The sequence below is a fragment of the Agelaius tricolor genome, unplaced genomic scaffold (genome assembly GCF_023055355.1).
Source record: "Agelaius tricolor isolate 1412-34295 unplaced genomic scaffold, bAgeTri1.0.p SCAF_18, whole genome shotgun sequence".
Classification (NCBI taxonomy): domain Eukaryota; kingdom Metazoa; phylum Chordata; class Aves; order Passeriformes; family Icteridae; genus Agelaius; species Agelaius tricolor.
This window is the reverse complement of record NW_027269278.1, coordinates 1,806,200-1,910,105: the sequence shown is the minus strand read 5'-3', so window position 1 is coordinate 1,910,105 and position 103,906 is coordinate 1,806,200. Positions and strand designations below refer to the sequence as shown.

Below are 103,906 nucleotides of genomic sequence, written 5' to 3'. Positions count from 1 at the left end.
TTCCCACAGGCCATGGGAAGGTCATAAAATGAGGGTGGGCAGGCCCTGGCACAGGGTGCCCAGAGCAGCTGGGGCTGCCCCTGGATCCCTGGCAGTGCCCAAGGCCAGGCTGGACACTGGGGCTTGGAGCAGCCTGGGACAGTGGGAGGTGACCCTGGCAGGTGGGATGAGGGAAACCACCAACAGCATTTGCAGTAATGGAGGCAATCAGGAAATGTCTTGCAGTGAGGGGCCAGACCAGGACACACAGGTGCCCAACAGTGCCAGCACAGGGGACAGGCACTGCCCTGGCCCTGCTGCCACCCCAGGGCTGGCACAGCCCAGCAGCCTTTGGCCTCTTGCCCACCTTGGGCTCACGTTCAGCTGCTGTCACCGGTGTCCCCAAGGCCTTTCTGAAGCTGTTCCAGAGGGCCCAAAGGAGGGGCCGGGGCTGGGGAAGGCTCTGCAGGAGCCACCCGAGGAGGGCTGAGGGCACTGGGCTGGTGCAGCTGCAGAGAGGAGCCCAGGGCAGAGCTCAGGGAAGGAGGGAACGGCTGCAGGGGAGCTTTGGGATGGACACCAGGGAAAGGTTCCTCCCCCAGAGGGTGCTGGGCACTGCCCAGGCTGCCCAGGGAATGGGCACGGCTCCGAGGCTGCCAGAGCTCCAGGAGCCTTTGGACACCAGGGATGCACAGGGCAGATTGCTGGGGGGTCTGGGCAGGGACAGGAGCTGGACTGGGTAATCCTGGTGGATCCCCTCCTCCACGGGACATTCCACAATTCCAGGACATTCCGACATTCCACCATTCCATGACCTCGCGCTCCCCTCAGAGCCCTCCGTGACGTCACAGCCTTTTCCCGTGACGTCACGCCCCGCCGGCGCCGCCGGGCCCGCTCCCAGCAGCCCCCGCGCACAAGATGGCGGCGCGGGGCGGCGGGCGGTGAGCGAGGGGCGGCAGCGGCCGCGGGCCGACATGACCTACACGGCCGAGCAGCTGGACGGGGTGCAGCGGTGAGGGGCACCGCGGGGCTCGCGGGAGACCGGGGGGCGGCGGGGAGGGGCAGGGTGAGCCCGGGGAAAGGCGGGGAGCGGGCCCGGGGCGCCCCGGGATAACCCCGTGTGCGCCCTCAGGATCAAGCGGTGCCGCGATTACTACGAGATCCTGGGCGTGAGCCGGGACGCCGGCGAGGAGGAGCTGAAGCGGGCGTACCGCAGGCTGGCCCTCAAGTTCCACCCCGACAAGAACCGCGCGCCCGGAGCCACCGAGGCCTTCAAAGGTGAGGGGGCCCGGGGGGAGCCGTGAGGGCAGCGCCGGTGCAGAGGGGCCCGCGGAGCCCAGCGGGGTTACGGACACAGCGGCGGCCTCACAGAACCCTGCTGCGGCTCGGCAGGGTTTGCATTTCTGTCTGCAAAATACACGTCTCCCATAGAAACGATGGGAAATGCATTCCAGGTGTCATTCCCAGATACTTCTGAGGAGCTTTACAAGGGTCTGGAGGGACAGGACACAGGGAACGGCCTCTACACTGTCAGAGGTCAGGGATGGATGGGATATTAGGAAGAAATTCTTCTCTGTGAGGGTGCTGAGGCCCTGGCACAGGGTGCCCAGAGCAGATGTGGCTGCCCCTGGGTTGCTGCAAGTGTCCAAGGCCAACTTGGATGGGGCTTGAAACAACCTCATCAAGTGGGAGCTGTCCCTGCTGATGGCAGGGGATTGGAATGAGGTGATCTTCATGGGTCCTTCCAACCCAAACCGTTCTGGGATTCCATGATACTGAAGAAGGTTCAGGACTTGGAACTGACACTGGCCATGCAGGAGAATTGGGTGTTTGTTATCAGTAATTGCACCTTGTCATGAATAAATTTTTATATATATGTATGGGAATATGAAATTTAATCCAGTGTGCTGTGTCTGGAGTTCTCAGTTATGCTGCAGTGTTATTGTCTAAACTCATACATATTTCCCCTTTCCATGCAGCCCAGCATGAGGAAAGACAGTGACTCATTCAGTCTGTTAAAACCAGGAGCTTCTGGAGAGCTGTCCTTTATTTGTTTGTGTTTGGGTTGTATTTGTCTATGAACTTGTTCTGTCAGAGATCAAAGAAGAAGATGAGCCAAACTAACCCTCCTGAGTGGTTGGATGTGAGGTGTGAAATAGATGTGCCACACAGCTTCAGGAGCATCTCAGGCAGCAGGAGAAACTTGGGAGTGCCCTATGCATTTTAATTGGTGCCTGCAGTTATTAACTTTGTGTTAATTGTCTGTGGGATATGGAGGTGCACTCAGACCAAACTTGCATTTGGCTTGAGCTGATAAAATGCTCCATTCTCACCAATTTCTTGGCTGAAGTGAACTCTCATGTCAGTTTTACAAATATTTCAAGTCTCTCATATACCTGGACACTTTGTGTTTCTGCTGGCATCAGTGACAGCAGGAAGTGGTTTCCATCACAGGTAATGGCAGGGCTGTTGCACATCTTTTGTAGAAGTAGCTCAATCTTTGGTCAAGCACAAATTTCTTAGGCTTATTTGGGCTTTTTTTGCTGCTTCACTTCCAAAATGTGAGCTCTGGGAATGTAACACTGGTTTTAATTCCCTCTCCAGCAATAGGCAATGCTTTTGCAGTTCTGAGCAACCCTGAGAAACGGCTCCGCTACGATGAACTCGGGAGTGACCATGAGCACGTCAGCTCTGGCCAGGCCAGGCACTACAATTACTACACAGAGTTTGAAGCAGACATCACACCAGAAGAAATATTTAATGTGTTTTTTGGTGGGCACTTCCCTACAGGTCAGTACCTGGCTGCAGTGGTTTCAAAGGGCAGTGGACTGACTAAGCCTGAGGGAATGGCTGGGGCTGGGCCAGGGCAGGGCCAGGCTGGATTTTGGGAGAAGTTTCTTCCCCCAGAGGGTGCTGGGCACTGCCCAGGCTGCCCAGGGAATGGGCACGGCCCCGAGGCTGCCAGAGCTCCAGGAGCCTTTGGACACCAGGGATGCACAGGGGGGATTGCTGGGGGGTCTGGGCAGGGACAGGGGCTGGACTGATCCTTGTGGATCCCTTCCAACTCAGCATATTTTGTGATTCTGTAAACCATGAGGAAGTTCAGCTTCCCTTGGGACTGCTCAGGGAGGTGATGACACATCTGAAAAGAGCAGAAACCTTTCCACATTGGATTTCTGCCTCTCTTTTATTCCCTCCATCATCTGAAGCCAGTAATGCTATGGGAGGTAACACAAGGTGTGAATGAGAAGGGATCAGAGTTGTTTTCCATGATGATTGGACTCAGTGACCTCAGAGGTCTTTTCCAACACGAGCAGTTCCATGCCTGGGTTGTACTAGAGGCACCTGACAGCATTCCAGGCCAGCAGGGCCCAGCTCCTGGAGCTGTGCTCTCAGGGGAAGCAGGAGCTCCTGTGCCTCACAGCAGCCTGTGCTGTAATGGAATCACAGCCTGGGAGCTCAGCAAGGGCTGCCTGCCAGGAAAGGAGCATTGGGGGCTGTGCAGGGTCCCAGGGGCTGTGCAGGGTCGGTGACACAGCAATGGGAGCTGCACCTGGAGTAGCTCTGTGCGTGTCTCAGCCCAGCCTTGGCATAGGAAAAATAGGAAGATCCTGCAAGATCAGTGGATTAAAAGGAAATCTGAAATTTTGAGGACTTCAAGGGCCTTCCTGGCAGCATCTAAGGAGTTGCTTTAGCACTCCTGGGAACTTTTCACTTGCAAGGTGTCACAAAAAGTGATGTACACACCAGTTACTACAGCCTGAAGACACACAGACAAGTAGTTACTTATTAAAGCTTGCTGTGAGTGGTGCATCCTGCAGCTAAGGGGACCTCAGATCCCAGGCTTGCACCAGTGGATATGCAAAGCCAACCCCAGCATGGTGTAATTCCAGCTGGAGTCTGCAAGTTTTCCATCTCTGACTGTGCAAGGAATTGCACCTGGATGTGCCCTGTGTGGGACATCACCCTTGTGGAGTGGGCTGGGGGGGACAGGAGTTGAGGACAGAAAATTGAGGAGCTGTGGGAGGAGTTTGGGTACAGGGCATGGCAGGTTTATCAGGGAGACTGGCATGAAGGAGAAAATGGGAATTTTGGCGAAGCAGCAAAGAGTAAGAAGATAAAAATATAATTCTGTAGTCGTGGGTGTTGGTAGTAAGCAAGAGTTTCCTCACTGGGCTTTTGAGGGCAGGTCTGTGGCTTTATTTTTACTGAGCAGTTTTCCTCTATGGATATTCCATGGAAAAATAGTTAGATTTAAAATGTTAAATGTGATAAAACTCAAAGGAGACTCCACTTGGCAGAGTGTTGCAGTTGTAATGAAGAGAGGCTACAAGTTCTTCACATAAAAAATAAATGCACATGGAACAAATGAAACTGCTGCCAGAAATCCTTGGAGAAACTTAACATTTGGGAGAACTTTTTTTCTAGGCACCCCTATAAAAACCATTCTTCTTTTCCCACATTGGCTGCTTCTTTTCACAGCTTGATAAAATTTTGTCTGAGCAATGTCGAAGGATGGAAATAAACTTTCTTTTTTCCCAAAAGAAACTTTCCTCCTTGGAGCCAGCCTGGCTTGGCTCACTGTTGGAGCTCTGACTGCACACATGCCTGGAGCTTGGAAAATCTTTGAACAAGCAGTGGAACAGAGGTTTTGACACAATAGCAGAGATCACCTTTGCCCAGGTTTCTTGCAGAATTCTCTGGGAAACTCAAAAAAAGGACAGGATAAGAGTATAAAATAATGTGACATCTTTCCCAGGGCTTAAAAATAGTTTTGCATTTCTGTTGTGATGATAAGCCACAGATTTCAATTCTCTAACAAAGATATTCTGAATTTCAAAAGAGGAGAGCACAGCTATTATTAAGATATTCATATGGTGATAAAATCAGATCCTGAGCTTCAAATTGAAGCAGCAAATGCAATTCTTCCCTCATTTTAGATTTTTTAAAAATAAATCAACCACATTCCGTGTGCAAGAAAGAAAATCCTGAATGGTTCTACTTTTTTACACTTTTTAAAATCTCTTTCTTTATTATAAAATAATTAAGTGAAATTATTAATGGCTTGAAGGCAGAGGAATTAGAAATGAGGGTAGAAGACCACATTCAGTAATTATGGGAGACCATAATTCACAGCCTGAGCCTGGTGAAGCAAATTCATTTTCCTGCCACAGCCTTGCAAGTGAATGTGACACGAACAGCATTAAAATATGAGATACAATCATACAAATCAGAACATGTTTCTGCAGCTTGATTCAAATTAAGATGGACTGGAGCACACTACAATTTCTCTGGTAGGCTTTTTGGAATAACATTGTGATGGTGTTTAATTCTGAGGTAGTTTGTGCTTTTCACTCTGAGATCTCCCAGCTGTAATTCAGGCTGTGGAGTATAAGCCTGGAGAATTCAGTAGAAGCTGAGGAATGCAGGTGAGTAGCAGCAGCTGGGTGAGACATGAGTGTGTGCTGGTTTCTTTGCAGGGAATATCCACATGTTCTCCAATGTAGCCAGAGATGCTCACTACTACCCACGGAGGCACCGGGCCGAGAGGGCGTGGACACAGGAGCCAGAGGAGGAGGAGCACAGGCCACAGGTAGCCAGAAGCAGAGATCTCCTCAGCTTAAATAATTAAACAGCTCAGCAGGGTGAGGGATCCTCTTCCAAAGCCAGGACAAACCCTCCCATGCTGGAGTGCTCAGTTTATCCTCAAGGGCCACAGCCACAGTGGATATTTTCTTTGTCACTGGTTGGCTTTTATGAACCACTGCTGTAAAGATCCATTGCGTTTGCAGCATCTCAGGCCCTCCAGTTTCTGTCACTGAGGTTTTGCTGCTGCTTGCTTTTTGCAAGCTCCAGTGCTTGGTAATCCAGCAACAATGAGTCCAAATGGGAGCTGGTGATGGATGTGGAAGTAGTGGCTTGTCCTCAAGGTGTATTTAATCCTTCAGTAAATGAGCACCCAGGGGCTGCACAGGCCTCTTCCAGCTGGGGACAGGGTGGGCCTGGGACACATTTCTGCCTACTGAGACTTCCAGATGAGACACAAGGTGTCCTTTGTTGTCAGTGCACATACACACCTGCCACCTGCCTTAGCAAGATCTTCCTCTGGAGACAGTCTGTTAACCTCCAGGGATCATTCTCCAAGGAAGATGAGTTCTGCCTTGTGAATCTCCTGCTCAGGAAAAAAAACTGGTACAGCTGACAGACAGCTAAGCTGGGGGAAGTGAATCCAGCCCCTCCTTTCAGGGAAGACACTGAGGGGCTGGAGTGTGTCCAGGGCAGGGAACAGAACTGGGAAGGGGCAGGAGCCCCAGGAGAGGCTGAGGGAGCTGGGCAGGGGCTCAGCCTGGAGCAAAGGAGGCTCAGGGGGGCCCTTGTGGCTCTGCCCAGTTCCTGCCAGGAGGGCACAGCCGGGGGGGCCGGGCTGTGCTCCAGGGAACAGGGACAGGGGCAGAGGGAACGGCCTCAGGCTGGGCCAGGGCAGGCTCAGGGTGGGCACCAGGAGGAATTTCCCCATGGAAAGGGGGCTCAGGGATTGGGAGGGGCTGCCCAGGGGGGTTTGGAGTCCCCATCCCTGGAGGTGCCCAGGAAGGGCTGGAGGTGGCACTCAGAGCTCTGGGCTGGTGACAGGGTGGGGATCAGGCACAGTTTGGACTCCATGGTCTGGGACAGCTTTTCCAACCTCAGTGATCCTGGGATCCTGTGAATCCCACCTACTGCTGCATCAGGAGTCCTTCTTGCTATCCCAGGCCAGAGAGCAAAGCCTAAAGAGCTGCATATTTTATTTTCCTCTGCATAAGAAAAGGCATTTTAGAAGCCAGTTTAGAAAGAAATTGAAGAAAAGAAGGAAGCATCAGTGTTTTCTCTTTGATAGCGTTTCCACTCTTTTGTTTTGCCAGATGAATCCAATCAAAAGCCCCAGTGCTTGCATCCTGTCTGAAGTTACACTGCATGGGAGCTCTTAACCCTTTACTGCTCAGGCATTAAATGCAGGGCTTGGGCAGAGGCTGAGATCTTTACAAAGGGGAGCAAATTCAGAGGCTGCAGGAAAGCTGTAGGCACACAGGAATTGCAGGGTGTTCCTGCAGGCTGGATTGGACACTGACAGGTACAGTAGTGCTGTGGGCACTGTGAAGGAAGGGGCAGGGGAAAAGATCATGGAAAGAAAATTGTGTTCAAGAGTGTTCTGATATTATTAATAAAGGTTATTTAGAAATTACAATGTCTCCCCTCTCAAAATCCCAAAGTACTTCCTCTTTTTTCTTCAAAGTTTACATGGAACACATTGTTGATCTGTGATTGATAGCCTGGCTTCTCTGAACAGATGCCTTTTTCCATCTCTGTATTTTCTTGACTGCTAATCCTTGTACTTTTCAGAATTCATACTCTGCATTTATCCAGCTGATGCCAGTTTTCATCATCATAATAGTGTCAGTTATAACCCAGCTGATGGCCACCAACCCACCCTACAGCTTATTCTACAAATCGTAAGTCCTTTAAAACCACATTTTTCTGCTGCTGCTGTTTGCAGTATGGAGGCTGATGGAAGTTGGGTTTGATAGCAAAATGCACGTTAATGTTCTGCTCTTTATAGAAAATGTTACCAGTTTGTAAATAAGGAAATACCACCAGCCTGCAGTGGTGAGTTCTGAGCACTGTGAAGTTACCTGTGGGGAGCTTCAGTGCACAGGGTGCTGAACTGTGAGGGTCAGAAACCTTCCTCAGCTGGTGTGGGATGGTTTTGCACATTGATAGAGGATGGGGAATGTGGATGTAGATCAGCTTCTCATCTGACCAGCCCCCAGGATCTGTGGATCACCCTTGAGGTTCCTCTGGAAAGCAGCTAAAAAATAAACCTATGGTTTGCAGTATAAATCCAAATCTTTTCTGGAGCACGAATTCCACTGGAAGCTGAACAAATCATTGAAGCCTTGAAATGCCCTGGTTTAACCTCTCCAGAGAAGCAGGGCCCTGGGGGCTGGTGGGCTCTGGGAGCAGCAGGACCCCACCAGAGCTGCTGTCCTGGGAGCTTGTGGGGCAGAGGAAAAGCCACGTGCTGCTCTCAGCTTCTGGGGCTGGAGGAGGGAAAGAGCTGACCTGGGCTGGCCCTTACTGAGAGAAGAGTGGGATTGGCAGGTTTGGGGCAGCCAGCAGAGTGCTCCAAATAGTCCCCTTGTTCCCTTCTGGGAGTAGAACTGCTCAGGTCCAGCCTTCCCCTGCTCTCCTCTGCCAGAGCAGCCCAGCACCCCTCATCATTTTACCACACGATGTCAGTGTGAGGCCCTCAGAAAAGAGCAGGAGGGTGGATGTTTTTAGGGTGGCTTTTTTTTCCCAGGGAGTGTTTTTGTTATCTGCCAGTCCCATGTGAAACCTCCCACGCTGCCCCCACAGCAGCTGAGCTGCTTTTCTTCACCACCTCCCCTTCTCCTGGTGATGGGAGATTGTCAGGCCTGAGCCTGGTTCGCAGTTAGGCTGTTTATTTAATCATAGCCTTAAAACACTGAACAGCCTAAAAACCAAAAGAAACTGGGGACACCTCTGAGACACAGGGAGGAGAAGGAAAAGAGTCCAGGAAAAAGGGGCAAACAGGATTCTTTTGAGTGTAACCTTTGTGTTTTGGCTGCCTGCCTCTCTCTGTGGGCAGTGATTTGAGCAGAGGCCTTGGGTATCTGCTCAAATAAGGAAATTCACTCCACGAGTGTGGTTTAACCCAGTGACTGTGTCAGAGGGGCTGATTCTTCCTACAGGGTATTTTCCAGCCTGTTCCATGTCTCACTTTGCTTACTTACATTATAAAACCCTGAAGAAAAGTGTAACTAGAATCCCCCCTGCTAAGTTTTATTTACTAAAGGATCCCAAAAAATGGGAAAATCCAGATCCAACTGCATTGTTGCCTAAGTTTTTATAGACTCTGGGATATTTTCCTATGTTCGTAGCAGGAGGGTGGATTCTGTTTGTACTGCACAGCTTGCTGTCCCTGAGATTGTAATTTCCTGACTGGATGGGTGAGGGAGCCATAATCCTGCAGAAATTAACTGTACAAATATTGCTGTAAATATTTTCCTCTGGAAATGCTAATATGGAGAAATAGCTCTTGATTTTTTGAGGTCTGAACTGTTGAAACATGTGATTTCTCCCTGCTGCTCACACAGGTCCATAGGCCACGTTGTGAGCAGAGAAACAGAGAACTTGCAGGTGCCTTACTATGTTGATAAAAACTTTGAAAAGAATTATCAAGGAGCAGAACTTCAAGAGCTTGAGAAAACAGTTGAGAAAGATTACATAGACTATATTCAGACCAGCTGCTGGAAGGAGAAACAGCAAAGTAAGTTATTTCTGTCCCTAGGGTGTTTCAGGGGCTGAGGGGTGGCTGTGCTCCACAAAGCTCTGCTGGTTTTAGCCTCAGTTTCCAATCCTTGTAACATCTCAGACTTGCACTGGTTTAAAGTGCCTCACATCTGCTCTTAACACTGAATTTGCTATTCTTGAGATCTGTCAAAATTCATTTTAAGTGATTCTGAAAGATGAGTGGAAAGTAGACTTCACCATTTGAGACACTTTTTTCCACTCAGGTTTTATGCTTGAATAACCCTTAGTGATGGTTTAAACATACAACCCACCACATTTATCTAGCCCTGGCAGAGTGCTAGGCTGGAAAAATCTTGAGACATCACCTATTGCATGTTTCCTTTGCTGGAGCAGAATCAGTTTTGCTTTGACTGTCTCCACAAGAAGTTTCTGTAACTTTTTCCTTAAAAATTCTCCAAGAGAGTCCAGAGTGTGTCCAGGTGCTCTTGGCTCCCTTGCAGTGGGCTGTGTTCCTGGTATCAGTTTTCAGAGCATGCTTCCGTGGTTTGGGTGTTATTTGCATTTTCTATCTTTAGCTGAGTTGGAGATCATGTTTTTCACCATTTTCAAGTCTTTCAAAAGCAAGAATTGAATGCAGAAAGGAAGAACACAGATGTGAGCATTCAAAATCGTTATTCTCACTCAGCCCTGAGTGGATCAGTGGCACAAATAAAGGCATGTTAGCCCCATATTTTATTGTTTGTTAATTGCTACTAATCTGGTTTGTTGAAGAGACAGCAAATTCCTGCTGTTTGCACAATGGTAAGAAGTAACAAATCAAATCCCAAGGAGTAGCTTAGGCTGGGATGTTTTGACTGATTTTATTCACCTAAAGAGCTCATCACCTTCAAATGAGTCAACACCGAGTAGTGCTGTGTGTAAAGGAAGCTGGAACAAGTTGTGTGAGTGTTCAGTAGCAGCAGCCAAGCTGCTTTCACACCCTGGTGGGGGCTTTTAATTGCTCTCTGCAGAACAGTCCTCAGCACACTGCTAAAAGGTGCCTTTGCACTTGTTTTCAGTTTCTTTACCAATTTATCTAAAGAGGACTCGTGTAATCCTAAAGGAGAGGAACAGTAGTGTTGCTGACTCCAGGCTCTTTACAGGTGTTTGATGGGAAGGCTTATTTTGGCTTATTTTACATAAAAGTTACCAATCCTGCTTTTAAAGAGAAATGAAAAGATGTAGGCTCTGAAGTGAAAAAGGAAAAGAACATATAATATAAGACCATAAAAGCCCTGAAGTTTTTGGTGTGTTTCATTTGTGAGTTTTGAATGTCTGTGGCTGGCAGGAGCAGCCTCCAGGGATAATGTGGATGTTCATACTCATAAATGTACACTTGCTAAAAGGGAGAGTTTCCTTCCTACAGAAAAATCCCTTTAATTGACCTCATGCAGCTGAGAGTCACCACATTGTCTCTTCCACAGAGAGCTGGAGCTGAGGAGAGCCCAGCCCCAAATAGGGGACAGGGTTTGTGAGTCTGAGGGAGCCCAGGAGCCAGAGAGGGGAGATGATCCAGCCTGGAATGCCAAGTGCCTGCCAAGCTGTGCTCCTCCAGAGCTTTGTGCACTCAGGGGCTGTGTTAGTCACCAGCTGCAAATACATTCACAGCAGCCACAGTTAGCACAGCCTCAGGCCACTGCTGTCATTAAAAACTCACCGTTTTCAGAGTGCTTCCCATCCTGGCCATAGCTGAGACTGGGCTGACCTTAGGACAGTCATGTTTGTAAAAATAAACTCTGAATACAGGATGGAGTGCTGGGGGAAAGTTCTGCAGATGCTGAGGCAGTTCTTAGTCAGCTGTTGCTGCACAGTGTTGGTCCCTTAATCCTTGCTGAAGTGTTGGAATTGGTGTGATGAGCTTCTTGTCAGTTGAATGTCTATTTATAGTACATTTGTTGTGTTTACTGAGTGCACGTTTCCCTTGAGCACCAGCAAAACAGACAGAGATGAGTAGTTCAGGAACAGCTTGGGTTTTAAAGTCCTTGATTTTAAGACTTGAAAAGCATTACCTGGTGTCCAACAACCTTAAGGAAAACATTTAAAATAATGGATTGGTTGTACATTGTTCAGCCAGTCAGTTTTACAGTGCTGCAGCAGACTCTCAGCAGAGCAGTGTGTGAAAGTTGGGTGTGCTGGGGGTTTGGGTCTTCTGAAATCTGGGGCACAGTTGGGTTCAAAAAGCACGTGCCAGGTTTTACAGGAGATGGTTCAGCTGGGATGGCTCAGTTATAAAGTGAGGCTGCAGAGAGCTTGGGATCACAAAGAGGCAACTGAAAACCAAGTCAGGATAAATATCACAGAATCATGGAATGGTTTGTGTTGGAAAGGGCCTTAAAGCTCATCCAGTTCCACACCTGCCATGAGTAGGGACACTTCCCACTGTCCCAGGCTGCTCCAGGCCCCATCCAGCCTGGCCTTGGGCACTGCCAGGGATCCAGGGACAGCCACCACAGCTGCCTTGGGCACCCTGTGCCAGGGCCTGCCCACCCTCACAGGAGGGAATTTCTTTTGTATATCCAATTGTCTATCCAATGGAAATATAGTTGGAATTCAATATTTTAGAATCTCCTTGAAGAAAAGGCTTCAGAAGAGCCACTCTGTGACGGATTGAAACCCACAAGGAGCAAATGTGATGGAATGAACGCTGTCAAAAGTGCAGGGAATAATTTTCCTCAATTGGATAAGTGTAAACTGAGATTCTCCACTGCACAACTCCAGAGACTCTGGGCTCAGAGACAATTACCTGAGCCTGGTTTTTACTGGAGGCTTGACAAGGCTGTGCCCAGCACTGCTTGAGTGGCATTTTGGTTATAAACCTGTAAATGGATTCCTGCTCTAAAATGAGCTGTTCCTGCCTGTCAGTTTGTGAAGCTTTCCAGTGAGTGGGAGGAGGGTTAAATGGCTTTAAATTTCAGTGGGACAGGGACAGAGGACGTAAGGCATGAAAGGATCTATTGAAGTTCTTTCCACTCTGAATAATTTTGTAAAATGAGGGGCTTGTAAGGTGTATAAAAGCTCTTTGAAAAATGGAGTGTCATCAGGTAGCCTGTGCTTACGGAGATGTTGACCTTTTCAGAAGTAAATTACTGCTGTTCTCCTCGGTGCATCTAATCCTGCAGCCAAATTATTCTGCAGGGAAAAACCTATATTAAGACTTCCTCAGCTAATCAGCAAAAGCAACTTCTCTGAATTACTGGGAGGAAATAATTTAAACAATGGGATTATTTCAGTTTTATGTGGCTTTTGAGAAGAAGGGGAACAAAATGCAAAGTACATTTGAGATTGTTAATGAAAGGGCAGGGAGGCCTTTCAAACAAGTCCCTTGGGTCGCTGTTCACCTCCCTGGCTTCAATACCCACCAAAATTAAAATTTAAAAGTGCCACAAGAATAACGAAGCACTTAGAAGCAGTTCTTTAAAGGAGGCTCAGGACTTCATCCTAATACTTTTTTTTTTTTTCATCTTTCAGAGTCTGATTTGTCCAATTTGGCCAAGCTCTACAGAGATGAGCGGTTAAAACAGAAAGCAGAGTCCCTGAAACTTGAGCACTGTGAGAAGCTCTCCAGTCTGATTGGGATGCACAAAGGGGGCTGACCAGGACGCACATGTTCCATACTTTTATTTATTGCTGGTTTAACTTATGTTTTTATTTTCCTCCATGTGAAAAGGAAGGGGTCTGTTGTAAAGAGTGTGAATATTGGAGTCTTTCTGCAGGCAGTGCAGAGAGGGGCTGGCAAAAGCTGCAGGGCTGCTGTTTGCTGTAATATATCCTGTACATTAGATTTGGGTCCAAGGACCAGTGGCACTTTGTAAATTCATTCCCCAAGACACGCTCTGAGCTCAGACCCCAGCTGCCTGGGTGGTTTGCCTTCCAGGCTGTGTGTGCTTCCCAGGAGAGCAGGCTCCCCTCTGCTTCCCATGTTTCCTATGGATCTGCAGCTCCCTGGATTCCCCAGACAGCGCCGTGCTCTGGGTGTCACCTCCCCCTGTCCCTCCTGGCTGTGCCACAGAGCTGGGGTGGTTCCAGTGCAGGAGGGACAGTAGGAGGGACAGTCCCTGCCTGAGGGCAGCCCCTGAGCACATTCCCAGCTCTCCTGTGCCCGTGCTGCTCCAAGGGAGGGCTGTGCCCATCCTGACACCAGCATGGGAGTCTGGGAATTGCATCCATTCCAGTGTCTACCAGACTGCTGGGAAAGCAGAACTGTGGTCATTCCCTCCTCTGTTTCCAGTGGCATATTTTGAAGCTGGCTATTCCATTCTGGTTTTTATCTGCACACTCCCCCAGCTCTCCCAAGATCCTGCATTTTCCAGTACAGTTCTCATGTAGCATATTTTTACTCTGTTGAGCAGCTATGAATGTTTCACTGTAGACATGATATTGCAAAGAGAAAAATCCATGTGGCAATGTCCTGTTTTTTTCTTGATCCTCCTTCACACGGCCAGGCCTTGAAATGCAGGTTGATGCTGGGTTGTCCTGGTGAGCAGCAGACCAGTGTTAGAGCAGTGTTGCTCCAGTTGAGCACCATGAACCCCCTGAGGCAGTCTGGTGTGTGCCCTGCATGGAATGAGCTGCTCTTCCAGGGAATTCCTGCCCAGGGTGGGGGTTCACAGAGCAGCACTGCTCCCCTCTGACCCTGGGAGTGGGAGTCAGTGACACCTGAGCAAGGCTCTGCTGTTGCCACATGCCTGAAACTCGAGTCACACAGGATGCACAGGTGGCCTTGGCTGAAACCTAAGGAGTAACTGCTCAGAAGCTTGGGAAACGCCAGGATTAAGCCTGCCTTTAAAGCTCAGACTGTTTGTGTGCTGGGCACTGGTGCAGTGGTGTAGGAGTCCCACTGGATGGAACTGGGGATGTTGGTGCCACAGTGTGTCCCCTCCATGTCCCTGTTCCATCCATACACCCCTGGGAGGTTTGGCAGGAAAGGAAGCTGGAAAAAAACCCTTTTCTGGGTTTTCTGGGGTCTGCACAAGGATGAGGGGTTGGTTTGAGGCCTGGTGCTTCTGCGCACAAGCCCTAAACATCCCAGGAGAGGAGGAGGAGGAGGAGGAGAACAGTCCGGGGACAGCAGCAGTGCTGTGGTTGGATGTCATGAAAAGGACAAAAAAATGACACAGTGACTCTAAATTTCATTTTTATGCCCCATTTGTAGGAAACCTTGTAGGAATATGGGGAAGTTGAGTTAAAATTTTGGGGCACCTGGAACAGGAAAAGCACCGGTAAAAAGGGCATTTGGGGGGGGTTGGTGTGGAACATTCTTAGTGCCAGGGTTTAAGGGCAGGAATGGGTGATGATTCCAGGTTGGTGGCTGGCACAGCAGGCAGCCTTAATGCTGATATTTCCCACTTTTCAACACATGAGTGTACAAAACTGAAAATAATGTTGCTTTTTATATAGTAAATAGCTTGTAGAATATATTAGGAATCTATTTAAGTGGTTGGACTTTGTTCCAGGGTTGGAATCTTCCCTGCCATTCCTGTGTGACTGTAGAGGCATGCAGGTAGGGAGACCAAATCTGGCAATTTCTTGGACTCACAATGTCCTGCACGGAGCTTGAACTCCTCCACAGCATTTTGCACTGAAACTGGATTGTACCTTTCATCCAAAGACCTCGAGTACTTGATGGAGACCTCCTGTGGGAAGCACAATCAGCTGGGAAACGCAGGAGGGAGGTAAAAACATCCCCAAAAGCAATAAGTGTTCTGTTCCTAGCCAGGGTCAGGGTGCTGGTCCTGGTGCGTGCTGTGAGGGAGGGCGTGTGGCTTGGGACCTCTGCGGTGACAAACAGGACTAGTTGTGTTTGTTGGTGCTCCTCAGGGAAAAGGAGAATCCTCTCTGGAGCCCCGGTGTGGAAATGCATCGCTGTCCTTCTCCAGGGGGTACTTGGGGTTCTTTGTGGGGCTCTGACGGGAGGAGAGGGTGTTCCTGGGTGCACCAAGCACTTGAACGTGGGTTTGTGTGTGTATATATATTTATTTATTTTTAAATAAAGACGTGACATCGCTGTGCCTGTCCATGTTGGTCTGAGCCTGGTGCCGGGAGGGTTGCAGGGGATGACGGGGCCGGGGAGGAGAGGCGGCCGCCATTTGCCGCGGGGTGCGGGACATGGCCGAGGGCTTGGGATGGGGATCGGGGCTGGGATCAGGATCGGGGCCTGAGCCCTGCCCGCGTGTGAGGGACCGGAGGGCCCGTGTGGGCGGGGTCTGCGCTCCCGCCCTCATGGCAGGGGCGGGGTCTGTTCGGGCCCCGCCCCAGGGCCTGCACGTGACGTGGGCTCGGCGGGAACGGAATGGGGAACGGGACTGAGGGCTGGGAATGGACACGGGACTGGGAACGGGACACGGGACTGGGACACGGGACTGAGGGCTGGGAACGGGACACGGGACTGGGAATGGGACACAGGACTGGGAACGGAACTGAGGGCTGGGAATGGGACACGGGACTGGGAATGGGACACGGGACTGGGAACGGGACTGAGGGCTGGGAATGGGACACGGGACTGAGGGCTGGGAATGGGACACGGGACTGAGGGCTGGGAATGGACACGGGACTGGGTACGGGACACGGGACTGGGAACGGAACTGAGGGCTGGGAATGGGACACGGGACTGAGGGCTGGGAATGGGACACGGGACTGGGAACGGGACACGGGACTGGGAACGGGTCACGGGACTGGGAATGGGACACGGGACTGGGAACGGGACTGAGGGCTGGGAATGGGACACGGGACTGGGAACGGGACTGAGGGCTGGGAACGGGTCACGGGACTGGGAACGGGACACGGGACTGGGAACGGGTCACGGGACTGGGAATGGGACTGAGGGCTGGGAATGGGACACGGGACTGGGAACGGGACTGAGGGCTGGGAACGGGTCACGGGACTGGGAATGGGACACAGCACTGGGAACGGGACACGGGACTGGGAACGGGACTGAGGGCTGGGAACGGGACTGAGGGCTGGGAACGGGACACGGGACTGGGAACGGGACTGAGGGCTGGGAACGGGACACGGGACTGGGAATGGGACCGAGGGCTGGGAATGGGACACGGGATCGAGAACGGGACAAGGGATTGGTAACGGGACAAGGGACTGAGAAGGGAGCAGGGAGCGGAACAGGGAATGGGGCAGGGAACAGGACAGGGGGCTGGGAACGGGGCTTGGAACGGGACAGGGAGCTGAAACGGGACAAGGGGGCTGGGAACAGGACAGGGGGCTGGGAGCGGGGCTGGCCCCTGACACGGGGCCGTGTGGCCGCAGGTCGCCCCTGCCCCGCCTGTCCCAGCCCGGCCCCGCTCTCTGGCCCGCGGCTCTGGGCTCGCAGCCCTGCCCGGGCATCGCCCCTGTGCCCCAGCCCCGGCAGAGCGGGGCCGCCCCGGGACAGCCTGGCAAGGGGCCGGTGGGTCCCTCCTGTCACACCGCGCTCGGGGCTGTCCCAGTGCTCCCGGGGCTGCTGCCGTGTCCCGGATGCCCCGGTCCCTCCTGAACGGAGGCGGCTCTGAAAGCCCCTGCCAAGCTGGGCCGGTGTTTCCTGCTCCTCCGGAGCTGCAAAAAGTAGCTCCAGCGTGGGAGAGGCACATCCTGCTTTCAGCAGCTACCAGCAGCCTTCCTCCTCCTCCTCCTCCTCCTCGCTGCTCGTGCCAGGCTTGCCAGCACTGAGGTGAGCACACACCGAGCTGGCACGAAATCCAGGTTAATAAGCAAATGCAGTGGTGAGGCTTCAGGCAGTATCACGCTGGCTTAAACATAAATGAGCATTTAATTAGCAAGTGTGGCTCAGCCGGGGTCCACCCGCTGTTCTGTAACATGTTTGTGCCCCACAGGCACAGCCCAGCCTGCTCTGGGTGCTGGGAGGTGCTGGTTGGGTTTCGTCTGGCAGGAGGAGCCCAAGGGTCTCTGCATGGCCTCCACACCGAGGGACAAACCCGGGAGCAGCAGGAGGAGGTGCAGGTGTGCAGCGTGCCCTGGGCTGGTGGCAACCTGGGGCTGCAGCCAGGGCAGTGACAGCAACGCCCGGCCAGTTCTGCTGCTCCCACAGCACCCCCAGAGGGGCTGCTCACAGCATCCTCAGGATCCCAGAATCACAGCCTGGTGTGGGTTGGAAAGAACCTCAAAGGCCACTCCCTTCCATCCCCTGCCATGGCAGGGACACCTTCCACTGTCCCAGGTGCTCCAAGCCCCAATGTCCAGCCTGGCCTGCCAGGGATCCAGGGGCAGCCACAGCTGCTCTGGGCACCCTGTGCCAGGGCCTGCCCACCCTCACAGGGAACAATTCCCAATATCCCACCTAATTCTGCCCTGTACCAGTATGAAGCCATTCCCTGTGTCCTGTCCCTCCATCCCTTGTCCCCAGTCCCCTCTCCAGCTCTCCTGGAGCCCCTTCAGGCCCTGGCAGGGGCTCTGAGCTCTCCCTGGATCCTTCTCTGGTCCAGGTGAGCACCCCCAGCTCTCCCAGCCTTTCCCCTGCCTCACTCCAAAAGTGCTCAGCACAGTCCTTGCTGCTGCTGCTGCTGCTGTGACACCCAGGTCCTGCTAAGACCACAATGGTCACAGTGACAACAGCTGTGACAAGTGACACAACCGGAGGCTGCGAGGGTGGCAGGAGAGCAGCACCTGACACCCGGCTGTGCTGTCCACCCCACTGTCCATCCTCTGTCCACTCACTGTCCACCCCACTGTCCATCCCCTGTCCATCCCCTGTCCATCCCCTGTCCACTCACTGTCCATCCCCTGTCCACCCCCTGTCCATCCTCTGACCACTCAGTGTCCATCCCCTGTCCATCCTCTGTCCACTCACTGTCCACCCCACTGTCCATCCCCTGTCCATCCCCTGTCCATCCCCTGTCCATGTGCTCCCTGGCACTCACTGTGGGAGCTGTGGGAGGTGGGCTGGCCCCAGACACCTCCTGGAGCCCTGTGGAGAAGCAGGGCCAGGAATGGCAACCCCAGCACCACCCTGGCAGTCCGTGCCTGTGCCTGACCATGAAGAAAGGGATTTGGGGGTTTGAAATCCCACATACACACTCCTTCTTGCACAAGGCCACCGCACCAGTGAGCGCTGCCCAAGGCAGGTCCCCTGCAGTCCCTGTGGGCACAAATGCCACCTGCAAGCCCAGCCCAGCTCAGCAGGGAAGGGTTAAGTGCCAGCCCAGCTCTACGGGAAGCTTTCCTCTCCTCCTTGCCAAGGTTTAATTTTAGTCCCTGCATGAACCCAGAGGACGTGGGCATCGGGTTGCTCCAGGACTGGCAGCACTGGGGAGCACCTGCTGCTGCTGTTTCATGGCAAAAATTCCCCCAAAAGCTGGGACTGGGCTGCACCAGCAGCACTTGGGGTGGGCAAGCTGCAGAGATCCTCATGTCACCCCAGCCACCCCACCACTGGCATGGGGTGTCCCCAAAAACGACACATGGTTGCAGTCCTTTGGTCAGTTCCTGTGAATCCCAGCGCTGCTCCATGCCCGGGTTGATCCCAAGCCTTGAGTTTGCTCCTGGCCGCTTGGATTGGCTGTGGGGGAGCTCCTGCTTGGGGCAGGGCGTGTTTAGGGGAAAGCCCAGCTGGACACACCATTGCTGTGGCGAGGTGGGCAATGGCACCGGGAAGGGAGCCGTGGTGGGGATGGAGCTGCAGCTCGGGGTCCTGCCGTGCCCTCAGCACCGCGGATGGGACATCCCCAGAGGGGTCTGCAGGTCCCCCCGGCCCGGGGCAGCCCAGCCGTTCCATGGGGTCACACCCAGGAGCTGTATGGGGTATCCTGGGACCTGTGTGGGGTGCCCTGGGACCTGTCCTGCGGTCTGGGGAGAGCGGGGCGGGATGAGGGGCAGGGATGAGCCGGCGGCCCCCGGCAGGTCCCCGAGGCTGGGGGCGGCGGTGGCATCCCTGCAATGCGCTTGGCATCGGCTGCCCCGGCTGGCGCTGACCGAGTCCATGTGATCCGGGGCTTGCTCTGAGTCGCCGCCGGGTCCAGCCGCCGGGACGGCGAGGGAGGCAGAAGGTCGAGCCAGCGGCCCCGGCAGAGCGGCCCCGGCCCCGGCCCCGAGCAGGGCTCCCCGGCACCGGCCGAAGCCCCCGCGCTGCTCGCTGCCACCATGCCCCGCGGGAAGAGGGAGCCGGTGCTGCTGTCCCCCGCCGAGCTGCCCGGCCCCCAGGGCGAGGGTCCCCGCGCGGCTGGGGACGGCCGGCGCTCCGCGGAGGAGGAAGAGGAGGAGGACGGACACCTCCCGGGGCTGCCCCGCGACGACCTCACCAAGAGCATGTCGAGCTCCTCCTTGTCCTCCTACCACTCCGCCCTGTGCTCGGACGGCACGGAGACCTTCAAGGACTGCTTGGAGTTCCTGGACGAGGAGGGATCGCCCGGCCGGGCTGTCCCGGCCCGCTGGGCTCCGGCGGGGGCCCCCGGCGCGCCCCCACCGCCCGGCCCCCTCTCCCGCCCGCAGCGGGCTCAGCTGTCCAGCGCGGCTAAGAATAGCCCAGCTCCGGGCCAGGGGGGCAGGATGGGTCCCCTCGGTGGGGACCGGCAGCCTGTGCCGGCCGCGGCCGCCGCCGGGGAGCCGGCCGTGCCCCGGCAGCCCGGGGCGATGCTCGCCGCGGCTCCCAGCGACTCGGACGAGGTGGACGGCGAGGTGCAGGCACTGACGGCCAGGGCTTTCCGCAGCCTCTCGGGGCTCCCCGGAGCTCGACTCGACATGTGCAGCTCCCACACCTCCTCCAGCCTCTCCAACTCGCTGTCGGAGGACGGTGGGCGGCCGCGGCGGTGGCCGGCGGGGGCCGGGGAGCCCCGGGGCGCGGCGACAGCTCTGCACGGCAGGGTGGGATGGCCTTTCCCCGCCGGCGTGGACGGGGAGCTGCTGGGCAAGGAGCAGTTCGAGTGCGTGGATGTGGAGCTGGAGAACGGCGAGGCCAGGAAGGGCCACGGCAAGAAGAGGACGGTGCCCAAGCGCCAGATCCTGCTGAAGAGGAAGGAGAGGAAGGAGACGGGCTTTGGCCCGCGGGGGGATGGCCCAGCGCCCCAGCCCCCTGCCAGGAAGGAGCCCCCCAGCAAGGGCAGAGCCGTCGGCGAGGACTTCAGGTTCAACTACCAGCAGTTCATGAAGGCGGCGTCCCTGGAGGCCGGCACCGACAGGACCAGGGCGGCCTCGTGCCTGGTGAAAAACGTCCTGGCCAAGAAGATGCAGTACGAGCAGCGCATCAAGATGGAGCAGAAGGGGCTGCGGGGCAGCTCGACCTCCTCGGGGCCGTCCTCCGCCGGCACCGACCTGCTGGGGGATGGTCTGGAGGGCAAGTCCAGCTCGCTGTCCCGCTCGGACTGCAGCTTCTCGGCCGAGGACCTGCGGGGCGGCGGGATGCCGGTGGCCACGGCGGCCGCGGGGAGCACCGCCACCACCACCCATCCCACCAAGGGCGTGGTGCTCAGCGAGGCGACGAGGGAGACCGTCTGCAACCTGAGGAAGACGTTCAACGAGCTCAACCAGAGGATGAAGTACCAGGAGGTGCTGGAGGGCCGCTGGCTGCCCGCGGCCGCGGAGGAGCACACGTCGGAGAGGATCTGCTACCAGCGCGCCCGCGCCTTGTTCGAAGCCCAGCCCGGGGTGGGGAAGGTGCTGGATGTCGCCCCCCGGTTTGCGAGGGCGCCGAGGCCGTGGCCCAGCTTGAAGGAGCGAGCCATCGGCCCCATCCATTCCCAAAGCCTCCCCTTCAAGGCCGAGAGCCGGGCGCTCCCCGCCACCCCGCCGCGCCGCCCCTTCGCCTCCTCCCGGGCGCAGGGGGCGAGGCCGCTGCCCCAGAGCCAGCCGGAGAAGCCACCGGCAGTGCCCCGCCGGCCGCCCAGCCCCGGCACCCCCCCGGAACCCCGGGGGTCCCCGCCAGCCGCGCCCCCCAAGCCGCAGGAGAAGGGGAAGGGGCGCGTCCCGCAGCCCCGGGACGTGCGCAAGCTGGTGAAGAGCAGCTACAGCCTCAAGTTCGGGACTGCCGGCGCCTCCCGCGGCACCGTGGCACCGGCGAGCAGCGGGGAGCCGCCGCCAGCCACCCCTCTGGTCATCCACTGCACCTCGGTCCGCCGGGAGCCGCCGCCGGAGCCGGCGGGGGAGGAGATGCCGGCAGCCCCCGCCGAGGGGCCCGCAAGGCCCCCGGGCAGCCCCGCCAAGCCCCCCCACAGCTCCCCCATCAACATCACGAGGGTCCAGGCCACGCGGAGGGGAGCGGCACCCCCGGAGGAGCCGCCGGCGTCGCCCCCGCGCCGGGAGCGGAGCGAGCTCCGGCTGCCCCCGCGGGCCCCGGCGGCCGAGCGGGTGCCGCACGTGGAGACCCATCTGCACGTCCTGGTGGGCCGGCCGGGCCGGGAGAGCTCCCCGGCCCAGAGCAGCGCGGTGCTGCGGGCAGAGAAGACCGTTCTGCTGCCGCCGCCGCCGCCGAGTCCCGCCGAGGGGAAGGAGGTGCGCGGCCGGGGCGGCAGCGGAGCGCTCCCCGCTGCCGAAGGGCCGGAGTCGCTGGGGCAGCGGCCCCGCAGCGGGGACAGCCGGGACCCCCGTGCCGGAGCCCCGGGCGGCAGCAGCGCTCGGCCGCGGCCGGCGGAGCCGGGGGCGAGGAGCGCGGCAGAGCCCGGGGCCGGCGAGCAGAGGCAGCAGCAGCCCGGTGGCTCCGGTCCCGCCGCCCCGCTCCGAGCCGGGGACAGCGGCGAAGGCTCCCCTGGGCGGCTGCCGGAGCACAGGGAGGCCTGGGAGCACTCGCCGCTGTGGCCGGCGGCTACAGAGCCCTACCCGCCCGCTGCCCCGGCAGAGAACTCCAACTACTTGGCAATCCCCGAGAGAGCCCCCAAATCCACGCTTATGCCAAAGCTGTCCTCGGTCCCCAACCCAGGCAGTGCATCCTTTGGGACCCCCTTTGTCCCCATCCCGGCCAGTGCCTCTTTTGGGGCTCCCTCAGCCCCCAACCCAGCCAGTGCCTCTTTTGGGACCTCCATGGTCACCAACATGACCAGCTCATCCTTTGGCTTCCCACCAGCCTCCAGCCTGGCCAGTACGTCATTTGGGGCCCCCTTGGTTTCCAACTCCAACAAGTCTTTTGGGGCCCCTCTGGTGCCCAACCTGTGCAGCACATCCTTTGGGAATCCCTTGGTCTCAAATCCATCCAGTGCATCCTTTGGGAATCCCTTGGTCCCAAATCCATCCAGTGCATCCTTTGGGAATCCCGTGGTCCCCAATCCATCCAGTGCATCCTTTGGGAACCCCTTGGTCCCAAATCCATCCAGTGCATCCTTTGGGTCCCCACCGGCCCCCAATCCATCCAGTGCATCCTTTGGGAACCCCTTGGTCCCCAATCCATCCAGTGCATCCTTTGGGAACCCTTTGATCCCCAATCCATCCAGTGCATCCTTTGGGAACCCCTTGGTCCCCAATCCATCCAGTGCATCCTTTGGGTCCCCTTTGGTCCCCAACCCAGGCAGCTCATCCTTTGGGTCCCCCTTGGTCAGCAACCCAGTCCCCACTTCCCTTGGGCATCCATCAGTCTCCAACGTGGCCGGCTCTTTCTTTGGATCCCCTTTTGTCCCCAGTCCTGCCAGCGCTCCGCTGGGAACCGGTGCCTATGCCCTTCCTGGTGGGGAAGTGCCCTGGAGCAAGCCCAGCCCTGAGCCCCTCCTGCCCCGACCCCCCGAGGGCTCGGCTGCTATGGAGCCCCCAGCCCAGCCCCACCTGGAGGATGCTCCTCCTTTCCTCAGGAGGAGCGATGGTCCCTCGCCGAGCGGGAGGAGCAGGCAAAGCCCCCCCAAGCCCTTCCCCGCCGCCGTGCCCGCCCAGCGGAGGATGCTCGTGGATCCCAGCAGCGGGAAGTGCTACTACATGGAGCCGCCGCGGCAGCCCCAGATGAAAACGCTCTACGACCCCGAGACCGGGCAGTACCTGGAGGTGCTGGTCCCACCGGTGGCATCACACACCGGGCTCTACCAGGCACCTTTCAACCCGCTGGTCATGGCCCCGGGGGTCTACGGCCCATCCTACGCACCCTACGGCGGCTTCCCGGGGCTCCCGGCACCGCCGCCCTCCGCCCCCTCTCCGCCGCACCCCTCGCTGCCGGCTGCCGACAACCCCGGGAGCCCCGGCTCCGCTCCCAAGGGCGAGGGGTCGTCCCCTGCCGGGGGTCCCGACTGCGGCTACCTGGAGAGCCTGTACTACATCCCCACGGGCATGCGGGCCAGCCCCGGCCCCGAGCAGCCCCCGGCCCGCGCCAGCCCTGCCGCGCCCGAGGGATCGCTGCTCCGGATGTGACGGGACGGAGCCGCCGGGATGTCCCTTCCCTTGGCCCGGCTTAGCCCAAAGTCAGCATCACCCCTGGCACGGGAGAGCCTCCCTGCCCACGGCTGAGCTGGCAGAGCGCCGAGGGGTAGCGGGCACTGGCTGGACTTCCCTGGCTTCTCATGGAAACGGGGACAGAAAGGGTGTGTTCGGTGTCTGCAGCTGGCAGCCCTCCCTAGGGGGACATGGAGGTGTGGCCCCGGCCAGCAAAGGGACCACAGAGGCCCCGCTTCCCCCTGTCCTGCCAGTCCCATCCCAAGGATGACCCGGGCTGGTTTGCACAGGGGGTGATGGCCTGGCCATCCCCAGCTCCCCCAACCACAGCTGCAGCACAGACACCCCAAAATAGTAATAAAAATGCTGAAAGAGCTTTAAATCTGCTTCTTCATCCTGTACTTGTGTGGTCTGTAAAGGGAGGCGAGGGGCACTTGGAACCTGCAATCCTTTTGTCTGTCTTGGAGTGTCCACCAGATAAATCCCAGTGCCGAGGAGCAGGAGGGGACTCTGCAGCCATCAGTGAGCCCTAAACCCCAAACCCCAGCCCTGAGCGCCAAACCAGAACCATGAACCACAACCACAACCATGAGGCCAAACCACAACCATGAGCCTCAAACCCCAGTCCTTAACCCCAAATCCCAGCTCTGAACCCCAAATCCTCACCCAGCCCCTGCCCCTCTAAGTCCACACCATCCCAGGAAGGACTGAGGTTGAGGGGAAGGGATCAGGCTGAGTTTTACAGGACTGAGTTGCAGCAAAAACCTCCCGGAGAGGGGGCACCCCCTGCACACCCCCCCTTCCTGCCGCGACGCCCGGGTCGGACGGGCCGCCCCAGCCGGATGCAGGTGTGTGCTGGCCGCGCCTCGGGGCCGCTCGCCAGTCCCGGGGGGTTTGTAGCCCGCCCCGGGGGTTTGTAGCCCGCCCCGGGGGTTTGTAGCCACCCCACGCCTCCGCCCCGCGCTGTCGGAGCAGGATGCGGGCGGCGCTGGCAGCGTGGCTGGTGCTGAGCCTGCTGGGGGGGACAGGGGCCGAGGACACGTGCGGGGACCCCCCCGCAGCCGTGTCCCGCTCGGTGCCCGCGCCCCAGCTCAGCCCCGAGGAGCGGCTCTCGCCCCACATGCCCGAATCCCTGCGCTGTGACGCCTGCCACGCCATCGCCTTCCAGGTGGGGACCGGGGACACGGCACCCCAAAAGCGGCAGTGAGAACCCCTGTGGGGAAGCTTTAGCCTGGGGAGATGCTGCTGCTCCTCTGGGGCACGCCCCTGATGGAGATTCTCATCGGCACCTTAAAAAAGCCTTTTGGGGCTCCTCATGGACCCTCTGACCCAGATGTGCTTCAACTGCTGGGGCCGCACAGAAGGGGGTGCAGAGCGCAGCCCCGCGCTGGAGCGGGGTCACGGACAGGCTGCCACCCTCAGTGCCCCGATTCTGCCTTTTCTCACCCCAGATTGAGGAGCAGCTGCGCAAGGCAGAAGGGAAGGTGGGCAAGAAGACTCTGAAGGAGTCGGACTACATAGAGGTGCTGGAGAGGAGCTGCTCACAGGACTGGGAGAGGTGAGCAGGGTGTCCCTGGGATGGGGGTGTCCCTGGGATCAGGGTGATCCCAGCTACAGGCGAGTCCCCAGGGGTCAGAATGTCCCCGAGGACGGCGGTGCCCGAGGGATCAGAGTGCCCCGGGGTGTCCCCAGCGACCATTTTGCCTCCAACCCCCTCTCCCCGCAGTTACGGGGTGCTGGAGCTGGACGGGGAGAAGCGGCTGTCAGGGCCGGGGCTGCCGAGCCAGCAGTCCCTGAGCGTGCTGGTGTCGGGGGGACCGTGGCCGGGCAGGTGAGTCGGGGTTTGGCGGTGCAGGGGGGTCGGGCACCGTCCCCTCGCCTCCAGGTGACCCCGCGGCTCCTCGCAGGCTCTCCAAGCTGTGCCACGGCTACGTGGGCGAGCGCGGCGAGGCGCAGATTTACGGCGCGCACCGGCGGGGCCCGGCCGCGCTGCGGCAGCTGCTGTGCCACGGCGACAAGGGACCGTGCGCCGGCCGCAAGGAGCGCCCGGACCCCCGCAAGGCGCTGCAGAACGAGCTGTAGCCCGGCGTGGTTAATGCTTAATGCCCCGGCGACCTTCGGAGCCGACTTCGTCCCCAGCGGGAGCCGACACGTGCCGGGGGTGGGCGCCTTGCGGGTGTCGCTTGTCACCGATGTCGCCGCTGTCGCTCGAGGCGCGGCCCGGCCATGCCCGCAGCAGCGCGGACTCCGTTCCGGCGAGCGGGGAATTACTCTGTAACCACGGGCTCTAATGTTTCACCGGGCGCTGCTCCGGGCGGGGGCAGCCCCAATTAAAGGAGTTAATGGCTGATCCGTGCCGGGGCTGCGCTCGCCGCTTTCACAACCCCCAGCCAATGGCCGCCCTCCCCCCGCCGCCGCCACCGCCCGGCCGGGGACTAAAGTCCTTCCCACGGCCATAAAACCCCCCGAGCAGCGACAGCGCCGCCGGGAATCGTCGGAGAATGGGGACCCGCTCGGGAGACCTGGCTCAGCCCCAGGTGAATGCAGGCGCCGTCCCTGTCCCCATCCCATCCCTTCCTCGGTGTCATCCCAGGGCGGTGGGGAGGGAGGTGGTGGCCAGGCACACCCACGCCAGCGATGGCCAGCTCAGGGTCAGGATGCCCTGCTGGGGCTGGCAAAGGCCAGGGGGAGCGTGGGGACTGCGGTGAATCGCGGGACCAAGGGGCCACGCTGGAATGCTGCGGCTGGGACTGACCGTGCCACCTTTCCCATCACCGGCGGGGGGATCCCCCTCCAGACTTTCCAGGAACAAAATACAACGCAGGGATCGGTGGGTTTGGTAGCCCAGGCTCCTCCTGGAGGTCAGAGCGGGCACCGGGTGGGACTGACAGGAAACACGCTGGGCCACGGCCCGGTGTCACCCGCGTCCCTCAGAGCAGAGCCCAACCCCTCTCCCGAGGGACACCCGGGTCCACACTGACCCAGCTCCTCCCTCGTCCCCACTGCCAGAATGGGAACTTGGCTCTGGCCCCCGCGGGCTCCCCGCACGCCCCTGGGAAGGAGCTGCCTGTGGCGGGCAGGGTGAGTACCGGGGCACCCCGTGGGCAGCACCACACCCCAAATCCATCTGTGACACACCTGCGGATGGAGCCCGGCCAGCCGGGACCCCTCCCATCCCTGCGGGCACAGGGGCTCCCGTGGGGCAGGGTGGGGTGCCCGACACTGCACGCAGCCCCAGGGTGAGACAGGCTGAGCTGTGCCCCCCCAGCAGGACCCCGGGGCGGGCACCAGGCCCCCCCGGCCGGAGGTGGACATGCTCTACAGGATCGAGGACGTGCCCCCCTGGTACCTCTGCATCCTGCTCGGCTTCCAGGTACGGCCTGGAAAGTGTCAGACCCCAAATCCCCGTTCCCCATGTTGTGGGGCACCCCCAGCCCCGCTGAGCCCCCCCTCGCCCCCCAGCACTACCTGACCTGCTTCAGCGGGACCATCGCCGTCCCCTTCCTGCTGGCCGAGAGCCTGTGCGTGGGCAAGGACCAGCTGACCGTCAGCTACCTCATCGGCACCATCTTCACCTGCGTGGGCATCACCACCCTCATCCAGACCACCGTGGGCATCAGGTAGAGCCGCGGCCCCGCGGGCCCCCTGCCCAGCCCCGGGCCTGGGCGCAGGATCCCTCTGTCCCCCCAGGCTGCCGCTCTTCCAGGCCAGCGCCCTGGCCTTCCTCGTCCCCGCCAAGTCCATCCTGGCCCTGGACAAGTGGCGATGCCCACCTGAAGGTGAGGGCAGGGGGGTGCAGGGGGTGTCCGGCTGCTCCCCGACCCCCAGGGCCACCTCACCGCCCTTCATCCCCAGAGCAGATCTATGGCAACTGGTCCCTGCCGCTCAACACGTCCCACATCTGGCAGCCCCGCATGCGAGAGGTACATCCTGCACCATCCTGCCACCCCCTGCCACCACCCTGCCACCACCCTGCCACCACCCTGCCACCACACTGCCACCACACTGCCACCCCCTGCCACCAACCTGCCACAATCCTACCACCACCCTGCCACCACCCTGCCACCACCCTGCCACCACACTGCCACCACACTGCCACCAACCAGCCACCAACCGGCCACCAACCTGCCACCATCCTGCCACCATCCTGCCACCAACCTGCCACCACCCTGCACCACACTGCCACAATCCTGCCACCATCCTGCCACCATCCTGCACCATCCTGCCACCCCCTGCCACCCCCTGCCACCCCCTGCCACAATCCTGCCACCACCCTGCCACCACCCTGCCACAATCCTGCCATCACCCTGTCACCACCCTGCACCACCCTGCCACCACCCTGCCACCATCCTGCCACCACCCCGTGGCACCCTGACTCCCTGGCAGGCTGCTGACACCCTCTCCTGTGCCTCTCCATGCCCTGCAGATCCAGGGGGCCATCATGGTGTCCAGTCTGGTGGAAGTGGTCATCGGGCTGCTGGGGCTCCCTGGGGCACTGCTCAGCTACATTGGGCCACTGACCGTCACCCCCACCGTGTCCCTCATCGGACTCTCCGTTTTCCAGGCGGCCGGAGACCGGGCTGGCTCCCACTGGGGCATCTCTGTGCTGTATGGCATGGGGACAGGGGGAACATGGGGACAGGGGGGGAGGCTTGTCCAACACAGAGCCAGGAAGGTGTCAGGCGTATGAGGTGATGCCTTGTGAAGGCTGCCCTAGAACAGAGACTAGAGAGTTAAACAATAAAGCAGGGATTTATTAGGAGGCCTCAATGGTTCCACCTTGGCCAGCACAAGAGCCCAGCCAGGGCTGCACCCAAGATGAACCAAAATGGTCACAAAATGCACGACCGGTCACGGGGTCTCGCACTTTTATAAGTTCTGCTCCATTTGCACCTTGCAGTTCATTGTCCAATTCCAGCTTTAGCCCATGCAGTCCCATCCTTCTTGTTTTTCTCTCTTCAGCCCACGTTTTTTTTGCTCTTGGGCCTGAGGTTTGGATCATTTGTCCTTGGTCCCCAGCTAGAGAAGGAATTGTTTTGTCTCCCTGCTCTGTGCACAGAGCTCACCATCCCATAATATGAAGCTCAGACCGACACACTAAAGCAGCACAGAATGTGAAAAATATAAAAGCTGAAACCTGAGGCATCAGAGGGATCCCATCTATCTCTTCCCCAGGACCATCTTCCTGATTGTCCTGTTTGCCCAGTACCTGCGGCAGGTCGCCATCTGCCTGCCCGGCTACCGGCGGGGCCACGGCTTTGTCCTGCTCCGCATCCAGATCTTCAAGATGTTCCCGGTAGGGACTGGCTGAGAGCATCCTGGGGCGGCCCCACATTCCCCCGTTTGCCCCCAGGTGGGCTCGGGAGCGGTGCGGGAGGGTGCCGGTGTGTGCCCTGCAGATCATCCTGGCCATCATGCTGGTGTGGCTGATCTGCTACGTGCTGACCCGCACCGGAGTCTTCCCCAGCCGGCCCGAGGAGTACGGCTACAAGGCCAGGACGGACGCCCGCGGGGAGATCCTGTCCGTGGCACCCTGGTTCCGTGTCCCTTACCCCTGTGAGTGCCCGGCGGCGCCCTGGGGCCCCGATACCCCTTTGCCCTGGGGATGCGGGGACCTGGTGCAGCATCACCGGGGCTGGGGAACACCCGGGGGGGCTCAAAGTGGCACCGGTGAGCACCGGTGGGGGGGTCCCGGGCTGTCCCCAACCCTGAGCTGTTCTGCCCCCCGGGCAGGCCAGTGGGGGCTGCCCACGGTGACCTCAGCAGCCGTGCTGGGCATGTTCAGTGCCACGCTGGCGGGCATCATTGAGTCCATCGGGGACTACTACTCCTGTGCCCGGCTGGCAGGAGCGCCCCCGCCCCCTGTGCACGCCATTAACAGGTACAGCCGGCTGCTCCCCCCTCCACGGCACCTCACTCGCACGGCGGCATCCCTGGACACCGGTCAGGGATGCTGCAGGACAGTGGAATGGGCACCAGCCCCACCGTGTTGTTCCCCAGGGGCATTTTCACCGAGGGCATCTCCTGCATCATCGCGGGGCTCTTGGGAACCGGCAATGGCTCCACGTCCTCAAGCCCCAACATCGGAGTCCTGGGCATCACCAAGGTACCGGGGCCGGGGAGGGTCCCGGCTCGGCCGGGGGGCGCAGGCACCGTCACCTGTCACCTGCTGCCGGTGTCCGTGTGCAGGTGGGGAGCAGGAGGGTGATCCAGTACGGCGCCGGGATCATGCTCCTGCTGGGCACCATCGGCAAATTCACGGCGCTCTTCGCCTCCCTGCCCGACCCCGTGCTCGGCGGGATGTTCTGTACCTTATTCGGTAACTGTCTGCCCCAAACGCAGCCCTGGGCCACGTCCCGGCAGCCTCGGGGGCTGGTGAGCCCAAGGCCGGGTTTGGGAGGAACGGGGGCCCCTCGCAGCCTCCCCGCGGCTGGGGCAGCCCCCGGCACCTCCGCCTGCATCGCCGCGTCTCTGCCGGCAGGAATGATCACGGCCGTCGGCCTCTCCAACCTGCAGTTCGTCGACATGAACTCCTCCCGAAACCTCTTCGTGCTGGGTTTTGCCATGTTTTTCGGGCTGACGCTGCCAAACTACCTGGATTCCCATCCCGGGGCCATTAACACAGGTACCGCCCCACAGGGAGACGCAGTTCGGGAGTTTGGGGAGAGAGGAGGGCAGATCTGGCGGCGCTCGCCCACCCGGGGAGCAGCGGGGAAATCCGGCTCCTCACAGCACCCCGGCTCCGTCCCACGCTGCCGCAGGTGTCCCCGAGCTGGACCAGATCCTGACGGTGCTGCTGACCACGGAGATGTTCGTCGGGGGCACCATCGCCTTCGTCCTGGACAACACCATCCCGGGTAACCGAGCACACGGGCGGGCAGGGGGAAGCAGCGGGGCTGGGGCAGGTTCCTGTCGACTTATAGCTGCCAAGGGGGATGGCAGGGCCGGGGTGACACCGGACACCCCGCAGGGACGCAGGAGGAACGAGGGCTGGTGCAGTGGAAGGCAGGAGCGCACTCGGACAGCTCGAGCAGCGCCAGCCTGAGGAGCTACGACTTCCCCTTCGGCATGGGCGCGGTGCGGAGCAGCCGCTGGCTCCGGAACGTGCCCATCTGCCCGGTGTTCACCGGGTTCAGGGCCCGGCCGGGGGGCAGCGGCGCGGCGGCCGCAGAGGGCCCGGACGGGGGCTCGGTGTGCACCAAGGTCTGAGCCAGGGGAGGCTCCCGGCAGGTCCCGCCCCAGCGCCGGAGGAGCCGAGCCGAGCTCCCGGGGGGCTCTCGGGGTTCGGTAGCGCCCACCAAGGCCGCAGCCAAGGCTGCCGGCGCTCGGCTCGAACGCAGGGCTAGGGAAACACAACGCTGCTCTTGGGGCACAGCCTGGGGACCGCCACCCCGTGCCATGCTCCACCCGAAGCTTCAGCTGGCTGAGACTCGTCCAGCGCTTGCTGAAGCCCGTCAGCCACATCGGAGCCAGCCAGAGCCCCGGGGCCACCGACTCCCACCCGGGGCCACGGATTTTCACCGTGCTGTGCCCTCGGCTCCGGCACGGTGAGCCAGCAGCTGGCACGGGCTCTGCGTGGGGCAGTGTCCAGACCAGCCTTAGGATGCCTAACTTAAGATGATACATTAAAAACGATAATATATTCAAGTGCACGTGCCCCACCGGTGTCTGTGCTGCCTCCTGCACTGTTTCCTCGTTCTTTGTGCACCTTTGACCGTGCTCCTCCTGGGCTGCCAGGCACTCAGACACCCTGGAGTTCTTCCAGGTGGGCTCTGCCTGAACCCGGGGCTGTGGGAGACGCAGCTCAGCACAAGCCCTCGGCAAACCCTTCCTGGCCCGGGAGCTCTGGAGCACTGGCCCTGTCCTGGCCGTGCTGGTGACACTGCCCCATGCCCCAGGCTGCTCTCAGCCTCAGGCACGGAGGTGGCTGACCCACACCACAGCGGGGTCAGGCCAGTCCTTGGCCTGGATTTAGCACCAAAGTTGAGCTGAGGCAAAATTGCACAACCCTGTCACAGCCCGGGGTGGCACTGTCACACACTCACTCCCCAGCCTGAGCAGGGAGAGAAGTGAGAAAATCTGTTAAAAGTGAAGATGAGGGAAAAAAACCACCCCAAGTTAAAATAACCCCCAAGGGATGCAAATACAATCACTCCCCACCTCCCAGAGCACCAGCCAGGCTCTGAGCCCCTCTCTGGCCGCTGTCCTGGTGCTGGTGCTGAGGAGAGTGTCACAGTGTGTGACACTGCTCTGGCCAGCGGGGTCCCCTCCCATTTCCTTGTGCCCCCAGCCCACCCGCTGGGGCTGGAGCAGGACTGAGAGGGGCCTGGGGACAGTGCCAGTGCTGCTCAGGGCTGGGCACCACTCCTGTGCTGCAGTCACACCCCAAACCCAGCATGGACGGGGCAGCTCCTCCCCAATGAACATCGCAGTGCTACAGGACACAGCAGAGGGATAAACCCAGCTCCAGGAGGGCAGCCATGGCCAGCCTGGTTGCTCCACGTGCTGGCTCCTGGCTGCTGCACTCAGCTGCCACCACCCCGAGGTGACAGGGGCCAGGCCAAAGCCCGTGGACAAACTGCAGCCACGCAGGACTCGCTGGTGGAACTCCCACTGCAGACAGAAACCAGCTGTGTGTTATTTGCTGACCTTTTCCTTTAGGTGCTCGAGTCTAAACTCTCCCCAGGCCAGTGGAAATCCTGCAGAAGTTTTGCCAGCTCTGTGCGTGGGAAGGGAAGGCAGTGCCCAGCACAGAGCTGGGGTAGCTCCATTACCATTCTGCAGAGCAGAGCAGAAGGGGTCAGTGCAGTGCAGCTCGCCCAGCAGGGAGAGGCTCTCCTGGCACAGGCGGGTGGTTCTGCTGCAGGGCAGCACCTGCGGGAAGGCCCCACCTCACCCTGCCCGTCCTGCAGAGCTGCAGCCTCAGCTGGGCCCCTCCGCTTTAATCCGAGCTTAAAAAGGAGATACGGCAAGGCTGGGCTGTCCTGAGCAGGGTCTGGGCTTGATCCTTGTGAGTCCAACTCAGGAGATTCTGTGAAGCAAGAGTGGATGGGGCTGGAGAAGCTGCTGCAGCCAGCACTCGACTGCAGCTCTGGGGCTCCAGTGCCAAGCACCAGCAGCAGCTTCTGAGAGCCCTCAGCGGCTCCCGGGGCTGCCAGCAGGGCCAGCCTGGGAGCAGCCACAGGGAAAACGATGGGAGAGCATGGAGTGGGAGGAGAGGAACAAATCCCATCCCCAGAAGCAGCCGCGGCCAGGCTGGACAGGGCTTGGAGCAGCCTGGAACAGTGGAAGGCATCCCTGCCCATGGAACTGGGTCTCTCAAGTCTCTTCCAACCCAGAGCACTCTGATTCCATGAAGAGTCCAGCTTCAGCCAGGATCCAGGGCCACAGGGTTCCACAGTGCCAGCCCTGTCCTCCACACGCTGCCAAGTGAGTTCCCGTGCCAGATGCCCAGTTATGAGACAGCCACCACATCAGTTCTACTATTATTTATTTTTTTAAATATTTTTGAAAAAATATAATTTTTTTACAATATTTTCAACTTAAACACTATTCACACTGAACACGTATGGCAGCTTAACCTACCCAAATATGAAGTTTAAGAAGCCAAAACTGTTCTAGCTTTATTAAAAGAAAAAAAAAAAAACAACAACCAAAAAACAAAACAAAACAAAAAAAAACAACCCCAAAAAGTCATTGTGCTGTAGACTATTGTGTAGTGATGATTAAACAAAGCAAGGGAAAAGCACCACTCAAATCACTAATGTGGGGTTTGCCTGGTTAAATCCAGCTGTGGGAAGTTGGATGCTAAGGGTTCCATAGGCAGTGCTGTGTGGGATGCCTGTTCTTGGCAGGAACTGTGATGGATCTCACACCTCCCTGAACAGCACGGGAAGGGAAGGTTTCTAACATGATCACACACTGCAAAGGACAGGGAACTGCTTCCTCCCAAATGCCTGGATGTTAGTTCAGGAGCTGAGATCTATGACTCTGTACAGGTCTGTGAGATTTGGGTTAAGCTCACGCTGCTTCCCAGGATCACGAAGTTTTGTAAGGGGGGAAATTAACATTAGTAACAACACTGATACCTCAAAGGAAAGTTAGCTAATTTGCATAACAATCAGATCTCCTCACTTTCACTTGGAAGTTAAGGCATTATCAGGTGCAAGCTAGCACCAGTTAACACATCTTTAGTTAAAAACAGACCATTCACCGCAAATTCCAAGTCCTGTTTAAAAAGTCAGAGTCTGCAGAAGGTTTTATTAACGTGGTACTTTGTCTCAACTTGACTGGTGCTTCTTACCTCACTGCCTCCTTCGCACAGAGCCAGGGCCCAATTATGTTTCCATTAAACTTTTGACAGATTTACTTAATAACAGTCTCAGCACTTTTATTGAGCATGCAAGACTAACAAAACTTTGGCAATGCATAAGTGTAACACAGTGACAAGAAGAGAGAGCTTTTACAATTAAATCTTCTAATACTGGCTTCACAGTGTGGAAATTGTGCTACATCCACCAAAAGAGGGCCCAGTCTACTCAAATGTTTAAGTACTTCACCCCAGGAACAAACTCCTTTGCGTTTGGATTCAGATTACTCTTGACCTGAGGAAGGGAAGAACAGAAATCGAGGTGAATTGTTATTTTCAGCTTCTATTTTCAAGCTGAAGACAATGAGAGGCAAAGGTTTATGGATTTAGAGGAACAATCAGGTATACAATAGGCTTCTTACACTTAGCAGCAGTCTATAATCCCCAGAAAAGCCCATTCCTCTCCCTGAGTGCTATTCCCTGAGTTATCCAACCTTCCTTAGCTCCACCTGAAGTTTCAGATGGATGAGGGCTCAGGGAATAAGCAGCAAACCACAGGCATTAACCAAACACAGCAGCTTCCCCTCATGCTGAAATAGCCTTTTCTCAAGTTGAGCTGTTAAAACGTGCCATGAGGTTTTTAAATTTTGCTTATTTAAGCAAGAGGTGACTTGTTCCAGGAACTTCAGCCACTTCTGGGAATTTCATGTGTATGAGCACTGTATTGATTTTTTACATGTCTCTGTCTGTGACTCCCCTGTCCTGCCCCCTGGCAAGCTGCTGCTGCTCCATGTCCTGCAGTTCAAGGGGGGCACCAGCACCTTCAAAAGGAGCTCTTTATCACAAAGAAACGGAGGATTAGGCTTTTCTGATCTTCACTGAGGCTGAAACTGCTGCCTGCAGCTGCTTCAGCTTGGGAAAGTCACGGTCTGCATCTGAATCTCAGAGCAGTTGTGTGACAGGATGGTGTGGGGTCTGTGCTCTGTACGAGCAACTGTGGATTCTCTGAGGGAAAATAAGCACATGCTCCCTTTCCTTTGGGTTGAGCTCTGCACAGAAGTCAGACAGCAAAAAGAGGGAAATAGTCACAGTTTGGCTGCTTTCCCCTTCCCTAGAATTGTTCCAGGGATCTGCTGTGGCTCTCCCAGTCCCAATCAGACCCTGGGACAGGGCCCAGACCAGCCCAACGTGTCAATGCTGGCAACTGCCCAGTGACCCTTTCCCAGCCCTGGCTCCACTCAGTGCCCTTCTTTCATAACATCCCACCCACTCCTGGAGTTGTGCCATGGGAAAGGCTCCACGTGGCTATGAAGAAAGCCACCAAACAGGTCACATCCCATGGAGACACCTCCTTCCCACCTACTCTGCACAGCCAGGCAGGGTTTAGCAGGTTCCCTTCTGCTGGAAGGACTTTCTCCTGCCATAAGCAGCTATAAGCCCCAGCCTTGCACAAAGACTTGAGCTTTAGAAATAGAATGAGAAGCTGAGCTTACCACCAGATCCTCCAGCGATGAGCTGTCACTGATAACAAGGTCATTGAACTGGTCCTGGATTTGATCCATTGTTTGTGGGAGATCACGGGCTGGAATAAACCACTCGTGCTCCTCCTCCTCTTCCAGCATCTCCTGGAAACAGCGCTCGATAAATTCTTCTTCCCACAACTCCTCTTCGATCTGTGCAATGAAAAGAAACTGCTTCAGCAAGAGATCTATTGTGAGCTTGTGGGGGGGTTCATTCCCAGGTGTGTGCACCCAGCTGACCTTCCCAGCTGTCAGCAGCACCCCAGCCCAGCACCATGTCCATGCAGCAAGGACATCAGTGCTTTATCCAAGGGATTGGGGCTGCAACTGAAAGGAAGAGGCAGGAGAAGCCCCCAACCCCAGCTGTTTTGTTTGCAGCTTGTTACGAGCTGAAGGAGAAGGAAAATGTAGGCCCCAAGCAAAAATTTCAGCTGTACCAACTAGCCTGCACTGAGCTCGCTGCAAGTATGAGGAAGGGAGCTGTGCCAAGACACAGAGCCAGGAAACACTCCCCAGGAAAGTGTCCTGTGGGACTCCTGGGGAAAAAATAACCCCTGCCTGTCACCTGGAACAAGCAGCCTCTCCTCACTGCCAGTGTGTGCTCACCCACTGTGCTCTCCTGGGGAACCCCACCTGATGGCAGCAGCTGTGAGGAATGCAGCCCTGCTGTCCTGGGAGCAGGACAAACCAACCCAGGCAGAACTGACACGCAGTGCAGAGATTAAAGCAGTTTTCCTTGGCTGTTCAGTAAATGAGCTTTGGAGCGAGATCATCCTACAAATTTTCCATGTCCTGAATCAGAGTGTGTAAGAGAGGAAAGCAGGGAAACAGAAGCTGGTGTGAAGGACTTGCCCAGACACGAGGGAATGGAAAATTGATTCAGGACAGATTTAGAAGTTCACTCAGTGGAAGCTCAAACAAATTTTCCCATCTCTACCCTTTGCTCTGAAATCAAACACCTCCTCAATCCTGGAGTGGAAATTTAGTTACCACAAACACCAAATCAAAAACATTAACGCAAGATTATCAGGACTGCTGTGCAATCTGGGTCCTTGCCCTTGGGGCAAACACACCCACAGCTAACCTGGTGCTCTGGGGAACAGGGACTCATCCCCACATGCTCAGAGCCACCGCCCAGGCACTCCAGAGGCACCGAAGGCTGACTCAGTGATTCCCCAGAGCAGCACTCCAGCCTGGGTGGCACTCCAGGGGCACTGCCTCCCTCCTGCTGTGGGCACATGGCCACAGGCTCCTGTTACACGGGGCTTGCCCAGCTCCAGGGGCTTGGTTACAGGCCTGCACCCCTACAGGTGCCTCCATGGCAGCTCCAGCAGTACTAAATAACATTTAATTCCTCAAAGAGCTGGAAATTAGGACTGCCTGTTTTTATTTTCCAGCTCCAGTTTAACTTGCTCAGGCTCCCAGAGGGCTCTGTCTGCAGCAGCAGGTGACCAGGCTGCCCCAATTGTGTCTGAGCATGACCTTTCTCCTCTCAGACTCCCACCTTTCCTCTGCTCTGACAATGGAATCTGTGCCTGAAAAATCATGGCACAACTCAGTTCCTTCCCAGAGAACTACACCCCCTGTACGCTAACTGTGGGACAGTTCCCAGGGGGAAAAAGCCACCGAACAGGAAACAATGCACAAGAGAACAGAGGTTTTGTGGGCAAACCCGACTCTGAGTGAGCTCAGAGCTGCTGGCACCCTGAGGATCCTGTGCTGGTAACTCAGCATCCAGCACAGCCACAGCTGCTGGAGCACAGGCAGCAGCTATGGAGAGCACAGAGCAAGCTGGGAATGGGAAAGGGCTGTGGAAAGAGGTGGGCTGTCCCCAGTCTCCAGAGCAGGAGAGAAAAGGGTGACAGAGGCAAGGTGGCAGAGGAAGGTAAGGCTTCCTTCCCACAGGAGGGAAAAGGGAGCTGTAAGATTCAAGTATTAAAATGAGCAGCTGCCACCAGCACCCTGTGGAGCAGCAGTGCTGTTCCCAAGGCAGGTGTGCACCTGGAATTCCCCAGCTCAGCACTGGGGCACTCAGCACGTCCACACACGAACGCCTCCCGGGCCAGCCCTTCCCAAGTGCCACGTACTCCTGACAACTCTCTGTTCTCCCCTCCCTCCTGCAGAAGCAGGGAATTAATTAATGGATGCATTGGAATGTGCTGCACTTCCTGTATTTTCCACCAGGACTACAGAAGATCAGCATTTACTGCCAGAGCAAGGGAGACCTGTTTGTTCCTCAGGATCACTCCAGAGAGCCCATCTGGAACTTCCTCTCCAAAGGAGGGTCAGTGATGGACCCCAGCCCTGTCCCTTCAGCTGGGAAGGGACAAAGGACAGACAGGCCATGGAAAGCAGGGAGTTACTTGCCTGCCTGTTAAACTCCTCCTCGTTCTCCATCCACATGTACTCAGCAAAGGGGTTGTCATCCTCGTGGGAGTGCCCGTTGATGATCACATCCTCGCTGATGATGCTGGGGCTGGTACTGCTGCGACTCGGGTCCTTCATGGCTGCCACTCCGATCCCAAACCTGCAACTGAGGGAGGGCAGCATGAAACACCTGCAGGCTCCTCATTCCCTGCCTGCACAAGCCCAGCCCAAGGGAACAGAGGCTGCACCTGCATTCAGAGGCTCCAGGCAGCCTTGCCCTGACTGCAGCAGAGCTGTGAGATCACAGCAAGGAGCGGCATCACAAACACCGTTCCCATTGTGTGCGGATTCCAGGGACAAATTAATTTCCCAAACTGAACCTCACTGAAGCCAAGCACCACAGCCAATGAAAAGTGACAGGAAAAAACAGTAGGAAACTTGCCAGTAGGAAAATATTTAAACACTCAAAAGGAGAATTTGTTTTCCAAAGCACTTTTAAGTGTTGTGTGTGATGGCACGAGCCAGGTTTCACAGCCCTTTCCTGCTTGGAAACCTTGCAGTGAGCAGAAACCACGAGGAACTGACCCTGCATAGGTCCACCTGGAAATCTGTGTGTTCTGAGGTGACACAACATTGCTGCCCTTCTGTACCATGCCCAAATAAACAGATCAACACTGGAAAAGCTCAGTATTTGTTGGATACTAACACTGGTAGTATCAATTTTCTTTAAACAGTACACAAAGTGAGGCAATGTCATAAAAAAGACCTAAAAAAAACCTGACCAAAAATCCATGACTCAAGTCAAATTCTAATGTTTTTCTCATGTTAAAATTCACAATGAAAGCTTCAGCAGCAAGTGAAAATATTTTTATTTTCTTAACAAAACTTCGTTGTCTGCATATCAAAGAGTGACTTCTTCAGAGAGAAGAAGCCAGCCTTGTTGTTATTAGAGTACAAGGGCTTATCACCCAGCACCTCACATTTTCTCTTTGCATTCCAGTCAGTTCTGTTATCTAAGGAATTAATGCAAGTTTTGGTTCAAAACTCTTGATGATACCAGCTAAAAACCTGCCACACCTGAGTGACCAATAAAGAAAAGCACAAAGAAGAAGGAACCTGCCTGGCTTGCTGTGTTCCACGTTTCTCTATCAAAGGCAAACCCCAGCACAGAAGTCACTGCAGCTGCCTGGGAAGTGCCACAACTGGGAGCAGATGCCTGTATTCCACTGTGTATTCCACAAGGGAAAACAGGTTCTTTTTGATGTTCTTTCAGAACAAACTTGCTGAGGATTACTGGCAGCATTTACATAAAACAGGAAAGGACTTTGTATTTAACACCCCAATTCAAGCTTGAAATTGCTTTAAGCCACTTCAGCTGTCCCCAAACCAACACATGGGATGGAGTACAGGAAGAAAAGCCTAAAAAACCAAATTTCTTTCCCCCCCACTTTTTACTGGCATGTCTTTTCACCTTCTCTTTTGTGGAGCTAGTTTTGATATTATTATTTTCCTGAAAGTAACTGCCTCAGCAGTGAGGAACTCAGGCAGCTTCTACACAAAGGTGACTGTACCCAGACAAGTCCAGAATGGTAAAAATAATTAAAAAAAACAACCCAAACCTAACAAACCAACCCTACTTGTTTGTGTAAAAGCTTGGAAGGTTAATTTGTTGAATCACAGGCCAGCTTTCCCATTTCTGAAGCATTCCCACGAGACAGGAGCTCCAGCTTTAGGAGAGAGGGAGGGAAGTCCAGCTTGGACCAAACCAGCTTTGTCCACCACTGCCCAAGGGTGATGGGGATGATCTTCAATGATCTTCTCAGCCTGAACATTTGAATTTTATCTGATGAAGCCCTCAGACCATTCATGCCTTTCCCACAGGGAAACATGTCCACACTCACTTATCCTGCAGGAACTCTGAGGAAGCCCCAGGCTGGTTCCTCACTTGCAGCACCCCTGATTTAATTTTCTGCAGCTTCCAACAGAACAAATAAACCTTCCAGAACAAATAAACCTTCCCATTTCTCCACTTCAAGATACAAACCAGGTTTCTGTGCTCACGTGTGGGGACAAGCTCAGTCTTGTTCCACCAGTACTGGTACAACCTTTTCAGTCAGGGAATTCTGAGGGGGAGAGCCAAATGCCACTTCAGTCTTGCAAAAAGTCCCAATCCAAGCAGGCTGCTGCAGGAAACAAGCCCCAGTGCCAGGCTACACTGCTGCTGGGAATAAAAATAACCCATTTTCCATCTGGGTGTAGGTGGGAAGCAGAGGAGCTCAAAGCTTCTCACTGTAGAAGAGGAAATGTAACACTGGCAGTGCTAAAGAACAGAAAACAGGGAGAATTCTGCCACAGTGACACGCTGTGAGGTTCTGACCCGAGTTCCTCTGGGATTTTGGTGTGGGGTGGGGGTGGTGGAGCAAGCACACTGCAAATGCATAAGGAAAGACGCTAATAAAAAATAGTACTTGTATCTTAGGAATGAAGACAGAAATAAAAAATCCTGTAACAACAGACTTTCAGCTAACCCTGAGTTGTTTTCTGTATGCAGTGTGCAGTTTGTTACTCCAGAACATCACTAAGGCCAATTAATTCACCCATTTCCCTGAATTTTGCTGCAGTTACAGCCATGAAGAGCCCTAGACCGACCATCATTAAAAGAGGCTGCATTTAAAACCCAGTCACGAAAGAAGATTATCCACTGCCTTCTCCGGAGGTGAGGTCAGGCCTAATTCCATGCAGAAACCACAGCTCCTTACCCGCCACAGAAAAAGAGAGAATAATTAAGTAAAAACCCTACGATATTTGCTTTAAGCACCCCAAAACATCATGGTTTTAGTGGGAGCCGAAGATTAAAGGAAGGTGTTTTAGCGCAGCTGGGGCAGAAGTCAGCGACTTGTTTATCAGCCGGTGATTGCTCCCGCGAGTCGGCAGCACCGGCCCAGCTCCTCCTTATCTATCAAGATTAGCACACGGCTCTTATCGAGGGAGCTGATTATAACCGTCTAATAATTATACCCGCCCAATAAACAGATTTCTTAATCAAATCCACGCGGGACGCCAGCGCTATCTGATATAAACGCCTTGCAGCGCCGCGCTGGAGGTTACCGAACGCAGCCGCCTCCCCCGCGCGGGGCTCAGCCGGGGGTTGTGGGAGCAGCGCCCCGGCAGGGACGGGGCCCCTCGACGGCCGGGCGGACCCGCTCCGGGGCCACGTTTCGGTAGCAGCGGGGCCGCGGCCGCGAGCCGGTGTTGTCGGTACCCGGGTGCCGGTAACCCCGGGCCGCGCCGCTCGCTGCCCCGGCCCCGCGCTCGGCCCCGCGCGGGCGGTAACGCCGCGGGGCCGCCGCCCCCCGGCCCCGCTTTGTTCGGCACTAGCCGCCCCCGCAGGCCCCGGATGGCGCCGCAGACAATACCGAGGGGCGGCCCCGCCGCGGGGGGTGGAGGCCGCGGCCCGGCGCCGCCTCAGGGGAGGGGGCGGCGCCCTCGAGCCCCCGCGGCGGCGCCGGCGGTGCGTGGCCGGGACCGTCCCCCGACTCTCACCTGCGGTGCGCAGAGGAGCCGCCGCTCCGCCGTGACCCGCCCGGACCCCACCGGACCCACCGGCCCCGCTCCGCTCCGCCCGGTCCGCGCTCGGCCCGGCCCGCCCCACTCCGCCACACACCGCCGGACCTGACGTCACTTCCGCCAACGCCGGGCCCCCCGCCGGCGCCGCCCCCTCTCCCCCGGAAGCCGCGGCGGCGGGCGCGCGGCAGGCCGCAGCATCGGCGGGGGGGCGGCGCACTGCACACCGGGACTCGTAGTCTTTTCCCCACCCTCCTCCCGGCGCGCGGCATGCTGGGAGCTGTAGTCCTGCACGGCACCTGGCGGCCATTTCGCGTGGCGGCGCGGGGCACGCCGGGAAGCGCAGTCCGGCGTAGCGGCCGCCATCTTGTGCCAGCGGCGGTGAGGGGGCAGGGGCCGAACAGCCCAGGGACTCACGGAGGATCGCCAAACGGCCCCGGGGCTCTCACAGGGGGGTGCCAACACTCCCCGTTACTGGGCAACCCCCGAGGCTCCCCCAGCCTCGCTCGGGACAGCGGCTGACCCGGGAGGCGCAGACGCCTTGCCTCACTGAGGGAGAGGATAATGGAACACGGAGGGAACAACGCTCCGGTTCGCAGTGCTGTTTCTGCCCGGGCTCGTGCGTTTTAAGGCGCTGTATCAGGAAACGGCACATAGTAGAGATTCCTTTCCGAGTACGTGGCGAGGCTTCAGCCCCATTTACAAAATGGGTTCAAAAGCCATTTTTATTCTCTTTTGTTTCTCCTCTCCCTTTTCCTCAGGGGAAGGTGGGAATGCCTCTCTGGCCCATTCACAGCCTCACAAGAGGCACAGAAACCAGCAACAATCTGGAGCCACAAACCCTCCGTGAGCCGGCTGCCCCAGCTGCAGCCACACGTGGCACACAAAGCAGCTGGAAATACCCAAGTGTATGTTGGTTTATACTGATTTTACCAGCCACCATTACCAACTTGCTCCCAGGGCCCAAGGGTTTCCTCACAGTCCATCAAACACTACAAAATACCTCTGCAAGCATCATATTTAAAAAAACAACACTGTACTCTTGCTACTGTTATTTCCACAATTTCCAACTCTACAAATCCAGCAGGATGTGGTTTTCTCACCTGGAATAAGTTCTCTCTCTACTCACTCCCCACAGCAATGGGACAGCAGGCTCCAGGTTACTCCTTACAGCTGAAAATTGTACCTGAAGCAGAGCCTAACATTTTACAGTCACCCTTGTGCTCTGGGATTTCTCTCACCCTCCACAGTGCAGTTATTCCCAAATAAGCAGCTCATGACACCAACGTGTGCGTCTGGAATCTGTCCTCAAGATCAGGTTTTTCTGGCACCTTTTCCTCACAAATTACCCTAAGGGCTCTATTCTTCCTGACCTGTGCATGGGAACAGAAGGCACTCTGCAGAAGCAGTGGGTTTGATTTAACTTCTGACATGTAAAAACATCCTAAAATCACTCACACCTGGGAATGCTTTATGTTTAAACACTAAACATGATGTACATGTTTACCTGTACATAGGTCAGCACTCACACAAGTTAGAATATCAGCACGGGTATTAGCTAACAAAAGGCTACTTTAAAAACTGAATGTAGTATTTTGATACATTAACCTTAAATGAATATTGTAAGGAAACTTAAAGGACCTTGGAAATAAATTATCTGCCCCCCTCAGAGAGAAGGGGGGCCTGGTCTACAGCCAAAGCAGATGGACTCAACAGCCTCTCAGGACAGATGAGTGACAAATGCTACCTGACTGGGGCTCCAAGCCCATCCTTGTGACTTAGTTCTGCTCTAAGTGCAGGGCTGCTGGTGCCTGTGATTTCTTTCAGGGGCATCAGAAAGCTTTAAGATTCTATCGGTGACTGACATTTAATCCATTTCCTACAAACCCAAACATCACTTTGCATACTAATGAGTGTCATGTACAGTGCAGTAACTGCTCTCTGTACAGGGATGAGTCACTGCATGGTAAAACTTTAATTTGGATGTGCTATTTCAACAAACCCTGCACTGGAGCTGCTCCTCAGCACTTCTCCCCTCTCCAGGCCCCCACAGAACCTGCTGCCCTCGCTGGAGGTGGCTCAAGCTCTGTGAGGGACTGCACCCCTCGGGTGAGGGTGCAACACAAAGTCACAGCTGGAAAAACAAGTTCTCGAGGCTTGACTTGCACACAAAGTCCTGTGTCTGCTGGGTATGCCTGCTTAACGAAGGACATTTTAACTTCAGCAGCACTCAGCCTCCTGCATGGCAAACCCCTTCCAAGCCCCAGATCCTCACTGGTGGAGGCTCAGGCTGGAAGAATGGGCCCCAGTCTGTTTTGTCTGCATGAATGGGATGTGGCTTCAGCTTTGATGAGAACACCCCAAATCTTCAGAAATAAAAGTGTCAGCAGAATATACCTACCAGGGTTTTAACAAGTGATATTTTAATTTGTTTGGAAATGCAAGAGGGTTTAGGGAAGAGAAAGAAGAGTTATGCAGGAAGCTGCTGAAGCAAAGGTGTTAAAAACATGCACATTTTAAAAAGAGAGCTTGAGTTTTGGTGTGGTGACATGACATAGGATAGAGTTCAGCAGACACACTGGTTAACATGCCAAACATCTCTAACAAATCACTGTGGTCTAGCTTTGTTTATTGGGAATCACTTTAGTAACCTGAAGTCACAAATAAGCAGTAAATAACAAAAACTACAGATAAACACAGGTTACACATGCAAATTCCTGTTCACATCTCACATGTGCAGGTACATTAAATGCACAGTTCTAAAGAGTCTTGACAAAACCAGGTTTTAACAAAAAAATGGTGTTAAAATGCAGGTATGAAAACTTCCATGTGAAGAATATAAAGATACCTCTGTCCCTTTTGGGACTCCAATGCTGCTTTTGATATACCAGAGATGTACGACAGCGACGAGATTCAAGTAAAAGCAGGAAGAGCTCGAGGAAATAATACTGGTCAGAGAATGGGCATTTACTTCTCACTAAAAATACACGGAATAGCTGAATAGGAAAGTCTAGCAAGAGCTTAGGAAAAAAATCACAAAGTTGTAAAAGCTGACTAATCACTAATTTTCCTATTTGCTATAGATAACAGCAGTGACATTGAAAGAAACTGCAATTCAACATTTAAAAATGCAACTTACATTTAACGACTTTTTCAAAGTGAAATGCAATGACAGCCTTACACTCAAAATTAAACAGCTGCTAGGCTCAGACCAAAATACGGAATGTTCTAGATAAAATAAAAATACAGTATTACTTTTCATTTTTTATTCAGAATGGAATTGAAAGACAATTTCTGAAGCTTGAAAGTAGTAAGTTTCATTTAAACGCAGTTTTCTTCTCATAGATGAGCTTTCCACAAGGGTGCAAGATTTCTTTTTCTGTAATAGCTTGAAGTGTCAAATGAAAAGTTGTTGCCATTCTCACATTAAGAACAAACTGTTGTCATTAACTTAACTGCATATGCTTTTTGCTACAACATTTAACACATGAACAGACCTATAATGCCTACTGTATCTCACTAAAACAAAAAAGAATACAGTATTTCCATCTACTACTTGTACTGCTTTTAAAAAAGATTAACATTAAAAACAAAGCCACGTTTTCCTTACATCCTTCCTTCTTTTTAACCTTCTTTCTTTTGCCTGAAGTCTTCTGCCATTTTATCCAGAATTTTCTGTTGAAAGAAACCAGTTATATTGGGGATATATTTAAAGAGTTTCTCACAGGCACAACATAAAGAACGGAAACATAAATCCAATTTCCAAGTTTAAAATCTGTGAGCATCAATTGCAATTGCAAAGGTCATAACTAACGAGGCTGGCACTTCTCCTCACCCTGGAGTGGAGCTCTCCTTGACAAGCCAAGGGAATTCCTTCCCCTTTTCTCATGGACTTGTGACATGACTGAGCCACTTACCTGGGTGGAATCTGCCCTCTAGAGAGGCAGGGACACAATTGCTCAGTATCTCCCCTCCCTGAAGAAGGGTTAATTTGGAAGCCTGAGGAATTTGGAACCACTTTGATGACATTTGGCAGCAAGATCAATTCACCTATTTCATTCTCCCAGCTCTCCAAGCAAAGGAGACTTCCATCTCCAAGCAAGTGTCACTGTGAAACAAAAGCTGCATTCCCCCTTCCCTCCCCAATTCCAAACCCCGCTACAGTCACACCATCACCCACAAGCAGCTCACTGATCATTTCTGCCATGGAAAAAGCAAAGCAAATCATGTTTCATTCAAGTAATTAAGCTCACAAATTAGCATTTTTCCCCCTTCCCTTTTTACATCAAGGCTTTAATGTCCCATAAGCAGGTACCTCAATGGAAAAAAAAAAAACAAGGAAAAAAAAGAAAAAAACACTATGGTGATGGATGAGGTGAATTTTCTTCCTACAAGATCCTGCATGGGAATTGATTTTCTGATCTACTCCTTCCTTCACGGTATTGTTTGGTGACAATTTTTGTGCCATCTGCCTTCCTGGGTCCTTTGTTTATTTAGAGGGTTCCCTGTTACTCCAAGAAGGCAAATGTTTGAATTATGAGGTGCCAAATTCTCCTTCTCTGTGGAGCCCCTGGGGTTTGCTTTCAGCTCAGGGATCAACTGCCCTGAAATGCATTAATGTGACACTGCAGGACTATCAGAATTCCTTTGGGATTGCCCTTTCCTGGAGGTCATGTTTGCAGCTCACAGTATGAGGTTACAGCAGCAGCATTGTCACTCATGCCATGCAATCATGTGATACCTCATCCAGTTAGAAAATGGAAAAAGTGCTCACAAAATCAGAAGTTGCAAAGGTTTTTCCTTTTTTAAACATATAAAAACTTCATCTTAAGCTTTGTTGATTGGTTGAAAGCACTCTCAAAGGGACAACTGGAAGGGATCTGGGCCATCTGTATTTACTCTGCATCACTACTTCTAGGCCTGGCCTTATTCCAATTGGAATTCCCTCTTGAATCCAAATTTACAAGATAAAAAAAAATGCTGGAGCCACTCTTTAAACTGTGTATTCTGCATATTGTTTTCACAAGATGACGTTTTGGAGAGGTCTATCTAGAGTTAAAAGTGAGTAAGCCAATTTCCACTGCCTGAAAGGTATTTTTATTCTCAGTCCGGTCTCATTGAGCTCTATTCCCCAGAAAGAATCAAGCCATTTAAAATGAACAAGTTTTTGCCTTACCTTCAACTTTTGATAATGAGGAAGGCTGCTGCAATGGGTCTTTTTTGCAACATCTTCATTTGTGTAGAACAGGGAACACAATTTGCAATAAAACCCTGTTTTGGGTACCACATAATTCACACCTAGAGGAGTAAACACCACAAAATAAACTAAGAGATCTACTCTACATCATTTCTTTTAATGTCATATGTCATTTCAGCTAAATCTTAATACCATAATTCACTTTACATTAAAAGCTGCTTTATCTTTAAAAGTCTCTGTTTTAGTTTAGTCAAGGAGGGGCCTAGTAGTAACTAAATATGTGCAGGTTTTTTTTTTTTAATTTAAAAATTAACCTTTTGGATTAAGGGTCCATTTTATTAGGTCCTTCAAGATCTCACAACGTTTTGTGATCAGTTTTGGAGTATTTGATATGACTGAACTATTACCACTATTGTGCTTTGTGCTAGCAATTGAATTTGTGTTGCTAAAAGATACCTCTGTCAATTTCTGCCTAAGGAAGGGGTTATGAAAAACTCTATGAAAAGAAGGAAAAAAGGAAGAAAATACTGGGTTTAGGGCAGGAGTGAAGAAGGGGAAGGAGGGGAAAGCCCTAAAATGAAAGGCTATGGGGCAATGTATTGCCAAAAATAAAAGTCAGATGAAATGAGAAATGCTACTGCGATGCACAGAGACATTTTGGAAAAGAAATGGAAACAGCCTTACCAACAGGAATGTTTGGCTGGTATGGCCCAATCCTAAACTCATCTGGGACAAGAGGTTTCTCCAGAACACTCTTTGTTTCCTGCTCGCCCTGGGGGTCTGTGTTTTCCTGGGTGCTTTTCTCAGTATCCTGTGCTGTTGTGGCATCAGAAGCTTCAACACTTTCAGCCTTGGCGTTCTCTTCGCTTTTCGTTCCGTTTTCCAACGTTTCACTCTCCTGCTCTGGCTCCTCAATCTTGTCCACCTTGATCTCTGCCAGGCTGTCCTCGCTCTTGCCCGCAGCCTTGGCTGCCAGCCCGGACTTGCGCAGCTTCTGGTGGTCGGAGTCCTCCTCGTCGCCCACCTCGTCCAGGGTGACAAAGCCCTCCATGCTGCGCGGGAAGCCGCCCACGTAGCGCTGCGGGGACAAGGGGCTGGGTCAGCACAGCCTGAGGGCTCCCCTCAAACCCCCTGAGCTTTACAGCACAAATACTCCTCCTACGAGAGCTGCCTCGCTCACTCACACTGTCACTCAAGGTTTAACCAGCTCTTTTTGTACCCCACTGCTCCCAAATCAAGGGTTCCCTTCCACAATAGTTTTTTTTTTTTTTTGCATCAGGGGTGGCCACTGCTTCAGCACAGCAACATGATTTCAACTTAAGAACAGAGCCAAAACCATTTAAATTCTCAAGATGAAAGTTCTTTTAACATGAGTACCTTAAGTGAAAGTAATTTTGGAGTGCACAAATTTTGTTTCTATTTGAGAATCTCATAAGATCCTTGAATTCATGGCCTGAACAGAAGGCAAAACCTTAGCAGAACTATTCTGTCTCCACTAATGATATGAAAGTTCATCAAAAATAATTAAAAGCTCTTTTCAACCAGTAGAAAGCTTGGAGCATCCCCATTAAAACAACCACTAAAACACAAACAAAACCAAACAAAACCCAACCCAAAGCCACCAACCACCCAAACTGTGAAAGCCTCTGAAAATCCAGGTTTCATTCCCTCTTCTGAGGGACTGTCTGAATTCGGAATTTTTGGAAATGCTCCTGCTGATATTGAGATACCACTCTTCCACATACTTAACAGCAACTGAGAGCAGGACTGAGGCAGCATCACCTTTGTGAATGTGGGTCTTCAAGGAACGAAGTCTGGCTCTGAAGCAGTTTATCACAGCCAATGCCCACATACCAATAAGGAACACTAAGAAAACTGGGAAATGCCATTTGCATGGCCAGTATCCATCTCAGCACCATTAACCAGGCTCCTGACAAGGATCCCCCAAAACTCAGATCCATGCATATCTCATTCACTAATTAGGAACATGCCTTTCTTGCAAAACAACATTCCAAGTCAACAAATTACTACAACTTTGCACACTACTCCACAGAACTGAGTGTGATTAACAAAGCAGGTAGGACATAAAAACCACATAAGTGTGGGATGATGTGGTGAGAAAAAGGGAATTCACAGCAAGTAGCCTGTGACTGGAAACATCTTGAAAATATTTCTTGTCTTTCTCCAGTGGGAAAGGGGCCCTGGCTAACTGCAGATGGCCCTACCTGCCCCTCAGTTTAAGGTGTAGCTGTACATGCAATTCTGTCCAAGCCCAGATTAGCCTCAAGTCCCCAGTCCATTGGTTTCTGAACATCATCTCTGGCTCATGGGTAACTACAGACAGTTTGCTGAGGAACTGCTTGAGAGAACACAGTTCCTGGCTAAGTATTAATCAAAAAGAGGGTGAAAAGCAAGCAAATCCCCAGCAAGCAACAAGGGTAGAAGCCCCAGAATCAAAGCTTCTGTCAAAACAATCAGGGACCTATAACTGAATCCATGTGCAAGTCACACCCAGTGAGATCTTCCATTTTCTTCACAGGAGCCCCAACACCTGTTCCTCTCCAGACAGGTGTTTTAAAGACCCACAGAGGAAGGTCTGCACCAGAATGTACATTGTGTGCTACCTAAGTTAGCCTGGGCTTCCCCCACTCAGCAGCTCACTGTGTGAGTTACCTTTTTAAGCTTTTTCTTGGCTGCTGGAGTGGCTGCAGCATTCCCCTCAGTTTTTACAGTCGCATCATCAGGTGTGTCCTTTTTTTCCTCAGTAGCCACATCAGCTAAATTGGCAACATCTGCATCCTCTCCTGCTGAGCTGCCACTTTCTAACAGTGCTGCTGCCTCCTCCTCATCCACCAGCAGCTCATCTTCAGACTCCAGGAGTAAACTGGGCTCATCTTGCTCTGTCTGTTCCCCACTTTTGGCACCTGAAGGCTCAGCAGCATCCTCCTGTTTCTCCTCTTTCGCTTTTTCTTCTGTATTGCTACTTTCAGGTTTCTGAGCAGGTTCTGTTTTGGACTTCTTATCACTGGGAGAATCTTTGCTGTCTGGGGAATATGTTCTCTTTCTGTAAAGAACAAAGAACATTGCTGCTTGTAAACCTGGAGACAGCCCAGAAATTACTAAAGAAAAAGATCATATTTCTTTAGACAAGCCTGAAAACTATTGTGTTTCAGTTCAGAAAATGGAAAGCTGAGGGAAACCCTGAAGGACATCATTCTTCAAATATACAAAAGGCTGCTCCAAGGAGGAATTATCCTTACAAGACAGGACAACTGCTTGTGGGTTTAAATTGCAGGAAGGCATGGCTAATTAGGGACTGCAAAAGATTTCCTGAGGAGCCTGAAAAGGCTGTGAAATCTCCATCATTAGAGGAAGAGGGTGGGTAGCATATTTGAAACAGTTAATCTCTGGGCACAAGCTCCAGCCATTTGATCTCAAAGCTTGCCTGACTCTTTGGTATTGTTTCTATACTCTGCATAAGGTATTTTCATATTTCCTTTGAACAACATCATGCTTTAACAATAAGAAATTACCTGGTTTTATCCTTTTTCAGCAGTTCAACTCCTTTGTTGGGAATCTAAAATAAAATTTTAAAAATCTGTGAGTCACAGCAGACTATGACTTCCACAACTGCAGCAGCATTAATTCAGACCAGAATCCAATCCAGCCAAGTGCTTTCAGCTACATGAACCACCAGGAACTCTGTCCATGCCACCCACAAACTGATCAGTAAACCTTTATTTCATGTCAGACAGGATCTGACCAACCTAGAAATCCCCTGCCTTTATTCACAGTAATTATTCAATACAAAACAAATGGGACATCCTGCTCCAGAAAATTCACATACAATTCCTGGTTTGTTTATGAACCAACAGCATGTAGTGCAGGCAGTGGCACAGATCAGTCCTAAGCTGTACTTTTCTCCATCATTAGTGGAAACCTTTAGCAGACTCCCATCACTTCACTTGTTTATGAATTACTGAACAGGAAATGTCATTTGTAGGCAGTAACAAGGAAATCTATTCAAATTGCCACTAAGTGCTCATTTTGCTGCACTACCATGTGCATCAGTAAGATTTCTTCAAGCTCCAGAACAAAGCTGATGTTTCTAGGAGACAGCCTGACAGTTGAGATTTCTCCTACTTTCATTATCACAGGACTTTATTATTATCACAGAATATTCTGAGTTGGAAGAGACCCATAGGATCATCAAGTCCAGCTCTCCAGTGAATGGCCCAAAAGGGTTGAACCCACAATCTTGACATTATCTGCACCATGCTCTGACCAGCTGACCTCCTCTCAGTTTTCTACCTACTGTCACAGTCTGATGAAGAACCACCTATAATTGCATGAATATTACCCCGGTGTTATGCAAAAAACCCCTTCAGTCAACCTTTCCCTCCTTTATATCAGCTGCACAGGCAGAGGTGCAGTTCTAATACATTTTAACTTTTCACAAACCTTCTTCACTTTCAAAGATGAAGGGGAAAGAAAAAGGATCCCACATTAGAGAATGTTCTAAATGGAGTAATTTTAATTAAAATCTATATAATTTACTCTAAAATCTGAATTATAGTAACTGGGTTTTGTTTAATCTGAAAGGAATATCCTTTAACTTGTCTCATAACACCACACTCATGCCAAGTAACTGCACTTGAGGAGCCAGAAAATATCACAGCCAACTGTTCAATTTTACATGCAACACTGAGTTTTCAATAAGGAATGGCTGTCATCTACTTCCCTTTGTATCTTCAAATTAAAAAAATCCTTACTCTTAACACCAGTTTCTTGTATTTTTCAGATAAATCCACTTTCACACATCTGCCTTGGAACCAAAGCGCTTTGTTGGCACAATGCTCAACCATGGCCAAAGCATCTTCTCTGGTCTCCATCTCAATAAAGGCCTGAAAAGATTAAAAGACACGTTAAAAAGGACTCTGAAACACACAACACTTTTCCAGGCAGTGATTTAACTTAAAATACAGCATTTCCAAATACTGAAACAAAATCACGAGGTTCAACTACATCCATCCTCACCAAACACTTTAACATTTACCCAAGCGCTCTACAAACCCCAGCTTTTCCACTCAGAACTCTGAAATTAAACAGGCATTCAAATAATCTGCCAAAAGTCACCATAAAGTAAAATATGATTTAAATAAAAAAGTATCAGGACAATGAAACTCTTATTTAGTGCTTATGTACCTGGGAATTTCAGGGAAGCTGTGAGATTGCCTCAGTATTTTGTTTTTGGTTTTTGAGAGAAGGCTGAAACAGAAAGGCAGCAACTGCTGCTCCCTCCAGCTTTGTGAGGAGATCTCATGAGGCTGCTGAATGAGCTTTAAACAAACACATCTGGGTTGGAGTATCCTTGCCAAAAAACTGAAAGCTGTTTCAGCAGCCAACTTAGACAGCAAAGGGATTTTGTTTTTCCAGTGAAATAAGGTCAGGGAGGACTTCCTAGGGGTCACACAATAGTTTAGTAATTTTTCACTTCTCAAGTGTGGCATTAGGGGATTCAGGCACCCATCTCTTTGTAAGAGCAGTAGAACTTTCTTTTTTACTCAAGAGAGCAATGAACTGGGACATTAAAGCTTAAAAAAAATTAGAGCTAAATAGTTTAAACTCCTGTATATTTATAGAAATCGTGTCCATGCACATCCAAAGCATTTCACTATACACATGCAATGGTCTGTCTTCAAACCTTTCTCTTCCAAGCTAGAAAAGCACAGTGGGACTGCTTTTGTTTAGTTTTAAAGAATGAAAAATAAGGGTAAATAAAAGAAACATGTAACAATGGAATATATTTATGTTTCATAGGTAATGGTTTTTCAGCCCTAAGAAAACAATCCCAAGGCTCTGTGAAGGAATCTGCATAATCCAGTAATTAAACCTCCATGCTGAAATACGTTTTTTCTGTTTTTAAAGCAGCTCATATTCCAGGGACATCTCACAGGAAGCTCCAAAGCAAACCCCTGACCTAGACAGACCCTGGCTCATTTCCAAACCTATGCCAGAGCACAAAGCCCACGCATGCCCCAGCTGAAGGTGTAATTTCTTCCCAGTTAACCCCCCTTCAAGGCCTGCCCCAGGGTTGCCCTGCAGTCACCTGGCTTTTCATTCTCATGAGGATGTAGTTCTTGATCTTCCCGTAGGGCTCGGCCAGCTTGAGCACGGCGTTGTCAGAGTAGCCCGAGTGGGGCAAGTTGCTCAGGTGGATCACACGGCCAAGTTCTGGCTTTGGTGGCTCAGTCTTTTGGTCAGGTTTACCCTCAGGTTTCTAAGATTAAAAGGGAAAGACATTTTTAAGACCTATATAAAAAAATATACATTACTGGCTGTTCCTTGATTAATCTGATGCACTGAAAAGTACAGAAATCAGGAATAACTAAAATGCAGCAGCCTCATAACAGTGACTGCCCAGATTAAAGTAAGGCAATGCTCAAAAAAGCAGAAGTGTTTTACCTTTATTCTCTTGTATTTCTGTGACAAGTGGACTCTGACTGGTTTACCAAACACCAGGGCAGGTGTTGTTGAATAATATTCCACTGCAGCCTGGGCATCTTCAGTGGTTGACATTTCAATAAATGCCTGAAATCATACAAAATTGAATTAAGTGCTGCTCTTTCAGGAATCTAATTTTGTTTCAAATTTTCAAGCTCTTCCATGCTTCCTTTTAAAAATAACTGCATCAGAAATGAAAACTGCTTTTTGGTTACAACATGAACTGACCTGCAGAACTTGGCAGACACTTTATTTAGGTGCACAAACAGAACTATTTTGTTTGTTTACATTCCACCTAGATTTGGATTCAAAACATTCAATTGCTTCTTGCTTTTTCCACTTCTGCGGTATTCCTTTTTTTCACACCTCAAAATAAGACACACTCCATAATACAAACTAAGATCAAATAAGTTTTCAGATAGTTTTCAAACAAGAGCAGAATGTGGTGTTGTTGAGAAAGCAATGAACAACCAACCAGGAGGATTTTCCAATATAGAAGTGAAAATGCAGAAATGAGCATTGCTGGAAACACACTCCTCCTTCCTTTCCTTTCCCACATGCCCCTGATGACAGATGTGGCATCTCAGTGGGTGGCTGAGCAAGTCCTTTTCCAAAAACAAAGCTCAGACAATGACAGGAAGCCCATCAGACACACCAGCCAGCCCCCCAGCAGTGCCCCGGGACCCAACCTTACCTCATTGATTTTGTTTAGAATCAGGTGATTTGTGATTATCCCAAAGGGTTCAACGAGCTGCAGCAGCTGATATCTCAGATTCTTTCCCCTCTGGAAATCCATGATGTGCACAACTCTGCTTGTTTCCTGTTGAACACAAAGCATGGGCACACAGCATGAGAAATCCTGAGTACCAGCAAACCTAAAATTCTGCCAAGGCTTTGCTCTGCTGGTGTAACTATTACAGTTTTAAAAACGATTTTTATCTATCTTCACTAGTGACCAAAAGATGCAACCAGAAAAGGCACAGAATTCCTATGGATTTCCAGAGCAAGATGCCTGCCATGCCAAAGCTGCCTTTCCTTCAGTTCACTTCCCACAGCTTCATCATGAAGAGAACCTCCAAAGAAGTTCTGTACAGTTTTGGAATAAATATTTTGTAGAGTACTCAACACAACAAACTCCCAGTCTCAAGCCAAAGTTTCAGAACTTCCACACAAATTTAAAAATCTCACTTCTAAAGATAATCAATAATTTAAACAAACAAAATCCACACCTTAAGCAAACACATAAATATTATACAACAAAAACATGAGTTAAAAAAAAGAAAAAATTCCAATACTAACCACTCTGCCCTTCTGCATGTGTCTGGGTCCTTGCATATTTCCATTTCCAGCTCCTTTAAGAAATTAAAAGAATGAACAAGCTTAGTTCAACCTGTAAGACTGGGATTAAGATGTCTCATCACGAGTTCTTAAAAGATATGTCACTTGTAATACCAGAGTGAGATTAAGTTCTGAAATCTAATTATTTCATTGCACTCTAAAAAGGCTTTTTATTTATTTCAGAGCTCTTGTAACTTGGGGTCCCAAGTCCTGCTCCTTCTCTTCACTCTAACATTAGAGAAAGAGCTGCATTTATTGCTGTTCAGGAACAGCAGAGAGTAAGTACAGCCCATTGGAAAAAAATATCTCCTGTTTAAGTAAGATTTGCCAGAGGAAACTTCTTTATACACAAAGGATGTGAAATTTCTTTATCTAAGACACTCTTTATACAATTAAGGATTCAGGTTCTAAAACATCACCAATTCAATCACAATATCCCTTAAAAAAATCCAAAAACCAAACACAAACAAAACCCCCTTTCAAATAGTTTGGCCTACAGTTAAATCTGAGATATTCTGAAAAATTAATGTTGTTATTTTCATGTAATAAGGTATGAATGCATCTATAATCTAAAAAGTGTAATATTTGTAAAAAATTGTGTAAAAAAATGTTGTAAGTATTTGTATTTGTAAGTAAACAAGTAAAATATTTGTACTCTGTCAGGATATCCAGGTAAATTAATTAGTTTTGCTCTTTTAGTTATTTGAACTATCTAAAAGTTGGGAAGAATCTGATTCTTAGCCTCCTTTCCTGAGAGGAAGAGGCTTGCATCATCCATCTTCCCACTTCTCACTTCTATTCCAATTTATTTCTCATGTTCACTTGAAAATAGGGGGAAAAAACACTTAGGACACTGAATTCTTACCAGAAAACTGCACCAACATGTAGCTACTCAGAAGACAGATAGAAAAATCTCCTACATAGGAAAAAAAAATCCAAGTGCTCAACACATGTAGATTAATCTCAGTTAAAAATCAACAGCCATAGGGAGTTGGCAGTTGGCAAAAAGGTGAAGTGTGGGAACTCAGTACCACTCTAGTCCCACCACAGCCAAAGTATTTTAGCTCTAGTGCTGAGAAAAAACATTTTCCTTTGGTGTTTTAGAACACCGGTGACAAATTAAAACAAGAGTTAAAAAAACCCCACAAAAAGCCTAGCTAGAAATTAAGCCTGGTGAAGGTAGGTGCCTGCTGAGGTTACCTCTGGGCCCAACAGGAGGTCCTCCAAGGTGGAATGGAGGTGGTGGTGGTCCCAAAATTCCTGGTGCAGGGTTTGTAGATTGCTGCAACATAAAGGGATCACCCCTAGAAAGAGGAGAAAACACACTGTCATTTTAAACCAAGAAACTGTGACGCTTTCATTGATAAAACAGCCTAATTTCTGCACAGCTTCTATGCACACAACTCAGGCTACTTTTACTGCTGCCCATCAGCTGGACAACAAAGGGAGGAATCCATTTGAACCAAATGAAATGTGTTGTTTCACATAAAATGTTAGGAACTCCCTCTGCTTCAAATAATTATAAATACTTCAAAATTAATTACTACTTACATTCCATGTCCTGAATCACTGTCAGGATTCCATTCTGGGTATCTTAAAAGAAACAAAATTAAAAGAAAATGTAAGAAACATGCAATCTTCTCTAGCTGTGTAACACAAGCAGCGGTACCTGGAGGTGTAAGACAGCTGCAGCACAGGCAACACTCCAGGCCCACTGCCAGAGCCATGACAGCCCTGACAGAAATGCTGCTCTTCAGGACAAGCTCCCTACTCTGCTTGCAGAACTGCTGGTTTTACAACAAAAATGTACAAGTGGTATCAACAACTACAATTACAACAGATTCTCAACTGCTATATATACATCAGTAGGATTTCAAAGCTATGAACCAGGATCCCTTTTTGTCCTGAAGATGCTCCAAGTTGAAGCAAGTTTTCTAAACTTGCTTTGTGCAGCAGTAATTTATAATCAGGGAACATCTTGAGCTGAAAGGACCCACAAGGATCATCCAGTCCAGCTCCTGGCCCTGCACAGGACAGCCAGGAATGGCAGGCTGTGCCTGAGTGCTGTCCCAGGCTGAGCCCTCCTCCCCAGTTACTGTACTTCCAGTTCATACATTTCGAGCAGCAGCTGACAGCGGCGGCTGTGAGTCGCTCCATTGATGTGATGGTTCCACTCCTGCAGCAAAGTAAACAAGGCACAATTAGCAGCCACACAGGGCAGTCCTTCCCACAAAGTCATGGCCTACAGCAGTGTCTTCTCTGCTAAGCTGCAGTTTTGCAGATGCATACAGAATGGAATCTGTGGTGGTGCTTTGAGGAGACACTGACACTGGACCTACCTCTTCCCTGCTAACCTGGCTAAAAAGGTGCCTGATGGGAACAGGGCTGCTCCTGCCTGCAAAGCTCCCTGGAAAACTCCAGCCCAGGCACAGAGGGCCATGGCAGCCTTTGGAACTGAAGGCTCTTTGTATGTCTTCAGGCATTGCAGAATTTCCTCTACTCTGCTTCATTCCTCAGATTTCTACAGATTAATATGAAGTAAGACTCCAATTTTTAGAACCATAAAGAGGCCAAGAAATTGCACGGAATTCAGAAAGGAAAGACTAAAAGAAACCTAAGTGCATAGCTAGGACAAACTACAAATATATAGGTGAAATATAAAATATATGACCACTCAAGGGGAATAATAAAGGAAAAAAGCAGATCTAAACCAAGATGGTACAAAGGAGAAGTAATGAAATTGAACCATATCATCCAGGTAAAACTCCTCCTGGTTCTGGTTTAAGCACTAGAAAGGAATGAGGCATTTCTACTTTTTCTCTGCAGACCATTTTAACTACAAAGGGAGTTGCTTATTTTAGTGCCTGATCTCTGTATCTTTATACTCTTACAAGTAAGGGCACAAATCTGTGCTTTATTCACATTTGTGAAGTGACAGAAGCTCTGGAGTTTCCCTGCTGCACATATGGGAGCCACAGCCTGACCTTCACTCTGCTGCTCCTCAGGGAAGAAAAGGACCAGCAGAGATAAACAGGGGGGAGAGTTATTCAAGAACCTTGGGGCTGAAGGTTTTCTCCAACTGAAGGTTTTTTCTTATCAGCCACATTTTCAACTATGAACACAAAGTGCACTGGCAACTGCTTTATGTGGCTCTTCTTAAATGTCTGCTTCTGCTCAGCACCCACAAAGGATTTTTGCCTAATCCCTTATCTTTCCAGATTTTTGGTCTCTGCCACACTACAGCAGTCCTGGATACAATGAGACATTCCCAAAGCTCACTGTAGTGTTTCCATATGTTAAATGCCTACCCCGCACTTCTTACAAAGGAGAAAAATCTGGATTTAAAGTCTCTCATAAAGTACTACAATATTACTCCATGATGCTCCTGACATGGAGCAAGACGAAGTCATCCCTTTTAGCAAGATGTAAAATGAGAGCACCACTTTTTCTTGTTAACTGCACAAGATGTAGGCTCTGCAACTATAAATAGGCTGGCAATTAGGATGAAAAATACCCACAAAAAATATAAAATCTATGAACCATTCAATACAAAGTTTCTTCAGTTCAGTACCTGCTACCAAGTGTTAGCATTACACTCTTGAAAATAGTCCTTTAAACCTCAAACCCCTCTAAATTCAGGGGCATAGTCAGTAAAGCCTCAGTGACTGGTTCCACCAGACATAACATGCTTTGAATCTGTCTCAACACAAAACTGATGTAGAAGTTATCTGCAAACCACAGGCAAAGTTTGGGAGATTTAATTCTATTAAAATGCTTTTAAATTGGCAGAAAAGGGGGATGTGATTGTAACTTCAGATTTTTCTTCTCCCCCAGGGAACAATGGCAGCTCATCTACATTAACTTTTTATTACACAATTCTTAATCTGGATTCCCTTTGCTGCCTGCACCCATTTGGAAGCATCCCCTCCCCAGGGTTTTGGGGCACCAGATTATTTGTATTTACAGGAACTCATTAACACAAAGGCTCCAAGCTGAGCGAGAGAAAACCTGAACTGAGTTTCTGAAAACCCAGATTCCCCTTTGGCTCGGTTGATGCAAGCCAGAGGACACTCTGTTCCTCAGAAAATGAGGCCACACTCGAGCAGCTAATTTTAGCCAGCCCTCTCCCAGGGCCACAGCCAGGTTCTCCCTCTGAGAAGTACCAGGTTCAAGCGTTTCACCTCCAAATTCATCTGCTTGGGTTGCATCAGCCTTTGTCTCTGGCAGGAAAACAATCCCTCCACATCTAACACCTCATTCCCTGATAAAGGGATCAGGATTGAGAAAATGCCTCAAGTAACTGGGGCACGATTTACTTCACAGACAGAAAATAAACTCGGTCTTAAAATATACACACATCAAATTAAAGAAGCAATTAAGAACATCACTAAAATTAAAAAAAACCACTAGAAGACTACTCTGTCAATTTAAGTTACACTAAGGATGTTTAACACCTTGCTTGCATTTAAAACACACATAGCTTGATCAAACACTTTTAAGAATCACTGATATTTTTATTTGGAGGTGGGGAAAATGAGATTTTGTTACTATAGTAATAAATTTACATAGTCCCAGCTATGAAAAGCATTCCCTTTCTGCTTTCCATACATTTCAGCTCAAATCAGATTACTTGAAGTTATATTTTACTTGATTTGATTTTGTGGGAGACACAAAATAAGGAATTGTGTAATGCTTGGGTATGCAAAGCAGAGGAAAGAAGGAGAGAAAGAGAAAATTCTTGTGGTGACATGATTTCTGAAATCAGAAATAAAGCCTCGACTTGGGTCATAAGAACCAGATGATCCAACCACAAGTATTTTATTATGTACTAGCAGTTTTAAAGTCAAAGTATATTCCTAAAAAGAAAAAAAAGTTTTACATGTTACAGAAGAGGTCAGCCACTTAGGTTATGCTGTTAAAAGAATTTGGTATTTCTCATACCTGGAAAGGTATTTCCATGAGGATATCCTTTCATTAGATCTGCACTCCAAAGCACACTAAGAGTCATGAGCCTTTAAAATAAAGAGCTAAAAAGACCCCTACTTACAGGATTACTGGTTGCCATCTTCAAGGGCCTCAGAAGTTAATGTTTTCAATCTAACCAAATGAAGTCCTTTTACAGAACTGAGCATGGCAGCTAAACTGTTAACACTTAAAACTTTAATGAAAATAAACGTCAAATACAGGAGACAAGAAACCTGGATTACTGTATTTTATATCAAAAGTAATTAAAGCCACACAAGTTCATAAACTGTCAGATCAGGTGGAGCCATACAGCGTGTGCTCTAGAACTGGTTTGATCCTTTCCTTGCAGGGAAAGAATAATTCTTGTGTTTCAAAAAGATCAGATGTACAGAACAGCACTTTTTGAGAGGTAACTGTAAAGAAATGGTTAGTAACAGCAATTCCACATTGTATCAATTTTACAGTAACAGCATGTATTATGTTTTCAATTGAAGGCCTTCAAGCTAATTAGCCACTAATTGTGACAAGAGGGGCACTGTATTAGCCAATTAGCCAATTAAATTGCCTAGTATACTGGAAATCAGCAAGATGAGTACATTGGAAAAGGTGAAAGTGAGAAGGCTCTGAAAACACCATCTGAATCACGTTGAGTAACCTGCTCCCTTTGCAGAGCTGCACTAGGCGTGGATAACTAAGAGGGAAGTTTCAGCATCACCGAACACACCCGAAGATCCACTCTACTCGTGAGCCAAGTAAAGAACACTACTAGGAACACAGAGCAGGATACTGCAACAGCAGACTGATTGCTCGGAGAGTCTACAGGGATAGATGCAACATGTGACAATAAAAAGTGAGTCTGAAGTGTTCTAAGAAAGTTGTGAAAAAAGGAGAAAAATGACGACAAATTTCAGCCATAGTATGAGATAGAGTGTTAAAGTGAAATTAAAAAGGCAAGAATGAGCTAATCTAACACGTGGTTTTTACTTTTGCAAATAAGTTCCAGGGCTCTACATTAACTCTTTCCCTCTGGACAGGGAAAAAGCAGAACTGTGCAAGAATGCATCTTAACTACATATAAATCAGCAATCAAGACAGATGTGGAGGAGAGCTGAAACTAGCTTCCGGAATGGCACAGTAGATACACTGCAAAAAAACCCCAAACCAACAAAAAAATACCAAAACCCACCCCAAAACTGCTTGAATGCCAGATGTTTGTGGTTAAGAGAACATGTAGATGTAAAATATAAACAAGATATCCCAGTAGATGATAGCTGTTTGACTTGAAGTTAAGCAATCTGGGCAAATAAAATACATTAATGTAAAGCCCTGGTTTACAATGTTTGTCAACAATTACCTTGCAAATAAACCAAGTGCCTTTTTCACTCTCAAACCAACTTTCAGATCATTTCAAAAGCAACCAGGCCATAGAAATAATTAAAGAAATATGTAAAAACAGAACAGATACTACAACGTAAAGGAAAATAGAAGTATCTGGTGCATAACTCACCTTATTAGAATGAACTGGCATATCACATATAGAGCACAGATGGGGATAACCCTTCGGTAAGAATCCATGGAAGTCTTCAATATTGCTATTTGGAGGAGCACCTCTCTTTTTCTCAAAGAGAGATCTCTCGGGACCAGGACCACGACCCATTCTGTCATACTCACTGTCAAATTTATGATAGTTATGCGAAGTCTCACCATAAAAAGATTCATCCCTACACCTTTCTCCATCTCTCAATCTGTCATCTTCATAATCCATTCTGTCATAATAACCAGATTCTTGAGAACGACTTCCATGGTCATAGTCAACCACTGGGTTGAGACTAGGACCACGATCATCAAAGCTATCTCTTCTAAAATGCCTTTTTTCTTCCCAATCATCCCTAGGTACTCTGTATGGTGGTTCCCGTGTGGATGATCTGCCATCTCTACCATAACCTTCTTCAGCTCTCCTCCTTTTAAGTTGTAGAAGGATCTGAGGCAAGTTTTCAGGAGTGATCTTGTCCTCGGGATAGCGACTCAGTTCATCTAAGTCTCTAGCAGACAGACCAAAGCTGGCCAAAATGTTTGTGGCCTGGTCTGCATCTCCACGGTGCTGAGAAGACAAAGGGAGCGGACCTCTACTTCCAATGTTAAATATAGACTGCAAATTATGGGAAGAGGTACTACCAGAAGACAGTGCACTATGAGATCCTTGTTGGTTCAATGAAGAACTCATTCCAAGATTCATTAAGCTAGCAAGGCGTGCAGTACCCTGGTTCATCCTTCCAAGAGATGCTGGCATATTTAAAGACTGGGTAGCAGCAGCAAGAAGGCCTATTCCTGCAGAGAGGTCACGCCCATGACCTTGTGAATCCCTACTCAGAGATGACTGCTGGAATGACTTGGACATTGTAGAACTAGAGCTTGTCTACTTTATGGATCAAAAAATTCTTTTTGTTTAGTTTTTTTTTTTTTAAGATGGCTGCAAAGAGAGCTCACACTAGAAAGCTAGGCAAACTTCACTTCAAAAACGGTAACGCCAAGAAAGAGGATCAATAATGACTGCAGATCTTCTTCAAGCTGAGAAACACCAGACAATTCTGTAGAAAAACAAGCAGTTTTAGTCATAAATCCCTTTAAACAGATGCAGTTTTAAACTTATGCATCATGTTGAGCTAAAAAAACATTAAAGATCTCAATCTTACAAGGCTTTTATCACATAACAGATTCAAGAGGTACCCAGAACCTACATATATTATTGCAGATAAAAATACAGTAGTGTTTCCTATACATACTACTCTTCTTCCACAAAAAGCTACTTTCACACTGAAGAAAAGTGAATTTCAGAAGTTTGCGATGTCTGAGAGCATCTATAAAGTTTACTGACATGTAAGCCTTGATCTCTGATTAATGGCTTTATTCATACCCTACATTACTGTACTGTGTCTGTGAGAAGAACACAAAAAACTTAGGCCCACAGAATCCAAGATGACTTTGGCATATAACACATATTTGAAAATGAAACCTCTAGCACCACAGAAAAGGACGAAAGGAAGTTAAAAGTAACTGAAGTTTGGGCAAAAAGTTTCTGCTATAAGATCTGTAAATAAGACCAAACATAATATTCAGTCTTTACGCAGTAAAATTCCAATTACTGATGTGAAGACAGATGTGAACAAGAAAAACAAGTTTTACATTTTGCAGGAAGTAAACAAGACCTCTTGTTCCAATTGCAGTTACACTGCTAACAGCATTTCTGAAGGGATTCTTTGCTCTGTTACATGGCAGCTGTGACACACCAGCCTGTACTCTCAGACCTCAAACTAAACAAGGTCAGGCTTAGTGCTGGGATGGGAGACCCAAGGAAAACCCTGCTCCTGCAGGAAGAGACCCCAGTGAGTCAGGAGATGGCACCACATCCCAGCGGCACTGCCGGCCTGGGGCTGGCACTGACACCGTGACCACCTGTGGGAGTTAAAGATCCTAAAACACTGCTCACAAGAGAGAGGTGACTCTTTGGTATAAATAAAATACTAACCTAGCACTCCAATATTAGGTTCAACTGCATTTACACAAAGTTCTAACTAAACAGTCTATCAATAGCCACAGCATGCTGCAATGAATATATTTCATAAAATGTTCTTTTAGGGCAGAGCAGAAATAACTGTAATACTTCACCCCATCCTCCTCCAGCCTTGGAACAGATACACAAAGTTTAAAGCAATTCAACACATGTAAAAATATTCCAGCAGGAATAATCTGCTCTTGGGTCCCCAACGTTGCAAAGCCCTTGCCGGTGTGGGCAGAGCAGTTCTGCTTCTCCAGCAGTGCCACCGAGGAGCACATCAAACACACAACCACTGGGAAAAGAAACAGGCACAGGCTGCACAGCTGCAAAGGAAGTCAGCTCCCAAGAGAACAGGTACATTTGGGGAGGAATGGAAAGGACAAAATGAAAGCAAGGACTTTTCCTTGAAGAGACCAGCTCTGCAGAAGGCAATGGCTCTTGTACTGGAAAGAGAAGGAAAAAGGTCAAGGTTAGAGGTCTCTAGCCCCATTGCCTGCTCAATACACAGCCTGTTCCAACAGTGCACAAAGCTGAAAGCACTTGGGGTTTTTTTCTCAGTAGCAGCATGTTACAAAACTATGCATTTATGTTAAAAAAAAAAAAAAAGATTCCCTGAAAAATACACAAAACACACATAACTCATACAACTCCACCTTTGCAAACTAACTCCTTTATACAATTTGCTACATACTCTGTTATCAATGCATTTAAATAATTTCAGCTACATTTTTAAGATTCAAATATGCTGGAGTCATTAAAAGGAAGCTTAACTGTGTGACATTTGTTAAGAATAAGAGATTGAGAAACATGGGTATGAAAATAAGTTTGAAAGTTCTGAGGCAGAAGACAGGAAAACACTGCAGAAAGCTTCAGAGGAAAACAGTAACACAAGAACACAGGGGAGCATACCAGGTGAATTCAAAGGGAGATGTCCCAGAGAAGGGGGCCACACTGGAGGACACCTGACAGAAAGCACTGAAGAGCTACATTGTAAAAATCAAGACTCTGAGTTCAAACAGACAGGAACTCTAATATCCACCTGGGTACCATGCTTTTATCCTATATTCATTCAGTATTCTTTGAAGTACTTTTATAACAATTTTACAAGCTAATCCTTACTCATTCAATTTTTATGCCTGAATTTCTTCCTAGTTCATTCACCCTCTTTCAGAAGGGTTTGAAGCTGAACTTACTGGGTTCTTCATAAAATCAGGTATTCCAGAGGGCTCTCTGAGCCTGACCCAGCAGCAATTCCACAGATACCCCTGTGGTCAGGATAGACTCACTGTGTCCTGCTGTTAGTGCAAGGACCAACATTATTCAAGTTTCCACTAAATGAGGAAAGTTCTCCACTTTTGAAAAACACCCTTTATTTGAACAAATGCTCCCTAATCCTCTTGTCACAGCTGTCAACTGGCAGTTCATTGTGTGCTGCTGCAGAGATTAGCAGGGAACAAACCCCACGGCACCCTGGCCTGGCAGGACCAGGGCTGCAGGACCTGATGGTGCCACGCTGAGACCCCACTCCAGAGCTCCACAGAACCACACCCAGCTCCTGCAGCTGCAAACACCCAGGGAAGGGGCAAAGGGAAAATAAAAATAGGAAAGATGGGAGAATAACCAAGACAAAGACAGAGAGAGGGACAATCTTATGGAAAAGCATGAAGTGGGACAGTAAGACAAGTGTATGATGAAGACACAGCACAAGCTGGCAATTGGTGCTAGTCAGGAAATACCCTACATCCAATTAGGTACTTGAGTACTTAAATTAACCAGTTTGAACATCCTCAAAAAACCACTATTTATACACCACTCATCTTGCAATGGCTGCTGCACTCCACTCCTAACCAGCCCCATCCTTTAAGACAACAGAAAGAGGTGGGGAAGAGCTCTACCCTCACACCAAGGATGTTTAACTTCCACAGGGTCAGGTTTAACGCGATCCTAAGGCAGCACCTCCTGTGCTGATGATTCCATGCCAGTATCTGATAGGGACAGGTTCCCATGGAGCAGGGCCAGCTTTTGAGAGAGGGTGCCATCAACTGAGTCACAGCAACAAGATGGGCAGGACTGAACAGAGCTGCCTCGAGAGCCAGACATAAGGTAGTTCAAAGTGTTATGCTACTTGTTCTCCATGTCATTTCAGCTAACTGGGATCAGACAGGCTTTCAGGTACACCTTTTTTAAGATCTCTGGGGAGAAATTTGGCCATATAAAGATTTGAAAATATATAATATCAAGCAATCTTGAAATAAGTTGAAAGTCAAAATGTTATTAGATTTGCAGACAAATGCAGACAATGAAAACAATTTGTATCTACAAGTTGCAAAAGAGTGTTCTATAAAGGCAGACAACAAAAATAAGGAATTTGAATCCTACAGAGTACACTGTTATCAAACAGAGCCCAAAATGAGGCTGATTTTCAAACACTCTAGAAGGTTTTTCTCTTAGTGTAAATCTGAGCATATCTTTTCAATAAAGCTTATGAACTCTTGCTCCAATATTAAGTTTGACCTGAGAACAGTTAAACTCAGTGAATTTTTGGAATATATTGATCATGCTGAACACAAAAACCTCAGCTTGTCCCCTTTCATGGAACACAAATAGGCTGAAAATAAGTCCCCAGCTCCCTATTCCTTTTGCCACTCTCAAGGGGTTTTAACTTATGCAGAGTTACTGTAATTTTAATGTTAATCTTGTTCTTAAAAGAACTCATCTTTTACCCATTCCTCTCCCACTATTTACAGAATAAAAGACTTAAAAATGAAAAGTAACTGTTGTCACTTTCTAGTCAGTTTCACTTTCACTTCAAAACACATTGCATTAGAACAAATAAATCCAGTTATGATATAAAAACCTGAAATTATCTACAAGCTGAAAAGCACACCCTCATTTTGTAACAACACAATGCTTTTGCAGACCGTACACCCTTGGGAAAAAAGTACCATAGAAGTTTTTGGAAATCTGCTCTTTGGATAAACATCTATAGGTCTTCCCCCTCCTCTCTTATACATCGTACTCTGTGGGGCAATCCCTTCTGCCATGGGACAATTCTTCTGCTCCTTGGCAAAACTGGCTCCAGCACATCATGGCAAAAAGGGCTATTGAAGGAAGAGATCTGGAATTTGGACACACAGCCCCCCATGCTGCTCTGAGAATTAATGGCAGCAAAACCAAGAACTTGCAAGGAAATTAGAAGCAGATGTTGTCTAGTTGCTGAATGACCAAGTACAATAGATCTCAAATCCAAGGGATTAACTTTTGGACAATACAGAAAAGGCCACTGTATTGTCCAAAGGCAAAGGAGGAATTGCCCAGCTGCCTTAGAGAAATGCAGCTTCTTGCTCATTTCAGCTCCCAATACTCAAAGTGGTTATTTAATAGAGCTGTTCCACATGCAAGAGAAGCACTCATCTTGTTCAAGCCACCTCAAAGGTCATGCCCTTCATGAAACTTCAGGAGCACCTGGCACACGGGACTCACACTTTTTCTGGGCACAGATTAACCACTCTGCTTCAGGCACAACAACTGGAGGAGTTTCAGTTCTTAGGATTATGTTTATCTTCATCCCAGGGAGTTCCTTGATCAGAGGAACACAAAATAATCTGAGAGTTGAAGTGACTGTAACAGAGGATTGTTTCAGAACAGGGAAGTGTGACATCTGAACAGGCATATTTACAAATGGGGAATTAAAATAACTGGTTTAGCAATCAAGAATCTTAAAAGAACTTATAGTTTTCAACATCTGAATGCAAAAAGGAATATAAAAGAGGTTGGTTTCCTATTTCTGCTCATTATATGATTTAATAAATTCAACCAGGCCTCTTTTGTAAGAGGTGTATTTTAAAAGTGCATTTATTCCTTTACAGAAACAGAAGTAGAAAAAAGAAGACTCAAGAACAAAAGAGAAAGAAGGCAAAACCCATGTATTTTTGAAAGGGAAAGAACTACCAGAGAAAACAGGTAGCTGTTGTCACTGTGGTGACCACACCACAAACACCTCTATGGCTTCCAGCCATTCCTTTCTACTGCTTTAAATCCCATGGACACCCTTCAGAACCCCCACTCTCCAGTAAGAAGATGCACACAGGCTCTTGCAGCTCCAGAAAGCTCCATGAAGCCCCTAACAGAGGGGCTCTGCCAAAACCAGAGTCTCTGTGAATGCTGTGGGATTTTACTGGGAAACTCCAGCAACACAATTGTGCCCCCATGCACAACAATGACACAATCCTCCTTCATTCCCAGCAGGTGGGGGGACCAACAGCCCCTCAGACACCAAAATTCTGACACCAACTCCAGAACAAATCACAGACCAATTTTTACCATTAAAAAATTAAAAAGGAAAAAAAAGAAAAACCTCACACAGAACAGTTGTGTGTTCTGATCTGGTAACCTGAATTTCCATCTGCCTTGAGGCAGTTCCAGGGCTGGGATAAAATCCTGGTCTTTCCCAGCTGAAATCCTGCTTGAAGTTGCAAGAAGTATTCTAGCTGCAGAGAAAAATCAAAGAACTGTTTCACTGGTTCAGTGCTCAAAATAAAAACCCTTTTGTTGAAATTATGACTGCACAATATGGTACTTAAACACTCACAAACTAAATGAGTTCAGAAATATTATGAAGTATTTGCTTTTGTTTTCAAGACTTGTTGACTCAGAGAACTGATGAAGAAAGGAAGCAGCATTGGAAAAAAACCTCATAAATGAACAAACTGAATGGAAATAATTTCATTGCAGCTCTGCTTGAAACAGCTTCTCCCTCAGATTTGTTGAGCCACCCAGAAGGCTGTTGAGTATTACATTATAAAATACCTTTGTATTCACCAAATCTCTCAGCAGAGACATGTGTAAGTCACAGCAAAGGGCAGCACACAGCTTTTCCTAATTTCTCACCCAATTAATGAGTGTTTTTATTTAAGTGCAGTTTATTCCTGAGTAAACCAAGTGGTTATAATATAACAGCTATACCAAACTTCAGTCTGGAGCCCCAAACACTGACTCATCTTCCCCCCTCTTGAACTGATTTTCAGTTTTTATCCTTAGGAACACGGATATCCACATTTTAAGGACACATATAGGAATTGCTCTGGGGTTCTTTCCCATCATTTAGTTTCAGGATGTATGTAACACCAAGCACACAATACAGAAGTACAAACACCGGCTTATCACTTCACAAACACATCCAAGGTCTGAGTGCCAGTATCCTCACTCAGAATTCAGTAATGAATCATTTTGGGAAGTTTTTTTGATAAAATTCAAGACAGAAGTTCACTAATTTCTTGGGAATATAATAAAAACCTTAGTGTGTTCCACTACATGTTACAAAAACAATTTAACATTTTAGCACATTGAAAACTTGAAATATTAACATTTCAAATATGAGAAGATTAAATCACTGGATCAATAGATTCTTTGTAAAGGAGCTCCTGAAAATGCACCCTTTTCTTCTCCCCATGAGAACTACACAGACTGCTTTAAGAAACTTACATTTTCGACCAGAGCTGCTCCCTACTTATCTGACTCCAGGAAATCAGGACCACCTACAGTTCAAAAAACCTGAAGAATTTAAGGCTGAGTAAAAAGAATAAAGATCCTTCAGCAGTTTCAAGCACTATTGGATACTTTTTTCCCAAAGGTCTGCATCGTGGAAAGAAAAACAGCCACACATTTGGAATCTGAGGGATGGTTCAGCTTTCTTTCAACAGCATAAATGCCTCATTTATCATTTAACAAAGCAGTTTTTCAGGCTCCCAGAAAGTTCTTTTCAACTTCTGGATGTTTTCAGAATAGGTGAACTTTGTATCTCGTTACTCTGACTCTGGAAGCAGAGGGTGTACATTAAAGAAATGGAACGTTATCAATCCACCACAGGAAGAAAAAAACCACCCCCGCAGCTTGATTTGTAAGCACAGCCTGAATTATATGAAAGTGAAACTGAGTAGAAAGAGGGGTCAAACGGCTGCCTGCACTGTCAGGATTCTTGTTGCTCAACTCATTAATTCTTAAGACCAGATGGGCATCAAAACCAGCAGTGTTAGGCTCTAACGGCCTTTAGAGGTTAAGGAAGGAGGGAGGAACGGGGCCGCCAGCGAGGCCGCGGCTGGAGCCTGCAGGGAGCAAGGGAGAGCTCCAGGCAGCGGGAAGCGCGGCGGAGCCGGGTCACGGCTGCAGCGCCGAGGGCCGAGCGGGAGCCGCAGTTCCCGGGCCCGGGGGGCCGCGGCGGGGGGGTCGGGGCTTTGTTCGGGCCCGGCGCGGCCGCAGTTCCGGCTGGCGGCGGGCGGGGGCGCCCCGGGGGCCGCGGCACCGGCCGGGCCGGGCCTGCGCGTGACCGCCGCGCGCCGGCCCGCGCCCCCCCCGCCGCGCGCTCCCGCCTCGCCCCCCACCCCTCACGGCGGGGCGGCCGCCGCAGGACCCCGAGATGGCGGCGGGCCGGGGGCGCGGCGCCGCTCCTACCTGCGGGCCGGCGGGGACGGAACGCGGCGGCGGCGCCTCCCGCTCGGTGCGGCGCCAGCGGCGGGGGAAAGGGGACGGACGAACGGACGGACGGCGGGACTGAGGGAGGGACAGAGGGACTGAGGCGGTTGCGCGAGCCTCGCGCGCGCCTCGCCGCGCTCGCGAGAGCACGCCCGCCCGCTGCCCGCCTGCTCACGTGCCCGGCGGCGGCCGCCCCGCTCGACTCCGGTATCACCGGTGAGTCCGCGCCGCTCCCGCCGCTGGCCGGGACCGCCCGCCCCGCCCGCCGTAAGGGATGTGGGGTGTGGGATGGGGACGGGAGGAGGCGCAGCCGGTAGGGCTCTCGCGAGAGGTGGGGGCCGCTCACCGTGCTCTCGCGAGAGCGCCGCTGCACCGCGCGCCGCCAGCCCGCCGCCCGCGCCCCGCTCATTGTCCGCGCTCCCGCGGGGCAACATGGGAAGGCGCGGGGGGCGGGGCGGGACGGCGGCCACGCCCCCCGGGAGGAGCGCGGGGCCCGTGGCCGGGGGTTCGCGGCTCCCCTCAGCCGCTTCCGGGGAGCGGCACCGCCGGCACCGCCGCTGCGGGCTCTGCCCGGGGTATCCGAGGCGTTCGGGGTATCCAGGGTGTCCGGGATATCCACAGTATCCTCTGGTCCCCACGCTGTTCTCTGTGTCCTAGGGCACGCTCACGGGCAGCCAGCCCCGCCCAGCCCGAGGCCGCTCTTCTCAGCACAACGCAGGTGTCACCATCGCTAAAATACTCAAAACTCTGGCCTCTCGCTGGCTGTGAGGCCGTTAGAAGGTTCTGGTAAAAAGGCCCTGCAGCCGATGTGCAAGGCTGTGCTGTTCCTCTGATCCAACATTGCCACCTTGTGCTGGATGAGGAGAGGTCCCTGTGCCGCTGCCCTCCTGAAATCCGTGAGCTGTCACCAAGGTACTCGTACAGCCCCTCAAGTACTATTCGTAATTTGGATTTATTTCGTAGTCAACATCTTTCTTCCTATTTAATTTTGTGGCCAAAGAACCGGTCTCTCCATTAGCCTGGAAACTGCTGTGCTCCAGCAGCTTTAGGAAGGTGAGGGTGTGTACATGAATTCAGGGAAAGCTCCAGGGGAAAGGAAAAATCTGCCTCCTCAGTTCATCACACGCTGATCTTTCTTCTCTGTAAGTGGCTGGAGAGCACAATGAAACAATAACACAAGGTATTTTTAAAAAATGGAAGTGGTACAATATATGTGTTGAAATAATATGGAAATGCTCAGAGAACAATCACAAGAAATCCAGCTCTTAACAAGCTCAAGGTAAAAAAACAATGAAGTGCTAAAAAACAAGCCCATAAATCTCAGTTAACAATCTTCCTGTGCTGTGGTGCTGCAGAGCAGTAAAAGCAGAACAAATGTAAAGCAATCCAGCCACTTTTGCCTAGCAGAAGTCATATATAGATTGCAAAATGTATGGTTCTCCTAAACAGAACCATAAATCACGTTGTCATTTCTCAAGAATGAATGCAGGTCCTGCTCCATTTCCTGGCTTTATTTCACTGCCAGTCCTGGACCTCATGGGTTCTCTCCCAATTCCCTTTGCTGTCCTGCACTCAGGGTAGCAGAGCAGGTCCAAGGTGACTCATTCTGACCTTTACTGATCAGCTGTGTGCTGCAGAAGGAGCTGCACGGTGCTTACTGTCCCCTGCCTGCAGAGGGGACACCCCAAGCTCCAGACCCTGTGCTTGTGCTGACCACTGGAGAACCTTCAGGACATCCCTATTTTTTATTTCTGAGTTGTGCACAAAGCTGGAAGCTGGACACGCTCCAGAACCCCACCCCATGCCCTGGGCTGAGCTCCAGTGCAGGCAGCAGGGCAGGGGGGATTCTGTCCCTGTGCTGCCTTGTGAAGGCTGACCTAGAACAGAGACTAGACTGAGCTAAAGAATAAAGTAGGGATTTATTAAGAGGCCTCAAATAGATCCACCTTGGGCAGCGCAACCCAAAATGAGCACAAAAGGGACGACAGGTCATGGGGTCTCACCCTTTTATAACTTTTGATCCGTTAGCATATTGGAGTTCATTGTCCAATTCCAGCTTCAGCCCATGCAATCCCATCCTTCTTGTTTTTCTCTCTTCAGTCCACGTTGTTTGTGTTCTTAGGCCTGAGATCTGGATTGGCTGTCCTTGGTCCCCACCTAGAGAAGGAATTGTTTTGTCTCGCCGCTCTGTGAAGAGAGCTCACCATCCCCTCATATGAAGCCCAGACTTACACACTAAAGCAGAATAGAATCTGAAAAATATAAAAGCTAAAACCTGAGGCATCACCCTGTGATGTGTCCCTGTGCTCTGGTGATTTCCCACCTGCAGAGCTGCCCCAGCCCTGGCCCAGCACAGGCAGGAGCTGGAGCTGCTGGAGCCAGGCCAGAGGAGGCTCCAGGATGAGCAGAGGGATGGAGCAGCTCTGCTGGGAGGAAAGGCTGGCACAGCTGCCATCGTTCACCTGCACAGGAGAAGCTTTGGGGGGACCTCAGGGTGGCCTTGCAGGGCCTGAAGGAGCCCCAGGAAACCTGGAGAGAGACTGGGGACAAGGGATGGAGGGACAGGACACAGGGAATGGCTCCCAGTGCCGGAGGGCAGGGATGGATGGGATATTGGGAAGAGCCCATATTTCCCATTTTTTGCCACTTTTGGGAATACCTGCTCCAGCAGCAGAGCCCCCTGACACAGTGAGTGTTCCTTGGCTGCCAGCAGGCAGGACCTCCAACCTTAAGGGCAGCAGGTGCCCAGCCCTGGGAAAGAGGAAAATTGCTGGGCACAACATAAATCCATGGGGAAACCCCTGGTTAATTTTGCAGGTAGGATTTGTTCCTACAGAAACAATAGAACTCAGGCTTCAACAAGGAATAACCTTTATTTCCCAATAGTTAGGATTTTCACAAATATTCCCATGTGCAGTACAAAAACTGTACATTCAAAGCTCTGGATATTCAGCTGGCAGAAGGGCTCATGGCTGAACTAACAGTGTCAGGGACATTTAAGGAGTCTGGATTATTTCACAAACCCGGGTTTCTTAGAAGACTGCAAGGAATCCAAAGGGCTCCAACTCTCATCTGGAGAGCAACACTCCTTTTGTTCCAACTTTTGCATTTAAATACCATTTTTGTCTGAAGCCCTCGGTCATCTTGCTCCTCCCCACCAGTTCTGATGTATTTTACATATTCATCAGCCTTTTCCAACCTTCCTTTGTGGGCTTCACTTCCCCCCAGGCCTAGGGATGAGAGCTGGTGCCTCACTACAGCCTCTCCAGTCTCCATTCTGAAATCCTCCTGCACCCAACAGCCTTGTAAGATAATGAAAAGTAAACTGAGCAAGCTGAAATATAAATACGTTTAATTGAGGTCATGTAAAAATGTATTTCCAACAAGCAATGAGAGGAGATTAACAATAAATTGTACACATAATTCTTGTTATACCTTGCCCCAAACCACTGCTGATATTTCCAATTCCTTCATCCACATTCTGAAAACAAATTCTCCATCTGCCCCGTTTAAACCGTGGGCTCCAGGTTTCCTGGAGGATCTTCACCTTTCAAACAAGGATCTTCGAAGCAGCATCAACAGCTTTACTTCTGACCACCCCTGCTGTTCCAGCAAGCCCCACACCAACAGCTTACCTGTAATAAAAACCCAATAAAGAAAGTTGAAAAGAGGACTCCTATTCAACCCTTAGCACTGACCAGTTAATTAACTGACATGCATTTTTATATGAAAGATGCACATTAAAATATCTGCAACAGAATTTTTTATTTTCTGTGTGTTGTCTGCATCCAATCTAGGTTTTAACTCCACGGGCAGGAGTTACTCCACTCTCGGGCATGCAGAGTGCTGCCAAAACCTGGCACCACTGAGCACCAGGACGGCCTCACTGGTGCCAGGAAAGCTCAGCAGCACCTTTCTCTCCCAGCAGCATAACACTGGCACAGGCACTGAGCAGCCCTGGGCAGCTGACTACTGCTGGGAGAAAAAAAACCCCAAAACTGGGGGTTTACAGGGCAGAAAAAACGTGGAGACATTTTTCTGATGCCTACTCTCATTAAGGCTTCATCCAGCAAGAGGAATAGATAAGCTAAACTTATTGCTGGATAAACCATGTTATTTCCATCCTGAAGACCTGAGGCTAACATAGGAGCCAGCAGAGGCTTTTTAGTTAATTCTAAGACAGCAAAACATTTTTGCCCATTTGCCCTCGATGGCTCACGGTCACACCTCACCCACGTGGCTCCAGAGCTCTCGCTGTGTCTCACGGGCAGGTTATCCCTTCACATCTGCTCTCCCGGAGAGCCTCCCCGGCTGTCCCAGCACAGCACAGCTCAGGGTCGGGCCACCTCAGGGCTGCACCTTCGGGCGGCTCCAGGCCGGCCCCAGCTGCGGCTCACCGCGATCGGTCATCGGCTGAAGGCCTACAGAGAGGACAGCAGAAACATCGCAAATAATCCATTAGTTCCATCTGTATTCACAAAACTCAACAGCAGCGGCCTTGCTTGTGGCAGAGAACAAAAGCCAGCACCCCGAGCGAAAGGCTGAGGAATTAATGCACAGCCGAGCAACACCCTAGTCCTGGGCACCGCGGGCTGCAGCGCTTGCCGGCTGAACAGCTAAATAAGAGAAAGTGCTTCAGATGGCGCATTCCTTCCCCGGAGCCCCGGTGTCCAGCCCCGCTGCCGCCGCCACTCCGTGCCCTGTACCCCCCTCACCTCATGGCGGCGGCGGCCCCTCATGGCGAGGGAGCTCGGTTCACCAGAGCCGCTCCTGGCCCTCATGGCGGCGAGCTGAAGGAGCTCAACCCGCCAGAGCCGCTCCTCGCCCTCATGGCGAGGGAGCCCAGCCCGCCAGAGCCGCTCCTTGCCCTCATGGCGAGGGAGCCCAGCCCGCCAGAGCCGCTCCTCGCCCTCATGGCGAGGGAGCCCAGCCCGCCAGAGCCGCTCCTTGCCCTCATGGCGAGGGAGCCCAGCCCGCCAGAGCCGCTCCTTGCCCTCATGGCGGCAGGGGCTCAAAGGGAGGAGGCCGTGCCGCGCTGCCGAGGTGATTCCACAGGCACCGCCCCGCTCGCCTCGGCCGCTCCCCCCGGGGCGGGGAAAACCCTCGATAATCAGTCACAGGGAGGGCCTTTAAAGATCGTCTCGTCCCACTCCCTGCCATGGGCAGGGACACCTTCCACTATCCTAGGTTGCTCCAATTCCCGTCCGACCTGGTCTTGGACACTTCCAGCGTCCCTGACAGAGCCAGAGCAGAAACACGATCTGTGGAGCTGGGAGAACTGAACTCAAGCACCAGCTCATGGGAAGCAGAGGGCTGGTGAGCTGCCTCTGCTTGCCCCTGATGTGTCCCACTTCGGGTACAAGAGGTAGAAGTGTCAGCTCAGAAACAGCTGCCAGCAACAAAAATCCAGCCCTGAAATAAGCAGAGAAAAAGTTGTGGTGCTGCCAAGTGCCTTGCTGGGAGAAGCACAATTCCACACCTTCCCTGGCCTCCACATCAGGGAAGGATGCCTTAACATCAGCCCAGTGCTCTGTGTATCCATGTCAGGGCACAGCAGTGTAACTGTGACCTCCCTCGCTGGGGATTCATTCAAAGGAAGTTTTTCTCTGGGCTTAGTGCTACACTGAGACACTTCAAGGCCTTTCCAGAAAGCCTGGCATCCCTCCCCCATGCTCCTCATGTGCTTAGGCTCTCAGAGCTCAGCAATGAACTCAGCTGGAGCTGTGCCTTGCCTCAGGCAATCATCCACTCCAGCTCTGTCTTCTTCAAATGTTTCATGGTTTATTTTCAGCCCAAGGCAGGCAGCTATTCTTCCTGGATGTGGGGTGCTCCTCCCCAGCTCGGCCTGATCCTGCCTTGTCCTGGGTAGCTCTGGGCTCGTTGTGCCCAGGACACAGCTGTGTGCAGGAAGAGACGCTGGTGCTGAGCAGAAGGAGGTCAGTGCTTCTCCTGTCAGTGATGAACCTGGTGAGGAACAGGTTTTCCAGCTATGCCCAGTGCAGCACAGCAAAGCCTGTCTGGGGGAGAGACAGGTAAGAGCAGACACAGAACACTTCATGCTCTTGTTCCTGGGGGTCTTGCTGCCCATAGCCAAGGGCACGTGCCCACACAGGGATGGATGATGACTCTGCCAAGACCCTTAGCCACAGCTTCAGTTTGGAACTGTTTAATTCATTAGCACAGCATGGGGCCCAAATTAATGTGCTTTGTCTCTTTTAATAAGACATTTTCAGCACGATTGGGGAGATACTTCAAAAGCTTCCTGAATGCCAAATACCAGAACTCAGCAACTCTCAGTGCCAGGACCAGTCTCTCACTTCCCAGTATAGATTCCCTCTGTGTGCACAGCTTTTCCTCTGCCTGCTGGCCTTGGAGGGGGGCTCAAACAATGGCCTGCACATCATTTGTGGAGTTTGGGTGAAAAGCATCAAACCAGATGAAACACAGCTCTGCCACGGGGGTGAAGCCCTTTCCTGTCACAGGAATGTGCTCTCTGCATTAGTTGCAGCCAGTCCCTGTTGTTCATCTTGGCTTGCTGACCACTAAACAGAGCCTCCTTTTCTCCTGCAAGTGTTGTGGCAGGGCCTGAAAGGACTGAGATGCTTTGTTCCAAGCCAGATTAGAGATATGAGTTACTACAAAACAAAAGCCCAGCAAGCCTTCAGGAGAGTTCCTCTAGTCTAGACACAGCCTCCCCTGAGCTCCCTGCATCCCAGCACAGCCCTGCAGCTTGTGTTCAAAGCAACTCAACAGGCTCCAGAAGCCTGGGTAACCTCTGTCGAGTGAATGTTCAGTTACAGCGTAAAGGAGGAATCACATCTGAGTGACTTTGCTCCCATAAATTAGCAGGATGGGTTAAACCAGGACATGAGCACTGTCTGCTGGCACAGTGCATCCACTCAAGAGATCTGCACTGGCATGGAGCTGTAGTGCTTCAAAAGACATGTGCTCCAAGCCTGGGGTGGGACATCCCCCACGTAGCTGATGTCTGCAGCTTCTCTGGCAGCAAGAGAGATCCTTTACTGTCACCTCAGCCCTGAACACTCCTGTGCCCAGGGGGCGCTGCCTGCCCCACATCACTGCTCACCTCTGGCACTGCAGGGTTGGTACTGTGATCCTTCTGTACCAATCAGATTTTGGCTCAACACCATTTGGCCACACTGTCCGTCACTGGAGAAAAAGACAGAGTAGTACCATGGGAAGAGGAAGAAAATTCAGTAAACCTATGGAAGGAAAGATTTGTGGATGTACATCATCATTTACCATGGTGGTCACCTCCAGCCCCACGGCCAAGCACGTTCAGGCTCTGGTGAGAAGAACTTTTATGCCCCTGGTGTCTGTCATGGATGGGGACTGTGATGATGACACCTCGTGGGTGTTGGTGTTTGCACTGCCCTATGAGTGACACTGGCCTTGCTCGGCTCCCACACAGCAGAGGTGGCAGGGCAGCCATGGCCTCGATGGTGCCTTTTCCTCTTTGAGGTGCTGCACTCAGGTCAGGGATACCCCACACATGAGCACAGACTGGGAGAAGAGCTCATTGACCAGCAAAGAAGGACTTGGAGGATATCATGGATGAAAAGCTGGACATGAGCCAACAGTGGCAGCCCAGAAACTCCCTTGTGCTGGGCTGCACCCAGATGAGTGGGGAGCAGGTGAGGGGGGGATGGTCCCCCTCTACTCTGCCCTTGTGAGATCCCCCTGCAGAGCTGCTCCAGCATCAGAAGGACCTGGAGCTATTGGAGCAAGTCCAGAGAGGCCATGGAGATGCTCCCAGGATTGGAGCGCATCTCCCATGGAGCCAGGCTGGGAGAGCTGGGGGTGCTTCCCTGTACAAAAGAAGGATCCAGGGAGAGCCCCTTCCAGGGCCTGAAGGGGCTCCAGGAGAGCTGGAAAGGGACTGGGGACAAGGGATGGAGGGACAGGACGCAGGGAATGGCTCCCACTGCCAGAGGGCAGAGCTGGATGGGATAGTAGGAAGGAATTGTTTCCTGGGAGGGTGGGCAGGCCCTGGCACAGGTTGCCCAGGGAAGCTGTGGCTGCCCCTGGATCCCTGGCAGTGCCCAAGGCCAGGTTGGACAGGGCTTGGAGCAGCCTGGGACAGTGGGAGGTGTTCCTGCCATGGCAGGGGGAGGAATAAAATTATTTTTATGGTCTCTTCTGACCCAACCCATTCTGTAATTCCATCATCTCCTCTGACTCCACAGAGGGGCCATTTCCACTTCCCCACTGCCATCACAAGATGGCATTCCAGACCTAAAAGCTGAGCTGGCTCAGCTGATACTTGGAGATCTTTTCCAGGCCCTGGGGTGTCCAACCCCAGAAGAAGCTGTGGATTTAACCCTGCCTGCTGAGCTCTTCCGCCAGGTCTCAGCCCTGACACTGCCATTTAATCACATCCTTTAATGCCAGGGCTGTGCTTTAATCAGCTGCACTGAAACACTACTGCTGTTACTCCGTAACCTCTGAGCCATCTAATTGCACTGAGTTAAGCCAGTTATAGTTTTGACAGTGAATGGCATGCAGAGCACTTTAATCTTGACCTGCAATACCTCGGGCTCTTGCAGGGCCTCCTCTGCCTCCGAGGAGACACTGCTAATCAGACCGAGCCAGGATGTAGTTTAAGACATGGACAAAAGGAGCCAAGGGCAAATCATGAGCAAAATGAATCTGACTCATTTTGTTACAAAGCAGTGTTGAAGGTAGAACTGCCTTTTCTTTGCCTGAGAATTATTTGGGAGAGTAGTGAGAAGTCTTTCAGTAATTTATAACTTCGAAATTTATAACTTCAAAATAATAACAAAAAAATAAAGAAAAGAGAAAGGTCATTCTTCTTAGATATGTTTTTTAAAAAGAAAGCTTATTTTGAGTTAGGTGCATAAAGCACTGGTGCAGTGTGTTATCCCCTGTGTCTGCTCCCACGTTATGAGTGGGTGCTCCAGGCTTCACCCACCAGTTGCTCCCTGCAGGAAGAACCCATGATCCATCCATCTCCTTCCCTGGCCAAGGGCCTGCAGCCTCCCACCGGGGCTTGGTGCCATGTCCAGGGTGGCAGCTCTGCCAGCACAGCTCCCCAGGGGAGGCAGTGGGGCAGGATCTGCTGCTCAGCTGCCTCAGAGGCTGGGGCTGGCTGTGCCCCTCTGGGCAGCTCGGGGAAAGGCTGCTCAGGCATTCCCTTACAGGGAGCTGGAGCAGCAACCTCACTTGGTTGGAGGAAAGAGCAGTGGGGAAGGGTTACATAACCCCAATCAGCCTGCCAGAGGGGTGGTGCACCAGCAGCAAGGGCAGTGCCACTCTGGATGTGGCTGGACGGGAGCGTGCCCTGCCTGTGGGACCCTGCAGCTCCTCTGTCCATTCCCCCCTTCACTCCTGCCTGGGTCTCCTGGCCCTGTCAGAGCTTGCTGGTTTTGTTGTTCAAAATGCCCTCGGGCAGCTCGAGGAGCCCGTGCAGCTCTCTCTGTTCTGGGCTGAAACTGCTGCACAGCAATTTCTTTTTCCATTTCATCTCTGGCAGAGCCCTTGAGCTTTGCTCCCTTCCTCTTGCACCCTCCTCTCCTCCTTCTGAGCTTCTCCCTGGCCCAGTCTCCTTCCCTGGTGTCGCCTTCTACTCCCAGCTCCTATTTAACCCCCTTCTTTTCTGTCCTCTCCTTCAGTGCTCCTAACCAGAGGACAGATCACAAACCACAAGCTCTGCTATTCATCTACCAGATCCTAAGCCACTGTCTCAGTGTCATAAATGTGATCTGCTAATCGTGTGGAGAGGATCCCCCAGGATGCAAACCCCTGCTGGGATCTGTGGCAATCCCATGGCATCAACCACAGGATCAAACGTACAAGAGGGGGTTGCAGCTGCCTTGCCCGAGTGTGGGCAATCAGCCTGCCTTAGGAATTCAGACCTGCACAAGGCCCACCAAGCACACCTGTGTCCTTCCAGTGCCCCACCAGGTCTCCTGGCAGCAAGGAATTTGCTTTAGTTCTGTGAGTTTTATAAAGCCTGACTCAAATCCCAGGGATTTCAGGCAGTGCTGACACACAGAGTGGGGTGGTGTGAGCACAGCCCTGGGGTCAGGTGCTGGGGACAGATGAATGGGCACATCAACCCAGTGTTTTAGAGCAGAGCTAACTAGGAACAGCTTATTCCATTAAGAAAAAAAGAAAACCAATAATCATTCTTAATTAGGACAGAAACCTCCAGATAGGCTTTTTTAAAGAAAATGCCTAAAAATACCATTTTTGCTTTGATTTGAAAACTATTTTTTGCTCTTCAGACTGTAAGATAAAACACATTTGAATTGATGATGCATTTCACAGCAAAAATACATCCCTTTTCATCTTGAAAATGCTGAAATGAGTTGTTACAAAATTTTCAACGTTTACCCCCTTTCTTAAAAAACAAAATTTTTAATTTAGATGAAATGTCTTTTTTTTTTTTTTTCCTAATGGAAACTCTTGATTACATTTTTACCCAACAGCTCTAATTAGAATTAACAATTACAGCTGATTCTTGGAGGGGTGATAAACAGCTGGACTGCACAGCCCTCTCCACTCTGGGACTTCCAAACAAGCCCCAGCCCTGGTAGTTTAGCCTTCTGCAACATTTTAGACTTGTCTAGTCACTGGAATTTATTTTTCTTTCTTTTTTTCCCACCCTTTCTCCTCTGAGGGTTAGTTTTTACCAGTGCAGCATCTCTAACAGTCAGGGAACTTCACCGTGAGTTGAGATCGCATTGATTTCTCAAGGAAGAAGCTGCATACTAATTTTTCCTATTTTCCTCCCTTGAGGAACACAGGTAACAGCTCCAGGAAGGCAGCTGGGTTTGTAGATATTATGTTCACCCACTGGCTGGCAGGGAATTCTGAGGTCTGTGGGACCATCATGGGACATGGGGAGACTTTGGCTGGTCTGGTGCAAGGCTGGCTTTGCTGGGAAAGAACGCGGGATTAAAGCAGAACAGGTTAAACCTGAGAGAAGCATCAGGTGAAGATCAGGGGATGGATCAGTCCATGCTATGCTGCCAGAGCTTCCCCCTGCCTCCAGGATGATCCTCACAATCCAGCTCTGTGGAGCAAGGAAAGGAACATTGGAGCAGTGTGAATGGAGATGAAGGGACTGTGGTGGAGGGGAAGGGAAGATGTCAGTCTGCTCTTAAATCTCCAAACCCTCTCTTCCAGGCACCCAGGCAAGTTCGTCCAGCCTTTGCAGGCAACCTCCAGAGAGCCAAGAGGCACTGGGGCATCCTCCTTCAGGGGACTGGTGTCCCCAGTGCCACTGTGACTCCTGGGCTGCCATGTCCAGTGCTTTTCATGGCTGCTCATCCCTGTGCTGGCTCCACACTGTTAATGGCTGATCTTCTCTCCCTGGAAACAAGCCCATGGCCTTTACCTATCCCACCTCGCCCCTCCCACTCCCCTGCCAAACAGTTATTACCTTCTTGGACAAAACTGAGATAGTATTAAACGAGAGGGAGGTTTTCATACACAAATGTCCCTGTGATTAATGGATTAAGAGATTCTGTGCAAATTAAAGCCTTTCTTCATACTTCCACATCCAGCTCTTCAGCTGTTGCTCTTTCCCTTCTAGTCCTTTACAGAAGTCCCTGTGGGTCTTGCTTTCCCCATCCCTTTTGCTGTAGTTTTCTCCCCACAGTGACCCCAGGGATTTCCCCCAAATCCTTCAGCCCACTGAGTCCTGGACAGACCCTGCTGCTCCTGAACCAGCACTGTGGAGAGGAGGTTGTTGTGAGCACAGCTTGTTTATACACAGAACCACCCCAAGAGAGGGGCTGTAAATGCCTCTTTATTTCCATATTTATCATAGCAGCTCAGATGGATGAGGAGCCCAATGGAAAGTTTAGATCAAACAGAGAAGAAATGAAAAACTGTTGGCAAGTGGCGGCTCAGCTGAGACTGGCAGCCTCAAGGGCTTCCAGAAGGAAAAAGGCTTTCAATTCCTGCACTGCTGCTTCATAACAACCCAATTCCCCTGCCAGGCCAGGAGGAGTGGGGCAGATGGGGAGCCCTCTCCTCCTGTGATCGATCCCACCCCAGGGAGATGGACCTGAGACCCCAAAGCAGCACATTTGGTCTTGCTGATTTTTGACAGGGCTGATTTCTTCCCAGAGCAGCAGCAGAGTGTGGGTGTGGAGGCTCCGTAAGGATCTCCAGGTGATGGGCACTGTGGTCACCCATGCCATGGTGGAAAGGAGCCACAAAGGCTTTGCTGGACACCTTTGGAACATCCAGTGCTGGGTCCTGGTGACGGATGATGATTTAAAGCCCATTTGTGCAGGGAATAATGGCTCATAACCATCCCCTCTCCTTTAGTGGTGTGTCACTGCTGAGATGGGTGGTCTTGTGTTTCCACCTTAGGAGAGGTTTTATTAATTGCCCCTGCCCTTGCTCCTGAGCCTGAGTGTGCTGTGATGTGGAGGTGGCAGCCAGGATGTGGCTCCTGGGGGAGGCAGCCAGAGAGGCAGGGATGGTGCTGCCCACAGCTGTCCAGTGATCTGAAACCTTCAGCCCTGGGAGGGACTGACTGCTTCCAGGCCAAGGGCGTCTGACTCTGCTGGGGGATAACCAGGACTGCGTGTCTGTTCCATGGGGAGGAGGCAGGGGATTGAACTGCCCCCTTGCTGCCTGCATGGCCCTCTGTGCTGGCCAATTTTTCACTCAAATCCCTGCTTGAGCACCCATCAAGGCCCCTGCCCAGGTCATTTGGCATGATGGCTTCTAGAAAAGTGTCCCTAGGGTTGCTGTCCCTGCCTGGTCACAGTTCAGCTGATGGCACTGAAAACTTGAGTTTCCCTTCACACTCCTCCTGTACCTGCAGGTCCCTGTGCCCTCACTCCGGGCTTTATTCTCCTCCCTGCTTTCCCCTCATTTGTGCCCGGGTCCGGAGGAGAGCACTGGGAATTGATCACTGTGTTGGCTTCACTGATTTCATCCAAAGCCGGTACCAGGCGGAAGCGAGCGAGGGCAGCCCGGGGGGCCCTGCATGCGGTGAAGAACCTGGCGGTGCCGACCGGCGCCGTTATAACCGGGGCTGAAACGCGGCAGCCCCCCGGCATCGCCCCTCTCACCCAGGCACAGCCCAGCCTCCGCCCCGCAGCTGCAGCGCCCACGGGGACAGAACTGTCCTGGGGACATGGCAGAGGGACTGTCAGGGGCTGTCACCCGGCAGGCCTGACCCCGAGCTGTGCCAGGACAGAGCTGTCCTGGGGACAAGGCAGAGGGACTGTCAGGGGCTGTCACCCGGTGGGTGCTGAGCCTTTAGTGCCTGGACAGAGCTGTCCCGGGGTCACAGCAGAGGGACTGTCAGGGGCTGTCACCCGGCAGGCCTGACCCCGAGCTCTGCCAGGGCTGCATGGGCAGCAGCTCACCGGTGAACCTCGAGCTGCACCCCTGCCGGCAGAGCCCTTCTAGAGCAGGGATGGCCCCTGGGCTCATCGCATCCCACTTATGGCTCCAGAGCCCCCGAGGGACTGATGGCAAAAGCCCTTGGATGAGTCTCTTTTTTTGGCAGTGAATGAAGTAGGATTTGTGCTGGTGGTGATAAAAGGCTGCAAGATGGACCCATCTGATTCTCACAGCAATTCAGAGAGGCTGATGCTGACATGGCAGAACAGGTCCTGCAATAGTCTTCATGTCCCAACACACAAAATGGGTGAGAAAAAGCATTTAAAAAAGTGACTGGGGAAAATCTGCAGCTGTGATGCTGTCCTATCTCAAGCCCAGGGTTCCCCTCCGGCCTCTTTGGAGTCACAAGTGCTCCAAAATTGCTCTGCTCTGAACTCAGGCTGGGTCATGACTCATGTCTTGGGCTGTTAAAATGCATTTCATTGTGTCAGCAGGAAAGTGGCTGTGGGCAGAGCTCTGGCAGCGGTGAGGCTGGCCAGGGCAGGCTGTTCAGCAATTACACCCACTGGAGCCCAAATTCCATCTCATATTTGCTACAGCACACAAAAAGGGTTCAGGGGAAGGAAAGGCTGAAGGGGAAAAGTGTTTCACTTAAAAATGCTGGTAGGACTCAATGCAGTGGCTTATCTGGCCACAAATCCATCTATCTTGGTGCAAGTGCAAAGCCTGGACCTGCCACCTGGAAATGTGACCTCAAGAGTCTCCTGCAGCCTGTGGAGTTTGCTTTGTACCCAGGAGAGACACCTCTCATGCTCATCCTGGCATCCTTCCAGAGGGAAAAGGGCAACTGAACCCTCTGGATGTCTCTGCCTTGCTGTGTTAAACAGCATCCATAGCTTGTCTCTGGGTCTTCCCCCAACCAAAACTACTTGCAGGTACTTTTAGTATGAAAATATCACCAAAAACTAAGTTACCTGTCAAGGGCAGCACTGTGAGGCTTCACAGCATTGACACCTCGTGACTTAATTTTGCTTGTGGACTTAAATGTCCAATTATGTGTCTGGGACTGTTTAGCTGTTGTGACCAAATTTGGGACACATTGCCACAACTGAGCTACTGGAGAAGCCAAACAGCCTTGAGAAGAGAGGAGCCTGGTGGCTCCAGACGAGCACATGGCAGTCCTGGGAGCAAACCCACACACCTTTTCCTGAAGAAAATCTGGATTCCTTAAAGGAAGGGGTTTAACCAGGAAGGATCAACTCCATGAAGAAAATCTGGATTTCTTAAAGGAAGGGGTTTAATCAGGAGGGATCAATTCCAGGAAGAAAACCTGGATTGCTTAAAGGAAGGGTTTAACCAGGAAGGATCAATTCCACGAAAAGCAGTTGCCCTGTTCCACTGCTGTCCAGGACAGAGCAATGCTGTGGGACTGGGACAGGGGCTCAGTGCCTGTTAAAGCCCTGGGCACTAAGGAAGCCCAGGAGCAGCTGCAGACAGAGGCAGCTGAAGGATTCCTGCTGCCTCCCACCAATGCTGCCCGCGATTCATCAATTACCTATCTGCTCAGTCCTTTTCTCCATCCTTTTACAATCTAAATAGCACATTTTATAGTTGCTGCTAAGTGATGTGATCAACATCAATTACCTACTAAAAGAGAATCAAGTCTTGATTTAAAATTAAGTGCTGCATTTTCCCATGTTCTTTATATGTAGCCAACAGAATAATTGCAGCGACATAAAAACTAATTACACAACTCCACAATTAGGCCTCCCTCCTAGTGCTGTGATTGTCTTTAAGTATACTGATGAAAAATTACTCCCAGTCCCAAATTACTCTCTCACACCATCTTCTCTAATACCTTTTGAAAAAGCCCTCCACCCCATCAGACCAAAGAGAGGAACTCCAGATGCAGAAGGTAATACATGCAGAGTATATTTTCTTATCTCTTAGATGTGGGAGCAGTTTCAGATGTGGGATTTGGTTGGGATTGCCCAGGGATGCAGCAGTGCTCCTCTCTGGATGGACTGAGCATCTCAGTGAGGCTTCCCAAAGAGCCTGGTGGCTGGTGTGCAGCAGCCTGAGACAAGCAGGGAGAAAATCCTCTTCCCAGTGCCCCAGCTGACCTTTGGCTCCTGGGCTGCAAGCAGAGAGACCAGTCCTGCCTGGCTGCCAGCCTTGGGCTGGTGTGTGGAGCCCAAAAGGAGGAGGAAGAGGCTGAAGTACAGCAGTGCTTTCCCCCATCCAAAGGCCAGGAGTTACACGCAGGCAGCAATCAGCCTGAGAAACCATAAACCCCAACAAAAATCATAAACATCTCTAAAGCCCTGGTGCACCCCTGACAGGCTTTGAGGGATTTGATTCCAGATTATGTTTTTGAGATGTTTACAACCAACCTGGAAAGATTGAAAATATTCAATTACTGGCAAGGAGAGCTGAGATTTGCTTACAGTCAATCTCCTGCCTCCAGGATCTCTGTGGGTGCCAGCAGTGAAACACAGCATGGGTCAGCAGAGCCGTGGGGACAGTGGCCCAGTGACAGGTCACCCTGATGTCACTGAGAATCTTTCACTAGATGATTAAGCATTGCAGGTTTAATTTTGGGGCTGGCACGTTGGTTTTGGCCGCTGTGCAGTGGATCCCATAGCCTGTTCCTCAGCCACAGCCCAGCCCTCTCCAGGGAGGGCTGCACAGCTCGTGGCTGATTTTCCATCATCTCTGCAATGCCATCACTCAGTTGCAGTTGGGAGAGGGGTGGGAAATGCTTTTGCATGATTTTAATCAGCAGAGTGCTTTGGGTGAATGAAGTGTGGGGACCAGTGAGCTCCCTGTGCCTTTTCTGACTTTCTCACCTCATTTCAGCATCAACCAGGGGTGCCAAGACTGAGAATTTACACCCTTGTGTTTACCTGAAACCTCACTACCTTCTTCAAAACCTGTGAAAAATAAAGGGGGTGCTGAAGTAGCCTGTGGCAGGGATGATGTGATGTGTAAAGCCAACATCTCCAGATCATTGCAAATATTCCCTCCTGATCCCAGGCACCCATCCCAGATATTCCCACCTCGTCACCAGCCAGAGCACTGGGTGCCACCTCCAGCCCTTCCTTGGACATCTCCAGGGCAGGGGACTCCAACATATCCCTGGGCAGCCCCTGCCAAGGCCTGACCACCCTTTCCACAGAGAAATTCCTCCAGAAGTCCAACCTAACACGATGCTCAGAGCCGCGCTAAAGCAGCCAGTCCCGTCTGTCCCCTCCTGAGGGACAGATCCTCCAGGACGGGGCTGCTGCCCGGGACAGGCCGTTCCCACAGCCAGAGAGGCTCCCGCAGCCCAGCGCAGCTCCGGCTTCCGGGGTCCGACCCGGGACACGGCTCAGCCCGGCGAACCCAGCCCGGGACACTGCTCAGACCGGCCCGGGACATGGCTCAGGTTCAGCCCGGCGAACCCAGGCCGGGACACGGCAGAGCCGGGACAGCGCCGCCACCGCCGCCTCACGGGACACAGGCCGGGACACGACCAGAGGGCGGGGCCACGGCCAGGGGGCGGGGCCAAGGGCCGTGCTGACAGAACGGCACGGGTAGGCGGGTGTGGCTGAGAGTGGGGCTGTGCCGAGTGGGTGGAGAGGGCGGAGCCAAGGGCGGACCCAATGGCAGGAGGTCGTTCAAGGACGTCGCTGATTGGCTAGAGCGGGGACGGGGCGGGGAGGCTGGGGTCGGGCGGCGCGTGCGCAGTGCGGAGCGGTGAGTCGGGGTGGGGGGGAGGAGGGGGGCGGTGGTGCTGGCCCCGTGAGGGCCGGGCCGTAGCTCCGGGTCGGGAACACAGCCCTGGTCCCCGCCCGGGGGCACCGACTGCTGCTTCCCCTGCTCTGCCCTCGTGCGAGCGGAGCCGGCGGTGAGGCCTTGCCGGGGTGAGGGCTGCCCGGCGGCCCGGTTCCCCTCAGAGCGGCCGTGGCCGGGCCGTTGGGGACGGTGCGTGTGCGGGCCCGGGGGCTCGGCAGGCCTGGCACGACAGGCAGCCTGTGCGGCTGGAGTGCTCCAGCACGGACCGCAAACGCGTGCCCTGTGAGGGGCACTTAGGCACACAGTCGGGGCAGGGCAGGGGTCCCTTAAACTCAGGGGTTTCAAACAAAAATACTTAACACGTGAGTTTCCCCCAGCGGGGACAGTTTGGATCCTGCCTGGAGCACGAGGCTGCGTGACCTCTGGCCTACTGTGTGCCCAGGCTGCTGTGGAATAAAAAAGTGCTGGAAATATTGAAGTAGCTCTGGGATATTAAAATGGATGTTTCTTCAGGGTGTGCGCTCTGTAACACGAGGTCTGAATTTTAAAACTGGTTTAATTGTTTTGGTACAAGCCTGCATATGGTTCTCTGGCTGGAAAACTGGTGAAATGATGCATTCCACAAGGCCAGGAAGGGAACGCTGAGCAAATGGGATTTTGTGTGTAAACACTGTTTGGAATGTTGCCTTAAAATGTTTAAATTCAGTGGTTGACTAACACTTGCATTAGGCGTGATCTTTGACAGCTCTGATGCTGCCCACCTTCAGGAGGGTCTGAGTTTACACCAAGTTCTATAGACACAATTTCTTAAGGTTAAGTTACTTATTCTGCAGTGTTTCTCTGCTAGAACTAACCCAGTCCAAGTACAGCGCAGGGGCAGAGCTGCCTGCGCTGGTGCTGCTCAGTGTGCCTGCCAAAGGAGGGTAATCTGCAGAGGCATTTCTGTGGTGGAGCTGTCTGTGGAAGAGGCTGGTCCGTGCACAGATTGGCAGGAACCTTTTAAGTGCAGATAAGTGTCCAGAGGACGTTAGAAGACGATGACACGCCCTGTCATTTACTGAACGTGCTGCCGCAGTGTTCCTGCTCCCTGTGATCATTTGAATTCATTTGTTCTCTGGGAGTAGCACTGTTAAGGGATGCACTTCTAAGTTTCTCTCTTTTCTTTCCCCCAACCCTGCCTTAAAAAGACCCAGTCCACTTTGTTTTTCAGTAGCCTCTAGGGCATTTCTATGGTGGAAGTATCCAAAATACTGTCCCAGAAACTTCAGTGTAGGAGTCCAGCTACCAGAGGTGAGAGTAGCAGCGTTCCTGGAGGCTGCTGTCTATGTGATCATGTATTTACTAGATTTGAAAGGATACAAATACGATTCTTGGGAAGAAATCAGCTGGGAACAATTCCTGGTGAACTGTCAAAACAGCCTTTGAACCCACAGTGTTGTCCCTGTGTCCTGAAGCAGCACAAGAGCAGTGCTGGTGCTACTGCCACCACTTTCTTCATGTTTACAGTGGAGAATTCCATTAGCTTGAGCAATAAAATGCCTGGAAAACTCCAGCATCCCCACACCTGTCTCTGCTTCTGCTTGGATTGGGCAGATGGGGTTGAAAGCACAGCAGCCATACCTTGAGAATTTGTGAGGCAGTGGATTATTGGGATAAATTTAGGGATAATAGTCAGCCTTTCCATGTGCTAATCCTCTGTGCTACTGACTCCCTCCGTGGCTTTTGTAACCCACCTCAGCTCTTACACCCAGCGTTCTCCTCTGAGAAATAACACTTGACTCGGGCTCATGAGGGAGGTGAATCAGCTTTAATTAAGATTTGTCGAGCACTTTGTTGATAAGTTCTCAATAGCTGGTTGCTATTTTTTATGAACACGCAGATATTCTTAGCACCTGCAGTGGGAAGTGACACAAGGCTGGGGATCTCTGGGAAGCAGCCCTGCCAAGGGAGACGGCGCCTGCTCACCGCGGCTTTGTCAGAGCCATTCTGGCTGTGGTTCACGAGGCAGCTCAGCAAAACCCCAAATCCCTCTGAGTCTTTGGGAAATCTGAAATGTTCCTGAGAGCTAAGCCCTGCTTTTGCATGAGATTTGTAGCTTTTGCCCCCTCGCTGGGTTTCTCCCAAGCTGCTGGTTGGGTTTGGTGCAGCTGTGTTCTGGTGGCATCAGCTGCTCTCACCTGCTTTGTAACACCTTGTGGCAATGACCTCAATGGCTTTTAACAACTGTCCCCTCAAATTAAGGTGTCTGGGATAGGCAGGGCTGGGTGATGGCCCCTGTGGGCTTCAGGCATTGCAGAGGTCAGTCGGGCTGTGTGGGGTGGGAGGGGAGGAGGGAAGTTGGGAAGCTGTGCCCTTCCCCAGGGCAGCATCCCATTCCCTGCTGGCTTCTCTGCTGCAGCAGCAGGTGGCAAATGAAGCTTGATGAGCTCTGTTAGTGAGGGATAAGGAAGGCGTGAATGGAAACGGTCACAGCAGTGCTGGGTCTGTGTTGTGTGGGTGCCCCTCAGCAGGATGAGGAGCTCTGTTGTATTTTGGGGAAGAGAAGGCTGTTCATTTGGCTTTGTCACTGCTGTAGGAGTAGCCAGATGGAGGATGCTAAAAGGAAATACAGGGCTGGAACAGCCTCCTTGTCCATGCCCCTGTCCTGAGCCAGGTGAGAGATGCTTGGCTCCAGGCTGGACAGTGGTGGATGGTTGTGCAGATCTGGACAGGGCCCAGTTCCCTCTGGGCCTTGATGGAATCCCACTCTCAGAGCCTGACAGCTCATCTAACTTGTCCTTGCAGCAAACTGAGCAGCCAGTTTGTCTCTTGCCTTCATAGAGCAGGGAGCCCTGTGGCTGGTTGTCCTTGTAAGTAACCCTGTTAAAATCTGAGAGCTGGTACTGGCCCTGGAGAGAGCAGGGATGGAGAAACCCCTCCACAGCTGGTATGGGGCAGCATGTTTTATACTGCTGACTGCTCTGCTGGCTGCCCAGACCCTCTGGTTTGTCTGTAACTCAGAGCTGATACCCAGCACAGAGCCCAGAAATGGGTATTTTATGTTCCTGCATCACAGAGGGGTGTTCAGCTCTTTGGAGATGTGGTGTCACAGTGCTGGCACATTTAGTCAGGTCCCCAGTTTTCCACAGGTTCCCTCTGTCTAGAGAGCTTTGCCCTGGACTCTGTGTGCTTGATCTCTGTGCTGTTTCCAAGTACACTTCTTTGCATTGTTTTCCTTGCTTTTCTTTCTATTGATTTGTGGGTGTTTTGGGAACTTTTCTTCAGTTTATCAATTCCGATCATGACCTCCAGAGTGCCTCCAGCTCTTAACTCCTGGGCATCCTTTCAGGTTTTATAAAAGTGCTTTCTCTTCATTGTTCAAACTATTAATGGAAAGGTTGAACAGAAGCAGAGCTTCAGCCCTGGGCTGAGCTCCCAGGGCTCATACACAGGGATTTCTCTTGTGGTGACAGGGAATTGCTGATAGCTACCCCTCAAGTGTGTGCGGTTGAGTTGCTTTGGTTGGTCTTTTTTTTCTTATTAATGAGCACTGGGCCTCATGAAGGTAGCTTGCCCAGACCCAGCTCCTCTGGCTATTGAAAGCATCAGATGGATAGAATGAAAAACCTGCTTTGTGCTGGTCAGAGGTGTGATGGGCAGGTCTCTGTAGGGGAAGATTATGCTCTCCTTCTGAAGGCTGAGGTGATTTTTAAGAGCTTTCATGAACTTTGTTCACCTGGGGCTTCTTGCTGATGCTTGCTGGGACTGGCACAGCTCTGAGACAATCCTCAGCTCTGCTTCCCACTCAGAGCTGCCTCAGCAGTGGGCTGTGCATGGGGAAAGGTGTGTCCAGCATCTCCTATTTCCCTTTTCTCTCCATAAGTCTCTCAGTGAGAGTTGGGCTTGTCTGTATGTGGCTAAGGTAGCAAAAATGCATTTTTCTCCTCAAGCAATTCCAAGTTCCTTGTGTGGTTGCTCTTCTCTGGAAAAGAGAAAACTACTTGTTCTGGAGAAATTAATGACACACATTTTTATTCCTAAATAGTGTGTCATGGTGGGTGTGGTTGCAGGACACCTCATTGCACCAGGCCTCTGCTGTCACCTCAGTGCCAACTGCTTAAGGAAGAGGAGTTACTTGAGCTGAAATAGATTTCAGTGCAAAAAATCTCTGCCCAGCTCTACCCTCCCCGAGTTCTGTGAGTACTGAGCTGCTGGGCTCAGCTGCCTGAGGTTCAAGAATTGGTCCTTTTCTGAAGTGCTATTCCATCTTTCTTTGCACATGGGTGTAACTGTGGGGTGAAATTTGGGCCCCACCGAATTTAAGGACAACACAGGGTGTTCATGTCTTCCTCCTCTCCTGGCTGGTAACTTGTGGTACCCAGCTGTTCACTCCAGCTGTGCTTCAGGGACACCGGAGACGCTGTGCCCTCTTTGTTCTCCTGTATTGGTCCGTGGCTGATGGTAGAGTCATGGAATCATGGAATATTCTGAGTTGGAAGACACCTACAAGCATCATTGTGTCCAACTTGGTGGATGCCCTGACCTAATTTCATTTCCAGGGGAGAAAATTCAGTCTCCCTAAAACCTTCCTATGGTTTCTCTTGGATTCTTCCTCACTTTTCTCCAGGGGGCTGTGTGCTGTAGTTAAATATGGATGGAAAGATTGTGTTCCACTCTGGATTACAGCTGAATCTCAGTGGTGGATAAATTGCATCCCAAGTCTAGTTTGCAAAGCCCTTTGGGCTTCATGGGCTGCAGGAAGCAGTATTTTATTCTAGATGTGTGTTTGCTGATAATTCTATAGGATTTGCAGACAGCAGGTTGTAAGAGCCCTGATTATACTGGTTCCCTGTGCAGTCAGACTCTGCCCAAATAATTCAAGTGCCTGCTGCAGAGAAAGGGGAAGGAAGATGGAAGGATGATTTAGAAATCTCTGGAGTAGATGGGAAAAAGATGCATATGTTGATCTGAAGGAGATACCAAGCCACATATATGTCTTTCAGCATCTAAATAAAAATCAGGATTTTTTAAATGGTTGCCTACTTAAAGCCCAAATAATTCCTTTAATGACAGGTTTTAAAGGTTTAACTTAATTTTAGAATTTTTATTTCAAGTGTCCTTCCATAAAATTAACTTTTTGAATGCAGAATGCTTTAATGTCTTCCGTGTTAGTGCTCATTTGCAAGAAATCTCTGCACAGTTATTTCTTATGTACCAGTTAAATGTATCAGCCAACAGATGTCAAGTGTAGCAAAAATGCTATAATAATATTATGGTCTAATAATAGTTATAATGATTCTAATTACCTGGTGCAGCTTTAAAGAGAGGCAGATTCAGAGATGAGTGCAAAGGAGGTGTTTAACCTTGAACTGCAGAAGCAGGGCTCTTCCAGAGGTGCCTGTGCTGCGCCCTCTCCTCCCTATCAGACATCCCCCTCCCTTTATTTCCTCCAGCAGACTGGGAGCAGCACTCTGGTGTGTTTTTAATGTTCAGACCTCATTCTGGCTGTGTTCAAAGAGTGCTGGTGAGCTGAGGATGAGCACGTTTCCTGCAATACCTGGGAGTGTGAAACCTGCTCATTTTCAGCCTCTGCCTGCCCTGCTCTTGGCGTGCTCTCACTGCCTGATGATTGTGGCACTCGAGGATTGCTCCCACCTCGGGAGCTGCCGAGCCTCAGCAATCTCCATCCTCTCTGCAAGCTGCTTGTGCTGCTCTTAACTGTCAGGGGTGGGTTTGCCACAGCCTGAGAAGCACAAAGCCAGAGTCTCCTGATGGGAGGGCATTTGGGGATGTGCAGGTGAGTGGTTGAGAGTTGTTGATCCCTACAGAGCCTTTGGTGTGGGGGTAGGAGAGCACTGGGCTGGTGTTTGAGTGCTGTGCTTGCCTTGCCTTCGACAGTCTGGCCCCACAGAGCCTTGTCAGAGTCTCCTTCCCCAGCTGCTCCATGTGCCAGCCCTGTCACATCACTCCCAATGCCCTTTCACCACCGTATTTTTCCTTTAGGAAGGATCCTGGGCTGCATTTGCTGTATTCCTGTGTTTTTTGCCCGATGTTGCTGAGTGCTGTTAGTGCCTTGGGGCACCAGTGCTCATTGTGGCTGTAGTGTAATGGATCCCCTCGTGTCACAGCTGCTCATTTAATCCTGTGACATGAGGGGTGAGGAGTCCCTGGCTCACAGACCAGCAGCCTTTCCACAGAGGAAGCCCTGTGTGGGCTGGAAGTTGACAGCTTTCAATGATTATATGCTGAACCTTCTTCCTATAAATAATTGATTCACAGGCTGATGAGAACTACAGGAACTTATCTCTCAGTTGCTGCTCCCTGGCATGGACAGCAGCTGGAAATCTGCTGTTTTCCTATAAAATGGATCCAGAGGTGCCCTTGTAGGGTTTTATTAATTTCCAGCCTGCTCATAGGCTGACCTGCTCTGCTTCTCAGGAAAGCCCTGCCTGCCAACACCTGCAGCACACCTTGTGCCAGGGCTTGTGCTGTTGAGAGCTCTGCCACCTTCAGCCTTTCCCTTGGGCAGGTTCAGCCTTTCCCTTGGGCAGGTTCAGCCTTTCCCTTGGGCAGGTTCAGCCTTTCCCTTGGGCAGGTTCAGCCTTTCCCTTGGGCAGGTTCAGCCTTTCCTTTGGGCAGGTTCAGCCTTTCCCTTGGGCAGGTTCAGCCTTTCCTTTGGGCAGGTTCAGCCTTTCCTTTGGGGAGGTTTGCCTTCTTGCTGGAGTCAGTGTGTGTGTGTGTGTTGGTGCATCACCATGGAGATGAGGCCACAGGAGCTGCAGGGTGCAGCCTTTTCCAGGCTCACGTGAAGAAGGATGCGGTAATGGGCTCCTCTTATTTAGGGAAAATGATTTCTTAGAGTAAATAAATCGTCAAAGAACACTTGGCATCAGCTCAGGTGCTATTAAGGAGAAGATCTCTTGAAGCCAGAGCTGTGAGGCTCATGCAATATTCACCTGCTTTGCTGTGTTCCACATCAGGTATTGCTGCTGTGCCCAATGCTGACTCACTGACCCACTTGTGCTTTTACTTACCCCGAGATAACAAAGCTCCTCTTGCTTTTCTCCTCCCTGTGTATGTATTTCTCATCCTGCCACAACAGCACCTTCCTGGATCCCTTTCCTTGGCCACTGAGTGTCCAGGCTTTCAGTGCTTTGAGTGGTTACAAGCTTCAGTTCCTGTGGCTGCTGCTGCTTTAGCCGTGTTTGGGGAGGACGTGGAGGGTGTGTGGCAGTGAGCTCTCCCCCATGCAGAAACACCTCTCTGGGGTGAGCACACCCCAAAACCCTGGTCTGGTCATGCAGACATTCTTGAGGGGTTGAAGACACTGCCCTTTCCGTGTGCCCCCCCCAGCACACTCTTTCTTTTCTAGTTTCTGGTACCCAGAACCCTCCCAACAAGGTCTGGAAGGGCCCTGTGGCAACTCTGCCTCATTGCCTCCACGTCTTATTCCAGACTTCATCTGTAAACATCTCTTTGCCCTTGCTAAAAACACTGTCTCTTAATTTTCTCTCTGCAGGAGTATTATTTAATTTGTAACAGTTTTAGGACGTTATTTGAAAAATCCGATATGAAGCTGTATTTCATTTACTGTAATGATCCACTAATGCAGGCATATTTCAAAGGCAGGCAATGCAGTACTGTGGGGTTTAATTAAATTTTGTTTTTCAACTGAGCATCAATAGACAGACAATAACAAATGGTGGACAATATGCATACAGAACAAAGTCTCTTCATTTGCCTTTTCAAGACTGTGGAAGTGAAAATGTATAGCCATTAAAATGGACTTGGCCTTCTCACAACTGCTGCTTTAGTGTAGTTAACTCACTTCAGGAGGAGTTTTTTCTTCTTACTCTGCCTTAATTAATTTTCTTGCTCTCTTCCTGCCCACAAAATAAACTCTGACACTGTGGAAAATTTCCAGCAGGAGCCATGGGTGATCTAAGTGCTTCTGCAAGTTCTGCATGTAGTTTTGAATACTGTGTTGGTACCTAGTGTGTGATGGCTCCTCCAGATGGGCCCTCCTGAGGGTGACAGAACAGAAGGGCTGGGTGTGAGGTTCCTGTCTCTGGGAACTGGACATGGCATGTGCCAGCCTTGGAGAGGGAGGGAAAAATGGTATTGCTGCCATGGTTGTACTCAAATCAGGAATCAGTAAGTGGCTCTGGAGTGCATTTTGTTCCTCTTCTCCCAGCAAGCGTGGGGTAATCAAGTACAGAGTGTATGTGGGGAAGCTCGGGAAGAGTGTTCCACGTCAGCAGGAGGCTTCTGGGAACCATCTGAGTACTCACAGCGTGGCACTTGGACACGTGTTCTTGGGTAAAGAAATTTGTCACCGGTGCTGTAAATGGGCTCTTTTGTTCAGATTTGAGGAGCAGGGTGAGATGGGGTGGCTGAGGCAGATTTGGTTTCTCCAGGTGTCTGGAGAAGTTACCATTGTTCAGGAACAGAACCAGAGTTTGCTGAGGAACCCGATGCGAGTGTGACTCCCAGTGCACTCCAGCCCTTTGATTCTCTCAGAAATCTCTCAAAGGCAGAGAGCTGAAAAAAGCATTAATTTTTCAGAGGAAGAGTCTCCATTCAGAGATGTGAGTTCAAGCCATGTCCTGGGTTGATGCCTAAAGCTTTGCCTGCTTAACCTGCCTTCAAAGGCTGGGGACAAGGGCTGTGCCTGGAGCTGGCACTGCTTCCACCACTGAGCTGGGCTGGATCACAGTCCAGAGAGCTGCTGGCTGGAAACTGGAGCATGCAAAGGCTGGGAATCTGTGGGAACCTGACTCCTGATGTCTGTGCAGCTGTAAGTGCCTGAAAAGCATGGCTGGAAATGACAGACTGGAGTCTGTAACCTCCTCCTCCTCCCTGGGATCTCAGGTAACACTTGCCATGTTCCAGGCACAGTGTTTGCTCCTTGCTGGAAGCAGCACCGTGGGTCCTTTGCAGCTCCTGATGCCTGGGCTGGCTGAGGGTTGTGTTCTGAGGTGGGTGAGAGGCTCCTGGAACAATGGATGGGGTCCTGTGCTCCTGCCAGTCCCTGTGGCTGGAGAGGAGTCCTGGTACAGATAAAAGGAGTATAAATATAACTCGTCATCAGGCACCGGATGCTCTTTAAATAAACTGGGAAAACCCCACACAGCTGAGGTTTGTACTCGCCCTGCTATTGCTGGGGGAATGCCCCATGCCTGAATCCTTGTTCTTCCCTTGTTCCTTGCTTTAGGCTGCCAGATTTCCCATTTGCTCACTGCTTTTTGTTGATAGGCAGTGTCAAGGTTCTGTTGCTGGGGTTTGGGGCAGGAGGTTGCTTTCTGGTGACTTGAAGCAACATGTCCAGCTTCTCCTGTCCTTCCTTTGCATCTCCTGCCTTTCTCCCTGTGACTGCTCTCACTGTGCCATAAACTAATCTCCTTCCAGCCAGGAACCTCAGGCCTCTTGCAGATTCACTTTTATGGGGCTATTATCCATCATCTATAGAAGGAGGGGATTTCCTGGCTATGGCAGGGCTCAGATGGCTGCTCCCATATGGAGCACACTGGATCATCTGGAGCGAGTGGCTGAGCCCTGGGCTGAGGGATGTGCCCTGTGTGCAGACCAGGGAGTGCTTGAGCCTGGTCTTTGCAGGAGCAGGTGAGCGATTTGAGATCCTCACAGTACTGCTGGAATGATTTATTCTTGCAGAAGTGCTTACAGCAATTTTAGGGGCTTGTTCTGCCCAGCAGGATCGCAGACAAGGACATGCCTGGGCCCTGTGCTTTAGTGGCTCTTGCAGGACTGTGCAGCAAACAGGAGGGCACAAGCCCCATGCATGGGGAACTGCAATGGTGCTTGGGAGTGAACAAAAATAAGTCTCTAGGACTATCTAAATGAAAATGTAGTAATCTGTAATTCAGTTTTGAGGGAATTCTTGTAGCAGGAGAGCATGTGCTGGCTGGGAGGGAAGAAGCACTTGCTCAGACAAGTGATAATCCATTGCAGCCTGTTCCAGACACCTGGCAGATACCAGCCTTCCTCAGGCCTCCCTGGGATGAGTGAGGTGCTGTGCCACTGGATGAGGAATGTGGAGTTTCTGGACTATGTGGAGTGATAATTAAAACACCAAATCCTTATTCCTGATGGGAGCTGCTGGTGGCTGCCTGGCATGGGGGTGCTGCACAGGAGCTGATGTCTCACAACAAGAAGTGTGCTGGGCTCCATGAGCACTCGGGGCTGACACCGGCCGGCTCGCTTCCTTGGATTTCTCCTCTGGAGTTTGGCAGCCGTCTGCTTCAGGGAGCACAGTGGCCTCATAAGAGTTTATTTGATCTGACACATGACAAATTGTTTCTGCTGGCGGCTACTTGAGGCACAGTCTGTTCGCTGGCAGCCGCGGCTCTGCGGGCGCTGGAAGTGGAGGAAGGCAGCCCTGCCTCCTCCTCTTAGGAAACATCAGCGCAGGGAGCATTGCTGTGACCCTCCCTGCCATCCCAGCCTCCTTTCTGCTGCTTGGTAACGGTGCTGCTGGCATGGATTATTAATGATGTTTGTGTGCTGGGTGTGTCTGCAGGTGCTGGTTGTGGTTCCCATGGCGTGTTGGCTGCGGGGCAGAGGAGAGCCTGTGTTCTCAAACCAGACCCAGTTGCCACTGAAAACGCTTTGTTAAGTTCCTTTTTTTAGGACACCCTTTTAGCTCTGCAATGAGCAGCAGAATATTACATTCCTCAGCAGAATAAAAAGTACATGTCCCCTGTGAGATAGTGTAAATACATTTTATCTGTTCTATTACCTGCAGTTTTCAGAATATGTCCCCTAAGCATTTTAATCTTGTTTTCCAGAGTTGTCTCAGAGTGAGGAATTGCTCCTATTTGCAACTTTGGGAATGATTACTTGTTCATTAATTTCTTCCCTTTCCTGCTGTCCATCTATTATTGCTTCCAAGAGAAAAAAAACCCTCTCTGTAAATCTCCTCCAAAACAGGGCTGAGTGCCTGATTAGACAGAGAGTTATGTGTGCTGGGAATGTGTTCCTAGGAGATCATCCTGGAGCTGTGCATGGAGCCCTGGGTGCTGCTGTTCCATGCCCTTGGGCACACAGAACCCACCAGGTGATGCCTTTCCCTTGGTCTTAAAATTAAGAGCCAGACACACAGTTAGGGGATAAAGGGTTTTTATCTTGGTATTTAATAAAGATCTTTATGGTGCACCACTTCACCAAGGTGGAATGTGCTGAACTGCACACACATGGTAGATCACATATACAATTATAGACCTTGCAAATTAGCATATTTAATGAAGATGCCTCAATGAGAGGCTTGAAGGAATAGCGTGATATCTTCCTATTTCAAAGTATTTCTCACTAGATGAGCTTAATTTTAGTTTACAGGATGTATTTTAGAGGCGACCTTGGTTTCTCAAGATAGCTTAGGGCTTTCTGGCCTCCAGCTGAGAGGCCTTTAGGATGTTTGGTTTTCTGGCCTAACAGAATGCCAGGCCTATGGTAAGTTATCAGACTTAAGGAATTACAAGTGTGAATGTTAAGGGCACTGACAATACATAAAAGGTATATAAAAGAAAAGGCAAAAATCCTCATGGCATCATGGGTGCCTGGGCTGGCTCCCTGCTCCTTGCCCTGGGATGAACAAACCCAGCAGGCAGCGGGTGCCAGGGCAGCCGGGCACACCTGGGGCACACCTGGAGCACACCTGGGGCACACCTGGGGCACGGTGGCGAGGCAGGAGCTGGAGGTCAGGGCAGCTCCAGCACCCGAGCAGGGCTTTGCCTGCAGTGCCGGGGCTGTTACAAAACAGGAACGAGATGGGACAATGCAGAGCAGTTCCTACTGCCACACTTTTGTCCAGTAGCTAAAAGCCAGTTCAGAGGGTTTTGTGGAAGCCTTGTTTACTTTGGTCTTTTTTTGCTCTTTCTTTAAGTACAGACTTAAAAGAGCTGGAGACTGGAGGCCACTGTAGTTATTATTTCTTCCTGAATAGCACAATAAATGTACCATTTGTCAGGGTCCTTGCCTCAGAAAACATGTGGCCTGCTCCCACTGCTGTTCCCTTTGACATATGAGGAACTGCCCCTGCCTGCCTCTGGGTGTGTGGAGATTTCTCATTCCCTCATTGGGGTCAGTACCAAAACTTGTCTTGACATGTGACATGTGTGGTCACTGGAAGTCACTGTGGAGGCTGTCACTGAAACAGCCTGGATTCACAGAGCAGCTTCATTTAGATGGCAGCTGATGGAGGAGCTCTGCAGAACAGCTGGGTATAAAACCTGTGTGCAGGAGGGGACAGCTGAGGGCTGCAGTCATCGTGGGAGAAGCTCAGACATGTACAGATGTGGTCTGGTGGACCTGTGGTGGATGTACCATGTGCACCTGCCATGGCACCACCAGGATGCACAGGCAGCTGCTCAGGATATTCTGGTGTGTCACAGCAGAGAGGAAGGTGCTGCAGGTGCGTCTTTGATCAGAGCTGAGGGTGTGTGTGGGAACAGCCTGCTGCTCATTCTGACAGCAGATTTCGAGCTCTTGGCTTTGCCAATCATCTCACAGCAAACACCAAGACATGGGAGTGAAAGTCCCTGTGTCCTTTGGCTGCTGCTTGGGTGTTTGCAGAGCCAGCAGGTGCAGTGACAGCCAGGACTGTCAAAGGAAGAACCCTCTGTGGAGCAGTGCTGCTCAATACTGAGATATGCCAGTCCATGGAATGGCTCTTTATAGGGTGTCTCACCAAAAGGATTTTCCTTTTGAGTGTCTGGATCTCCTGCTGTTGGTCTGAGCTCCAGATGAGAAACAGTGCATTGACTGGAAGGTACTGAGGTTACAAACAGAGTAATTGTCCCTTGGAAGAGAAAATTGTGGAGGAAACCCACTCAGAATACATCTCTGTTCTTCTCCTTCCTCAGAGCAGGTTTAGGAGTGCTGCTGCTGAGGGCCAATGGGGATGGAGCTGAAGTACTGCTGAGTAAACCCCACAGCTCTGAGGAGCAGGGAGCCTGGTCATGGAGCTCAGGAGGGACCTGGGAGCTTTACTGGCTCTTTAGTTCTCTCTCCATAACCCGTGAGGGCAGATCTCCCTGGGGCAGCAGAGCATTCCCTGTGAGGGGAGCCCTGTGGTGCTGCGGGGTTCCATTGCAGTGCAGACAGTCACAGGAAAGCTGTTTCATAACCTCTGCTGGGATTCATGAGATGTTCAGAGACAGGTTCTCCACTTAGTCAACGTTTTATAAAGATTTAAGGCTGAGGAGCTCTTTGAAGCACCGATGCAGCTTGTTCTGCCATGACAAGGTGGAGATGAACTCTGGCGTGACTTCCATTCCCAAGGAAAATGCTCTTTTGCACGGATCACAAGCTGTGCCTCTGCTGCTGGTTGAAGAGACCTGAGGAATCTCAGATCCAGACACTGTGTGCCACATCAAAGCCTTCCCATCTGAAGATGGGGTGATGGGGAGCTCCAGCTCCATGTCCTTCGTGTTTGGGCAGCAGAAGGAAAGAAAGTCCCTGAACTAGGAGTTGCCTGGGGGATCAAAGCTCTGCTTAGCAGAGGCTGACAGGGCAAAAAGCCAGGATGGCAGCAGGAAGGACAAACCCTGCAGAAGATCTGGGCCATCTGATAGCAGACCTCCAGAGGGGCCTGGGAGACCTTCTGCTCTGCTGGAGGAGTGGGGCCAGCATCTCCCCCCGAGGAGGCAGACCTGCAGTGTCCTGGGCTTGACTGGAGCCATTCCGTTGTGCCTGAGGGATTGTTCAATTAAAAAGAATGCTGCACCATCACATTTCAACTGTTTTCTCCACACATTGCTGCAAGTAACATCTAAAATAGCTCTAAAAGGCAACAAACCATTCCCCAAAGCAGGGGTGGCAGATGAACAACTGGAGAGGGAAGGAATTATGTTCTCTTTCAGCTTTCTGTGTCTGTGCATTTGCTTCTGCATTTGCAGCCCTTGGGGCTTGTTTTAATTTAAATTTCCTTGGGAAAAACCCTGTTGAAGGAATGCTGCCTGCAGTGGCTTTGGCTGTTCTGCTTTGGGGAGCAAGAGTTGCTTTTCAGTCTTGGGGGGAAATGCCTGGATAGAGGAGCAGCAACGACCACAAGAGTCACTTCTGGATGATGGGACTGGCAATCTCTCAGCTCTCCCTTCGTGTTCATTCCTGTCCCAGGGCTCATTTAATTGTTTAACAAAGGCATCCTCTGCAACTACTGAGAAAGGACCAGTGCAGGGAGGGAAAAAAGGCAAACTTGCATCAAGCCTTTCATCCAAGCACAGAGAGATATTGCTGCTGACCTCAGTGTTTGTCACCATGGTGTCCCTGTTGGAATGGAGCAGCTGAGCCCCAGTGTGGAGATTGATGTGTCCAGATTGATGCAGGGACTGGGGGCAAAGCAAGGACTGGTCCTGAGGGAACCTGCATGGCAGCAGGTTGTGTTCATCCTCAGAGAGCTCATTCTTCCCCAGGGGTGGGTTTGAGATTGGCTTGTTCGGGCTTTATCCCAGGTTTTGCTGCCAGTCTGGCAGCTCCTGACTGGGTTTGCCCCATGAGGTGGATCCCAGTGGCCTCTACCTTTTCAACTGGGAGCTTGCCACAAAACTGGAAGCATGTGGGAGCTGAGCCAGGGCTGTACATCTAACCAGGCATCCCATGAACTCAATCCACAAGCTGCTCTGCCATGTTATTCCTGAGCACATATCCAGGGCATGCAGCAGGTGAGCCCCACGTTTGCTGCCCGTGTGCCATCCTGCTCCCTGCTGCTCCCTGTCCCCTGGCTTGTCACGGGGAGTCAGAGCTGTCACCACTGACTGACGCTCTGTGGAGAGGTGAGAAAATGCATTTTTCATAAAGCTCACAGCTCATGGCTCCTGGCAGATCAATAGGGCAGCTGGAGGAGTCCTTTGCGTGCCCATTGTTGGGGCACCTCTGTGCCAGGTGCTCTGCAGGGACTGGCAGGGGTTCCTTGGCTTGGTAATCCCCATGGGAGGGAAACCTGCAGGCTGAGCTGGGGCTCCTGGCTGGGACAGGCTGAGATTCAGCCAGGGGCAGGGATGGTTGTGCTGGGCAGGCAGTGTGGTGTGGGTGCTGCTGTGGGAGTCGTGTGCTGGATCCATCACTGCTGGATTTCTATAACACTGAGCAGGAATTTTTCATGGTTTCTTAACCTCTTAATTGAGTTTCTTTATAGGGAAGCTGGCATGTGACAGGGGAAGGAGGTTGTTATTCCCTATGAGAACCACGGGTGAAAAGCAAGAACTTGGAAAATACAAAAAGCTGTTTCCAGAGAGGCTGGGAATAAGCCAGTTAAATCTTTGGCAATTTGTGGGCCCAGCTGCAGTGGGACATCAGGATTCTCTGGGACCTTGTTAGTGCAGCATGTGCTTTCTTTCCTGTTAGATTCTCCAGGCTTGGGAAAGCAGAGGGGATAAAAACACACAGAATGCTGGGAGACTCCTGAGATAGTGTGAGGCAAGGTGTCACCTTGCAAATAGGAACTAATGGAAAGGATAGATCTGAGGGGGGGAGAAAACATCACTTATTGTATGTGCTGTGCATGGGAAATTGCAGCAAGGAGTGGGAGAAGGGAATAGGTATGGGTAGGATGAGAGGTGTTTTTGGCTGGGATATGGGGTGGTGGGGAGGTGAGGAGGAAGGGAAAAGCTGTTTCATGTGGTTGAGGTCAGGCAGTGTGACAGCTTTTAGAAAGATGTTTGCCCTGAAGGTCCCTGTGCATCTCTCATCTCCAGGCAAGTCCTAAAGTCCTAAATTGGAGCAAATCAGCACCAGTGCTCTGGTGTGGGCCCAGAGGTCCCTGCCAACCCCAGAGCTCTGAGGAGTCAGTGTCATGTGGTGTGCAGGCAGAGCAGAGCCCTGCGAGAGCAGCTGCCAGAAATTCAGAGAGATGCACTGCTTATAAATAATAAATGATAAATTCAGCCTCTGATCTCCGAGGCACGCTCTGCTTCTGCACACTCCATGCTGGCAGAGAAGATTCCCCATCCTGGACTCAGCAGTCTGTCTCTGGCGTGGAGGGTCTGAGGGGTGCTGGGGAGGCAGCTCATGGAATTGGGGTCGTGCTGAGCCCCAGTGGAGCGTGGCCCCTTCTGCCAGCAGCACTAATGAGCATGGCCCCTGTGCCACGGCTGCTAACGAGCGCTGGGGAGGGCGAGGGCAGCCTTGCTCAGCCTTCAAACCACCCCAGCTCAAAGCTGTGCTCCTGCCCTCTGGAGAGCAGCGTTTTGTGTGAATGCAGCTTGCTGAATGAATTAATTAAGTCAATTTAAATGATAGACTAAACGATGCTTAGTGTTAAACTGTGCGAGCTGTATAAACAGCAGGGTCAGGGTTGCTGTGGCCGTGTAGAAGGGGCGGTTCTGACTTTATCCAAGTGATGCACAACAACCCCCTCCCCTGCTCTTGGGGGAGCTGTGGCAGTGCTGGTGAAGCTGCTGGTGCCAAGGGCTGTCCCCACCGTGCCCAGGCACTGCTGGGCTGTCTCCTGCTGCTGGACACATCCCTGTCCTGCTCCTGGCACCTGGCAGGGCTGTCGGAGCTGTGTTGGGTGGTGTCATGGCCAAGCTGCTGCTCGAGGGGCTGATGTGAGCTGATGGCTGCACAGGTAGCCTGGAGGGGTTATTAATATTTATTGTTATTATTTGTTAGCAGCCGTTACAAAGGTTGCATGAGTGCTCAGTAGATGCCAAGCTCTGTAAACATGTGTTTGTGCCATGCTTATCCTGCCCCTCCCACCCTGTGCCCGTGTCACAATTCCCTCCTGGGGGCTGGTTCCAGTTTGGGGCAGGGCTTTGCTGCAGGTGGGAGCAGGACCTGCTGCCCCTGCTCAGGCTGGGCCCAGCCAACCCAGTTTATTCCTGCCAGCCTCAAAGTGTGGCTTCCTTGCTGTGTTGGTTCTCTGTAGGCAGCAAGAAGGTGTTCCCACAACTTTTCCCTTTGTGTGGGAGTGTTTTTAACACGCCAGAGCAGAGTCCTAGTAGGAGTAAATGATGAGGAGCAGGCAAGAAGAATAAATGTTTTTTTTAAAGCCATTTCATAAGCGACATGAATGGAATGGTCTGTATGGCAGCTACACCCTCTCCACTGAGATCCTGGAGGTGTGAGGGGGCTGGCAAACAACTGCTGCTCCCTGGGCTGTCCTGCCTGGCTGGGGCTTCGTGCCCAGGTGGGACCCTCTGGCAGGGCTTGGGGCTCTCACTGGAGTGGGGCTGGGGACACCCATTGGAGACACAGGGGTGCTTTCCTGAGGACAGGATGCCTGGAGGAGCAGAGCTGCTGAGATAATCCTGGGCATTGACCTCAGGTGATGGTGTGTGCAGGTTGTCCTGCTTGAAAGCACAGGGTTGTGCAGACCCAGCTAGTAACTGGGGAAGGGCATTAGAGTGTGGCCTCCCAGTAACCCTCTGTGGCCTCCCAATAAT

At 51.2% G+C, this 103,906-nt stretch overlaps 7 protein-coding genes, 1 long non-coding RNA gene and 1 other non-coding gene across 17 annotated transcripts in view; 5 read left to right on the top strand and 4 right to left on the bottom strand.

Moving 5' to 3' along the window:
• Positions 1 to 835: 835 nt before the first annotated feature.
• Positions 836 to 15,341, top strand: DNAJC18 (DnaJ heat shock protein family (Hsp40) member C18). Its single transcript, XM_071443003.1, has 7 exons — positions 836 to 991; positions 1,112 to 1,257; positions 2,584 to 2,769; positions 5,460 to 5,572; positions 7,357 to 7,466; positions 9,132 to 9,304; positions 12,796 to 15,341. Exons 1-7 carry the CDS (start codon positions 954 to 956, stop codon positions 12,918 to 12,920), a joined length of 891 nt encoding a protein of 296 aa, XP_071299104.1. The 5' UTR covers positions 836 to 953; the 3' UTR covers positions 12,921 to 15,341.
• A 4,069-nt stretch (positions 15,342 to 19,410) lies between these two features.
• PROB1 (proline rich basic protein 1) lies at positions 19,411 to 23,583 on the top strand. The gene has a single exon (XM_071443771.1). The coding sequence runs from the start codon at positions 19,411 to 19,413 to the stop codon at positions 23,581 to 23,583; it is 4,173 nt and encodes a 1,390-aa protein (XP_071299872.1).
• Positions 23,584 to 24,579: 996 nt separating this feature from the next.
• Positions 24,580 to 25,952, top strand: MZB1 (marginal zone B and B1 cell specific protein). The gene is made up of 4 exons (XM_071443001.1): positions 24,580 to 24,772; positions 25,056 to 25,162; positions 25,331 to 25,435; positions 25,512 to 25,952. Exons 1-4 carry the CDS (start codon positions 24,581 to 24,583, stop codon positions 25,684 to 25,686), a joined length of 579 nt encoding a protein of 192 aa, XP_071299102.1. The 5' UTR covers position 24,580; the 3' UTR covers positions 25,687 to 25,952.
• SLC23A1 (solute carrier family 23 member 1) lies at positions 25,940 to 30,945 on the top strand. Its single transcript, XM_071443002.1, is given in 18 exon segments — positions 25,940 to 26,001; positions 26,004 to 26,069; positions 26,072 to 26,092; positions 26,095 to 26,141; positions 26,614 to 26,685; positions 26,873 to 26,977; positions 27,067 to 27,224; positions 27,295 to 27,383; positions 27,460 to 27,527; positions 28,031 to 28,212; positions 28,780 to 28,900; positions 29,004 to 29,160; positions 29,338 to 29,485; positions 29,605 to 29,710; positions 29,794 to 29,923; positions 30,086 to 30,229; positions 30,366 to 30,461; positions 30,575 to 30,945. Coding segments are annotated over 18 exon segments (2,004 nt in total). The 5' UTR covers positions 25,940 to 25,946; the 3' UTR covers positions 30,814 to 30,945.
• A 2,132-nt stretch (positions 30,946 to 33,077) lies between these two features.
• Positions 33,078 to 41,500, bottom strand: PAIP2 (poly(A) binding protein interacting protein 2). Of its 2 annotated transcripts, none has more exons than XM_071442999.1 (4): positions 41,344 to 41,500; positions 37,801 to 37,966; positions 35,407 to 35,586; positions 33,078 to 34,208 (listed from the first exon to the last, which is right to left on the bottom strand). In XM_071442999.1, the coding sequence occupies exons 2-4, from the start codon at positions 37,936 to 37,938 to the stop codon at positions 34,143 to 34,145; spliced, it is 384 nt and encodes a 127-aa protein (XP_071299100.1). In that variant the 5' UTR covers positions 37,939 to 37,966; positions 41,344 to 41,500; the 3' UTR covers positions 33,078 to 34,142. The 2 variants fall into 2 exon arrangements, with proteins under 2 accessions (XP_071299100.1, XP_071299101.1); XM_071443000.1 differs by lacking the exon at positions 41,344 to 41,500 and adding an exon at positions 39,845 to 40,018.
• A 2,476-nt stretch (positions 41,501 to 43,976) lies between these two features.
• MATR3 (matrin 3) lies at positions 43,977 to 70,058 on the bottom strand. 5 transcript variants are annotated; one of them, XM_071442995.1, is made up of 15 exons: positions 69,742 to 69,860; positions 60,876 to 61,956; positions 56,518 to 56,579; positions 55,955 to 55,996; positions 55,604 to 55,707; positions 54,365 to 54,417; positions 53,760 to 53,885; positions 53,027 to 53,152; positions 52,671 to 52,841; positions 51,334 to 51,465; positions 50,095 to 50,138; positions 49,235 to 49,625; positions 47,246 to 47,639; positions 46,541 to 46,662; positions 43,977 to 45,039 (listed from the first exon to the last, which is right to left on the bottom strand). In XM_071442995.1, the coding sequence occupies exons 2-15, from the start codon at positions 61,764 to 61,766 to the stop codon at positions 44,989 to 44,991; spliced, it is 2,709 nt and encodes a 902-aa protein (XP_071299096.1). In that variant the 5' UTR covers positions 61,767 to 61,956; positions 69,742 to 69,860; the 3' UTR covers positions 43,977 to 44,988. The 5 variants fall into 5 exon arrangements, with proteins under 5 accessions (XP_071299096.1, XP_071299095.1, XP_071299099.1 ...); XM_071442994.1 differs by lacking the exon at positions 69,742 to 69,860 and adding an exon at positions 69,375 to 69,717; XM_071442998.1 differs by lacking the exon at positions 60,876 to 61,956 and having other exon boundaries at positions 69,742 to 70,058.
• Positions 70,059 to 71,331: 1,273 nt separating this feature from the next.
• LOC139597556 (uncharacterized) lies at positions 71,332 to 74,468 on the bottom strand. 3 transcript variants are annotated; one of them, XR_011681647.1, is made up of 4 exons: positions 74,111 to 74,468; positions 73,623 to 73,816; positions 72,831 to 73,030; positions 71,332 to 71,552 (listed from the first exon to the last, which is right to left on the bottom strand). It is a non-coding gene; the product is annotated as an uncharacterized lncRNA (long non-coding RNA). The 3 variants fall into 3 exon arrangements; XR_011681646.1 differs by lacking the exon at positions 71,332 to 71,552 and adding an exon at positions 72,250 to 72,697; XR_011681645.1 differs by lacking the exon at positions 71,332 to 71,552 and having other exon boundaries at positions 72,733 to 73,030; positions 74,111 to 74,466.
• LOC139597974 (small nucleolar RNA SNORA74) lies at positions 73,173 to 73,375 on the bottom strand. Its single transcript, XR_011681781.1, has one exon. It is a non-coding gene; the product is annotated as a small nucleolar RNA SNORA74 (small nucleolar RNA).
• Positions 74,469 to 86,409: 11,941 nt separating the features above from the next.
• Positions 86,410 to 103,906, top strand: part of SIL1 (SIL1 nucleotide exchange factor) — a 231,545-nt gene continuing 214,048 nt past the window's right edge. Inside the window, exon 1 of one of the 2 annotated variants that reach the window (XM_071442991.1) lies at positions 86,410 to 86,489. The gene's annotated coding sequence lies outside the window, so the exon portion shown is untranslated. Of the gene's footprint in view, positions 86,490 to 93,353; positions 93,488 to 103,906 lie in introns of those variants that run through there. The other variant, XM_071442993.1, reaches the window with a different exon arrangement.

What these genes read in the sequence shown, in the direction of transcription:
- PAIP2 (XM_071442999.1), bottom strand. Translation starts at nt 37,938, where the DNA reads ATGAAGGACCCGAGTCGCAGCAGTACCAGCCCCAGCATCATCAGCGAG. An exon ending in AGGAGGAGTTTAACAGGCAG is followed by an intron (nt 35,587 to 37,800) that starts GCAAGTAACTCC and finishes TTCATTGCACAG; the next exon opens with ATCGAAGAGGAGTTGTGGGA. An exon ending in CATCGCTGGAGGATCTGGTG is followed by an intron (nt 34,209 to 35,406) that starts GTAAGCTCAGCT and finishes TCCCTTCCTCAG; the next exon opens with GTCAAGAGTAATCTGAATCC.
- DNAJC18 (XM_071443003.1), top strand. Translation starts at nt 954, where the DNA reads ATGACCTACACGGCCGAGCAGCTGGACGGGGTGCAGCG. An exon ending in AGCCACCGAGGCCTTCAAAG is followed by an intron (nt 1,258 to 2,583) that starts GTGAGGGGGCCC and finishes TTCCCTCTCCAG; the next exon opens with CAATAGGCAATGCTTTTGCA. An exon ending in TACAGCTTATTCTACAAATC is followed by an intron (nt 7,467 to 9,131) that starts GTAAGTCCTTTA and finishes CTGCTCACACAG; the next exon opens with GTCCATAGGCCACGTTGTGA.
- PROB1 (XM_071443771.1), top strand. Translation starts at nt 19,411, where the DNA reads ATGCCCCGCGGGAAGAGGGAGCCGGTGCTGCTGTCCCCCGCCGAGCTG.
- MZB1 (XM_071443001.1), top strand. Translation starts at nt 24,581, where the DNA reads ATGCGGGCGGCGCTGGCAGCGTGGCTGGTGCTGAGCCTGCTGGGGGGG. An exon ending in GCCACGCCATCGCCTTCCAG is followed by an intron (nt 24,773 to 25,055) that starts GTGGGGACCGGG and finishes TTCTCACCCCAG; the next exon opens with ATTGAGGAGCAGCTGCGCAA. An exon ending in TGCTCACAGGACTGGGAGAG is followed by an intron (nt 25,163 to 25,330) that starts GTGAGCAGGGTG and finishes CTCTCCCCGCAG; the next exon opens with TTACGGGGTGCTGGAGCTGG.
- MATR3 (XM_071442995.1), bottom strand. Translation starts at nt 61,766, where the DNA reads ATGTCCAAGTCATTCCAGCAGTCATCTCTGAGTAGGGATTCACAAGGT. An exon ending in TTCTAAACAAAATCAATGAG is followed by an intron (nt 53,153 to 53,759) that starts GTAAGGTTGGGT and finishes GTATGATTTCAG; the next exon opens with GCATTTATTGAAATGTCAAC. An exon ending in TCATGAGAATGAAAAGCCAG is followed by an intron (nt 51,466 to 52,670) that starts GTGACTGCAGGG and finishes TAATCTTTTCAG; the next exon opens with GCCTTTATTGAGATGGAGAC.